Here is a 144179-nt window from a genome sequence, read left to right as displayed (position 1 = left end):
GCATCACCGACTTGTGCCACAAAACTATTTTTTTTAAAGTACCAAAGTTTATTCATAACAATGTTTCATTCAGATACTCCTGCCTTATTTTACTGATTGAAGGAGAGAGACTAAAAAGCTACTCATGTCAAAACTATTGCAGGAATTTGAAAGCATGTGAAAAATAGAAAATGTAAAGGTTTGCACTGAAGTAGTAAATCTTTGAGTTTTTTAACTATTGGCAGCTTCATATTGAGACTGTGTGCTTGTATATGTGCTCCCTTAGTGAGGTAACTGGTATCTCCGTGTATTTAAGTGTAATTTTATTTTTTTTTTTTTTAGTTGATTGCAACTTTTTTTTTTAAGATCATTTCAGCTGTGTGGTTGTCCTTCACTTGAGGGTGCAGTTTTGTACTGGGTTTGGTGAAAGATAAGCTACTGTTATGTTGTGGATCTGATTTTTTTGACCATTGTGTTGCAGTGTTTTCCAAAGCCAGAATTTAGAATGTTTTTTAAAAAATAAATCCCAGCTGGAAAAAAAGATATTCATGCCCATATCCTAGGAGAGCAGAACAAAAGGATTTTTTTCTTTTCTTTCTTTTTTTAACCCTTGCTGTCTGAGTTAGCCTAATGAATTTAATTTTAAATTGTTTCTAAAATGTGTGTGTATATATATATATAGCATAATTTTATTTTTGTTTGAATGAATTCTTTTGTAATTAATATGAAATTATTTGTATATGACCATTATGTTGTTAATTGTGAAATAAAACATGCTATTAACACTTTATTTGAAGTTTTTGTTCTATGGGAAAGATAGTATATAAGATAGGATTTAATAATCCTATATGATTTACATTAAACCAAATCATTTTCCTGTAATTAAGTATTTTTTTGTTGCTTCAGGCAAAAATTAGTAGCCAATTCGTACATTTCGTCTCTGCTAATGCTAGTTTCCAAAAAAGTAAAATAGTCAAGCCTTGTAGGTTACCAAGCAACCCACATACTAAAAAGAAGGTCTGAAACATTGTATATGAATGGAGCGGAGCAACAGAAAATTACTCTCCCCACTCAATTCTCGTTTTTTTTTTGTTTCCCACCTTCTTTCATTAATGAAATAAATTATAGAAACCAAAGCTGAATTCTCCCTCACTACTATTTTGTGGGTCAGACATTTTAGGAGACAGGTCGAAGTAATCGGCGTGCAGATGTAACCGCCACTCCGGGACTTAAAGGAACACTCCACTTTTTTTGAAAATAGGCTCATTTTCCAACTCCCCTAGAGTTAAACCGTTGAGTTTTACCGTTTTCGAATCCATTCAGCCGATCTCCGGTTCTGGCGGTACCACTTTTAGCATAGCTTAGCATAGTTCATTGAATCTGATTAGACCGTTAGCATTGCGCTTAAAAATGACCAAAGAGTTTTGATATTTTTCCTATTTAAAACTTGACTGTTCTGTAGTTACATCGTGTACTAAGACCGGCGGAAAATGAAAAGTTGTGATTTTCTAGGCTGATATGGCTAGGAACTATACTCTCATTCCGGCGTAATAATCAAGGAACTTTGCTGCTGTATCATGGCTGCAGCAGTGCAATGATATTACGCAGCGTCTCTCACAAACGTCTCCATGGTTGCAAGGCACGTTCTCTGTGCAAGCAGGGGCTCACGGGCGCTGCGTAATATCATCGCACTGCTGCAGCCATGGAACGGCAGCAAAGTTCCTTGATTATTACGCCTGAATGAGAGTATAGTTCCTAGCCATATCAGCCTAGAAAATCACAACTTTTTATTTTCCGTTGGTCTTAGTACACGATTTAACTACAGAAGAGTCAAGTTTTAAATAGGAAAAATATCAAAACTCTTTGGTAATTTTTAAGCGCTATGCTAACGGTCTAATCAGATTCAATGAACTATACTAAGCTATGCTAAAAGTGGTACCGCCAGAACCGGAGATCGGCTGAATGGATTCGAAAACGGTAAAACTCAACTGTTTAACTCTAGGGGAGTTGGAAAATGAGCCTATTTTCAAAAAAAGTGGAGTGTTCCTTTAAACCACCGTCTCCGGCATGGGAGGCAGGCGCGCTAGCAAGGACGATAAAGACTGCAGTCTCTAGTGCGCCTCTTGAGGCAAGGGGAGTGAGGTTTATCTGCACAGCTCTTCCAGTGCAGGGGTGTCCAATCCTGCTCCTGGAGGGCCACTGTCCTGCAAAGTTTTGCTCCAACCCCAATTAAACACCTGAACCAGCTAATCAAGGTCTTATTGGGCATAGAAACTTCCAGGCAGATGTGTTGAGGCAAGCTGGAACTAAGCTCTGCAGGACAGTGGCTCTCCAGGACCGAAGTAGGACAGCCCTGCTCTAGTGTCAGATGCTAGTGCACCTCTTGAGACATGGGGAGTGAGGTTTATCTGCACAGCTCTTACTAGCTGGCCTCCGTTACACTCACCCCCCAAACCTCACTCCCATCCGGGTCATGGCAACAGTGTAATCCGTCAGGTCCTACTGAGCTGGACTCAAACCGCTATCATCGGCATGGGAGGAGGGCACGGCAACAAGGAAGCTAAAGACCGCAGTCTCTAGCGTCAGTTGCTAGTGCGGCTATTGAGGCTAGGGAAGTGAGGTTTATCTGCACAGCTCTTACTAGCTGGCCTCTGTTACACAGATAGAAGGCATGCCGAAAGGTGAACTGCAACAGAAACGAAACCCTACCCCTGACAGACAGCTTTCGAGTCCCATGATAAAGACCTTTCTCCATGCCCCTAACTTTTGGCACGCCCCAACCTTTCGTCTCGCCCATTAGCCACACTTGGGCCCGATTTACACTTGGTATTAATTATTATACGCATTATAATATGTTTTAGATCGGATCACAAGTGGACGACGCTAAATACAGGTGTAAACGGGGGCTAAAACATTTTGGCTTGTCCACTTTTAACCACTTCCAGAAGTAGTTGAAAATGCATTGACCGGATTGCTTTAAGGCAGGAACACACCAAGCCGACGGTCGGCCGTCGGGCAGTTTTTCTTCGTCGGCCAACTAAGTTTTCTCAGTGTGTTCTGCACTGTCGGCTGAAGTTGGTCCTCGTCGGCTTTTTTTCAGCCGATTCTAAATGTTGAATCGGCGTCAGAGCTCGTTGGTCCTTCGGGCCATCTGATCATTCTGATGCTGTTCAGCTACTGCCACCTGCTGGTTCGGAAAGGCATTTCATCTCACACAGGCGCAAAACTGACGTGCTGCTTGGCCGTCAGCTGTCTAGCGTTGGTTTGGTGTGTCAGGCCAAATTTGGACACAGACGCTGCCGACGTGAGCCAACCCCGCAGTCTGCTTTCGTCGCCACTAGTTCGTCGGCATCGGCTTGGTTTGTTCTGGCCTTTAGTAGTGTAGACGCTCATGTGGCTGAATGTGTACTGACCTAACACATAAACATTATGGGAAGTGCGCTATCCAGACGGGATTTATATTTTGTCGCTGAAGACCCAAGTTTGGTTTGAAGACGAAAAACATAACAAGTACAATGTTTCCCTCACAATTCCTGATTTTTCATTGCGTTTGTCGTGGTCTTGCACAGCTATCAGAGCAGAAACAAAAGCTGCTGCTCTCTGTGTTTTTCTGTTTTCTGAGAGCGTGTTCATGTAAATTACCCCCCTCCCCCTCCCCCCACACCCTCCCCTCCAGACCCTCCCCTCAAAGAAATCAGGACATAACTGGTTTAAAGTGGACAAAAGAGACGGAGGTATATAAACGGGTATGTGTCTCCCTTGTCTACTTGTGATCCAATCTACCAAAACGCAGGCGTAAACAGGACCAGTGGAGGGTTTCATAATGCACTGATAGGGTCTCGTCATCATTGTCTAATGAAATCGTGTAGGCCTATGTTTACTCGACACCTAGTCAGTTTGACTAGGCACATCAGTTTGTACACTCAGTTTTGCTCACTACTTGTTAATGTAGTGGAATATAAGATATCACCTGTAGTAGGGAATAGTAGTACAACTCCAGTCCGTGTTCACAACAAAAATACTCTGTAACAATGCAAATAATAAAACATCATTAAATAAAAAAATGTAATGGATTTTATTTAAAAAAATAAAAAGGCAATGGGAGTGATACAAACTGCTATGCTAATCAAGTATTAGTGCTGTTGAAACGCCGAGGACTGAAACTAACTGTTGTATAATTCACTTTTCTCTGAAATTAGACATTAGTTTCGATATTTGCAATACTACATAATGCGCCAGCTTAATGTGCTACTGCAATGAACCATTCGAGTCAGTAGATGCACGCCACACATGAGATCGGATCTGCAGTGGAGAGTTCCTCAGAGCATCGTTATGTTTCCTGAATCAGTTGCATCATTGCCCTGGTACTGAAGGAGCCTCTTCCTGCTGTCCTGCTGTCTGTCATCGCGATGATGATGATGATGATGCTGCTGTTCAGTAGACGCAGGACACACGAGCACATCGGTATCACATAATCGATCGTGACATTGTCAGATAAAGCAATTGTACTTTAGCTAAGATTATGAAGGACTGAAATTTCGTCGTTCTCGCGAAAGCTCTGCCGTTGCTCTGGGGCAGATCCGTATTTCCTTCTCCCTTTGAGATGTGCATTGATCTTCTTTAAAGATGTCGTCATCCTGTATGTTCAAGGGTCGGTTCGTTGAAGGGCAGAGATGTGGAAGTGAAGGAGCACGTTCATTCTCTTCATTATAACGCCTCAGCTGTTGGATACTAATACAAGCCGCGCTAATGGAAAATACGGTGGGTGCTGTTTAATATTATGCGCAGTGTTATCGAATGCTTTTATTGTATGTATATGGGAAAGAGTGACTATATAGCTTATTGACATTTAAATGGGTTTTACAATGCGATGTAGTTGTTGTATTACATAATGTATCTGCGAGCAGTCGACATTAATGTTTCTAATAACCTCGCTGGGTGTTTTTAGCATAATAACGCTCAGAAGTTTAATTTTACAGTGTGTCACACGAAGATGTGAACATATTTTGTTAATTTGTGCCTATCTGTGCTCTTAAAATGTGCTCTATTTTAAAAAATGTGCAGGGTAACAACAAAATAACTGGTTTTATTCAAGTCAAAAATATTATGAATCAATCAACCTACATTAGGTCACACCAACGAGTAGGGTAACATCAGGTGGAACAGTTTTTGCCTTTTTTATGTCTGAGGACATAATTTCTAACCATTACCTTTGATGTAAAATACTGTAAAATAACAAAAATAGGATAAATATCAGATATTGCAAAAAGAAAAAGGAATTAACGAGAATTTTGTACCACATTTTGAATTTCATGGGCATTTTTGTAACTTTTGGTGGCATTAACATTTTTTAACACTTGATGCGTAACATTTTTCCCCAAATCTTCATTAATTTCTGACCCTGGTGTATGTAAATTCATGGGGCCCAGGACCAAATTGTTTTTGGTGCCCAGTGAGTAGGCTATGCTAGACCTCTTATTACGGAGCATGTGACACAACATTCTTGGTTGAATATGTTGGACTGAATATCAACACAAAATATTTTATCAAAATGTTCTGTCATCCAATTTTTCAATACATTGGTGCAGGGATGATGTATTTTTGTAGGGCAGCTCAGAAAGTTAGCATCACCCTGGTTCCTTAAGCAAAAACCCAATATTATTGCATTTTGGATTATTGCAAGAGGTAAGGTCTGTTACTAACAAAAGCTTATGATTCTTATACATTTTGTTTATCATGATAATCTTCACAAATGAACATGACATTTATGGATTTTGAAGCATAAATACAGTTTGCAGAAGTCAAAAGCTAAACATAGGCTATAAACAAACTACAACATGGTCGCATGACTTCAACACCACCATCACTAAACTTCCGACAGCTCTTTTCAGTCTTCGTTTAAAAACATTTTCCTTGAAAGTTAAGTCCTGGGTATACTTCCTTTTTTTTAATGCATACGCTATATGGATGTGCAACGATTAATCGTTTCCAAAATAAAAGTCTGTGTTTACGTAATATATGTGTGGTCTGTGTATAATAATTATGTATATATAAATACACAAACATATATGTATAAATTTAAGAAATATATGCATGTTTAAATACATATATATATTTATATATATTTTATAGTACATGTAAATATAAATATTTTATATATAAATTAACATTTTTCTTAAATATATACATGTATGTGTCTGTATTTATATATACATAACTATTATAAACAGAACACACACATTTATTATATTATATAAACACAGACTTTTATTTTGCAAATGATTAATCACGATTAATCGTTGCACATCCCTAATACACTAGTGTACGCGGCGCACAGTTGAAGGCACAGCCTTGGAAAGTATACTTCATTTGACTCGTACCCGACGCATGCACAGTTTTGAGCAATCTCTCACCACAAGTTACAACCCATGTAAACATCTTTGTATTCTTTAATGTTAGAGTTGTACAAATGAGGGTACTTTCTAACCTCTTATGCTGTGTTCACACCAAACGCGAATAGAGCATCTGGCACGAATGATTTCAATGTTAAGTCAATGTAAAGATGCATTTACGAGCGTCTGGAGGTCTCGCGGCGTGAATGAGGCGTTTAGCGCGGCGCAGAAGCCGTGAATTCGCCACATTCGTGCGTCTGTGCGAATGACGCGAATTTAGCGTTTTGCGCATTACGCGCAAATGGTGCTTTTTGTGCATTTACGCGTGTGACGCGAATTCGCGTCTGACGCCCGAGTTGAAAAATTTGAACTTTGGCGTAAATTTGCGCCGCGTTAACCAATCAGGAGCCTGCTTGCTGCTGTGGCAGCAGGCCCGCCCGGAGTCACTCATTCAAAATGGAGGAACGACTGATATTATCAGTGAGCAGTCACCCAGAGATTTATGACACAAGTTCATACTTCAGACAGGAATAAAAAGGACCTCGCTTGGAAGAGTGTCGGTGAGGAGACTGGACTACCTGGTAAGTTGTAAATACACATTTCACTTTTGAGTCACGTACACGTTTATCGACCTGCGGCCTTCCCGCAACGCTGACCCCTACGCCGCTGTTCTGCTCTCCAGAGCAAATACAAAGCGATAGCTCTCTTGATGAACGCACGATCAACATCAGCCATCTTGCAAACAGACAACCGCCTAGCACCTGCACCTCCCACAAGAAGCGGATTTCGCCTGGATGCGCGTCAATTTAGCTTCAAACGCTTGTTTTTTATGCGCGTCTATTTCGCTCGACGCGTGAATGCATTCAAAATGTTCAAGCGGCAAACTAGACGTGGTAGACGCGAATTTTACGCTCTATTCGCATTTGGTGTGAACGCAGCATAAGGCCTCCATCAATTCGTCACTGTAGCTTGCATGTGTTCCGGTCTGTTCTGTTTATGCAGTTTTCTCTGACTACCTTGTGAATCGACACCCCCAGGGCACAGTTGTCACCTTGTGGATAAACTAATTACTGCAAAAATCACGGTTACAAAAATCTGGCGGTACACGAACGGCATGCGCTCTTGTGATGACGAAATTCACGTCACGCACACTGTTCACTCACCATCGTGTATGTGTAAAAAGTGAACTATACTCTTGGCTTTAGAGTTTTAATAGTTGGCAAGAGCGCGATTATAAACACAAGGCTATGAAAGTGGACTTGTGAGTAATTGAGTTTACCTGTTAGGCTAATGACGTTTAATGGTGCTGTGTGTAATTTTTAGCAGCATCTAGTGGTAAGGTTGTGAATTGCAATATAGAGAAGCTACGGTGGCCAACACAAAGATGTTGTCATCTGAGAATGCGCTCTGTAGAGTAGTTTGTCCATTTAGGGCTACTGCAGAAACATGCCAGCGCAAAATGGCGACTTAACATGTAAGGAGACCCGCGGTGTATGCAGATAGAAATGGCTCATTCTAAGGTAATAAAAACATAATGGTTCATTATGTAAGGGCTTTATACACCCCTGAAAACATAGTTATGTATATTCTATTGCATTTCTGTCAATAGATCCTCTTAAAATGTACACATTGGGTCTCATTCATGAAACACGAGGAGAACGAATTTTTGTGTAAATCGTGTGTAAAGTGGTTCTGGCGTAAATTTTCGGATTCATTAAAATGTTCGTATTTTCCAAACGTTAGTTGGTACGAAAGAAATCTACACCTGCTCCCAGCCACGCGTAAATAGTGCGTTTAACATCCGAGCGTTTTGCTCATTAATAAGGCTGCATTTTAATTCACCTTAATAAGGTACATTACACAGCATTTTGAAAAAATATTATATATAGTAATTACATAAGTTTTTTTCTTTTTACTTTTATTGTGAGAGCCAGTAATAGCATCTGCAAACGGAGCACTTTAATCAAATAATGAATTGATTTCAATAGGGCTGAGCAAAATAATGGCCCCTTAATTGTTATGGAAATTGTTTCCTATAAAATGGCCAAAATCCTTCGTTTGGCGTCATAATATGATGCCCATATATAGTTGTCAGTCGGATTTAATGGGCGGGATTTATGGTAATTGAGAATGAGCGTGCACGCACGTCCCATTTACGACTGATTGGAATTCATTAAAACACACACACATTTCACTATCTCTTCTGACGTTTACGAAGTGTTTTCGGGAAGGTCTCTTTACGCGCAAATCACTCACATATTTACTCGTATATTTACGAATGTTTCATGAATGAGACCCCTTGCACCTTTAATGTCCCTGACAATCCTGTGTAGTCCCGATTAGCCACTTGTTAGCAACTGCATTTTACAAGACAAGCAAAAGCTTTAAAAAGATCACAAGAGGGTATGTATTTTATGTCATAGAATAAAATGTGGAAATATCTTGAGCTTGTTTTCACCACAGACCTTATTTCAAGCATTTATTCAAAAACTCGTTTCCTGGTTTTGGCCTACAAAAATACCTGTATCCCTGCACCACTCTCTTTACTCACTGGTGAGAGCATTGTGGAGTGAGAGAAAAGACAGATGCTCTTATTTAAACAGTAAAGAGTCCCAGTTTTGTAATATACTAAATATCAGTACTCTTGGAACACTGGAAATTTAGATTAGAGGACTGGAACGTACCATTATATACTGTAAATATTCATGTGTTTTGTACGGTAAAGGGATCACCGGTGGTCTCACTGGAGCGGCAGGTGGAGAGTGTGGAGAGGAGCATTGTCTTCCTTAGACAGGAGCAGCTGTCTCTGCTGCATGGACTACACCTGGAGATCCTGTCCCTCCAGAAACGCTGTACAGGTGTGTGTCAAGACCATTCCCACTGACCGTACAGTCACCTGCAAGTTGTACACAAATAATAACATGCATAATTGAATTGAGTGACATTTCATTTATCATAAATCACTCCTAATTGGATGTTGTTCCAAAAATAATGTTGGCACACAATCTAATTGTGTTGCCAGGCATGCATAGGCAATGCCCTGAATGCTAAATGCCAGGATCCTGTGCAGAGGAGAGCAGGGTTATGTTGATACATAGCCTCTCTTTGATGGCACAGGCTCCACAGAGAGAACCACAGGTCAATAGCTTCCTGTCAGTGCAGGGCTCGTGTTTTCCCTCTCAGTAATATAGTGCATGGCCTTTCTACCTGAACTTTGCTGTAAATGTGCTGAGCCAGCGAGGGCAGAAAAAGCAGCGCATTGCATATTCATCTCTTTGCTCTTCTGCTCTTCTAACCAGTCATTCTAGTTCAAGACCACAGGAAATCAGTTTTTCTCCTGAAATCCTTTGATATATAGATTACCATTAAAAGGTTTGGGGTAAGATTTTTTTGTGTTTTCAAAGAAGTCTCTTATGCTCACCAAGGCTGATTTTTTTGGTCAAAATGCAGTGGAAATAGTCATTTTTTAAAATGAATTTTTAGAAGCCATTACTCCAGTCTTTAGTATCACATGATACTTCAGAAATCATTCTAATATGCTGAAATATTTCTTATTATTATCAACATTGAAAACAATGTTGAAAACTGCAGCAGTGCTGCATAATTTTTTTTTTTTGTGTGTGTGGAAATTTTAAAACATTTTTGTCAGGATTCTTTGATTAATAGGAAGTTCAAAAGAACAGCATTTATTTGAAATAGAAATCTTTTGTAGTATTATGTCTTTACTGTCACTGTTGATCAATTTTTTTGTATCCTTGTTGAATAAAAGTGGTAATTTCTTTTGAACTTTTGAACAGTATTTGCACATGAGAATATAATTATTTAATTAAATAAATTAAGCTTTATTTGACTTCTTATTGCTTTTACTTCCATAATCTGATGCATGCCAAATGAAATATAAAATATAGGACGAGACGTTTTTACCAACAACAATGAATTCAAGACTTATGGCATGATTTATAATGATTCTTTAAATGTTTAAACAAAATAAAGGATCAAGAAAATAGCTCAGAATTAACAGTGCATCTGTCTATTACTTACAGAACTCACACAAGAACTCAACATGAAGCCCCCAGGCAGGAGTGAAGCAGGTGAGCTCGCTTGCCTTCCAAAAACATTTTTTTTTCATTTATTTGTGAGCAGAGTTGCTCATGTAATACAGCAGTAGGTCTATCTGCATATACATGTTGGTATCTGGTATGTCTAGATCATATTTGAAGGACTTTAGCATGCATGAAAACATCATATTGATTGAAAACAAACAAAATGATGCACTCAGCGGTTCTTTTTTTTGTTACGATTCCATGTAATTGGCTAAAGTGATTAGTAATTGAAGTGATTAGACTCAACAAGGCACATGTAGTGTTTTTAATGACTGTGTCTTATAATTGTCATAATAATTTATCTAAAACTCGAGCCAATTTCACATCAAGAGGCCACTCATTGTTTAGCAGAAGACTCCTCTTCATACTGCAGGTCATCCCTCTCTCCTCCAGCCCGACGCAGCCTCATCCACCCACAAATTGATCCTGCCTGCGTTTTCCTCTGCTTTTGCTGCACAGTCCCAGTGGGGGTGTCCAATTACCGCATGTTTTTTTGCTGAGACAAAGTCGGGCAAGGAGACAGAGAGGAATAGCACAAGAAAGCTGAGAATAGGAGAGAAAAAAGAGATTTCTAAATTATAATCAAAGGTTTTAAAATGTATTTGTACAAATTGCTAATTAATTAGTAAACATGTAATTAGTTATCTAATACATATACCACAATATGAACATAACGCACACTACCATTCACAAGTTTGGGGACAGTAACAGTTAAAAAAAAAACTTATATTCAGCAATATATACATAAAGATAAGAGAAAATGCCATTATTGTAATGTCTTCTCTTCTCCAACAAAGCTGTTATTTGTAAAATGGCCTAATTGCAAAGTTTCCAGCAGCAAGATTGTGAGTGTGATGTTGTTTTCATAAAAGAGTTCAATAAACAAGAAGTTAATATTGTGTAACTTACATTTAAGACATAATATTACCATTTACTTTATGTATTTGTGCTCTGCCAAGGAAAATAATTCCAAGCGAAAGTAGAATCCACCTTTCAGTCGCTGAGCAAAAATATGTTCTAAGAACGTTTTGCTAACGTTCCCATTGAGTTATGAAAACATTATTTCAGAATATTCTCTGATCGTTTTAAGTGTCCAGTTTATTAAACGTTTAAAAAAAAAATTTTGTTGGTTATATGAACGTTAAGGGAACATTTTTTTTTCCAATTTGTAAATTATGGGAAGGTTATTTTTGAATATTCTAACATTTTGAAATAAGTAGTGACATTTAAAAAAAAATAATAATTAATCAACGTCCAACTAAATTTTTTCAGGGAAAAAACGCTCCATGAACAATGTATAAATAATGTTTTTGTGCTAAAGTTTTGAGACCAGATAACGTTAAACAACCATTCTATTAATGTCAAAGTCCCTTTAAGAAACCCCTCTCGGGCATCCAAGTGTAACACACTCTCTTTGAATGGGGAAACATCAAATTCTCTAAAGCTGTTTGCCAAGCTTTCGATTAAATTTCATATTTGAAATCACCAATGAAATCTGACAACAACTGTCACATAAATTTTGTTTCTAAACGCTCGGATCATGACAAAAAACAGTATTTTTCAGGTTGGATCAAGCTAATGCGCATGCGCAGTCCTAAATGCGCGTCTCTTGTGCCTCATTTCAGAGGCGCGCGTCTGACTGTTTCTTTAGAAACCGGAGCTTCTAATGGCCGCTGCAGTGACGCGATGACTTTACCAATCAGTGATTGGCTCTTATGTAGAAGGCTGGACTTATTCCCCCATATTGCGCATTGCACTTTCTCCCATTCAAAACAATAGGAGTGATGCGTCTTGTGTTATTCTATAGTCTTTGATTAAAGGTGCCATATATTACATCTTTTAAAAAGACGTTCTAAGTCTAAGGTGTCCCCTGAATGTGTCTGTGAAGTTTCAACTCAAAATACCCCATAGATTTTTTTTAATTAATTTTTTTTAACTGCCTATTTTGGGGCATCATTAAATATGAGCCGATTTATGCTGCTGCCCCTTTAATTCTCATGCTCTCCGCCCACGGAGCTCGCGCTTGCCTTAAACAGCATAAACAAAGTTCAAACAGCTAATATAACCCTCAAAATGGATCTTTACAAAGTGTTCGTCATGCAACATGTCTAATCGCGTAAGTATGGTATTTATTTGGATGTTTACATTTGATTCTGAATGAGTTTGAGGCTATGCTCCGTGGCTAAAGCTAATATTACACACTGTTGGAGAGATTTATAAAGAATGAAGTTGTGTTTATGAATTATACAGACTGCAAGTGTTTAAAAATGAAAATAACGTCAGTCTTGTCTCCGTGAATACAGTAAGAAACAATGGTAACTTTAACCACATTTAACAGTACATTAGCAACATGCTAACGAAACATTTAGAAAGACAATCATGATATAAAAATATCATGATATCATGGATTATGTCAGTTATTATTGCTCCATCTGCCATTTTTCGCTATTGTCCTTGCTTGCTTACCTAGTCTGATGATTCAGCTGTGTAGATCCAGACATTAATACTGGCTGCCCTTGTGTAATGCCTCGATCATGAGCTGGCATATGCAAATATTGGGGGCGTACACCCCGACTGTTACGTAACAGTCGGTGTTATGTTGAGATTCGCCTATTCTTCGGAGGTCTTTTAAAAAAATGAGATTATATAAGAAGGAGGAAACAATGGAGTTTGAGACTCACTGTATGTCATTTCCATGTACTGAACTCTTGTTATTTAACTATGCCAAGGTAAATTACATTTTTAATTCTAGGGTACCTTTAATGCTACTGGAAAATTGTTTGTTCATAACTTTGAGAGAAACTTGCTAGAACGTTACCTAAAGTTCTGAGAACGTTCCCTGTTAGCTGGATATGTAGTAATAACGTTGAATGAATCAGTGTTTTAAATGAATTGGTTGAGTGAATGATTCAATTGTTCATAAAGACGAGATCGTCCTCACTGCAGAACACAAGATCCAGGGGGGTAGATCCAACTCCTCCCACTTTATATATTTCTAAACCTACCCAACTCCGCACCTTGGATCTAAACATACCCATCTCCACCACTTGGCTCTGGATCCAACTCCTCCCCCTTTACATATCCCTTAACCTACCCGACTCCGCCCCTTGGATCTCGAGTGTTCTGCAGTGAGGGGCTACTGCTAAAATGCACAGAATGACAATCTGTCTGGAATATGCAAACACAGACAAATGGAGTGATATATACTGTGAAAAAAAATATAGTGTGAAAAAATTATTCATTATATTTCCCATGGATGAGGAAAATAAACTGCTGAACTGTGCAGTGAGTCAAAAAAAAAAAAAGAGGACGTGTTAACTGATGCTATATCATGACTCCCAAAGCCTATGTTTGCTGTGAAAGATTATTCATCTGAGATCAAACATCAGCATATTTTGGATGTGTTAGTTTAGTCTTCAAAGAAGGCCCAAAGGAACCAAACACTGACTGATGGTGAAAATGATTTCCTAATTTACAAGCATATTGCTGGCACAATGTGAGTATTAAATGAACAATACTCATCATTTTTTGATGTCTATCTCTTCTTATCTGCACTAATGCCTTTGTCAACTGATTGTTGTCGACATCTCAGTTTCATTACATGTTCTATTAAAAGGGTCAGAGGCAGCAAAGAATGAACTCATTGAGGAACAGTGGAGAGATCAGATTTAAGGATCAGATAACACAGCATTTTCTATATTCACACCATGAGCTCATCTCAGTCTGGACGCATGGGTGAGGCTGATAGGCTGGCTGTGAAATCAGGACATTCTGGACAAAATGATAGACAGAACTGTGCTAGTTGCAGTAAAATAAGGGAGAGCATGAGAGACAAAAGTTAGGGACAGATGTTGAACTCAGCACGAGGTCATCAAGTTTGTGTGGATCATTTGAAGGTGGATCATTTCAGTTTGCTTAGCCTATAATTTATCTGAAATGCATTAAATTAATGTAAGCGTAAAGGATGGAAATGGAAAATACATGTTTTATCCTTAATTTGTTTTGAACATATAGAGTTATAATTTGTTTTTTTTTCAATTTACAGTTTTATTATAAAATAATTTCAAATTATGTAATTTTTGTTGTGTGCCAGCGATTTCCTTCACATTTGCTCTATGCTTTGTGGGAACGGTAGCTCAGGGAGCTTTTGTCCTAGACATTTAATGTGTCTGATAACCTTGAACAGATGGCACACCCTACCAGTAGCCAGACCAGAGTTGAGATTAGTTGATTTGGATTTACTCAGTGAGTCTGTAATCCTTGGGCACAGAAGAGTGCTTTGTCTGCTTTCCTCACCCACATCCACTTACCTTTTAGATCTCAGATTAGTTACAAATTCACTTTTACGGCTAAAATCTGATTTTAAACGCAGGGGCTTGTTCATATTAGACATGCATGTTTCATATCACAAGGTGGATCATAGACGAGATCATTTGCAGCAGCAAATGTATGTGATGTTTAGCTTCTGGGTCTTCTCACTTCCTCTGGTTTATGTTTTAGCTGCATGTAAAAGGTGAAACTGTAAGATGTATGAATTACTGGGGGTTTTGATCTCCCTATTTAAGGCTTGAATCCACCAAACAAAAGTTGGACTTTTCAAAAGTACATTTACCAAACATTTTAATTACTTATGTCATATTACTTGAAACTTTGAGGGCTGGTAGTACTCACAATGCCTATGTCACCAAGGCTCACCCAGATTGGCCTGACGGGGGCGCTACAGCAGTGAAAAGTACGAAATCGCTCATAACTCCTGAACTATGCTGTAGGCTCAAGTGTCTTATCGTTGGGATCCTTGGCTCAAGAATGACTTAGGTTTTTGGCCCGATCAGAACCAAACGAGTGCAGTGAGATTCTCCAGTGAGTCTGATTTCTCAATAATTATCAAAAAAAAAAAAAGAAGTTGAAATTTCGATTCATGTGAACGGAATGAGATATTTGCACCAAACTCAGCACACCTATGTAAGAGCTCAATCTGTGGTTGCTTAAAAAAGGATGCAGCGACTGGCCACTCAGTGGCACTATAACATAAAAAAAAACAACAACATGAAAACAGCTATAACTACTTTACATTTCTTCGATCGACTTTAGCATGCATTGTCTTTGTCTGATGTGCCATGACTGTCTATGAGGACACTGACGTGTCTCAAAAAACATGTCTGCCATCGGCCATTTAAAGGTGCCATCGAATGTTTTTTTACAAGATGTAATATAAGTCTAAGGTGTCCCCTGAATGTGTCTGTGAAGTTGCAGCTCAAAATACCCCATAGATTTTTTTAATTAACTATTTTTTAACTGCCTATTTTGAGGCATATTAGAAATGCGCCGATTCAGGCTGCGGCCCCTTTAATTGCTCGCGCTCTCCGCTCCCTCCCAAGCTCTCGACTCTATCATTGCATAAACAAAGTTCACACAGCTAATATAACCCTCAAAATGGATCTTTACAAAGTGTTTGTCATGCAACATGTCTAATCGCGTAAGTATGGTATTTATTTGGATGTTTACATTTGACTCTTAATGAGTTTGATAGTGCTCCATGGCTAACGGCTAATGCTACACTGTTGGAGAGATTTATAAAGAATGAAGTTGTGTTTATGCATTATACAGAATGCAAGTGTTTAATAATGAAAATAGCGACGGCTCTTGTCTCAGTGAATACAGTAAGAAACGATGGTAACTTTAACCACATTTAACAGTACATTAGCAACATGCTAACGAAACATTCAGAAAGACAATTCACAAATATCACTAAAAATATCATGATATCATGGATCATGTCAGTTATTATCGCTCCATCTGCCATTTTTCGCTGTTTTCCTTGCTTGCTTACCTAGTCTGATGATTCAGCTGTGCACAGATCCAGACGTTAATACTGGCTGCCCTTGTGTAATTCCTTGAACATGGGCTGGCATATGCAAAAAATGTAACAGTCAGTGTTATGTTGAGATTCGCCTGTTCTTCTGAGGTCTTTTAAACAAATGAGATTTATATAAGAAGGAGGAAACAATGGAGTTTGAGACTCACTGTATGTCATTTCCATGTACTGAACTCTTGTTATTCAACTATGCCGAGGTAAATTCAATTTTTAATTCAATGGCACCTTTAAGTTTGAGCAGCTATCAGAAAAGGTTAACGCAGGCTGATCGAACGAAACTTGCTGGGCCTGTTTTACTCACGGCCCTAGAGGCCTATGAGAAATTAGAAAGAAATAGGCCACCGGGGGGTGCCTTGGAATTTTTCACATGCGTAAAGGACAGTGTATCACACGATTTTTCGCATTCCTACCACATCATAGAACTCCTCATTCTGAGCACCTTTGGCTCTATAACTGCCGCTGTACATCGAATCATTTGTTAAATATTGGAGATTATTTATAAAAACAACTTTTTGGCTCAACCTCAATAACTGTTAAAAAGCTTTATAAACCATACATTTCCTATGGTAAATTGGCTGTAAATGGTCTTTTACATCTATGATCTAAGTGGTTGCATGCTTGCTAAATAAAACATAAAACACCTTTTTATGCATGTGCTTAAAGACCTTAAAGCGCTTGAACCCCGATAATTGCTGCTCGCAGCTATATTTTTAATTATTATTTTATCCTATATGTTTTTTAAAGGGGTGGTTGATTATGATTTCACTTTTCTAACTTTAGTTAGTGTGTAATGTTGCTGTTAGAGCATAAAAAACATCTGCAAAGTTCCAACGTTTAAAGTTCAAAGCAAAAGGAGATATTTTCTTTTAAAGAATTCTCTGTTTAAGGACTACAACAAATGGCTGGTAGGGACTACAATGAGCTTCTTCCTGGGTTGGTGACATCACTAACCCTTAAATTTACATAAATCCTGCTCCCGAGAACACGCAACAAAGGGGGCGAGGCCATGTTATTGCAATACAGTACATAACTCAAATGCAATAGCTTGTCATAAAAGCAAGATGACAACATGACAAGTTAACCATAGTTAAACTAAACTATACCTGTTTAATCTAAATTCAGCACATATTCTCTGACTCTGTATGCATCTTTCAACAGTTCCCACACTAACGATTTATAGATTATCATGACAGAATATGCTAATCAATGACTTTAAGATAGCTTAATAAATCATCAGCTACATAAATGAATCAACTAACCATTCAGAAACGTCCTGTTGCATTCTACATGTTGTCGCTTCTTGAGTCTCTCCATCATTGTCCGACTCTGTTGTGAACATAAAAGGCTGAACAGTTTCTAAAATTTTAAGTGAGTCTGCGTGGCACCCCTGCTAACACAAGCTCTTAAATCTCCGCCCCCTTCTTGAGAGCAGCAGCTCATTTGCATTAAAGGGACACACACAAAAATTGAGCGTTTTTGCTCACCCTCAAAAAGTGACAAATTTAACATGCTATAAAAAATGATCTGTGAGGTATTTTCAGCTAAAACTTCACATACACACTCTGGGGACATCAGAGACTTATTTTACATCTTGTAATGTTTTATAGCATTATATGACCCCTTTAAAATTGTCAGTTGATGCTGACTAATTTTGCTTGAAATTTTGCTTAATTTTCCTGAAAGTCATGGTATAATTCACACCATGCTTGGTTTACTGGTTTAATGACTCAATTGGTTTATTGTTTTATCTCACTGAATCGAGTTTTTTCAATAAAATATCTGTTCTATAGATGTGCAGGAGGAAGAACAGCAGCTGGAAGCCCGTTGTCAGGAGGTGGAGGAGCATCTGCAGGAGCAGCAGCAGGTCCAGAGTGATCTAAGATGGGAGCTGAGCCAGAAGTCAGTGCTGGTGGGCGCTCTCCGTGCCAGTCTGAAGGAGAAAGAGCGCCGTTTCCTGGAGGAATTAAAACACCGCAGCCACAGGACCACTGCACTCAACACTGAACTGCAGAAGCAGACAGAGGTGGCTGCATACCTGTCCTTCCAGCTGCATTCAGCAAAGCAGAAACTCCAGCAGCAGAAGCAGCAGCAGCGAAGGAGGCCGGCCCAGCTCGGCACAGACAAGCCCCCCATTCACCCTTCACCTCAGGCCAGCGCCAGCAGCCCAACTGTGATTAAACCCAAGCGGCGGAGCTCGAGCCGGCCCTCCTCGCACCTCCGCATGGAGCGCGCCAGGGAGTGCGTGCCGCGCGAGAGGGTGACGGGCCCAGAGGAGCCCATGGCCATGCCTGACCCCGCCCTCTTCCTATACCCCTACAGACACAGATCCCGACCCCTCCCACCACATAGACACGCCCTGCAGGAGGCAGATGGGGAGGAGTCAGAGGAGCTGGATCAGGGAGCTTCAGTGAGCAGACTGGCAACGACAGTAGCTAAAGCCACTGCGACCACGGCATCCACTACAGAGAACAACGCTGAATGAGCGTTTCTTTTACAGTTCACCTCAACGACCTACTTGTTTTTATGATATTTACCCCTAAATTGCTGAATTGCACCTTGAGCCCCTTGGGAGAACTTTTGCATTATGACAGAAATGTTTATATTTGCAATACAGCTAGCTTTTTTCTTCTTCTTTTTCTTTCTTTGTACAGTTTGCACATGCAGTGATGAATAGACAGAAGAGAAATTCTTGCTTACGCTCTTGTTAAACCAAAATTGATGCTTATGTTGCTGTAAAGCATTTTTGTAATCAAAACTGACCCTGAAGTCCTCAATACTGTTTCATGCATCCTGTATCTGCAGCGTGTAGTTTTTTTTTCACTGGCAATATTAAGAGGTTACAGCATTCACACTGACATTTATGCCACCTACACATTATATTGCTGTTTTATTCACAGTACATTACAGCTCAAAAAATAAAAATTATCATTGACACAGATGAATCGGTCACAATAAGATCTCTAACATGCATTTACAAACTAAAAAGATACATTTTCATTTCATGTCGTCAATGAACGTGTATTTATTTGAAAATTCAAGCATAGCCATCGTCACTCACATGAACGAGCACTGATTTGAGCTGATTTTGTAAGCAAAATCATGTAGGCTAGCATAAGCAGCATTATACACTTCATATATTGTTATACCCTGTGTGATCACTGACTGTGAAAACCCATTTGGAGGTGGTCTGGGATGGATTCTAAATATATTTAATGAAAGTGTAAATGCACATGCGTTGTCATTAAGCGTCGTCATTAGGCGCAAGAAAGGAAATGCAATGAATGCATTTTGAATGATCTGTCGATGTTTTTAGTTCATTTAAATGAAGGTGTAAAAGCATGCCACTTAATACCCGGATAGGAAACATCAGTTCATGCCAGATGTAAAGGGGGTCGCACAGCACTAAACATGTTTAAAATGCAGCATAAATCTGTTTGTAGCACGAATATTTTATATTGTTACACTTCAAAGGTGTTTGGATACATTTAAATACTATTTAAAGGTACAATATGTAACATTTTTGCAGTAAAATATCAAAAAAACACTAGGCTAGTGTTATATATTTTGTCCAGCTGATTACAAACAATATCTCTAATGTTTTCAACTACTTGTAAATCATGAGAAAATTCCCATTCTAAACAGTGACACGGGGCAGTGCAGTCGCCTGTCAATGACGTCAGTTACCTTTGTTACCGCCTTTACTGAAACCAGAAACCACATGACAACAGTGCCGAGGACAAATGCGGAAGTAGAGTCTAGCGTCCAGCAAACCACTAGCTCGCTTCAAGCAGTTCCTTATTTACTTCTTGCACGTTTTATGGTGGATTGTGTTACTTATTTATGGAACATAATTACTGTTTACCATCTGCCGCTGGTTCTGTCGACAAGGAAAGCTCCTTGCAGCACTCGGTCCTGCTCTGCTTCATACTACAGTAACGTTAATAATCGCATCCACGAACATGAGTTCTTCCAGACTCCAATCCCTATTCTTTTGCACCGTCCGTTGAGATGGAGACCACATGTCCCAAGTTTCCGCTCTAAAACGTCATCAAACTACGCCTTTGTTTTGAATAGGCTTCTAGCGACCTCTAGCGGAAAAAAATATCACAAATTGTACCTTTAAATGCAGTCCCCTCTTTATTTAAATGAATAGGCTAATTCTCAGTTGCACAATAGAAATCACAATTTCAATGTTATTAAGAAATATGCAATGTTGTAACTCATAAATCCCTTCATCCCTACTGAAACACTGTCAGTGTGAAAGCACAACCCTGCTGTTTACTCGATGCAGACGCATGATGTGCGAAACAGGCTAAGACAGTGTCCTTGTGAACCTGTTACTGCTGCTGAGTTATTGTTCAACTGGGTTTTTTAATCTATGTGCCCTTGTGGAATATCTCATCTCAGATATTTCTGAATGATCAGGTTGTCTGGTGTCACCACAAGTGCACTCTTTCATCCCTCCTGATGCGATGGGGATTTTCTCCCCTACATATACTGGTTCAGTTCCTGTGTGAATGAGATCTGTAGGCTGTAGAGCCTGAATCATTTGCTTAAGTGCTTTATCTGGTGTATAGCGTGTTTATGTGTGGGCTTGTTGATTAGAAGAGAGCGGGCTCAAGGGTCAACGCGCCATTGTTCTGCCATCATTAAATGATCCAGTGATGCCCAAAGGACTGATTAGTTTTATGCTGCTTATGCTGTGATATTTTAGTCTGATGTCGCAGATAACATGTTTGCATATGTTTCATTAGAATCACAATCCTGTTTTATAATTCTGATGATTAATAGCAATGTGACACATATTGCAAACATATTAAATGTTTGTATCACACAAAAGCTTGTGAAAGATGAGAAGTGGTGTGGTACAAATCGAGACTTAACTCCTGCACTTAGATGTGTTACTAAGTTCATGGAAATGGATTGAATGGGGGTGAATTAACAGACACTAATAATTTTAATAATGGGGTCTAATGAGTAGGCTATACCATAGTGTCACAGTCCACGACGACCGTAATTTTGCAGAAACATGAAAGTAAAGGTGATTTAGTACCACCTATTTGCAAACTAAGCTTTTTTTAAAGATATTTACAGTTGTATGTGTTATTTCTCTTTACTTTTATTAGATCAGAATGCTTGTAATATTGAATATAAGTTTGTTAAAAATCCAAATATGAAAAGCAGTCCTAATAGGGATTGTAACTGAATGCATAAAAAGTTTTCCTTTCAGCTTAAAATTGTGTCTACTTTGACACAGCCCTAACAAAAGTGATATTTGCTTCACTCAGGGTCTGAAACCTTATTTTGTAAGTGTAGACGCAGACATGCCTGACTATTTAAAAGGCCTATAACCAGTTTTTGTATTGTATCAGTGCAGAGATAGGATTGATTTAGGACATTAGGTTGATTTAGACGGTGTGACATGATATAATCACAATTAGTTAATTAATACATTTTGTTTTTCATTTAATGTTTCATCTTGAAAACATATCGATGATTATGAAATGATTGTATAATTGATTTCTTAGTTCTTTATAATGCCATTGTGATGTTAAAAAGAGAAGCAATACTGCCTCACATGATGACTTCTATATAATCATATTTACAACATACATATTTGAAAATTGTGTTGAATTGGAAACAATAATCCATAGATACAGATACAGTACATGCAATATCTGATTTTTCTGATGTTATTTTGTTGTCCTCATTTTTATGCGGAAAGCACATTGTGCTTACCAAGCGATTTTATTAGGTTTTTTTCTAACCTTAAGTGTGGAATAACCTGTCTTCCCTTTAACAGTCTTGACTGTTTTTTCGTTTGTCCTGTTTTTAGAATGACAGTGATATGACATGGGAATAAGTGAACCAAATTTCATGGGAAATTGCAGCAATGTAACACTGTATTTGTATGTTTGTCCAATTCCAGACATCGGTGTCCTGTTTCACAAACATTTGGAAAGTTATGAAATGTACACAGTAATTCAAATCTCGGATGATCCAACATTGTGCAACAATAATGTGTCGCAATAAATAATCCACTGTTTACTCTGTATGATTAAATTACTGTGTTAATTGCAACCTTAATCATGGTTTGAAATGTCAACATCATTGACTTTAGAGAATAACAGCATTGTTGCAGATGTTGTTAATTTCCTTAACCCTTATCTTAATCATGCTGATATGTAAAGCCATACTTCATTACATTTAAAGCAAGTTTTGTAGCCAAGTAGCAGGAAATTTTATGACACTTTTACACACACATACAAAAATAATAGTTTGTTTTCGTACACTTACGTTTATAGATAACGGTTACAAAGAATAAAAACTACATTACTGAGGAAATTCTGCATTTTGTCAACATTCCAAATACAATTTAGTTTCTAATAAGAAGTGGAAGTGATTAGACTTTTATTTAACCAATAATATATATTTGAGAGCATACAATAAAATAATTACCTAGTCTCTATGTCAAGTCTAAAGAAATTCACTTTTGTATACCGCTAAATATTTTAATCCATAGGTGGAGAGTGGGGTAAGATGAGCCAGTGGGTAAGTTGACCCACCCCCTGTATCTTGGCAAATGTACCATTTTATTGTCATGTGACCATATATTTTAGAATCACTCGTCATTCCTGCCAGACTGTGAAAAGGAGAAGCACATGGGAGGAGTGAAAGTCGCTTACTTACTTTAAAAACTAAAAACTTTTAAAAATTTTAACATAACAGATGTAATGGCTGTTACATCAAAGCAAATTTGTCCACATCTAAAAATATTTATGATGCATATTAGTGATTTAGCAACATATAAAACCATGCAAGTCATTCAGCTAAATATTTGCCTGAATTGGTACTGTAGCTTTTCCTAAAATGGCAGCTATGGGGCAAAGTGAGCCAAATGCTGTGGGGTAAATTGAGCCAGTGTTTTAACTTACCCCACCTTAAGGCACTGAATTTAAGTTAAATCTGAAGTATAAACTGGTGTTGTTTCAATGTAATATTACGCAACTGGTTTAGTTTATCTTTATTTTTGAGTTTATTTGATAGGAACAGTGTACAAGTATAGGATGTAGAGGATGTTTAATCATTTATATCTTTCCACCTGTAGTCCCTAATGGCCTAATATGGTCGACATTGCAGAAAAAAACTTTTGACTAAAATGTTTATTAGTTTCAGTGACATTTATTCATTCATTCTTTAGTTTTAATTTAATTTTGCTCAACAGACTCTCTGTTTAGTCTGTTTATGGGAAGGTTACAACTTTAGTGTTCAACATATTGTTTCAGAAATGCAAACAATTAAAGATACTGAAATTTCAACTCATTTGGTTGGTTTTGTGTTGTTTAATTTAGCTTAAAAATATGAATATTTGTAAAAGGAAATTTGATTATTAAAATAATTTGGAAATTGAGTAAATTGAGTCACAGGAACACTTTTTTTATAATAAAAAGCCATATTTTTAGAACCATTTGTCATAGACACATCCTGAAATAAATTAAGATACTTTCATTATACTTCTGCTTCATTTTCCCTTATCTTGAGGACCACATAAGTAAAAAATGGCTCATCTTACCCCACTCTCCCCCTATTGAGTTTTAAAAATCGGATCTTTGAAACAAAGAGCTCGAAAGAACCGAATCTTGGAAGTAAGTCACGACTTCCCATTACTATTTTTTTGATGTATTATGCTGACACTTTATTTTTTTTTTTCCTGAATTTGGACAGACATGAATTTCAGATCTATGTTACATAACATTTTTAGTAAATTGTGTTAAATTAACAAACTAAAGAACCAGAGTTGTAAAGTACTGAGTAAATGCAATTAGTTACTGTACTTAAGTATATTTTTGGCTAATTGTACTGAGTATCAAAAATATTGGCTCTCTACTTGACTACATTTTTGAGCAAGTAAATGTACTTTTTACTCCACTACATTTGTGATGATTAATGCAATTACACATTGCATTTTTCATGGCAGCTAACTTTTTCTGCAGCAGTTTATTTCTGCTATAAAGAAGCGATAACGCCATCTGAAGGCATTGAAGGTACTTTATCTTGTGCATTTTGACTTTACTCCTCCAAAACTTGTCAACAAGGCTACTTTATGTGAATGTGAGTGCATTAGCAGGTAGTTGCTGATCGCAGATGTTTTATTTATTAGATGAGGAAATGACTGCAGCTAGTGATGAGGCTCAAACAGCACATACAGTAGACTTTGACTATTTCATTTTACTTAAAGGATTAGTTCATTTTCAAATTAAAATTTCCTGATAATTTACTCACTCTCATGTCATCCAAGATGTGCATGTCTTTCTTTCTTCAGTCGAAAAGAAAACATTCCAGGATTTTTCTCCATAGTGGACTTCAATGGAGCCCAAATGGTTGAAGGTTAAAATTACAGTTTTCAGCAATCCCAGACGAGAAATAAGGGTCTTATCTAGAGAAACCATTGCTCATTTTCTAAATTTTTTTTTTAAATTTTATATGTTTTAACCATAAATAGCTCTGTTCTTCTTCTCTATTTGAATTCCGGCAGTGTAGACACTAAGTGTATTACTGCCCTCCACAGGTCAAAGTTTGAACTAAATTGTCTTATACAATAGAGTGCCCCAGGGATGACGCGTTTTTTTAGGCCAACCCGGAAGTTAGCAGCGCACGGGTTCCCTCGACTGAAAGCCTATTCATTTTTGGAAAATCGCAGAAAATAAGCTCTGTGTTTAACAAAGGGTTATGACACTTACACGTTTTGTCTATCAAGATAATCTTTACAAGTTAACACAACATTTATTGATTTTGAAGCCTAAATAAAGTCATCAGATATAAAAGGCTAACAGTAGGCTATAAACGGACTACAGCACACCATGGTCACGGATCAGCGTCGTCACCACCAAGCGTCCTCAAACTTTATTTAGAAAACAACTATATTTAAAAACATGCTCGCTGATTATGATCTGCGCTGTGTATGAATACTTATCCACTTTTTTGTGAGAAATGCTGTCCAAATGTCCTGTTTGTCATGATGACGTCTAAAGTCCCCGCCAAAGGAAGTAGTCCCTTTTAGCAATTTGTTAGCAACCGCCGAATTTAAGACACAGTAAAAGTTTAAAAAATCACAAGTGGGTTATAACCGGTGTGTTTTATGTCATAGATCAAAACGTGAAAGTATTCAGAGGCTTTGTTAACCACAGACCTTATTTCAGGCGATTTAGTAAAAACCCATTCAAAAAACCCATAGACTTTATGGCGTTGGAACCGGAAGTCCTAAAATGCTAACTCGCTTCCGGGTTTTGCCTACAAAAACGCGTCATCCCTGGGGCACTCTATATTCTAGTCGTGCAAGTATATAACAATTAGTTCAAACTTTGACCTGTAGAGGGCAGTAATACATTTAGCAGTGTCTACACTGCCGGAATTCTAATAGAGAAGAAGAAGAAGAGAGCTAGTTCAAGATGAGCATTTATTGTTAAAACTTATATAATTTTTCTTTTCTTTACAAAATGAGTGACAAGACCCTTATTCCTCGTCTGGTATCGTTTAAAGCCCTTTGAAGCTGCACTGAAACTGTAATTTTGACCTTTAACCGTTTGGGGTTGAAGTTTGAGATTGAAGTCCACTATATGGAGAAAAATCCAGGAATGTTTCCATCAAAAAGCTTAATTTTTTTTCGACTGAAGAAAGAAAGACACATCTTGGATGACATGGGGGTGAGTAAATGATCAGGAATTTTAATTAGAAAGTGAACTAATCCTTTAACATTGTTTTATTTATCCGCTATATTGACAAGACCATTTTGAAGGATATTGTTTTACTTATGACCTTTCTATGCACTTGAGCTCAAGTTTGTAGACGTTTAAAAGGTTGTTGTGTCGACCTTGATTTACTGCAACATTGAGGTGTTCAGTTTTATTTTGATTTTAGAAAATAAACTTGATTTCTCATCTTACAAATCAATTGTTTTCTTATTTTCACTGGCATGTCTCTCAGGACTAGTGCATCTCTGAGCCTACATTCAGCATGAGTAAAATACTGTTAAAATCAGATACTTTAAGACGTATTTTACTCAAGTCGTATTGGAATTGGTTACTTGTAACTTATAATGGTTTTCAGGTACCCTTTACACCAACTGAGGCAGTAAAATACGCTTCTCTAAATGGAGCTACAGGGTTGCCGTAGCCGTGTGTTTGGTGGGTGGGACAAATACAAAGACAAGCAGGTCAAGAGGAGGAGAAACCACGTGTGACAGCCAGGCAGAGAACTGTCCTTCGCAAGTTAAGTTGTTTTTGTAATATCTTTGCATGTAAATAGGCAGCCATTCCGTCTGACGGAAGGCCATTCAACAGACCCACATCGCAGCCCTCAGCAACAGACATCTGTTGCTAACTCTGAAACCGAATTAATATTCTGGGAAACGAATCATGGTTAGCAAGACGGATGACATCCCAGCATCAGTGCCGAACTGCAACCCCGTTGATCTTGCCCGGGAAGGCGAGACAACAAACAGCAAAGACACCAGCAAAGCAGCCTTGAAGGATCCATGTGCCTGCGGTATGTGAGCTTTAAAGCACTTTACACTGAGGCAGAAATCCCTGTGCTGTTACTGAACTTTACTTGATGTAGTTTAACACATTTGAGTAAATCAGTGTTGAGATCTGATGTTTGATTGACTGGATAGAGGTCAAAGGGAAGTAGGTATCATCAAAGGACATAAACGGGCAGGGGTGTCTGCTTTACACTATTAAACACCATTATGTTTCTGAATGGGTACTTACCTTTCATTTGAATGTAATTTAAGTACTGCTCTTGATCTGGATCGTATCATGCTGCTTGGTGTAGATAAACTCATTCACAGCTTAGTTATTAATATTAAATTTATATAAAATGTCAGTGCATATATTCAGTGATCAGGGCTGATTTGGTTATTACTGGATAAATATTGTTTGAATATTGCAGATGTTGAACAATTTCTGTCTAAAGATGAGCATTAGGTTTAATTCATGACCATGGAAACCTTTTTTTTTTGTATTTTTAAGGGGATGTCAGACTAATTTAGGCTAGTAGGATGGTAAACTTAAGCAAAAGTTGTTTTTGTTTACTCAGGCATTATTATTTTTGCATGAATGCACACATGTAGTATTTGTAGTTCATTGAATTTTTGTCTGAAAAAAGTAGTTTATGCTGATAATTGCAATATAAAAATAAGTTAATGACAATAGAATAACAAACTTTCAACTAGACATGCCTCTGCTCGAGCAAAGTCAACAGCAAGTGCAAAACTAGGGTCAATTATTCACAGAGCATGTGAAGCTCTTAAACTTGAGCGCTAGATGTTTTACTCGTTATTTACAGGCTAACTTTCATTATCAGCAGTGTAAAGCGTTGTCTGTAGCCTGTTCGCTAGCTGTGTGTGAGATCTTGACGCACATGTTCTGTAACAGCGCGCATGAACGCGAATAAACTGAAGGTCACCTTCAGTGGGACGGAACCATTGAGACAGAGAGGAGAGCGGCGGTTTACTACGGTCTGAATTTTAGGTGACACTGTATTGAACACTTTTGATAGCCTAAATAAGCTATTATATCGTAGAGTTTCAAAAATTTCATGAACAAAACCTCGTGATAGTAATGTATAACTTGTTTAAACGCACGTCTGTTTATCGGCCCCCCTCCTGTTTTCATTCAGGAAAGTGTTGCGCTCCTCGACCCGGACGAGGAAGTAGCTACACATGGAAAGTCATGGTGCATGTATGCCGATAGAAGGTTATTGCTACCAGTTAAATATAGAGGGATCTGTTTGGTAAGTGTTGGGATTATGCAGTTTGCCTAGCACGTAGGAGTGATCCTGTCATTTCCGACTTATTTTCGAGCTACAGACTGTCATTAGATCGATTTAGAGCAAATAGCCGGCTGTTGTGCACACTGTCAGTTAGCTAACTGCTGCAGTCCTTGTCACATTTAAGGAGACCTTGGAAGAGACTGACTGTCGTTATGGCACCTGACAGCTGTGGAATTGCATTCTGACAACATGTTTAATGTTGGATTTGATGCTCGAGATGATGCCTGCTTGTGATTGATGTGATCTTTGCATTTTCTGGCTGGAAAATAGATGTGTTTGTGCATTGACATGATTTGTATGTTATTGCGTTATGATTATACACGCAATAAATTTTAATAAAGCCATTTAGGAAGCTGGTTAGACCGTCTTTTGTTTGTTATTCAGTTGTCTGTGTTTATACTGTAATCTGCAGGTTTTGTTCAGCCTTATTCCACATTTCTTAATTGAATATGCATTAATTTTTTCTTCATTCAAAAAAGCTTTACACATAGATAATACTTTTTAAAGACGTTCTTCTCAGTTGAATTCATATATTTAGCCTATTGAAAGCTGTTGTTTGACATAAAATGGGTCCTCAAAGGGAGGCTATGTTGAGATATATGAATATGACAACTTTAACCCTTTTTATTATTGGATAATTTCACTTATAGATTAAAAAAATCATAGCTGATTGTAAAAATGCAAAATTTCCTTTTGCATAACTTTACAAGGATCACTTCCTGTAGCTTTTGCATTGTCTGTGCCAAATGTTCCGACACCACGCGGTGTTGTCCCAACACATCATGTCACTCCACAGGGGATCTATATAGGCTCACTTCCGTCTCACTTAGGCCACCATGATCTCAGTTGTGATAAAGTCTGACTGTGTCTCTTGTTGTTTGTGACTGCAAATTTGTGCTGCTGCCATTTAGTAAGTTTTCTTCTTCGTTGTTAAAGTGCTATTGTTATCACAATGGGACTTTGTGCTTGCCTTTAACTTTAGCAAATTCACTTTAGTATTTGGGAAAACAAGAAGTTTGGCTAGTTAGGAGTGTAATATCTCTTTCCTGACCACTCTGAATGATTTAGGGCTGCAAATGAATTGTCAGGGTTTTATTTCTATACTGAACCTCTGCAGCAGTGCTATTATATGTGATGCATGTGTTAATTTATTAAACTCACTATGTAGAATGCAATGGGCTTAAAGGATAAAGGCTGGAGTAAAGTCTTAGAACATGTTTGACTTTAGTGTCATAGAGAGATTATCATATCAGTATAGCCTAATGTAAACGGTTTTCATCTGATCCTTTAGCCTTCAAATTCACTAAATGTGTCGTACACCTGGACTTCACCCAGCTGAGTGAGAGGGGGACTGAAGGACAGGGGGATTGAGTTTGGGGTTGTGCAATACTGAGGCACAAACCTCATACACGCACTGATATATTTAAAAGCCAGCCATTGTTGTGATGCAATTCACTGGATTGCCTGTGATGATTTTAGGGCAGCGTTTTTTCAAACAGGAGCCTAGGGCCCACTAGGGGACCTCAGGAAACTTCCAAGGAGAACTCAGGATTAGGGCTGTGAAACGATTAATCGTGATTAATCGTATACAAAATAAAAGTTTGAGTTTGCATAATATATGTGGGTGTACTGTGTTATGTATATATAAATACACACAAATTAATGTATATATTTAAGAGAAAAGTTATTTATGTACAAAATATTTTTATTTATATATAATGTAAATTATATAAAAATATAAATAAATACATATACTTGTAAATATTTCTCAAATATATACATGAATGTGTTTGTATTTATATATACATAATAATTACACACCGTACACTCACATATATCGGGCAAACTCAAACTTTTATTTTGTATTCGATTAATTGCGATTAATCGTTTGACAGCCCTACTCAAGATGATTTAAAATGAGAAAAAACATGCTTTAAAATAAGTTAAAACCACTATAAAATATATACATATAGTATGTAAGTATGTGTGTTTGTGATTTCTTTGAAATAACCAAGGTTACCATGATTTTTGAAAACCTAGATAGCTGAGTTAACCCAATTTTAAAAGTTTTATTTCTAAAATCATTTCAATTAATAAAATTGTAAAGCTCCATGAGTATTTTTTTTAAAATGAATGTACATTTTTTTGTAAAAAAAAAAATGCTAAGTGCTTTTAAAATCCAGTCCAGTAAATCATGAACAACTAGAAAAGTCATAGGGCATTTGAATATTTTTCTGGACTGCGGGGTGCCTTGGAGTCAAAACTGTTGAGAACCACTGCTTTCCCTGTGGAAATTTCAGTGATGCATTTTCATTTTGTTACTCTGATCAAGGTTATTGGTTAATTAAAATGAAAACCATACACATTTTAGTTTGAAATAAAGGTCATACTTTAGATTAGTGTCCAATTTGCACTATTAAGTAACTATTAATTATGACTTTTGCCTCAAACACCTAATTAATGCTTATTAATAGTTAGTAAGGTAGTTGTCAAGTTCAGATATTGGGTCGGATTGAGGGATGTAGAATATGGTCATGCAGAATAAGTCATTAATATGTGCTTAATAAGTAGTAATAAACAGCCAAGTATTATGCATGCTAACAAGCAACTAGTTAATTTTGAGAATTGGACCCAAAACTGAAGTGTTACTGAAATAAAATACTGAAAGTAAAATAGAAATTAAACTTATTTTATTTCATTTGCGTTTAGTTTCAATTGATGTACTAAAATAACTACTGCTAAAAATGAAATAAAAATAAAAGAATACAAGTTAAATCATCATTCTGGTTCTCATTTATCAGATATTTTGAGTACACCATTTACAGGATTCTCCTGAAGTAGGGTGGTTCAAAATTTGTGTTTGCAGCTCCTATACTTAGAACCACCTACTCTAATGCTCATGATTAAATTTGGATTGGATTGGGGGAGATCTGTAAACACTCAATCTAGAGCAAGATAAAATACCCATATGGTGCCGCTAGGTCTGAAGAAATGGCTGGTTTCAGTTTGAACTGAAGATGGCTGCTGTTACTGACTAAAAGGAAGCACAAGCTCCACATTCCTTTTAGACAGTGAAAATAACTCATTACATGCTATTTACACTTAGGCACAACTGTATAATACATAAATTGTCCTTTGAAGTGATTGTAAATGTGTATTGGGGGTTTTCAAAGCTCCTTTTGTGAAATCTGTTTGATCCACCTCCCCTGTGGTCCTCGGTGTCTGTAGTGTGAGACCAGCTGCTTGTTGCCATAGCCGTGACCATTGAGGAGAGCCAAGGACATGTTGCAGTTGTCTAAAGCAAACAGTGTATTTTAGCTGTGAGTTACAGCCAAGACAGCTGTGGCATTGCAAAACATGTCTGCCTGGGCCTGAATCTCAAATCTTTGTCATCTTATTTAATTTAGTGGATCACAAAACATGCAGCCTCAGCAGATCTGTGTGACTGAATCAATCAGTAAGGTAGAAAGGACCTACTCAGACAATTGAATCAGGTGATATTGCAGCACCACTGGTTCTGTTACATTCATTCAGCCGCAGAACGTGCCGGGAATGACTGCCCCCTGAGACCCAGGACTTAACCTGTTTCCGTGGTGATCTCCGTGGCAGCTCGGCGTTGCGCTGTGGGAGGTGTATTGTGTACAGTGTGTGAAGTGTCACAGGCCCTCAGAAGATGACCGCTGTGCTAGTTGGCCGACCTACGGGTAAAAATCCACTAGCCTTTATGCAACTCCTCCCTGTTAAACGACAAGCTAAGTGATTAGTGAGATTTGTGTTGTGGGTAACGTCCTTTGAGAAGGTATAGAAGGCTGTAACTAATGAAGATGATCAACAAACTAATAAAATGATTATTGGAACAGTGTTATTTTTATTATTATTATTATTATTATCATTATTATTATTATTGTTATTATTATTGTTTATATACTATTGGTAACACTTTAGTATGGGGAACAATTCTCACTTTTAACCAGTTGCTTAGCTTGCATATTGGCTGTTTATTAGTACTTATAAAGCACATATTAATGCCTTATTCTGCTTGACCATATTCTACATCCCTTAATCCTACCCATACCTAAACTTAAACGCTATAACAACTACCTTACTAACTATTAATAAGCAGTAAATTAAGAGTATGAGGCAAAAGTCATAGTTAATAGTGAATATGTTCCCCTTACCAAAGTGTTACCATACTATTATAGTATTAATATTTTGAATTAGCTTTTATTTTCAGTTTTCATTTTAATGATAGTTCAAGTTTTAGTCATTTTGTTATTCAGAAACTTTTTCAGTACGTGTAATTTTAGTACTTAGACTTATTTCAGTTAGTTGCCAAGGCAACATTTCTAATTTTCATTTTTAGTATTTCATTCAAATGAAAATTATTTACTTTTAGTTAACAATGGCAAAACTGTACTGAATATGAATGATCAGTGAGCAATTAATCAGGGCTTCAGGTTCTCCTAAAATTAAACATTTAAGATCCCCTCCTTTTTCTTCTTCTTCGTTTGTTTTTTTTAGTTTGTTTTATAAAAATTATTATTATAATATTAAATTGATAGTATTATGTTACATTTTCATATAAAATAATAATTAAATATAATATTATAGCATAATATTATATAAACTATGGTGTTTTCTAGTTGTATGTGGTAAAGTAGTTCCTATTTTATGCTATAACTAGTGATCTTGATTATATTTGTGCTGTTTTCGGTGTTTGTTTGTTTTAAATATTGTAAATGTGTGTCTTTTATTTACTCATTGTCATATGAACAACCACTCAGTAAACAGGCTCACGTAAGTCTGCAAACCTAAATTTTGAAGTGGAAAATGACAGAAAAATGACTTGCAGTTTAGTGAGGGAGTCAGTTGTGAACTCTGTAACAGCTGTGATTGATTCACTGATCGACTATGTCTGATTCAAATCACTAATCACAAGCAAGTTTGAAACTGTTTTATGAATCTTTGATTAACTGGTTCATAAGAGTCGTTTGTTTGCTGTGCTAGGCTGTGTTCATTTTTGCCCACTGTCTGAAGATGTAATTAGCTTTCGCCACCTCACGAGATAATATATGTCAAAACTTCCTACATTTACCTAAAGTTTACTAAATGTTAAATTATTGTAACTATTTTAAATTTCTCTACCCCCAGGGCACCGTGGTGACACAGCAGTGATGAACGGGGACGCTGGTCACGATCAGGCCGAGGAGGCCGACTCCAAGCAGGATGGTAGTGCCGATGCAGACTCTGCAGAGGATGCTAACGAACAGGAAGTGATCGTAATTCAAGACACTGGCTTCACTGTGAAGATCCAAGCACCAGGAACTGAACCCTTTGACCTTCAGGTGAGCCATGTTCTTGGAATGATTCCTTTATAACATGACATTTTTAACAAAATATTGTAACAAAATCTGTGGTTCCTACTCAGGTGTCACCACAAGAGATGGTGCAAGAGATCCACCAAGTTCTGATGGACCGTGAGGACACCTGCCACCGCACCTGCTTCTCCTTGCAGCTCGACGGCAACGTACTTGACAACTTTGCTGAGCTCAAGTCCATTGAGGGCCTGCAGGAAGGCTCCCTTCTCAAAGTGGTCGAAGGTACTATTCGAGAGCTTCTATCTTAAGTATAGGTTTCGTTTAAAGGTATGGAGCTTTTAATGTATCCATTTCCTTCCTGTAGAGCCCTACACAGTGCGTGAAGCTCGCATTCACGTCCGTCACATCAGAGACCTGCTGAAGAGTCTGGATCCATCAGACGCTTATAATGGAGTGGACTGCAACTCCCTATCGTTCCTCAGTGTCTTTACGGATGGCGATCTTGGAGGTGTGTGACAAGAAGAATGAGGGGTCTTAAATGGTTTCTAGGAGATTGATGGCTGGTATTCAATGGGCTGTTTGCTCTTACCTCCGCAGATACTGGGAGACGCAAAAAGAAGGGCAGTGAACTTGAGCAGATCGATTGCACACCGCCTGAACACATCCTTCCAGGCAGCAAAGAGCGTCCTTTGGTTCCCCTTCAGCCACAGAACAAAGACTGGAAGGTGAGGGCAGATTACAGATTTTGCTATGAATTTTTCATGATTTTCTTGCTTTTGTTTAGAGATTTGTTTACTTTTGCTTTGTCCTCTGTCTGTAGCCTATGCAGTGCATGAAGGTCTTGACAATGAGTGGCTGGAACCCACCGCCTGGCAACAGGAAGATGCACGGAGACCTCATGTATCTTTACATTGTGACTGTTGAGGACAGACACGTTAGCATCACTGCCTCCACCCGCGGATTCTACCTCAATCAGTAAGTGACTTTATTATACTGCTCTTTAGAATACTTGATTCTGATTGGTCAACGTGGCATTTCATGATCAGTTGTTGAGTGCAAGAGTTGGGTCCCAGAAGTAAAAATACCATTAATTTTCTTAATTTTTTTAAAGCTAACTTATAAATAAACCTTTGAAAATGGGCCTACTGCTTTGAGATATAAGGTTGTTAAAGGGTTAGTTCACCCAAAAATGAAAATTCTGGCATTAATTACTCACCCTCATGTCGTTCCACACCTGTAAGAATTTCATTCATCTTCGGAACACAAATGAAGATCTTTTTGATGAAATCGGAGAGATTTTGGTCCATTCATTGACAGTCTTCGCAACTACCACTTTGACGTTTCAAAAAGTTCATAAAGAGATGGTAAAACTAATCCATATGAATTGACTGATTTAGTCCAAATTTTCTGAAGAGACTTGATCGCTTTATATGATGAACAGATTTAATTTAGGATTTTATTCACATGTAAATCTTGATTAGCAAGCTTAAAATAAGCTCAACCGAACCTGCTTGATGCACGAGAACAAACCTCTTCCGGAAGCTTGAATGTGCTGCGTAACACTCGAAAATGAACCTCATTGGTTCTCGCACGTTAAGCAAACATGCTTGAGCTTCTGTTTACCACAACTGACGTGCGAGTTGATGAATGTTTATATGTGAATAAAAGCCTAAATTCAAACTGTTAAGCATATAAATTGATTGTATCCCTTCATAAAAAATAGACTAAACCACTCAATTCATATGGATTAGTTTTATAATCTCCTTTATATATATATATATATATATATATATATATATATATATATATATATATATATATATATATATATATATATATATATATATATATATATTAGGGGTGTAACGGTACACGTATCTGTACCGAACCGTTTCGGTACAGGTCTTTCGGTACGGTGCACGTGTGTACCGAAGCATTACATTGCAACCAATATTCACCACCAATAACCGCAATAAGCTCTGCTTTTTGTTACTTTCGATAAGAAACAAAGTGTCATCCTTCAAATTCTGTCCACGAAATCATGAAGTTTAAACAGAAAATGCCATTTTGACGTGCTTTGATGTGGGCTGACAGATCACTGTACAGGCGCCTCAGTTCAACCGGCAGCGCGAGCGCGGAGCGCAAGTGAGTGTGTTCATCTCTTCCTCCTTAATACTGGTTACAGAATAAACATGAAAGAACATCTGAAGGTATGTTGCAAGATTAAGTACAACTTACTGAAACGGTCATATCTCATGTAATCGCTCATTCAGTGTTTCAACCATGGAAAGACATCAATGAAAGCGTCCGTATTCAACAATATGTCATGATGCATTTACCTCAGAAAAGCCATTCAGTGTTCACAGCTTGTTAGTTCGCTAGAGAAATGAACTCTTTCGCTTAATATATGCACTATATTAGCCAATATATTCATTATTTTACTTAATCTTTTAGTGATATCCCGATTAGGCGATTTAATGTATGTTTAAATAAATCTGATGTTAAAATAACAGCCACTGTGTAGAATTGATTATATTTCAACAACGAATTGGAGTAAAAACATTTAGAAGTTAATGCAAAAACTGCCTTAGGTGCAGCTTACAGGTTTGCATACAATTTGTTATTTGAGTGTTGATTATTTTATCTAAAAATAAAAAGCAATTGAATTTAGGCTAATAGTTTGGGCTTCTTTCAAGTTAGGGCTCCCTACATAGTTTATAGCATTAGCAGAGATAATTGTTTTTATCCTTAAGAAACTTTTAGTTTTAAATTAATTTAATATATTTAAAGACAAAAACACAATTTGTTCAGTAAACCTCTGTTTAATAATAAAAAAAAGCAATTTTATGTTTAGTTTTCTCTCCACCTGCTGTACCGAAAACTGTACCGAACCGTGACTTCAAAACCGAGGTACGTACCGAACCGTGAGTTTTGTGTACCGTTACACCCCTAAAATATATATATATATATAATTTTTTTTTTTTTTATAACTTTTTGAAGCTTCAAAGCGGTAGTTATGTAGCTGTCTATGGAGGGACAGAAAGCTCTTAGATTTCATCAAAAAGTCACAATATTCATTTGTTCCGAAGATGAATGAAAGTCTGGTAGGGAACGACATGAAGGTTGGTAATAAGTGACAGAATTTTCATTTTTGTGTCAACTATCGCTTTTAACCATTGTTACAGTGGCATGCGAAAGTTTGGAAACCCCTTGCAGAATCTGTGAAAATGTGAATAATTTTATCAAAATAAGAGAGATCATACAAAATGCACATTATTTTATATTAAGTACTGTCCTGAGTAAGATATTTTACAAAAAATGTTTAGATATAGTCCACAAGACAAAAAAATAGTTGAATTTATTAAAATAACCCCATTCATAAGTATGTGAACCATTGATTCTCAATACTGTGTGTGGTTACCTGATGATATACGACTGTTTTTATGTTTTGTGATGGTTCTGCATGAGTCTCTTGTTTGTCCTGAGCAGTTAAACTGAGCTCTGTTCTTCAGAAAAATCCTCCGGGTTCACCAGATTTGTCAGATATCTTTTGCATATTTTAACCCTTTCCAGCAGTGATTGTATGATTTTGAGATCAATTTTTTCACACTTATGACAACTGAGGGACTCAAACACAACTTTTAAAAAAGGTTCAAACATTCACTTACGCTCCAGAAAGAAACACGTTGCATTAAGAGCCGGGGGGTGAAAACTTTTGAACAGGATAAAGATGTCCATTGTTTTCTTATTTTGTTACAAAAATATATACATTTTTCATTTAGTACTGCCCTTCAGAAGCAACATAAGACACTTAAATGTTTGCCAGAAGACAAATTAAGTACAATATTACCTTGATCTTCAAATTCAAAAAGTTTTCACCCCCCGGCTCTTAATGACTGATGAACAACCATCATAAAACAAAAAAGCAGTCGTAGAACATCCAGGTAACCACACACAGTATTAAGAACCAATGGTTCCCAAACTTTTGAACAGGGTCATTTTAATAAATTCAGCTATTTTTTTTGTCTTGTGGACTATATATATATTTTGTTGAAGCTGTCTGTATGCATTAATTCAACAATTTTTTTTTACAAGTATAATGTTGTGATGCCTAATTCACTAATTCAAACAATTGACTTTAGTATTTATTTTTAATTTATTTAGACAAAACAGTGTAGAATCTTACTATCATTGTTGATTGTTGCAGGTCCACTACTTATACCTTCAACCCCAAGCCAGCAAACCCCAGCTTCCTCAGCCACTCTCTAGTGGAACTGCTGAGCCAGATTAGCCCCGCCTTCAAGAAGAACTTCACTGCTCTGCAAAAGAAGAGGTAATATGCTATTATTAATAACATTTTAGTTGACCACCTATTACTTCCTCCCCCTCAGTCTAGGGCTAAAAGGGGAACGACGAACAATAAAACGTGGAGACACTTTGAGGATCTTCAGCTCTCCAGCCCTTAGAGTCACAAACAAACAAACGTTAAGGTTCCAATTCAAAATGCCTTTTATTTTCATATTAGGCAGGGGTTCAAAAGAAAGCAGGGATGTCAAGTAAAGCATTATGAATAAACCAAAAATACAAACAAAAACATTACCTTGGGAGGATGACCCATACAAAAGAAAACAAAAACACCTCTACCTAAAGGGGAATTAACAATAACTTCCCTCACTCAAAAAATGAATTGTTGTATTTACTTAAAAAAGCAGTGTCAAGTGGTTCCATGCAACTATATTGAGTAATATGTACAAACAACAATTTAGTTGAATGAACAAAAGAAATTCAAGTAAAGCTGACACAATTTCTTTGAGTAAATACAAATCATTTGAATTTATCAGTTTTCCATAATATTTATATGTGCAGTTTACTTAATAATGTTATGTTTATTACATACATAATTTAATTAACTATTTACTCTACAAAATGCATTTAAATAAATAACTCATTGAACAAACTCAGTTGAATTGAGAGCAGGAATTCCATCATAAACATGCGAATATATGAGGCTCACAGCTTAAACGGGCAGAAACTCCTGTAAATGTCGAACATAACTGAATATTAAACACTAAAATAAACTAACAACATCTTTCCCTTTACTAAAAAACACATAAAAAAACACTTTAATCCCTAAATTTACCCTCCAAATGCAGTCCCTTTCAAAGCATGCTGGGAACTGCGGATCCACTGCCCAGTTAGTTATTTCAACATTAATTTGTGCGTTTCATTCAGCAATGTTAAGTAGACTGAACAAACTCAAGTAAAGCTGACAATACTCATTTTAAGTAGAAACAACTTCGTTAAATTAAGTTTATGTAGTTACATGAGTTTTTTAAATAATATGAACAAGGATGGTTTGAGTGAAACTAAAAACAATGAAAGTTCATTTATTTGAGTGCTCCCTAACTATCCATTAAACAGGACAAAAGGTATCCTCCACCCTATGTTATAAATATCTATAAAAAAGATATAGGTATCCTCCACCCTCCTACCCATACATTTTTTACTTCTCACAAATGTTATCAACTCAAATGCATACAAATTTGTAACCCAACAGCAAAGAGCGCAACAAGCGCTAACTCGACCTGGACTGGAGGGCGGAACAACCTCAAATGCCGTGTTGTCTCTCTTATTCCTCAGCGTTGTCTCTGCAGCTTTATCTTGGAATCCTCAGGACACACACCAGTCAGTGCGTGGACGGTGCTCACGTATAACTATGAACCGTTTTATCTCAGCTAGGCCACATTTGCACTTCGTATTAATGTCCTACTCAGAGTCAGGAGTGTGACAAAGGACACCTGGGAGCAGCAGTATGGCAGCTTACGTTTTTGTGCATTATCAACATGCAGTAACACTATGATATCACAAGTCATGTGTGGTCACAAAATCAGAAACCCTCCCTTCAGGGTAATTATAACACAGCTGCTTGTTTTCAAAAAAAGTTTATTAACATAAACTGGGAGTGTTGATGTATTAAATGAATTAATCATGATGCATTTTGTGATTCCAGAAGTTTCAAGAACTGCATGTTCTTATATGTTATTATATGATTTCCGTTTACAGTATCTTGATTTTGTATGTTTTTAGAATTTTAGTATAGATTTAAGTGAGGTTATTTTAACATATTAATAATAATTTATTATTTGAAGTCATCCTGTGGCCCCCTTGGAAGTTTGCTGAGGCCCCCTAGTTGAGAACATCTGGTCTAAATGTTTATTTTTGTCAGTTTTAAAGGCATTTTACCTCCATCTTCATTATGTTATGTCATGTTATTGATAATAGGGTACAAAGACATCCATTTGAGAGAATAGCTACTCCCTTCCAAGTGTACAGCTGGACTGCACCACAGATTGACCATGCCATGGACTGTGTGAGAGCTGAGGATGCCTACACCTCCCGTCTGGGTTATGAAGAGCACATACCTGGCCAAGTATGTCCTAAAAAGCTTTAATTTTGGGTGGATATTTTTAATAGTGCTATTAACATTTCTTGTGCTCTATGATAGACTAGAGACTGGAACGAGGAGCTCCAGACGACCAGAGAACTTTCTCGTAAGAACCTTCCTGAGCGCCTGCTGAGAGAACGAGCCATATTCAAGGTGAACATCCCAGCTCTAGGGTTAGAACAAGTACGGTTTCATTTGATGTAAATTATTCAGCTCACAAAAGCACTTCTGTTCCTCAGGTTCATAGTGACTTTGCTGCTGCGGCGACGCGTGGTGCGATGGCGGTGATTGATGGCAACGTAATGGCGATCAATCCTGGAGAAGAGACGCGTATGCAGATGTTCATCTGGAACAACATTTTCTTCAGCTTGGGATTCGATGTACGCGACCACTACAGGGAGCTGGGCGGGGACGCTGCCGCCCATGCTGCCCCCACCAATGACTTGAACGGGGTTAGGGCATACAGTGCTGTGGATGTGGAGGGGCTCTACACCCTGGGCACGGTGGTGGTGGACTACAGAGGTTACCGTGTAACTGCTCAGTCCATCATTCCTGGCATCTTGGAGCGGGAGCAGGAGCAGAGTGTCATCTATGGCTCCATTGACTTCGGCAAGACCGTAGTGTCCCATCCCAAGTATCTGGAGCTTTTGGAGAAGACCAGCCGCCCCCTGAAGGTGCAGCGGCATGCTGTACTCAACGAGAAAGATGCCTCTGTAGAGCTTTGCTCCTCTGTGGAGTGTAAGGGTATCATTGGCAATGATGGCCGCCATTACATCCTGGACCTTTTGCGTACCTTCCCTCCTGACCTCAACTTCCTGCCAGTGGAGGGAGAAGAGCTCACCCCCGAGAGCCAGAAACTGGGTTTCCCCCGACAACATCGCCATCGCCTGGCTTGCTTGCGCCAGGAGCTCATTGAGGCCTTTGTAGAGCACAGGTGTGTTCCTGCTACTTGATCAACATGCTCATTCAAATCTGAGTAAAGTTGCTCTCCCATTTGTTGTCTAATGAAAGTATGATTTGTGTACCAACAGTGGATTTTAGGTTCCAAAAAGGCACCATAAAATTATCTCTTAAGAATGAAGCCATATATTCAAAGTCATGTGAAGCCATACGATAGCTTTTCAATAGGAATAAAGTAAGCCAATCTTTTAGGTTGTTAGCTCCAGTATAGTTCTTAAATCTCAAATAGGTTCTTGTCTGAATCGTAAGCTTAAATAAATAAATAAAATAATAAAATAATTATTTAATATTTAATTATAAAATAAATAAATATAAATATAAATATATATATATATATATATATATATATATATATATATATATATATATATATATATAATATATATATATATATATATATATGTGATATTTTTTTTAGTAGTAGGAAATAGTACAACATTGAAGTAAAATGGTTAAATTCTATTTAAAAAATCTTTACCTTTTACTTTTTCATTTTGTACTACTTACTACTACTATTACTACTAATTATTGTTATTAATATTATTAGTAACTTATGTAACTACGAATAAATAGTAATAAATAATTACATATAATAATTAGATTTTAAATAAATATTTATGTATATTTTACATATATTTTTATAGATAATGATATTTTTATTATTGTTAATATTAGATTTTTTTTTAATTCTTAGCAACTCTTAAAAAATAGAAAGTAAAATATATGTAAATAGTAAATAATTACATATTTATTTAAAGTAAATTTTACACATTTTAGTTTTAGTGATTTTTGTAATAATTAATAAAAATAATATTAATAGTTATAGTTATTGCAAAAATAAATTTTGTAAAAATCAAAAAAATCCATAAAACATGTAAAATTGAACTAATAATGTAATAACATTTCACTAAGTGTTTAGTCTTCTCCTTTATTGCTAATTTCTTGAACGTCCTGAAGGCTAGTTTGTCAGTGGGTGTAAACATGTCATCCTCTTATGCCTCAGATATCTCCTCTTCATGAAGATGGCAGCTCTCCAGCTGATGCAGCAGAAAGCAAACAAAGACAAAACTGCAGCTCTGCATGACACGAACACAGCAGTTGTGGAGTCTGAAAGCAAACCGCAGGCTCTTGAAGCATCTGAAAAGGTTCCTGATGACACACCATCCTCTCCAACTTCCTCTGAATCCACTCTGACCCCTGATGACTCAGAGGCAACAACTGTGTCCGAAAACTCTGCTCCTGAGAACCAGGAAGCCCCAGCTGATCTGAAAGCCCAAGTTCCTACGGCAAACGCCAACGGTACTCATGAGCCTTCAGCTCCAGAGAGGCAGAATGGAGGGTGTGATAGTCTTTTGGAGGGTAAGGAAGCTGATGAAATAATTCCTGGACTTGCCCAAGCTAAAGAGCTGGCCGAGTCCTTAGCAGCAGAAGATGGATCAGGTATCGGTACGTCCTGTGAGCGATCGAAAAGAGCATGAGAGGGAACAAGAGCAAGAGCTGGCAGAGACATGCACACTTATTGTTTTTTTTTTGCTTTTGCTTATCTTAGCTCCATCTGAGTTCTGTCATCAACTCATTAGATGTCTTGCTGTCTTTTTCAATTTCTATGTGTTTATTCAGTGCATCTCTCCTCTTGCTGTGTGCTCATGTTCTCTCTGAGGCTCATATTAAAGGAGACACAGATCTCCTCGATTGGCTTTGTAATCTGGCTCCACTGTGTTAAGACTTCAGTTTATTCCCACATTATTCCCACATTTTCCACCCGACAACACTCTCCCCTCTAATCTTTCTCTGTGGTGATTAGAAAACCTGAGTTTTTCCATTAAAAACCAAATTAATTTATCGTGTGTAGGATTAACTTGTGGTGATGGTCGTTGATTATGGTAATAATTGAAACCAGGGTTTTTCAAACTTTTATATACCTGTTTTAATATTCATATTTTTTTTTTTAATTTTCATGTATAAAATGCATATAATGTATAAAAATCAATTTGTGCTCCATTTATACTGAGATCAATTTAAAGGTTTCATGAATTGAGAAATCAAATTTTCCTTGATCTTTTGACATCTAAGAGGTCATTTGCACTATAAAAACATCCTGAAAGTTTCAGAACTCAAAACATCATTGTTAGTCCAAAATCACCTTTTATTGAAGCCAAGTTCCAACTCTTTCCTTTAAAATTATCACATTATCATGTAATAGTGTGACGAAAGACCGCTTCTGCAGAATCAATGCCTACTTCTGCATCTTCACGTTTTTGGCCCCGCCCACTGGTGCGTTAGTGAGAAGAGAGATACAGGATCACTGGACTAAAAATAACATTTCCTTCCAAAGGATCCTAATGCTAGCAAAGTGGTTTATTATTTTCAATTATGTAAAATGTCTCGGTAGAGCGTTATTTGTTTGTTTGGTACATTTAACTGTGGATTCTTTAGTAAAACAGTCACAATTGTGGCACAGTCTTTGCAAACAGACTTTTACTGTAAGATGTGGACCTGACAGTAATGCTACAACATGCAAGTAACTGTTACTTTTAATTCCTGATCTGTGATCAGTGATTTCTGATATGTAATGATTCATGTATATTCTTTGTCTCAAAATCATTTATTGCTGTTTGTGTCAGTAAATCAAGCCAATGACTAAACGGTCAACTTCACATTGTTTCTCTTAGTAGCATTAAAATAATCTGTTGTGATTAAATTATATACAGAAAGCGATCAAAGAATGCTCCTTTTATAATCGCTGGAGCTGTCAATCACACAGCGTGAGTTTATCAGTGACTGAGTTCTGGACTCTCGACAAAACTCCCGTTATAATCAATGATGCTGTCTACACTGCACAATGAGTCTGTTATTTACATTGTGTTTGCACTTTTAGTTATGATGAAAGCATTCGTGAGAGTGCATAAATCGTGTTGCAATGACAAGATCACTGCATTCCTGTGCTCAACAAACATGTTGGTAATCAGCTACAGTGCTCATCACTGCAACATTTCATGATGTAAATGTAATGCTATAATCAACACTTATTGCTGACAGCTGTAATAGTAGAAACGTAGGAAACTGTTAATACTTATTTCATATGCAAAGATGTTAGCCAATCAAAACAGTGGGCATTTACATTAAAGTAAACCACTGGAGAGCATTCAAGTCAGAGAACTAAAATCAGAGTAGAAAATTGCCTTTTGTTTCTAAATGATGACAATTTTTGATGTAAAAATCATACTAACATTATAAATGCACTCTAGGTAAGCATTATAAAATAATTTAAAAAAGTGCAGTTCATGACCCCTTTAAATTGTTATCTTTAAGGGCAACAAAATGAAGTACTTGTTTCAGAAATATTTAAATTATTTGTTATATTATCTGGATAATTATTTTGTTTTGATGACATATTGAATATACATTTTATAAAACCTTTTGTTGCGCTTTTTTTTTTTTTTTTTTTGCACACCACTAGTTTGAAAAGCCCTGATTTAACCAAACACCTTATCATGGTTATCAGTAATTTTGTTTGCTAAGTTTGTGATCTTTTTTCATTATTATTTATTATAGTGTTTTTTGTTTGTTTATGGCGAATTCATCTTGACATTTTGTGAAATATTTGATTTTCACAGACCCTAAAAGTCGAGAGGTGGTCCTCAACGCCTGTAAAGCTGTGGGCTCCATCAGCAACAGCTCTTTCGACATTCGCTTCAATCCAGATATCTTCTCTCCAGGTATAGTGTGTATATAATATTTTTTTTATATGGATTTTGATTTCTCTTTTGACAATATGGGCAAAGATGGTCACATGCCCTTATTCATCTCTTACAGGAGTACGCTTCCCAGATGACAGCGCTGAGGACATTCAGAAACAGAAGCAGCTTCTCAAAGATGCTGCAGCCTTCCTAGTGTCCTGCCAGATTCCTTCTTTTGTGAGTGACTAAGCAGCACCTGCCTTCTCCAAAAAACAAACAAACAAAAAAACACCTTTAAATCAAAACTCCTTGAAAGGCTGTGGTAAAATCATTATAACTCAAGTGGCTTATTGATATTATACAAAATGGCATCTACAGCAATATGGTAAAATAACCCACTTTTCAATAAATATTCAAACAATATTTAGAATAAATAATTCATCCCAAACTATATAATTCACTAGCCTATCCATATGCTGTTTACAGTTTCCAAGCAACATGCTTGACACATTAATATTAAAGTTGAATTTACATGGTATCTAAAACATGGCATATAAAAGCATTTAGGCACAGATACTTTTGGAAAGTGTTTGTAGAATATATTAATTTGGCTGCTGACTTAATGTGTTTTTTTTTTTTTTTTACCTTTGTGCAGGTAAAAGACTGTTTAGATCACAGCTCTTTGCCTATGGATGGAGCAACAATGACAGAAGCCCTTCATCAGCGTGGCATTAATGTGCGTTATCTTGGTACTGTGCTGGGGTTTGTGGACAACATGCCAGCAAAAGCACAACTTGAACACATCTATGTAAGTGAAGGATCATTGGTAGCACTTTATTTTACAGTCCTGTTTCACATGTACATTCTATGTACTTATTATAGTTACAACAATAACTGGTTAATAACTAGATACTAACCCTGAAACTACCTGTAAACCGAACCTTAACCCATGTATTTACCTTATATAACTGGGTAATTTCTTCAATAAGTATTCTGTACGTACATGTAAGTGCACGTACTGTAAAATAAAGTGGACTATATATATACATATTAATGTTATAATAAATACTATGGATTTAATTTATTTGTTTGTACATGCAGAGAATAGGAATCAGTGAGCTGATCACCAGATGTGCAAAGCATATCTTCAAAACATATCTTCAGGTAAGTTACAACTATTGTACATTGACAGGAATACCATTCAAAATGTTGGGCTCTGAAAATTTTTTCAGAATGTTTTTGAAAGAAGTCTCTTATGCTCATCAAGGCTGCATTTATTTGATTAAAAATACAGTGAATTATATTGTGAATTATTAATAGTTTCTTCCATTTTTTTTATTATTATTTCAAAGCTGAATTTTTAGCATTAGTGTCTTTAGTGTCACATGATCCTTCAGAAATCATTCTAATATGCTGATTTGGTGCTCAAGAAACATTATTATCATTATCAGTGTTGAAAACAGTTGTGCTGCATTACATTTTGTGGAAACTGTGATAAATATGCTTCAGGATTCTATTATGAATACAAAGTTTAAAAGAACATAATTTATTTAAAAAAGAAATCATTTATAAATGTGTATACTCCCACTTTTTATCAATTTATTGCATCCTTGCTGAATACAACATTTACTTTCTTTTTAATGACACCAAATTGCATACATGTATATAAATAAATGATTGCCATAAGTATTTACCATAGTATTTACATGAAACTCAGAGTTATGGTATTGCCAAGATTAATTTACCATTGTACCTTTACTTTTTTGTAGCTGTTGATTATTTAATATCATTTACCTTTGTGTTAATTCTTGTGTGTTTGTGATTTGCAGGGTGTGGAGCTCTCTGCTTTATCCGCTGCGGTGAGCCACTTCCTGAACTGCCTCTTGAGCTCTTTCCCAGATGCAGTGGCTCACCTTCCTGCGGATGAGCTGGTGTCCCGCAGAAAGAGCCGCAAGAGACGTAACCGTGTCCCTGGTGGAGGAGACAACACAACCTGGGCCAGCCTGACGCCCAGTGAGCTGTGGAAGAACATTACCTCTGAGGCACATAGCTACTATCACTATAATCTGCAATGGTGAGATCTAGTTATATCAAAGTCCCTTTAAGACAAGTCATTTCACTCGGTGGCCATCTTTGAAACGCCTCTCAGGCATTCAAGTGCAGCTCCTCTCTCTTTGAATGTGGAAACATCAAATTCTCCAAAGCTGTTTGCCAAGCTTTCGATTAAATTTCATATTTGAAATCACCAATGAAATCTGACAACAACTGTCTCATAAATTTTGTTTGTAAACTCTCGAATCATGACAAAAAACTGTGTTTTTCAGGTTGGATCATGCTAATGCGCATGCGCAGTCCTAAATACGCGTCTCTTGTGCCTCATTTCGGAGGAGCGCGTCTGACTGTTTCTATAGAAATCGTAGCTTCTAACGGCTGCTGCAGTGACGTGATGACTTTACCAATCAGCGACTGGCTCTTATTTAGAAGGCGGGGCTTATTTCGCCATATTGCGCGTTATACTTCTCCATTCATAATAATACGAGTGATGTGACTTGTGTTATTCTATAGTCTTTGGTTATATATAAGCACCCCTTGTTTTATTAACCTAGAATTCCAGAGGATAAAGGCCCTGATAAACCAAGCCAAAGGTTGAACGTCGACCAATGTCAGGCCATCGTTGAGTGTCTGTCAGCTTAGTTTTTGCTGTGTGTTCTGCATCATCGGCACTAGCTGAACTTTGTCTGGCTTTTTAGCCAATTGAGCATGTTGAATATGTTGAATCGGCAGTCGTTGTTGAGAGAAAACTCTTAATTGTCTGTTCAGCTTAAAGGCCCACTGAAGTGGCTTGAAACATGCAGTGTTATTCATTGTGTTGACATAATTTCCACTGAAACAAGAAGACCGGGAGGGACCTATTGATTTTTATAATAGCCAATAGCATTTTACTAGAGCTGTTGAGTTTGACAGCTTGACAGCTACTGTCTAATAGATTCCCCTTTTAGATTTAATATGAAACTGTTACTAAAGCAAAACAGTGAACATAATCAGTGCTGAGAATATGTAGTTTGAAAAATGTTGGTGCATGGCACTGGTGTTATCTGTTTGACTCGTCAGTGCTGTTTCTAATGCCGAGTATGTCTAACTGTTTCTCCTCCAAATCTCCTCCATATTGCTTTAAAATATAGCATTTTGTGTAGAACTCAAATGGGTCTGATACATTATGTGGTATGCACTGACTTGCGCATATTATCTGCTCTGTGGTATCGTGTCTCTGGACCAGAGCAGATTGTATGCACGCTGCAACATTTCGTGTGACAATAATGTGAAAATCCTTCATTCGCCTTAAAGGTGCCCTAGAATTAAAATTTGAATTTATCTTGGCATAGTCAAATAAGTTCAGCACAATGGAAATGACATACAGTGAGTCTCAAACTCCATTGCTTCCTCCTTCTTATATAAATCTCATTTGTTTAAAAGACCTCAGAAGAACAGGCGAATCTCAACATAACACAGACTGTTACGTAACATTTAGAAAATAGAAATTGTGTGAACAAGTGACCGATTTCAGCTTCAGCGTCTATTTATAATGTAGGAGGGGTGGGATGCTTCAGATTCTAGAGAACATTTGATTGGACAGAAAATTTGATGAGAAGCTGAATTATCCATATTGTCAGGGAATGAGAGTCTGCTTATATCTTCTATATGTGAATTTTGTCATTGTTTTAGAGTTCACTAGCTTATAGATAACTTTAAGGCTAACATATTCATACTAAAAGCCAAAAAAAGTAAATTTTGATTTCATGGAGTCTTTAATGAACCAGTCCGTACACAAGAAGAAAAGTGATAGTGATGAAAGCGAGCAGTAAAAAGGTGATACAGACAGAAGGCCATTCTAATTTCACGTACTGTTACCTGAGCATTATAGTACGCAAATATTTCATGACATGGCCGTCTGGAATAAAGAAAGTGATCAACATGATTCATATTCAAAATGGTATGCAAGCGAGGTTTTGTTTACACATTGTATATCCGCAGTCCTAGTTTCCCAAGCAGAAGTGAACGTAGTTGGCTGTTGGCTGTAGTCTTTACGTTGTGTTAACGTGCAACTTTTTAGACCCCACAGTTGAATATTGTCGTTGGTTTGGTGTGTCACTGTCTTAATGGTTTTGTGCTTTTGTTTCGCAGTGAAAGTGTGGACCAAGCAGTGGAGAAGTACAACTTGCAGAAGATCACACTGCTGAGGGAGATATCAATCAAGACTGGCATTCAGGTAGTGCATTTATCGATCTTGCTATGTGTCTCTGGAGTGCTCCGTCAGGCCTGTAGCGACTAGGCTTTCCTTTGTGCTTCCCCTGCAGATCTTGATAAAGGAGTACAACTTTGACAGCCGCCACAAGCCGGCCTTCACCGAGGAGGACATCCTGAATATCTTCCCTGTCGTGAAGCACGTCAACCCTAAAGCCTCAGATGCCTTCCATTTCTTCCAAAGCGGGCAGGCCAAGGTTCAGCAAGGTACCTTAAACACAACATCAATGAACCTCCACATACAATGGTTTTGTAATGCTAATTGACATGTCCTTGCTTTGCAGGCTTCCTAAAGGAGGGCTGTGAGCTCATCAACGAGGCATTGAACCTCTTCAACAATGTGTATGGAGCCATGCATGTGGAGATTTGTGCCTGTCTGCGCCTTCTGGCCCGACTCAACTACATCATGGGTGATCACCCTGAGGTACATCCTAAAAACAGTTCCCAGTCTAATGTTTGGATACAAATGACTGAATTTGTTTCAAATGCTTAAAAAAAAAAAAAAAAAAAAAAACTTTTAGATTTTATAATCATGCTTAATTGCTTGAGATTCATTTTGTAGATGAACGTACACTACCGTTCAAAGGTCTGGGGTTAGTAAGATTGAAAGAAATTACAATTTTTGATCCATTACATTGATCAAAAGTGACAGTAAAAACATTTATGCTACAAAAGATTTCTTTTTCAAATTTTTATTTCTATTGATCAAAGAATGCTGAAAAAAAGGTACCATGGTTTCCACGAATATATGAAGCGGCAAAACCGTTTTCAACCAAGATAAAAAAAAGTAATTAAAGGGATAGTTCACCCAAAAATGAAAATTTGATGTTTATCTGCTTACCCCCAGCGCATCCAAGATGTAGATGACTTTGTTTCTTCAGTAGAACACAAATGATGATTTTTAACTGCTGCCGTCTGTCAGTCAAATAATGCGAGTGGATGGGAACTTCTACTATAAGTCCAAAGTCCAAATTAAATCCTGCGGCTCGTGACGACACATTGATGTCCTAAGACACGAAACGATCGGTTTGTGCGAGAAATTGAGCAGTATTTATATCATTTTTACCTATAATACACCATTATGTCCAACTGCGTTCAGCACTCGCTTAGTGAGGTCTGATCGCGTTCTGACAGCGGCAGTGATGTCTCGCGCATATACTTTAATGAGTGCTAGACATCACTGCCGCTGTCAGAACGCGTTCAGACCTCAGTAAGCGAGTGCTGAACGCAGTTGGACATAATGGTGTATTAGAGATAAAAATTATATAAATACTGTTCAGTTTTTCTTGAGCACCAAATCAGCATATTAGAATAATTTCTGATGGATCATGTGACACTGAAGACTGGAGAAATTATGCTGAAAATTCAGCTTAGACATCACAGGAATAAAATGTTTTTATATAAATTAAAAACACATTTTAAAATATTTTAAAATGGAAAAGTTCATTTAAATTGTAATATGTCACAACTTGACTTTTTGCTGTTTAATGAAAATGGTGTCTACATATTAATTTCTTTACAAAACTATTATTTTTCAAAATTAATTTATTATTTTGAAATGGATTAGCCGGCAAGTGCCCAGCACACATGAAATACTTTTTTCTTTTCTTTATCACTAATTTTATGAATTTACTGTTATTTGAAAATATGAACTATCATTCTAAAAATGTAATTAAAAAAAAACAAAAAAACAGTGATACGTTTTGTCAAGACTTGTCATATTAGCTATTGATAATTCTTTAGGATTTCATGATGCTGACTCCCACCCCCCTCTTTTTAAGGCTCTGAGCAATCAGCAGAAGGCTGTCCTAATGAGTGAGAGAGCGCTGGGTATCGAACACCCAAACACTATTCAAGAATATGTAAGTATCTACATTATTTTCTGTACGTATTTTATTTGTGGTGTTTGCTAAGGTTCGTACTATTGCTTTTACTTTGAACAAACCGCTGTTTCTTGAATCATGTGCTGTTACTTTTTTAAGGGATCAGACATAAGATAAACAGACGATAAAACTGGTTAAAAAAAAAAAATAAAAATCCCATAGACAGACATTGAAGAATGTAGGCAACTGTCTGAAATGCACTAACAAAGACTCTAATTACTCTAGCGATCACCAAGGACCAGCTTGGTAATCACCTAGAAATGTACTAGCAGATATTCAGATCCAATACTGGCAAACACCACTCAGATTTTCTTCAGAAAATGTACAAATGTTCTACTACAAACTACAAATGAAAATGATAAATGATCCTCAAATCAGTCTCTGTGATCTCAAATTGTTTCATGTTTGTTCTCCACAGATGCACTTAGCTCTGTACTGCTTTGCCAATGGTCAGCTGTCCACTGCCCTGAAGCTGCTGTACCGCGCTCGCTACCTCATGCTCGTGGTGTGTGGGGAGGACCATCCTGAAATGGCTCTGCTCGATGTAAGCCTAAAACATTTATTTTGCTTTAGTGCTGAACCTGTGGTCATCCTTTGATTCGCACAGTGTTGATGACGTAAACCCTGATTTGTCAACAAGAGGAAATTGAATGTATGTGGTCACTTACGTCATGTGGAGCAATGCCAACATCTCGCTGTGATCCTTTGTCTCTGATTTAGAGCAATATTGGTCTGGTGCTTCATGGTGTGATGGAGTATGACCTGTCTCTGCGTTTCCTGGAGAACGCCCTGGCCATCAATTCAAAATACCATGGGCCACGGTCCCTGAAAGTAGCCCTCAGGTACATATGTCTGACTACACACTAGTTCAAATTAGAGCTGGGTATTGACACAGATTTCACTAAGTAATTGATTAGACTGCGATTCGATTAGATTCAATATTGATTCGTTTGGCTATATATCAGGCACAGAACATGTCTAATGAAAACAGTCTCTCAACTGAAGCTTTAAAATACACATGTATATCTGTCAGTTGGTACATTACCATAATATAAAAAATTAACAGCAGATTCCAAATTTTTGGACTAATAATCAACACTCAAATAAAAACAGTTGTATACAAACATTTAAATTGCGCAAGTCAGTTTTTAAAAGGGTTTTTTTAAGGATTTAATTATGCTTCTACTCCAATTTGACATTGTTAAAAAAAAAAGTATTGTTTTCATGGCAGATTTATTCAAACATACAATAAATGAGATGTTACTTAAAATGTAAGTAAAAATATAATGAATGTAATATATGCAATAAAGTGCTTTTTTCCCTCCAAAATGCTCCTCTCTAGAGTTACTGATATCCGTTCATCAACTGAGGATCAATTAAAGTCGATTAATCGATATTGTCAACCCAGCCCTAGTTCAAAACATTGGTGTCATATGTAGTCAAAATGTCTAGTAATGTTCACCCACTCTGTTCTTCTGCAGTCATCACCTGGTGGCCAGAGTTTATGAGAGCAAGGCTGAGTTCCGCTCTGCACTGCAGCATGAGAAGGAGGGTTATACCATATACAAGAACCAGGTATATTCAACCATATATGTACAGTATATATCAGACCTACTATCCCATATAGATCAGACCTGATGTAATTTTAATAATGTGTTTAAGGTGCAGTCATATTATCTGTAGTGTAATGATATATATGAAGTACCACTCACACAGAAGTCACAATCAAATCCAGCAGCCTTCTGTTGGATAATGCACCAAATTCATGTGACCAACTTGAAGCTGTTGTGAAATCTATGTGGGGAAATGTTTTGCCCTCATGTGAAATTCCTGATGTCATAGATTCCTATTGATTTAGCTTGTGCAAATTTACAAATGATGGTAAATATGACCTTACTTTTAATCATACAAACCTTTGCAATGAAAAACAATTAATGTTTATATACAAATAAAAGGCGGATTTTAATAATAAAGTTGTAGTACACTGATAATATCATAATAAATGTTAATGACACAACAATACACTTGTGTTTAAGGTTGGTGAAGCTCATGAGAAGACGAAGGAGAGCTCGGAATACCTGAAGTACCTCACGCAGCAGGCTGTGGCTCTACAGAGAACCATGAACGAGATCTACAAGAACGGATCAAACGCTAGCATAATGCCTCTCAAAGTCAGTCACACCTTAGCCATCCCAGGCCTCAGTGGTTGAAAATTCTGTTCCATGATCTTTCCAGGATCTTTGTTTATGGTTTATTATTTTTTCTCTCTGTAGTTTACGGCACCAAACATGGCCAGTGTTCTGGAACAGCTTAATATCATCAATGGCATTATCTTTATTCCCCTCAGGTGAGTAAAGGTTTACACTGTTTTGTTTTAGTCATTGTTCTGAAGTCATACCCCTGGTTTCACAGACAAGGGTTAAGCTAGTCCTAGACTAAAATGCATGTTTGAGCAGTTGTAACCGAATGTAACTTGTACTGACAGATCTTAAAATATGTCAGTCCCATTGTTTTGTCTCAAGATGCACACCAGTAATGTTTTTTTTCTAGTGTACATTTATAAAAGCTACTTAAATGCCCTAATTGAACTAAGGCCTAATCCTGGCTTAGGCTAAACCCTGTCTGTGAAACCAGGCCATAGTCTTTTAAATATTTTGTCATATCATATTCTTTAATTGTAGCCCTTTTCGTGGAATGAAATGGCATATAAACATTTTACAAACACTTTAGATGATTTTTCTTTTCCATTTTAAACAACTAGTAAGCATATAAAGCATCATCATACTCATAACACAATGGATCTGCTATAGTTTACATTGCCTAAAATGGGTTTTACAAACTGTTGTAATTAAAGACAATTACTGTTTATATACAAATACATGCCTGATTTATTACTAATATATGTAGCTAATACTTCCTTTATATATGCTTATAATGAGGTATAAGCTACATTAATTATATAATATAATATAATATAATATATTATATTATATTATATTATATTATATTATATTATATTATATTATATTATATTATATTATATTATATTATATTATATTATATTATATTATATTATATTATATTATAATGAAGTGAAATTATACAGTTGTGCTCAAAATTATTCATACCCTTGGTAAACATGAACAAAGAAGGCTGTGAAAAAATAATAATTTTGATCTTTTATTTTAAAAATCTACAAAAATCCAACCTTTCATTGGAGAATAATAATTTTAAATGGGGGAAGATCTCATTATGAAATAAATGTTTTTCTCTAATACACACTGCTCACAATTAATCATACCTTTTATTCAATACTTTTTGCAACCTCCTTTTCCCAAGATAACAGCTCTGAGTCTTCTCCTATAATGCCTGATGAGTTTGGAGAACACCTGACAAGAGATCAGAGATCATTCCTTCATGCAGAATCTCTCCAGATCCTTCAGATTCCAGCTCCATGTTGGTGCTTCTCTTCAGTTCACTCCACTCATTTTCTTTAGGGTTCAGGTCAGGGACTGGGATGGTCATGGCAGAAGCTTTTTGGTAGCAAACACTTAAGATTGGTTTGGTGCACACAGGGGTAAAAAGTACCCCATGTGTACAATGAAATGTACTGCTGTATCTTTAATGATGTGAGCCTATTTTTCTGCTGGAGATCCTGCACATCTTATTCAGATACATGGAATAATGGATTCTATCAAATACCAACAGATAAAAAATCAAAACCTGACTGTCCCAGTTTAGAAGTCATTTAATGGGCTGTGGTTGGATCTTCCAACAGGATAATGATCCAAAACAAACATCAAAATCAACACAAAAATGGGTCACTGAGCACAAAACCAAGCTTCTGACATGGCCGTCCCAGTCCCTGACCTGAACCCTAAAGAAAATGAGTGGAGTGAACTGAAGAGAAGAAGCACCAACATGGAGCTGGAATCTGAAGGATCTGGAAAGATTCTGCATGAAGGAATGATCTCTGATCTCTTGTCAGGTGTTCTCCAAACTCATCAGGCATTATAGGAGAAGACTGTTATCTTGGGAAAAGGAGGTTGCAAAAAGTATTGAATAAAAGGGTATGATTAATTGTGAGCAGTGTGTATTAGAGAAAAACATTTATTTCATAATGAGATTTCCCCTCATTTAAAATTATTATTCTCCAATGAAAGGTTGGATTTTTGTAGATTTTTAAAATAAAAGATCAAAATGATTAATGATGCCGATTTATTTTCACAGCCTTCTTTGGTCATATTTACCAAGGGTATTAATAATTTTAAGCACATCTGTATGTTATGTTTTATTATATTATACTGTTATATTATGCTATATGATTATGATATAATATAATAGAACACATTATATAATGTAATATATAATTTCACTTCATTACACTTTATTCTAATATACATTGCAACATTGTTAATAAATATATAATATATATATATATAATATATATATATATATATATATATAATCATACTTATACTTGGCACTTAATTCAAGCCATTGATTTCTTCACAGCCAAAAGGACCTGGAAAATCTAAAGGCCGAAGTGCAGAGACGGCAGCTGATGCAGGATTCTGGGAAAATTGAGGAACCACAGGGTAGTCAGTTAGAGCTGGATGACAAGCTGCCAGTGGATGATTAACAAACCCAACCGTACAGCCCCTCTCCATATGAGAAGGACACGATGCAGCAGCCATCTGTTTGAACCTGTGGGCCTGAGAACTGAGCTGTCTAATCTAACCAATTCAATTTGAGCATAATGGGGAAGGGAGGACCAGGAACAGGCAACAAATAAAGTGTACAAAGTGTAGTTTGTAGCTGTAAAGAGAATGAAAGCAGATGTTTTACACGTGCAATTCAACAACATGACCCTTCGAGGTCTACCAGAGGAGGAAGCAGGAGAGATTGTAGTTCTTCCTCTATGAGTTTGCAGAGATGAGGCTGGAGGTGACCAAGGATGACCATGACATTTTATACCGGAGCCTTATTCATCCATCCATCATCCCCATCTCTTACCTTCTCATCTGAGCCCAGGATAAACCACAATCCGTCCCAAACCAACCCACGAGTGTAGAGAGATCCTAAAAACACACCTCCTCATCTGAAAACTCAGGTGATTTCTACACTGCGCACCAGATGAAAGACGTTCACCGTACAATTCAACAGAGATAGACAAATGAGAGTCATGGGCTTAAGAATGTAAACTTTAAAGGTCTAGTCTCAGGACCGAATGGTAGTATTATGTCCCATACGTTATTTCTGCCCTCGCAGTGGCTGCTGCCTTTAGACAAAATCGGACTGATGCAACTTGGAGAAACTACAGATGCGTGTTCTCAACCAATCATTTTAGATCGGTAGCATCTGTAAAGCAAGGAATCTTTTTGTAAAAGTACATGAGAAGCCATTAGATCTTTCATGTAAACGTTAATTTAAGCCATGTATGTTTTATAGAAATACATTGGGAAGCTGTATAAAGCTTTTTCATGGGGGTTAGACAGATACTTGATTCATTTTGATTGAAATAATGATTTGAAATGTCCAGACTGTTGTGTTAAAACTCTTTTTCACTTTAAACGTGTGTATGCGTGCGTGTTTATGTATGTACGTCTCTTTATGGTTGTCCATGCTAGTGCAGGAACAGATTCAGAGGATTCCTCCAAAGCTGCTTCAACAGAACGATATTGTGATGATATTTTTATACATACATCATTAATAACGGATGGACACGTGCAACCTGTTGGTGATGAAGATGGTGAAAATGTGCTACTAATACTGTGGTTTTTGAGCTAAGATCAGTATAGAATAATTTAGCACGCCGTTCAGGAACTTGAGAGACTCGTGTTCCTCCCTAGCAGTATATACAGTATTGCACTTTCCAGTGCTGATTTTTTTGTGTGGTTTTCATATTGGACCGCCAAAAGAGGATTAAGATGGGCTGCTTTGATGTAATATACCAAAAAAAAAAAAAAAAAAAAAGCTCAAGGATGTGTTTGCTTGTATACATGCTTTGTGTGTGTCCTGCAAATTTGTTGCTGTGTATGAAGCAATATGCTGGAACTAAGTGCACCTTGGTTTATGCACATGGATGCAAGAAAACTGCTAGCCTGGTTGTATTTCCCTATAAAACAAAAAGTAAAATTGTTTAAAAATGTTTTGTCTCTGAAAATTGGTGCGGACAAAAAAACAAACAACGATTTTACTTGTAAATCATATTTACGGGCAAGAATATCTAATTGTGTGTGAGATTTGTGCCTATTTAAGCTTATTTAAGTCAAAAGGTCGGGCAACTGTATTTTTTCATTGTCATTTCATCATTTCTTGGCCATCAGTTGGTGATTTTTGTAATCCAAAAGCTTGGATGTTGGACAGAAGTCATTGAATGTCTACTTCAGTACCCTTAGTTGCCACATGGGTGTGCTGCAGTCAATATATTAACACTTGATAATGGACAAACTCAATTGTGTTACATTATAATATATGAACTACATTTGAAACAAAACAAGTGCTGGAATTGAAAGTGGAGTTCAATATTTATTAGCAACAGTAAATTATTAGGAACATAACCAATTTGCTGGTGACATGGTGGTAGCTTAAAGCTCTGAGTTGGTAACAGATGCATCACAAGTTCAGTGTCGATATAAGTGTGACCTTTGAACTGAAGGGTTAATGAGAAAATCCTGTCTCTAGTGTGTCCTTGAGCCCAGGTACTTAACCTCAGGTTTTTCCTGGGCCGTGGTTTATAAAAATAACCAGTAAACAAGAATGTTAAATATGATCTCAATTGAATATCTTCAAGCTTCCATAGTTGCACATCTCATAATGAACAAAGAAATGGATTAAACCTGTTTTGAATTTAACCGCAAAGTCATTTTCATAATAATGTTCACCAAATCTGTGATGTTTTCATGTTATGTAGCAAAGCAACATGTCAGTTCAAGGTTTCAGTAACCGCTTGCATGACAAACCAATTAAATGTAATTTAGATGTTTAGTATTTTTAGAAAGGTTTTGGTTTTATTGACGACAAAAATCCAAAAACAAAATAGGTATTTTCATTCATTTTCCTTTTTGAATTAGTCTTTAATCTGAAGTGTCTTGAATGTCTTTCTAGGTATAATATTCTTCAGATTACATGTTTCTGTGTGACAGCCTGCATATAGAAAAAAGAAAACAAGTTCATATTTGGATTTTTAATTGAAATCTGATAGAGCGATATTAATAAAATCTCATATGTTAGCAAATGATTTGCTGTACACCGGTAATTTGAAGGAATATTGCTATTAAGACACATGCCACCCTCAGTCTGCAGAACATTTTGATACATTTGCTCTAGAATAATCAGCATAAACCCACTATAAACTAGAACGTCAACAATATATATATATTTAAAAAAAAAAAATCTGAGGATATTGATTTAGAGCAATATACAGTGCTCAGTCTCAATGTCATCTGGTATCTAACAAGCAGATCACCTTGTATTTTTTAACCCAAAGAAATCTATGGATTTCTTTTCTTTCTTTTTTGTTGTTTTGATTTCTCTGTTTTCGGCCTGAAATGTTTGTCATTCCCTTTGTGTGTCTGTTTTGGTTTCTTTAATGAGTGGTACATTAATGTCAATTCTTCTAAATAATCTAATTATTTTTGGTCTGAGTATCCTTTTGTATTAAAATGAATAAAGAAACTAGAAAACAACATGTGATTATATTCATTGAAATATTGTGTCTAAACATAAAACATTTACTCTTTGTTTTCAATATTGTCTACATTCTAAGTTTGTATTTATATATAAACTTTATGTAGCCTAGGTTGTAACAACCTAATAGACATAAATATAAAGGTGGCTGGGAAGCTACATTCAAAGCCTAAATCATAATAGTGTGAACTGGTTTGTGCACCTGACATGAGCATGACACAGGTGACTCTAACAAACAGGTCACGCATTCTGATTGTACCCAGATTAAAGTCACTGATGTAGGTCATGTAAGAAATCATTTTCATGGTCCATTTTTGTAGTTATCTGCAATACAAGACGATGAGCTGAATATTTATTCAAGTAACGCCCACAGTATTTGAAAGGAGGGTGTGAGATTGAAGGGCGTGCGCGCCTCCTCCTGCTGAAGTCAGCCCATGCGCGCTCCCGTGCCCGTGTAGAGGCGAATGCGGCGCTGCAAGGAGGCAGACCCCGAGACTTCAGCCCCCCTTTTCAACACGAAAATAACACTTATTTCGTCCCTTACCACCGTCTTCTGAGGAATAACATTCTGCGTTAACTCTGTAGGGTAAGAACAGCTTATTTGTGTCTCTCTTTGCGGTTGTGTTAGATAAAAATCGCCGGTAGAAGAGCTGTTGTGGCTGTAATTTTTGCGCCTCCTTTTCTCGGTGTCTCAAAATGGCGGACGCGGCCGTTGGAGAAATACTTCAGCTTCTGTTTTTTTCTTCATTAGTCGTGAATATATCGACAGCTCCAGTGGTGTGTATTGTGTGACTGTATTTACTGCTATAAATACAAATAATTGCCCGCTCAGGTCTGTAGTTTTAACGGCTCGTTAGAGGTGTATGTTGTCGGCGAATCAACACGTCGTTTCATCAATGTCATGTTAGCCAACTGTTGCTAGCTAACGCCCGTGTCAACACAAATCTCTATTTTATCATCTATAAATGTTTACTTCAAGGTTGACCTTGCCGTATCCAGTTCAGTTTGGGTAAATACATAATAGTTACATCATCCATATTGTCGTTTTTTGCATACCGGTTGAGAATAAGGCTGATGAGGGCTGTGTTTCAAAACCTAGTGAACTTCCTACCTAGACAGCACATTTGGGGTTAGATATGATCAATAACTGACATGTTTAGTTTTCAGACAAGCTTCAAATGGTCAAACACCTTAGTTGTCTTAAAACATAATAAGATGCTTTACCTAGACAACATGTGTTCGTTTACTTAAAGGTTATGAAACATAACCGAGGTGTTTGACAGTAAGTAAGCTCGTTTGCATATAAAACATTCCGTCATTAGGGCCGAGCTAAAGGTTTGGTCCAGTCTGACCGGTACCTGTGCCGAGCTGGTCTCAAATGTAGGTCAGCTGATTCTTTGCATGCAGACCCGTTACTGCTCTGTTCGCTGGGACACAGTGATGATCTCTAATGTTGTGATGTGATGATCACTCCTGCAGTTTATTTGGCCATCTTTCCAGTCCACCGCTTTAGGCAGCAATAAATGCTCTAACGACTGCTTACTGCATAACTAACAATATCTTGCATGCAGATGCAGACATGCTGAAGAGGCAGGTGTATGCATGTTGCTTATCAAGGTGTGAATGCTTTGAATAAATGTCGTACCTTGTGTACTTTGGATGTACTCTAATCGTAAGTTTGCTGAACACTCCCTCTAGTTGTTTGACAGGTGTCATGGATGGTTGCACGTTGTAGCTTGGATTAGTTCACTGAACAGCATAATATAATCAATACTGTTGGCAAGTTTGGGGTTTGTAAGACTTTTTAATGGTGGTGATAAGATAAAAAAAAAAAAAAAGCAAGACTGCATTTATTTGATAAATACATTAAAAACCGCAATATTAATCACTGTGCGATTTTAATAGATTTTTAGTTTCAATTTAGCTATTAAAGCTTTAGTAACTTTAATAAGAATCAAGTATTTCAGTCATAGTGCTAAAGACTAGTTTAAAAAAAATGTATTACTCAATTTCTCTATTAGTAGGCTATTAATTAAATACTATACTGTTAGATAGAAAAAAAAAAAGTTTTTCATTCAAGTCTATTAGATTTGTTTGTCATTTTCTTCTTTGCTTTTACTGTATACTGTTTTATTTTTTAATTTTTTTATTTTAACTTACTTTAGCCCTAGTATTAGTTTTTCTGCAGTGCTACTGAAATTGGTATCAGAAATCTTGAAATTTCACTGTTATCTATCTTATTTCCAGCAAAATATACCCAATAAAAAGCACTATCGGGAAAAATTACTCATATGCAAGTACGAGTAATTATAATATGACTCATATTTGGTCATATTGCCCACTCCTAAATGTTTCATAATTGTGGTTACAGTATTGACCAAAATAATCATGGTTATGATTTTTGCAATAATCAGTTTTATCGCCTCTGTATTATTACAATTTGAAAGAACAGTTTTATAGGCTATTTGAATATATTTTAAAATGTAATTTCTTCCTGTGATGACAAAGCTGAATTTTCAGCAGCCAGCCATTACTCCAGTCTATAGTGTCACATGATCTTTCAGTAATCATAATATGCTGATTTGGTGCTCAAGAAACATTTTATTAATGTTTTTTATGATTCTCTGATGAATTGAAAGTTCAAAATAACAGCATGTATTTCAAATGCAAATCTTTTATGACATTATAAATATCTTATCTGTCATTTCTGATTTATTGAATGCATTCTTGCTGAACAAAAAGTATTAATTTCTTTAAAAATAACTGTACTGCTTCATTATGATCTGAAGTTAGTATTCAGCTCACGTCTGGTCATCTTTTGAACTCTGCCATTCAGATGTGCTGCTTCCTAACGTTCCCTTAGTGGAAATGTACTGTGATCCTGGCAATTCCATCAAGGGAATGTGAGAAGTGATTACTAGTCCAAGCTTTATTGGCCGGCTGTCTTTACCAGCTTGCACAATTCCAGAAAGAGGGATGTTTCCTTTTGCCATCTGTCTTAAGATAAAGAATCTATTGAAATGACAGACTTGCAGGACTGTTTTTGGGTTTGAGATGCACAGGAAATGATGGGAACAGCTTACACCTTTATCATGCAACATTTGTGTTATATTAGTCTAGCCTAGGTCCTTGTTGAATATCTTTCATTATCTTTATGCTAATAAACAAGCAGTGAAGACCAGAATACAGCAGATGCTAGATTTCTTTGTTTCATTCTTTGTCTAAATAACATGCTCTTGTTAGTGCTCAGCATTGGTCTTTTTATAGCAGTAACGGATAATCACTACTGGACTGTTTTGCCTCAGTTGTGTGGTTCGGCTGCACACAGACGGTTGCTACTAGAGACCCCTCCAAGCCCTTGGCTGAAATAATGCAGGATAATTGTGTGTTTGTGGAGTCCCAACAGGCAGTTTGTAATGACTGGGATGGAGGTGGCGTGGCATGAAGTACTGTTACTGTGGGTTTGGTGCGCTCACTGGATGTGCGTCTGCAAAGAAGAGGCCATAATGCGTTTCAGTGCCAGTGGGGATCAGTAATGCGTTCACCATGGCAACTAAAAGCTCTGCTGTTTGATGTGTGAAATGTAGATTTTAAGATGGTGGTCAGTTGGATGGATCAATAGCATCTTGAGTCCCTGTTTTTGATTCAGTCTACATGCTGAAATGGCCAGGATTATATGTTATGGCTCGGTTTGGTACGAAGCATGACTAAGGCCTGTGCGTTTGAGAATTTATAAGCTTATAGCTGCTTATACTGCTTATTTGTGGCCTGAACCTGCTTCTCTGACCCTAATCTAATTTTCAGAGATTACAGTTAGTATTGCAGAAGTCCCAAAGCACTTTCTCATATGAAATTGTACTTGAAGCAATAAATGTGGTGCCACTAGTAAATTGGGTCTGCTTGAATTAGATTCCCTCAGCTGCTGTTAATTTTTTGCACGGCAAAGGCTGAAAAAGCTGCTATGACTTCACAGGTCCTATTTTAATAAAACAGTCAAAAGAAAAGAAGGGGTAAGATGGAAGATAAAGAGCTCTTCTTGCTCTTTGCATATCATTCACATTCCTGGCATTGTGTCCAGCTGCCCTTGCTGTTAAGAGAAAAAAAGTCTGCTGTGCATCACATGTAACACTGCTGGGATTGGCAAGCCTGCTGTCTGTCATGACATGGTGATTTGATTTCTGCTTCTCTGTATTTTTCAGTGATTATCTGATCCATTGTAATGACAGGCCTGTCAGTATATCCGAGCCTCTCAAAGTGTTCATAGTTCAAGTGGTGCTTAGGTTCTGGCAATTTACAGATAAACGTTTGGCCCAGCAGGTCAATTACTGATAAAGACTGTTCTCTTATTCTTGTTAATAATATTTAGTTTGAAAGCACATTAACTCACTCAACAGCTGTTGTTTTTTGGTCTCAACTCAGGCTCTTTTTGACTCTGACGCTGAACCTGTCGGATTTGTGTGGGAGTAAATGTGTGGAATGTCTTTGAGTGTTTAGGGCTCGGGTGAAGAATTCGTTGTTCATCACGAGTAGCATCATAGACCCCCTATCCGCTTGTTAAGCCGTGACGTAAGGAACGCCGTTTCCGGGTCCAATCCTCGACTCGTTTCACTTGAGAATGCCATCTTGATGGCTGTTTGAGTGCTATTTATTCATATTAAACATTTAACATTTTAAAAAGTTAAACATTTAAAATACTTAGTCTACACAACAGTCTCCATGCTCACAGCGTCACAGACATTAATTTTTTAATGATTTATAAAAGATGAATCACTGTCTGGCCATCTGGGATTTTGGTATGGAGATAAAGGTTATAATTAAATTTTTTTGGAAGTATTACACCACGTCGCGTGTGTATATTAGCACCATTTGTTGTTTTCTTGTGGTATGAGATAGAGCGTTCGGACCCGGAAGAGCTGCCGCGTGACGTCAGACTTAACAAGTCTCTAAGAGGGTTGTAGTGTTTCACTTGTTGTGTTTTGGAGAGAGAACTGACTCTAATGGCTGGATTAGCTATTTAATAGTCTGGCAGTATGTTTGCTGGATGATATTCTCAATTCCACAATTTGAATTCTTGAACAGAGTAGAGTAGTTCTGTATCATAAATCTACACATTAGGATTGTCACAAATCAAAAACTTTAGCAATTTGTACCAGTGCCAATAGCTATGTTTCCATCCACCTGTTTTTATGTGCATTTTGGGATATTGCATTAAAAAAAGTGCTGTATGGAAACGCCAAGATGTGCATAGATTCTAAAAATACGCATAAATTTATGCGCTCAAATGAGTTGGATGATAAAATGTATGCGATACGAAAACATGCACATAAACTTTTACCGAATAAATTGCTTGATGAGCTTCAAAAAAGACGTGACTTTGAGATAGGATGGCATGACTAGACCAACCAGTGGACCGATCTGAAATCATCTGAAATGCTGTTTTGGTCATTCTGTAATGCTTGAGCAAAGTCTTTCGTTAAAGTGGTTCGATATAATTCCCTCTCAGAAGCGCCTCACACGATTGTGTTCACAAACTCCAGGCATCTGAATGCAATATAACATGACAGCGTTTATTGCAGTTTGTCTGCGTGCTCTGAGGGGCAAGTAATTTATTATATATGAAAATTATTATGTACAGTACTTCTACTGCAGCATCTTCCATTTTTCTTAGAGATATTTAGCCAGTTTATCAGGATATGACGATTTTGTTCTCTTCAACTCACTGGATGAAAGTGTTTTATTCACAAATGTTTTATGTGATATTTCAAATTTGCGCACAAGTTAAAATTGGATGGAAACATAGCTAATGACTTAAATGGTACTTGATAGTGATTTAAAGCAATACATTAAATAGCACTTTTTATCCTTTAAATACATGCCTTTATATATTTAAAAATTAAATATTAAGCTAAATGTTGACAAATTTAATTAAAACAATAGTATGTAGCTTTAGTCCCTGTTTACACTAATGCGTTTTCTTTTTAAAACAGCATTTTAAAATGAAAACGATCCTCATCTGATGATCCTCGTCATCAACCAAAAACGCATGTCACATGACTGTTCATGCACACTGAGTATGCGTGTACAAGTGTAAACAGTTGCCTCTTGTGCATGTAGGTAGCTGCATTATTAAAAAATGCAGAGTTTAACTGCACAATGGCTGATAAAAATGACAACAAAGAGTGAAGGTGGGCAGCCACACCATCGTTTTCAAAAGTCTGTTTTGGTCCGTTTATACTGAAATGCAACCCCGGCGTTTCAAACCTAATATGGGGTCTGCAGCGTTTTGAAAGTCTCCGTTTTCGCAGGTCGGAAATGCCGGAGTAGTGTAAACGACAGGCATAACCGTAGCAAAAGCTATGCATTTTAAAACGAAAGTGCACTAGTGTAAACAGGGCCTTTAAAGTATTTTAATAATAAGTATTAATCAAGGAAATGGTCAGCAATAAAGAACAGCAATAATTTAGGAGCAGCAAGTGGTTTTCAGTTTTTCTTGTTTATACTATGTTGTTTGAATAACATTAGACTGTATGTAGACTGGAAGGTGTAATACAGATCCAGTATTTTGACACGCATCAGATTTTGTTTGTCTCATCTAGGGCTGGATGGTATGATGACAATAAATATGTCTTGGGGTGACATGCCACCACGACTGCTGACACTGTTAAATTAGAATGCAATTCAATTCAATTAGAATTTAATAAGTCTGTAACCCATTAAAAATGCCAAAAATTGTTTTCCAGGGGTTTAATTTACATGTGCAAATAGCAGCATAATCAACAGAACATGAGGATTCACACATCGTCATCTCACACACCTGCAGCGCTTCTGTGAACGGAGAAAAACAGAATAAAATAGTATATTTATAACTAAATAAAAAAATAAAATTCAGAGGCCTTCTTATTGCTGTCAAACTGAGTATCTCACTTGAGTGCAGAAGTAGGTTGATGTTAAAATCTGGGTCAGCGGTCCCTTTTACACGTGTTCAGAGCTCCCGACAGGGGCAGCAGGAGTCCATAACAGAACGCTCCTCATGGCAGCCGATAGGGTAGACTGAATGCAGGCTAGAATGAGATGTGTGCTGGGGGAAATAGAGCAGATGGAACACCTGATGAAATATGTGTTAGCCCCCAAAAGCTACTGTCAGAGGAACAAGGTCAGAAGCGTATTTCCACTATTGCCTTAAGCCTGTATGACCACTACACATCTGGACTGCGCTTATTTGCATTTCTATTTCGACCAGCAGGTCTGTTATTGTGAATGACGAATATGTCTTTTGTTTTTTTTACTCCACAGATGCAAGGACTGTCTGGTTGGTAGATGCCTGCAGGCTGTCAATGCGTGGTGTTCCTGGAGACTGTCTTTAAGGAGAAGTGTTTGGGGTGAGCTGCTGACCGCCCTGCAAGCCGGACCCTGTGTCCTATCTCTGATCTCCTGCCAAGGAGACAGCAGTTGCTGCACACTCTACACCTGACCCCCATCCCCGCCCCGTCCCCGCCGCCACCATGGTGCTGTCACAGAGGCAACGTGACGAGCTGTAAGTTCACCAACACCCTGATCTCTTTCTCAAAGATAGCACTGTGATAGCACACCATAGAAAATATATTTATCAATGTGAGATGGACATCATGATCTTTGATTGCTCATACCTCATTCAAATTTGACCACAGTGAAGGACAGTATGGATTTATCGGGGAGTTTAACAGTTGAAAAGATCACTGGTTCACTGTCATGAGGAATCAATAAGAAGATGTCCGCAGGAGGTTTAGAGAAAGTCTGGACATAAACAACCCTTTTGTGTCCCATCAGGATAGACGTCATTGTAATAGGTTCAAGAGAGCTTGTAACCAGTGTGAGAAATGTTTTAGATACATTGACACCACGTGCTGTTTTAATCTAGTCACTGAAAAAGGACTGTAATTTGGTCTGGTTATTGAGTTGTCTTGCAGTTGTATGAGGATAAATCTGTCCTGAGGTCCCGCACACAGTGTAATTAACCTTCGAACATGCATGAGTTGGACAGATAAGAGCTTTTAATCATCAGTATGAGGTAATGAGGGAGAGATTAAAATAAGTTGAATATGTAAAGCTGTTTACCCTTTCTCCATAGCAGAGGCTGTAGCCTGGCTTTCGATGAACAACCTAATGAAGATATTGATTGCAGGAGCTTATCATTTGTTATCCTGACAAAAACGTGAGAAATAGTTTTTCTCTCTGTTTGGCTTTTGATTTAGAGGGTTATTTATGGTTAAGGCCCTGATATACTCACTGCAAAGTTAATTTTTATTCTTCGCTTAGAGGGAAAAAGAAGTTTGAAGTATGTTTGCAGTGATGTACTGTTAGTGAACATCCCGTTGCAGCCTGCACTGCTGAGAGCGGCGTTTAAATGAATATGTAAATATGTGCTGCTCTCTTTCCTTTCGATAACAAAAATAACAGTGGTGAGAAAACAGCAGTCAAGAAAGCATCTGATTATAGAGAGATGTGGATATGTTTGCACCAGCTCTGCAATTCGGCACTCCAGTCAAGTCATGCCACATTTATTTTATATAGCACTTTATACAATAGATTGCTTTAAAGCAGCCAACTTTAAAGTATTAAACATTAAAAAAAAGTGTCCGTGCCGATTTCAATTAGGATTGCAACTTCAGTTTCTGCTACGTGGCAGCTCACATTTTGAAACACAGCTGTAGTAATTTGGATCATGGCATGATTTTTTTTAAATAACTAAATAAAACCCTCCCACTTGATAAATGCTCCATATTTTTTTTTTTTTGTGTGTATTTTCTGTTGAAGTTTAATGTTGGGATTAAAAGACAAATGACAAAACTACAGAAAGGATGTTAACTTCCCACCCTGCATAGATTCTTAAGCATAAATGTGAACAGTGATTTTAGACTGGCAGCAAATGCTGGACCGTGTTTGTGAATACTGATAGAATACCAGGGGGCATCTTGATGCATTACTGCTGGATTCATTAGACAAAAGCAGAGGGGAAATGGAGGCAGTGACAAGCTGACCGCCTGCCTCAACCATTTTCTTTGGCTGATTTCATACAGAACACATGGATAGAATCTGTGTTTTTCAATTCTCAATGCATAGAGCACAGCTGCTGGCCATACAGAAATGATACTTAAACTATTTAAAAAATAGAGTTTGTCTATTGTAAGATTTGTTCTCTTTGGCCCACTCTTTATATTTGATTTATGAGGGTTTTTTTTACTTGCCTGGCTAGATTTTCTTGCAAAATGTATGTATTATTATTACATTAATTTTAGATAGATTTGCTTGTTTATTTGAAAATTTAAGAATTAAAAAGCATTAAGAAAACTGTGTCAGGATTCCTGGTGATGTTTATCTTGGTCATATGGTCGCACAACATCTTAAAATGGCTATATATAGTTACAAAATCATAATGGAGTCACTCATACAAGAGCACATTGTGTTTGTGCATTGAGCGCTTGGCAGATTGAAGCCTGTGAGGGTTTGTTTTAAAAATAAACACAAGGCACACTGCTCTGTAGACAGTGTTGGTATAAGGGAGATGTGGGTATTTATGATGGAAGGATTGCTGTTCTCATGTTAACAGTGTCTCAGGAGTCATTGCTCTCCTGGAGCGAGAGTTTAACTCTCTCAGTGTGGGCTCATAGGTCAGGTCTTCCTATAGGAGCTAAATATTGCTGTTGACTCTGCGGTTGAGATAAAATGTGCTCTCAGCTTGCTCCAGGCTGTCTGTATTTGGTTGTGTTGCTTGTATCTTGTTATTTGATCTTGCCTTCTTTGGCTTTGGGATTTTATTCTAATTAAACACATTTGCAAGTTAATTGAGAAATTCATTATCTACACATAACTGATCTAGTCTAAATAATGCTCTTTCTTAGCCCAGACAGCAACTTTAATATCACCTTAGCACTGAACTCAATCACAATTCTTATTTGCTTATTTTTATTATTGCTCTGCCCATCTCAGATTGGACCAGAAGTCCTTTTGCCATGACGTAGTTTACATGTCATGCATTCTGAATGTATTACATTCTCTATTCGCTTTTTTACGTTCACATAATTCCAAACATTTTTGGCCATTACAGGTTGCCATCTCCAAAGGAGGAGATGACAGCATTCCTCTGCATTTGAAATTAATTTTTTATTTTATTTTATTTATTTTTATTTTTTTACCTTTTTATATTATTTCAATAAATTTAATTATTTTTGTTGTTGTTGTTCATTTATTTATATAATATATTCAGGTTAGCACGGATTCAAACAAAGTGATTGGAATTGAATACTTTTACACGTACTGTTCAAAAAGAATTATTTAAATTAATTGTGTGTGTGGTTGTCTAATTTCATTGTGACAGCCATAGGTTTAGTGTTGTGTTGTGCTGTAGGTGTGGCAGGTGTGTGCAGGCCTGGGCTCTGGAGACCACCTCATTTTTTGCCAGCCCCTGGCGAGCTCTGATGGAGCTGCCGCCAGCCAATCAGCAGGAATCCCATCACCAGTATGGATTTAATCTGCAGACTGGCACACGGAGGAGGTGATGGCCCTTCTGCTGCTCTTATAGGCTTCACCCATCGACTTAGATGCTACCTCAGCATCCTTAGAGTCAGTCTAGACTTCATATTGAGATTTATTATGTTATTGTAGAGCACTGAAATAGGGTAATTGAAATGCCAAAAAATTGATATGTTAAAAAAAGGTTCAGGAAGGTACTGTTTGAATTAATTTTGTGGTTGTGTAGTTGTTTATGATTAAGAGATTTCTGAGGAGGAGCTGAGCAAAGCTTTACACACATAATACATGCATTAGTGCCACATGCAGTCAGAGATTACTATGTCAACCGCTGCTCTTTCATACCGGCGAGGGAAGGTGAATGCGTAATCTAATGCTTCCTCTCGATAGAGTGTGGAAATCCCTCTGCTGCTGCCTGCTTGTGTGTGTGTGTGTGTGTGTGTGTGTGTGTGTGTGTGTGTGTGTGTGTGTGTGTGTGTGTGTGTGTGTGTGTGTGTGTGTGTGTGTGTGTGTGTGTGTGTGTGTGTGTGTGTGTGTGTGTGTGTGTGTGTGTGTGTGTGTGTGTGTGTGTGTGTGTGCGTGCATTCATGAGATTGTGCCATGGCTCAGGACTTATTAAAATGACTGTAAACAAAAACACAGCATTAGTGCTAAGACCCCGCTCTTCTAGTCGTCTTAAGGGGTGTGGCCTCTGCGGAGCAGCCCAAATCTCATTAACGCTTCTGTCAAAGCGACTGTGCGTGTGTATGTGAGACAGCTGGCTCAACACTCCCATGCTGTGCACACACACGCACATCCAAATGCATATGCCCTTTACACACACTAGCTCAAGGTCTGCCGTCTCTGAACTGCCAGAACATGGAGTGTTTACAATTAACCTACATTCATCATATCACTAAAATAAGATTGTCTGTATGTTTCATTCATTTATTTGATTGGCTTTCTCCTGTGTAGTGTCATTTTCTGGGTATAGGGTTTCAGTTTTCAGCATTGAATGATTTTCAAAATAAACAGGTCTTCAAGGTGCTCTGAGTTTTTTAGCATGTTGCTATGCATTTTAGTTTATAGCTAAGGCATTGCTTGGTGGTTGCTAGGGTCTATTTTATTAATTATCACAATTTTTTATTTGTGTCTATAATATTTTTTTTGTGCCTAGATATGGTTCAGGTCCTTCCTCCAATGCAAGTCTATTGCAGGGGTCTTCAGGGGTTTGTGGCAGTTCTGCAGGGAATCGATCTCAAACTACTAAAGTCATATTACATCATATTTATATTATTAGTCACATTTATTTAAAATTGTATTTATTTATTTAAAAAAAAAAAAAAAAAAAAAAGAACGTTCACTAATTGTGAGCAATATAGTGTTGCTTACTGTAGCCATAATGCATAATGTGCTTGCTATTTCTTTGGTTTGAACATTAGCCTTATTTTTACTAGGGGTGTAACGATACGCTCAGGTCACGCTACGATACGTATCTCGATACGGAGTTCACGATATGATACATATCAGAATATTTTGAACAAATTGAAACTGAAATTCAAACAAGATTTAATAAAAAAACATGAACAAATTTCAATAATTTTCCTTGTACATACAAGATCACATTTCAATAAAATAAATAAATATAAAATGTTAATAAAAACCTTCTGTATTCAAATTAACAGTTGAATAGGGCTGTCTGTCACTGAAAAAAAGTTAAATTTAACATGAACTTAGAATTATGAATAGGGGCCGTTCACATATCGCGTCTAAAAACGCGTGGAAGGCGCGGCCGCACCGCTTCTCCTTCTTTCCAAAGCGCTTGCGCTCCCGTGGCGTCGGTCGTTATGCAACCATGAATTGAGCTCTCCAAGAGGATCAGGATGTTTCTGCAAAGGATAAATGATTTCTAGCCCTTGCATTAGTTTTACTACGAGATATATTGATGGAGATAAGATATAAAAACCACCATGTACAGCTATGATCAGCTGTTCAGCTGAGCTTTTGATGTTTTGTTACGGAAAGGCCATAGCTGATCGGTTGATTCTTGTCACACGACCTGCATCGCGCTTGCGGCATTCTGAGAAGTTGAGAATTGCATGCGCGGTGCGACCGCGTTGATCCCATTATGAGCGCGCCTGCCACGCGGCTACATTTGAAAATAATAACTGACTTGCACGTGGAAAAGACGCAATATGTGAACGGCCACTACAGAACTTCTTAAAGCAAATCATCGCAAGCGTCTTTTGCTTTTCTGTGAGCACAGCTGTTGCTGTGCACTGCGGTGAAAGAGAGCCACGACTTTTCTCATGCGACCATGCAAGAGACTGACATGAGAAACGTTTAAACCTGCTTGCAAGATTCAATGTGTGCCCGAAACACTTACTGAACTAGAGAGCTGATTGAGACACACCATCTACGATAAATCGTTACACCCCTAATAATTATAGTAATTTAAAAATGTGGTAGCATTGGATCTGGACAGGAAGGATAACTCTGGGACTTGGAAGGGGTGTGTCGCGATTCTGCCTTCTCACATCGCGATACAGGTTTGTGGACCTGCGTATCGCGATTTCGGTTTCATATCCCATATCGTTACAGCCCTAATTTTTACCAATGCAGCAATATCTGCCTCATGCGTTTTTATATTATCGTTTTGTTATATGCTCTCGTTTTGATTTTAGTAAGATCCCTGTTCATATTAAAGGCATTGTTTGACCTATTCACTGGCATGTAGTGTGGATGAAATTAATGAGGCTTTTTGAGAGCTGATAAGGTCAGAATGTTAGATATGCTCTGGTTCCTACATTATTTCTCTGGGTTTTCTAGTTTGGTCATCAGTTTTGAGAGCTCATTTGTTATGGTCCGACATTAAGTGAAAAGGTTTGTATAGCTGGTTCTTACTGGAAACCAGTGTACAGTCCACTTGGATGCTTCAAGAACACACTGTGTGCGCTTACTCAGCAGACTTGCAGCAACCTCTGCTTATGAGCCTTTTGTCATGGAATAATCAGCTCTCCTGTAGAATCCCTGGATAGAGACACAAAGAGAGAGTGATGGCTTTGATGAAAGCCATTTTCTGTCTGTCATGTTGTTTCATGTACAGGCTAGCTGCAGGGAAGATCAGACTCCTTTTTCTATTTGTACAAAGGTTACCAACTTTCAAAGCCTGCAAAGGGACTCATTCTGTAGTCCTGTGATGCCATGTTCTGATACATGATGGCAGATGGATATTAAGCAAAGCAAATCCACACACCAGAGGCAGTGAGACAAGATATACCCACAGGGGCTCATCTGAGTCTGATAAGACTGTTTGTTTACTGAGGAGAGATGCACTGGGTTTATGGAGTCGATGTGGGAGGGGTACGGGATGCTGTCTTGCTGGCAGTGGTGATGTGGATCCGGAAGCAAGCACTTAGCGGAAATGATGTTAGAGGGAGATGACTCTCCTCCAAAAAGGAATGAGGTAATGCTGCTCATCTCTTCTCCTGCAGCTCATCTCCTCCTTACTCACTTTACACATTGCACACACATACTGCCACCGCCCTGCCTGAGATTTATAGTTTGACCTTTGATGAGGACTTGCTCTTGAGCTTCAGATTCAGTCATGTGGTCCAGAAACATACAGTTATTACAGATCAAATACATCAGTAAATTAGCTATTAGATATATATAGTGTGAAATTTGTTTTATTTTTCCCAAATTCCCCCCCAAAAATTCTGGATTGTATTTTATTTTTATTTTTTTAATGGTTTAATTGAATTTTAATAATCAAAAATGATGTCTTATCAATCGAATAAATAAAACTCTATTACATTTATTTAATTGATTTTGATGAAACTAAAGAGATTGAACAACAAGCACCTGTGTGACGGGGTTATGAGATAGCCGCAACTTTAGTTTAAAAGAATACAAAGACATTTTTATTAGTCATAGCTTCTGGAGAAAAATGGCACAGACACTGGACAAAGATGAAATGTTCTAGTGGGCGTTTGTCATCAGCCTGTGTTTGCACACATTTTCAAATGGAGTATACTTTGAAAGGCTTCTCATTTGACGGTACACAAAAAAAAAACGAAATATACTTTGGGCATTAATCTAATGAATGAATAATGCTTTAATAATTTTATTTATGTTTTAAACCAAAAAGAGCAATTTTATTTCATTTTTTGCACAACAGAGATTTACAGTTAGAAATTAAAACATAAGCTAAAAATTGTGTGATTGCATGATAATCCTCAAATGTTTTAATAAGCTATTATTATTATTTATTTGAAGACAAGTACATTCTACTGTACCATAGTAATACATTTTTATCATAATTTCTTCAAGATAAATCAAAGGTTTATTTTGGTGGGTTTTAGTGATGACCTCTGAGTCTCTGTCTGTATCTATTGATATATTTATCAAATGAAATGGGGAAAAAATTCTGGTAAAGTCAAATTTCAGAGCAGTTCTGGAGATGTTGTGGTTCATGTAGAGTGTCCTCACGTAGTAAAATTGCAGATGCTGAGAACACCACAAGCGTTATGCATTATACAGTAAATTCCATTTTTATGGCTGGACTCTGTGATTCCGTCTGCGTCTTCCACAACCTGGCCACTGTCGGATATTATAAAGACTCATTTTCTCAGATCAATGACTTAACATCCATTTTTATTAAACAAAATACATTACCAGGCCATTTTATTTTTTTGTCACACATTTTCACGTCCAGCATATAATCATAGATGCTGATTGTGTTTGAACGTATAAATGTGCCCATGTCGCCAAAAATGCTGTCAACCTGCAGAGCTGCCTTTCTTTTAAGACTTTAGTTAGTTTAAGGAAACCCTCTCTTAGGCCTGGGACACACTAGGCGATTTTCAAATCTTAACCGATTTTAAAACTGTGGGAGACCACAGACATAATGACAGTTTCAACCGATTTTTAGCATTATAATCCTCTGAACTAGGGCTTGCATAGACTAGTCGAGTAGTCAGTAGATCGACTACTTCAACCACTAGTCTGCGCTATCGGAAACAATCAACTACTCGAGCGTGCATTAACCATAAATGAATTCAAAACGGACGTCACCAACAGACAACACGCATCAGATGTGGAAGTATTTCATCAAGGATGACAATAATATCGCAATTTGCCAACTCTTAGACTAAGACTGCTTTAAATGATTATATTGTTTTGAGTATACTTATGTAATTGTTGCATTAGGCTATGAATTAATAAACATTTATTGATAAGAACTATTTCATGTCTTTTCATTTAGAGTAGCATGAACCACTAGTAGTCGAGTAACTCGAGTATTGTTTTGATAAGAATTCAACTAGAAGAAATCTACTCTGAACACACACACTAGATGATTCGCCCGGACTGCTAAACCATGCGCTGCACCCCCCTGCCCCCAATCGTTTAGGGGTGCAAATTGGGCTTAAAATCTTCAAGTGTGTGGCCAGCCTTAATTAAGAGTGTCTTCTGTTCCTTGTCTTCAGCATCTCTGCCCTTGGGTTCATTGCCACTTTGCTTCTCTGCCTGCTCCTTGGTTTCTATGGAAACCAGCCCAAAGCCATGAGCACTCGTTTGTTCAGTGTCTTCTTTCCTGCAATTTTCAGTACTATTTCTTCTTTTTATTGGGTTTCAACTGTGCAGTTAGCAGTATCATAAAACATAGCTCTTGTGGCTGGTTTTAATTGGGATCTGGGAATTTGAATGACGTGTTCAAAAGTGGTTGGGCAGGTGAGTGAGGACTAGCATGCACCCAAGGGTCTAAAAGTCATGGCACTTGAGTTTATCTCATAATAATTTGCAGTAATTTGTTATTGTTAAGAGACACTGTGCTTGCTTGTTTACTTACGCCAGCACTGATCTTCGGTACTTTTCTGTCACCACATCATCCATGATAAAACGCTGAAACGTCATCTTGTGGCCATCCTAATGATAACCTGAACATAGATTTAAAACACTTGACTGATTTCTGTGTAGTCACTTTGGTCACATACACACTACAGTTAAATATGGTTGTCACTTGACTTCGCAGTAGAAGACTTGTCTTTGTAGCTCTTCTTTATTCAAGCATTTATTAAATGCATCAAAGAAGCTCATAAGCAGAGTTTCACATGGGCTGCTTAATGTGTTTTGACAGATTGCACTTGCTGTTTAATGATTTTTAGTATTGTTTTTCTCCAGCACATACCTTACATTTACTGTTATATTCTTAGTTATATTCTTGTCTGTAAATGTTATGAATTTCCATTTTGGAAAAAATGTTTGTTGAAACACAACAGGATGAATAAAAGTAAGTGATTTAAAAAAAAATTATGTTCCTTGTTGTTTGGCTCTTAAAAAAAAATATTTGGCGCCTGTTTTTTTTCCCCCTATAGGAGTTTTTTTTTTTTTTTTTTTTTGTCTGGAGTCCTGGAAGTTATGTTTTCATTATTGGTTATAATTGAATTTATTTTGAACTGCTGCTGTTCATGTTTTTTGTATACAGCTGTACGATGGCAACATGATTTGCAAAATTGTAAATGAATCATTCTGTGACTGCTGTATACACTCTACACAGTATTCAGGGCTTTCACTCCTGCATTTAACTGTAGTTGTCGCTCCAAAAACGTTCCAGAATGTACATGGCCATAATCATTACCATTTTGTTTTGCTAAACTGCTCTGTTTGACTCACAAAGAAGCATTGTTGGTGAGCTGTGTCTCTAGGAAAGGTATCTGTTGAGCATGTCCCACTCAAAGCAAAGCAGAGTAGAGTCACACACACATATGTCCTGTTCAGCATTAAGCAGTGTGTGGTTCATTCCTGCCGTCTGTCACATGAGATGCCTCATTCCAACCTTGACTTTAATCAGAGCACCCTAACTGTCACAGACTGCAGTAGATATGGTGCTAGTGCTCTGTCACTTTATTGTCTGCCCCTTAGTGAAGTGGCCAGTTCACCAAATAGGTTACACACTGTGTATATATAATCATATCATTTATCTCCAACCATGCCACACCCAGAGTTTTTCCTCTGTCTATGTGTGCTGTTAGACTCTTTGTTGTCTGGTCTTTAGATATTATAATTCTTTTTGTCTGTCTTGATTTTGATCTTGATTTAAAAGTATATGTGCACAATGTGGCTGTCTCGCTGAAAAAGCATTTCCATATTGGGCTGTGGATCCTTCTGCCATCACAATGCCAGGAAGAGTTTGGACAGCAGAGTGGCATCTCTGACAGCCTTCTTTGTCTTCACTATCACCACCATCAATGAATATCTTCCGCTCACCACAGTCTTGCTGACTCCTCAGCAGCTCAGAATGTGTTGAAAACAGAGGTGGAGGCTTCCTTCTAAGAACTGACATATTCTTTCCCTATTAAAGTAAAAAGCATTTGTGACATGGCTGTGAATTCACAGCTTTTACATTGCAACTGGCTTGCATGTTCAAGGGTAGCTTACATTAAAGATTGTTGCGATATGCAAAGAAAAAATTTCACTGTACAAATCTTTTTTTGTGGATCCTAACATTTTTTTTTCCTGTAAGGCAGTTGGTTACATGCAGTCCTATTAGACAAGCCGCTTCACTTCACCGTCGTCTTCTCATGTTTCCTAATTTTTCCTAATTCAATTATTATTTGTAAAAAAAAAAAAAAAAAAAAAAAAGTCTCATTACTTTACATTTTACAAATTTTTAAGATGTGAAAGATATATTTTGCGGTATACGCTAGGGTTGTGCCGATGGACGATGATATCGATATGTGATGGCTGACCAACATCACAATGGAGAGACACCATCGTGATGCCACGCCCCCGCCCCGCTCCGCCCCTTTTATTCCCCTCACGTGCAACCTATTGGAAAACAAATATGTGAAAGTGGATGTGTTTTGCTGTTTAAACAACTTTATAATGATTGCGTTAGTTGAGCTATACACTTTATGGGCGTCGCCATGTTAGTTTGTGCCGCAGGTTCTGTTGGATTTACAACATCTTATATGTATTTAAACATCCGAAACCTAAAATAAACATTATCTGGTTGAAAACACTGCATATTTGTGATGTATGAAAAGTGCTGCGCGCATCCATCTCCGGTTTAGAGATGGACGCGCACATTTGAATTTGGCAATTGATCACGTGATGCACTACACTGAACGTTCTAATCACACTGGTGTGATCGTACGCGTCAAAGGGATAAATAAAGTAATAAAGTAAAATAATGAATAATAAATTATTTAATTATATAATAATGAAAAATTTAAATACACTCACCCCTCATCGTCCATCACGATGTTTTACTGTAAACATCGTCAACTGCCAATTTAGGGGACATCGCCCAACCCTAGTATACGCAAAATTACATATGGATAATAAACAGAGCCGTAGTTCACTGATAAGCTACGCAATATCGCGTTCATTATCGAAGACGATTCATCTGCGATAATGAACGCGATATTGCGCAGCTTATCAGTGAACTACGGCTCTGTCTATTAAATGCCGCTCCATTTGAAAGCAGGTGATGGCGATTTAGCGGTAATCAGGGAACCGGCTTTACTGACGAAATGTGCGTGACAATCACATACGATATATCGCCCAGCCCTATATGGAAACGGCTCAAGTGCGTATTTTTTAGGGATACAACAAAAGGGATGACATCATTACGCACACCATTTTATTTGTAAAAGGCCAATTGAATGGGAACAGCCTGGAGAAAGCAAATTTCGAAAACTTTATTTTTTATGCATCTTGACTTTGTCTAACAAAAACTGGATGAAAACTTGGCTAGTGACGCTCAGGATCTTTTCAGTCATCTCTCCTTACCCTCATGCGTGAAATCCGACTCCTGCTGCACTGTTGCGACTCTGCAGCTTGTGCTGTATGGAGCACAGCAGAAATGTATAACTCAATTTATAATTGTTGTTTGTTGTCCGAACAAAATGGTTTTTACTGTGGGCAAGAAATGTGAATTTACAGTGGGCAAGTAATGTAATCGGTAAAGACTGAGTAAAGATGCGCTCAAACTATCAACGACAAAGCAACACCCGCACATTTCAATAGAGCTGGCGATTTCCACAAGCGACAGTGACTGTTGGTGACAGGATGTCGGCACGTCCAGTGACACGACAAAGTTGAGAAATGATTAACTTTTATGCAAATGAAGAGCGACTATTAACGCAGCTTAACACCAACTTCTGCAGCAAACCTGTGTGTATTTATAATGTGTATATATGTACGTGTGTTTTTATTGTTATCGGTAATATTGCAAAAGCTTACCCTTTGCAACTGGATAAATCTAAAATAGTTGTACACTAATGCTCTTTTCAGGTTTTGATGTTTCTGTTTTGGATGACTTGTAATCAGATATACGTACTGCCTTCATAAATGTATTTTTAAGGGCACATCTTTGGGTCAGTACTGAAATTTACTGAGCAATTTGCATATCAGTGTTTTTTCCCTGCACCCTCTTTATCAAACCTGATTCACCATGAAAGCATACAGAGTTTTCCATGAGCAGTTGTTTTGTCTCTCATAATGAAATTCCAATGTACCACTGTCTGAATATGTGCTCACTCACAAGTTCTTTCAGTTGTGTCAAAAGCTCTTACTGCAGCTCTTTTCTTAATCCACAATCAAAAGCCTGGTTATCAAGAGAACTAATTAGGCTTTTCTTTGTTTTTCAGAAACCGAGCGATAGCTGATTACCTTCGTTCCAATGGATATGAAGAGGCATATTCAGTTTTCAAAAAGGAGGCAGAATTAGACATGGTGAGTGTGGGAACCCCCCTCCATTTAAACCCCAAGTCAAACCAATATTTCTTAATTTGAAGTATTCCCCTTTTAATTGGTGCCTCTGTATGAGTTTATGACTGACAGCGCACGTGCTGAATTAAGGCAGTGCAGAGATAATTATGATGTGTGGCAGATGTAAAACCCAATGCTCCCTCTTGTCTAAGCGATGGTTCACACTGATAAAGGGGACATGCTGAATAGTGTCTCTCCATTATCACAGGATAGACCAAGAGAATTACTGAAATTCAGCAGAAAACGGTTCTGCGTAATATGCCGCTTGGAAATGCGAGAGCTCTTGTTTGAAAACACTCCTGGTTGGACAGAAGATAAACTGTTTATTTGTGCAGGGAAGAAAGAGGATGAATTATTGATCAGATTTGTTGACCAAGAGGTGGTCTATGGTGCTAAAAGCTCCCTTTAATTAACCAGAATGCTATTAACATGGCTTCATTTAGCAGAAGAGATCTCATTATCGATCCTTCCAGCTGTTAAGATATTCTGAGAGGTGGCAGGGCTTTGTGACTTTAGGCATAGCTGTAGATGAAGAGTGGCTCTCTGAGGGCTGGAGGGAGCTGATGGACTGTCAGATGGGAGTGATTAGAGGCTGGCATGGCTGATGGGGCTGGTACATTGGCCGCCACACGTGGCAGAGGGTCCAGGCAGATGGCGGATCAGACCTCTGCAGAGGCTTTAAATGCCCCTTTCCCTCAGAGACACATGACACGACCCCTCTCACTCCACTTCTCATCACAGAAACGGCACCTGTTCTGCTGGACACCTCTGATATATTACTCCAAAAGAGCCTCTCTTTCTCTTTGTCTGCCACATCCTTTTTTTTTTCTTTTTCATCAACCATAGATCTGGGAGCTGTCTTGTGAAGCAAAATCGTGTGTACACAAGAACCTTCATATTGCTCTCCGGCTTGCGTGTTTAAAAACACAACCATAAGAATGTCTAATGTTAGGGTTTACACATAATTACTCTTGTTGGATTTTCATACTTCATTCACAATTCCACTTTATTCAGTCTAATTCTGAAGATTATGATACACAGCAGTAAAACCAACCACCATGGCAAGCGTTGGCTGTTCCAGCCTCTGATTTTCTTGTTCTGTATGATTAAGAGGAGAATAATTTATTATTATTATTTAAACATATGAAACCTAAGTTATACCTCCCATCCCTAAAGACATTGTTACTATTGTAGTTATTCATGCTGGTTTGTTGATTGGAGAATGCCAATGAGATTCATTTATGTTTCAAATTGAAAACTAAATGTGACTTACAGAAAGGTCTAGTTAGTGCCAGGCACCCTAAAGTTAATTTTTCACAGTGCAGTGTTTGTGTAAATGTAATCTTGGTAAGCTCTCTTTGTCTGCCAGAGATTAACCCATGTGAAGGGATTTAGAGGGAATTTACAGTTGCCACTGGGGTGATAGGTGTATGCTTCCCTTTTTGCTTAAGGCTGTATGAAATTCTTGTATTTCTTTAATGCAATGTGTTGTGTAAAGTTTCTGTAATCTTTTGTCTCCAGAATGAGGAATTGGATAAGAAGTATGCAGGTCTTTTGGAAAAGAAATGGACATCAGTCATCAGATTACAGAAAAAGGTTTGTGCATTTCATATTTAATGCAAATCCTATTAGGAACCATGGAGGCAGCCTTGACTCATTGACTATTCATGCTCTAAAATGGCAGAAGTTTGGGTTTAAAAAACGGAAACGCTGTGTTTCAGCTACAGCAACTGTAATCCAAAGTGTCACCATTCATTTAATTTGATGTGTCTAATGATTTTTACACATTGTGCCTTCTGCTAGGTGATGGAATTAGAATCAAAACTGAATGAGGCAAAAGAGGAGATTACTTTAGGTGGGCCAGTTGGACAGAAGCGAGACCCCAAAGAATGGATCCCCCGTCCCCCTGAGAGATACGCCCTGAGTGGCCACAGGAGTCCTGTCACCAGAGTCATTTTTCATCCTGTTTTCAGCGTCATAGTCTCTGCCTCAGAGGACGCGACAATAAAGGTGAGTTCTTCTGTATCTTCTGTGGCAGTACTGTGTGCATGGTGTACATCTCATACCCCTAAATCTGACCTTGCATTTGTTACATTGGTATGATCAAATCTTGATATACAGTGTGAAAATGGCCCATCAAATTTAGTCTCTCCTGCTTCGCTGACTGACATAATTGCAGCGTCTTGCCTTGAATGAGCTGTAAATTTGACATCAGGCAGCCACTGTCCTCCTCTTTTTTTTTTTTTCTTTTTTCTTGACTTGGTCATACAGGGGCTCTTGAGACACCCAATATACACAAGTCTGCACAAGCATTGTGACATTCCCGTGGTAATAAGCCCTGTTTCTGCCTGCCTGCTATTCATAACAGAGCCCAGCAACTCTACAGAGTCAGACAACCTAAGTCTAAAACTATATATAGCCACTTATTAAGGTTTTTTTTTTTTTTTTTTGCCAAGAGGGAAGGTTTTCACACTTTAGATCAGCCAAAAATTCAGAGATATAATATATGAAAGGCACACCCTTCTACATGTTCTGTTTTATTTTTGGAATTAGTCCCACAAAGGGTTTCTCTCTTTTCTCTTTTTTTTTTTTTTTCTCCCCCCTGGACTCTTGCTTTTTGAGTGATTCATCTTCTGCCTTAGTGCTGGCAGCTATGGCCACCAACCTGAGTCTGTGCCCCCTCCTCCTGTGCCCTAGTTTTGTACTTGGTGCTATTAAACCCTTCTCTAAAATCCCCAGTCCTCCTTAACATGGGCAGCCCTCAACCAGATAGCTAGAGCTAGTCCGAATATATTCTTTCCCATTCTCTCCATCCACATATTCATTGCTAATTATCAGGGAGCCTGAAGCTGTGTAGCCAGATGCTTTTTTTTTCTCACCTGTGCTAAGTGTAATATGTGGTAAGGTGACTATGGCAGGTCTTTTTTTTTTTTTTTACTTTCATGTTGATCAGCAGTTTGACAGCTTTCCTTTTTGCCTCTTGACAAGACTGAATCAGCCAAAGTTTGCAATTCAGGTTTGCAGTTCAGTTACAAGCACAATAATGTTTTTTTTTTTTTCTTTTTTTTTTCTCAGACTGTGATATTTTATACATGCGCATGAACATATGACATGCGCTCAAACATGCAGTCTTTTCTTTCATCTCCACAATTTATCTGAAACGTCAACACTATATTGTATTCTAAAAAAAAAAAACAACACTCTGTTCATGCAGCACTGCATGGGTAATTTCAGCATGCTCTTTTATTTTTCTGTTCCCTTTCTTTTGAAGCCTAGTTATTTAGTCTTGGTTCAGCCTCTTTTTCAAATAAAAAATGAAATGGTTTTTAGGGATGCACACTATATCAGGACTATATCTGTTATCAGCTAAAATGTATTTATTGAATATCAAATTTAATTGTGCATGCTGATTACCTTTGTTTTAACATTTTAGATTACCTTTGCTGATATCTAACATGCTCACTAACATCTAATACTCAAGTTGATCTTTAAAAACATAATTTTATAATTCTGTTAAATGTAATCTTTAGTAAATCTTTTAATTTTTAAAACTATTGCTTTAAGTGTTTTATCTTTAATTATATTTAGGCAAAGTAGATGGTCCCACAATTTATTTATTTATTTATTTATTTTTTTTTATTTTTTTTATAGGGCTGGGAAGCGATTTTAAAATTTTTAATCTAATTAATAAATCGCCACATCATGTAATTAATCTAATTAATTAATCTATATCAATATGGAAATATGAAATTGAAATATGAAACGTATGGTCAACTAATGTTTTATGAATCATTTTCTTAGAGAAGTTAATTTACTGAAGGCTAACAAAAACGCTTGGTTATTAAACTTATTAAATGAATTCACAATATGTGCACATTTATTATTAATGTGGGAGGCAACACGTCACTCAGGTACTATAGAGCTGTATGACCGATGTATCACTTTTTAGTTTTTCCTTTTTTATTCAAAATATTCACAAACTTGTTAACTATAGGCTATATAGGCATTGAGCACCCAGGGAAAAAATTATATTCTCCATTCATTTTAACCAATAAAAAACAAGTGCAGCTTTCAGAACCAACGTTCTTTTCATTTTTATAGTTTACTTAAAGTAAATACTATGGCATTTTTTAACTACACACGTCGAGTGTGCATCAATGTAATACATTAACGTGAGAGCGCATCAATGCAATGTGCAGCATGAATCTCTTCACAACACTTGCGCACTCTCAATAGTGTCCTTGTGCCTCTACTCTGGCTCAGTTATTACATGTGCACGTTCGGTTATGGACGGTGTTATCGTACGCTTCAAAGGGTTAAAATCTATCGCCTTTCATATCTTTATGGACATTCTAACTGCATTCTATATAGGCTATATCATGCAGAGATGTTCCCCTGCATTATATTCATCATCAGTCAACTGTATGAAAGATGACCTATGTTGGTCTGGGGGGGGCAAGTGTGTCAAATGTGTTAAATTTAATGCTTTATTTTTTTCCCGTAATTAATCTAATTAATGCGTTAAACTCCCAGCCCTATTTGTTTTTTTGTTATAAAGGTGTTTTTTGATGATCATGGACATACAGACAGACCAATGAAGGCAGATATAAGTCCTTGCTATAGTATACACTCTATAATAATATTGCAGTCTCAGCTACATGGTTAAAGCTTACGTGCTTGACTGACCCAGGTGTGCAACATCAGGCTTTTCTTGTGCATGTTTTCTATCAGAACACGACTGGTTGAGTTCAGTCTCCCCCTTTGGAAGCAGGAGACAGATAAGCAGGTGGAGGGGCTTCTGTCACCGGCCCCCTATGTAGCAGACAGAGCTTATCCCTGTGTGTCTGGCTGACGCCTAGAAACTGCTGAAACCTGATCTTCACATTAAGCCCTGAGGCTGTTTATCATACTGCTGCATCCAGGCGAACAAGCAGAAAACATTTGCCTCACTTCACAAAAATGCTTTAATGATAAAGAAAATGATGAAAACTGAATTTTAGGGTAAACGTGATGTCAAAATATTCTGCCACAATTTTGCTTGGAGTGCAGTAGATATTGTAAGATTACTGTGGGATGAAATTCTGACAGGCTGATAAAGACTGAACGAGGAAACGTTCACACCATAGATTAGATCCAGAGGGCAGTCTGGCGTGTTTGGTGGTGTTTAAAAGCTGGCTGCATTACAGATGTTTCACTGAATACATAATAGCAGCTACAAGTCCAAACCTGCCTTTTAATAAATTAACTTATCATTACAAGCTGCCAGACGAGTTAATGGCTTTTTTATTATTGAAAAGATGCTTATCTTGGGCTAAAACATGTGTTTTGTATCTGATCCAGGTATGGGATTATGAAACAGGTGACTTTGAGCGGACCCTCAAGGGCCACACAGACTCTGTGCAGGACATTTCCTTTGACCATTCTGGAAAGCTGCTAGCCTCCTGTTCAGCAGACATGACCATTAAGCTCTGGGACTTCCAGGGCTTTGAGTGTATCAGGACCATGCACGGTGAGGATGGTGTCATATGATGTGATTGGTTCTGGGAACTGTTAGGAGTGGTGGGGCGTCTCAGGGGGGAATAGAGTGTCAGGAGGCAGGTGTTGAACGCAGCTCATTAATGCCAGCTTGCCAACGCATCCATAAAAGAGATTCTACCTGTATTAAAAGCCAGCCTTTAACACAAATATTACTGTGCTGTTTATAAAGGTTTATGTATATATTTATTTATTTATTTATTTATTTATTTTTTTAAATCCTATACAAATATTTGCATGTAATAGATTTATAATTTATATTTATATATTTAATATAGCGTATAATCTTATATAAACATTTTTTCTTAAGCTTAAGATTTGTTCTTAGAACATTTTGACATTAACTTTTTCCCCCCACTCCACAAAAGTGAGAGATCCTGTCCTAAGAAAGCCATTCCGTAGGCTGTGCCCTTGTTTAAAATCCTAATTGCTTGATAAATTTTAATAGCTTATTTTGAAATGGAGGCCTTCAGGCTTTTCATATGGGAGATCACACCACAAGTGAATTTACATTTTATCTTACGGGTGCTTATTATGTCAACATATCTTTCCATGTGTTAGATGGATAGTTAACACTTAAAGTGTCATGAAACCCCCCATTTTATCTTGGGTCAGATTTCACCACAGGTTTGGAAAAGTGCAAAAACAGTCAGTGTGAAAAGCTGCGAAGGGAAGCGGGGATGGGCACACAACTATCTGCAATACAGCCACTTATATTTCATATTTCATTAATTTCCAAAACCTCGCTAATGCACACAGCAATTTACAGTTTCATGCTAAAAATGCACACACATTTATACTGTTTTAGAAGCTCACAATACAAGCCAAAAACACTATGCATCAAAATACACATAATAAATGCACGTTTGCAGTGATGATTCAAGAATAGGTCATCTGGTTGGTTACCAGTGAGGATGGATAGCGTGGATGTGCCCTATCATTTGTCATGCATAATACATAAATGTTTAACATGTCAAAAAACATCTTTTAATGTTTCATGATGAAAACTAATCAAGTGTTCTCAGAGTTTCCCCTCAAGTCATTTGTAATCCATATCAAAAATGTGTAAATCCTGAGTGGTTATAATCCAAATAACGTGTGCGACAGCTTGTAATATGCACAAATCCAAAGGCTTGTAATTTACACCCATCACTAAAGCTGGCATGATGCCCTGAGACTAGGGTAGACTGTTCTAGCGCAGTCTATCTTTGAAGAGGTGGCAAAGGGACCCCCCTACCTTCTGTTTGCAAGTCCCCCTTCTGCTCGCGCTTGCTCTCTTTCTCTCCCCGACTCGCTTCGTGGGTCGGCTGCTTTAGCGGAAGATTAGGAGATTTGGACAGCAGTTTAATTATCCTCTTTGAGACGAGATAACATTTTATGGTGTCCCCCCCCCCTCCATATTTAAGACTGCTTTTTCTAGGCTACTTAGTTTCATCATCTATTCAGGAGCTTAAAAATGGCGTCCTGTGTAATTAGCTCATCTCTTTCCCTGCACACTGAGAACAAAGCAGCCCAAGGCAAATTAGCAGCTTATTCTCCACTAAATTGTTCAATGTGTTTTAAACCTTAACTGCACATTGTCAGACATTAATGTGCATGACTGTTTGATTTGTATTGTAGAAATTTGTATATTATGCACTTATTCAAGAATTTAATTCAGTGCATCCATTTCAGACACTGCTGGTTCTTCATTGGATGACAATTTCAGGACAGTTTGGAAAATTTGATACTTAACTCTTTACTGACTTTTTTATTTTTTTTCAGGGCATGACCATAATGTTTCATCTGTAGCTATTATGCCCAATGGAGATCACATAGTTTCTGCCTCAAGGGATAAAACCATTAAAATGTGGGAGGTGGCTACTGGGTAAGTCATTTAGCAAATGTTGTATGTAGGTTTCATCCTTTTTATTTTGAGATTTCTTAACCTGCATATTGGTTAAACGTCCTGGGCTGCTAAAACAAAGGTGCCTAACCATAGATTGCTCCAAACAGAACAGTCCTTTCAGTTACTGTATTGAGTTTGTTCAGCTGAAAAGCACCTGTGCAAATGTTGTACAAGTAACAAAGCAACATTTTGCTTTCTAAGCAGTTTTTCATGTTGTAATAGTCAGATGTGACTTGCAAACAGATGTGACAAGCTTGCAGATATTAGTTAATACCTGAAATGTTCTTGACAATAATAAATGTGGTTAAATCTGTGTTTGTTTGAAATACTCAACAGGTACTGTGTGAAGACATTCACTGGCCACAGAGAGTGGGTGCGCATGGTGCGGCCCAACCAGGATGGGACCCTGATCGCCAGTAGTTCTAATGACCAAACTGTGCGCGTTTGGGTGGTGGCCACAAAAGAATGCAAGGCAGAGCTGCGTGAGCATGAGCACGTGGTGGAGTGCATTTCTTGGGCCCCTGAAAGCGCTCATCCCACCATCCTAGAGGCAACTGGCTCAGAGGTGAGAGCACTAAGTGAAAATTAGGGGGGAAATACTGTAGCAGTTGTGATGGCAAATATTAGTATTTAGTATGTTCAATAATTTTAGATGCTTTCTGAAACTACTTCGGTTAGCAGATTTCAAAGTAGTGCTTTATAATGACAAGTCTTATCAATAAAGTTAAAGATTATCATTTAATATGCATGATAATTATAATTATAGGTAACAGGTAATTGCTTGAATGTCTGTAATTATTTCTTGGATACTCTTCTTGGATTGTTTTTGCTATAGTAATTAGTGATGGACAGTAAAGTATTTTTACTTTGTTTCTGTACTTGAGTACATTTCGTCAATTATCTGTACTTTATCAGAGTATTTTTATTTTGGTAAACTTTTACTTCACATTTCCAAAGTGTACTAGCATACATTTTACTCTTACATTATATAAAAATATATTTGCCTTGTTATTTCAAACTCATATTTCAAACTCAATGAATTTGTTAACAAGAAAGCAATATTTGATTCGTGAATGAGCTGATTCTTTCAATGAACCTGTTGAAAAAATTTCAAGTTTTTAAGTCAACATCTGATCCAATGGTCCAGTTAAGAGTGAATCATTGTGTCTGACTCAAAATGAGCCAACAATATATTACACACTTACTGTTGTTCTATGGATTTTTGTGGGTGAAGTAATTTTGCTTGGAAATGCAAATGGGAGTTTTGCGTGAGGGCAAAAGATTTTGCTATGTTGACAAACATAAAGCTTTTTGTTTTAAAAGTGACTTTTGTGTGATAGTATGTTAATGCCGGACTTTAGTATTGATTATTGTAAATGAAAATCATATTTAGGTTTGTTCTTTTCATTTTTTTTGTGTACTTGTGATTTGTGTACTTCATCCACCACAGGTAATTAGTAATTGTAACATGTAATATGCACAACATGGTATACAGTAAAATACCAGGTAAAAATAATTTTACAGAAGTCTACTTCAGATTCTACAAGAAACCAGCTCTCAGGTGTTATTATAACGGGAAATTTTTTCCACTTCTTTTAACCTTTTATTTTGAATAAATGGTTCTTTGTTTTTGTAAATAATCCATAATTTTTTCATTTTCATATTGGTCTCTTCTTTGCTGTGCTCTGTAAATACATTTTGATAGTCCTTTTGATTTTCAACTGACGATCTAAATTTGTCATGTACAATGATTTGAAATAGACCATGAAATGACATAGGTGGGTTTAACACTTGATGGCCTGAGGGGAAGAACGTACCATTTGGATTTTTTGGCAGTCTTATGATCAACCGTGTCCAATTTAATCTTTATCTGATGAAAAATTAGCCCTCACAGCATGTGGAATACAGCCTTCAACCCCTCACAGTAATTACTATTGTGTAAAGAACTTTCTCCTCAATACTGAAAGAGTAACATTATTTGGTCTTCTTGAACCTGTTCAGGTGGAATTAAAACACTCTCTTGACATCAGTAACTCTGTCACAGATGTCAATTACAAAGCCTTGTATGTCATTACAGCAGCTTTGTGTAAAGGTATAAATGTGCCTGAACACACTTGTCTGAGCATGCCAGCCTCTCAGCAAGAGCAATTTTGTTTTTTATGTGTCTGTTCACACTCCCCCTCGAGCAGAGTTGCCCTTTTATGGAGGGGAACCATAAATATTCATCTCTACACACACGCTCTCTGTGAGATGTTATACATCAGTAGCTATGTTTCCATCCAAAGTTTGAATTTAACTTGGTGCTTTATTTGCAAATGCTTTAATGCGTTAATGTTTCAGAAATTTCCATCCATTGAGTTGGAAGAGAGTAAAATCGTAACTTCCTGATAAACTGCCATCAAATATCACCAAGAAAAATGAAAGTGGCTGCAGTAGGAGGAGCCACTGTGGGTCTTCTTTCGTATATATTTAATTTAGCGCAGTCATGTAATCTTGCTTCCGGAGGCGGATGCCTGCTGTTTGGGAACACAGTTGTGTAAAGTCCCCGATATACTGCTGAGAGCAACGTTTAGATGAATATGTAAATATGTGCTGCTCTCTTTCTTCGCAATAACAAAATAAACACACAAATTACAGCAGTTAAGATCGCATCTGGTAATAGCGATGTGGAAGTGTGCATGAGCTCTGCAAATCGACATTCCAGTCAAGTAAAAGTGTCATGTTTATTTATATAGCATTTTATACAATAGAATGCTTTAAACCAAACAGCTTTACAGTATTAAACATGAAAAACAGTGTCAGTATTGCAATTAGAATTACACTTCAGTTTCTACTATAAAGCAGCTCTCCAGTGTTTTTCACTCATAGACGTCTGACCTCAATGGACTCCACAGAGAAAATAAACCGGAGAAGGTTTCCAATTGTAAGAAGGCGGAGCCTCAGCGCATGCCTACATATTACATAATCGACAAGGACCAATGGTAGTTTGACAGTGTTTTCTGGAAAGCTTGCTTTGGCAAGCTGTTATGAACTCCCAAAATGAACTTTGTTTTGGCCTGATTGTGTTTGAAATGACTTGCCATAACAGTTCGTTCTTCAATTTTTCTCACAGTATATCGGAGCCTTAAAAGTTCACCCAAAAATATAAATTTGAGCTATTTAAAATATAAATTACTCACCCTCATATCATTCCAAACCCATAAGACTACAATTTGGACTGAACCTCCCCAACATTGGTTAAAATGCTCTTTTTGCTGTTTTGTTTTGACAGACCAAGAAGAGCGGGAAACCTGGTCCTTTCCTGTTGTCTGGTTCCAGAGACAAGACGATCAAGATGTGGGATGTGAGCATTGGCATGTGCCTTATGACACTGGTGAGTCGGTCTAGTAAAATTAGTGTGAGTCTGCAGTGCAGAATGTAACTTTTTGAGATGCTTTATTCTTTTTAAATCTGAATCTTTTTGTTTGGCGTCTTCTTCAGGTTGGCCATGATAACTGGGTCCGTGGGATTCTTGTGCACCCTGGTGGAAAGTTTATTGTGAGCTGTGCTGATGACAAGACTTTGAGGATCTGGGACTACAAAAATAAGCGCTGCATGAAGACCTTGAGTGCCCATGAACATTTTGTTACCTCTCTGGGTAAGTGGTCGTATATACACTAATCTTCTCTCACTGGTTTCTGATGTTGTTTGAAATGCTTATCAGTTGTTTTGATGACCAAGGAAAGGTATAGATGCCTTTTAGAAGTGTACAGAGCATCCTTACTTCCCCAAAGAGTGATTTCTCAGGTTAGATGGAGTTTGTAACTCTACAAAAGGTAGTCCTGTCAGCCGTTGGCAGCATATTCAGAGAGGACGCTGAACCCTCCAGTCTTTTAACTGCTTGCGTCCAGATCTTTTCAGTGGATCAAGGCACTGAAGATCTCTAGAGATACTTGATGTTATTCAGCCAGCTCCCCTGTAGGCTCCTGTGAAGCTTTAAACTTCCTTTTAAAAGCACTTCAGTACACAACATTTGTCTTCTAGGCTATTGATTTGAAGCAATGTTTTTTTGTGTGAATAGAATATCTGTTTGAGGCTTCAGGTCTCTTGACACTGTTTGAGCTTGTGAATCCTGCTATTTGAAGTGTTTTATGTATGTTTTAAAGCTGAAGTGTGTCATGTCTGTGCCATGAGCATCACCAAATGGTATTGGTGATGCTCATGGCATGATTTTCTCCTCCTCTTCCATTTGTCAAATGATCAGATAGCCCCACCCTAAACTCATTCCATTGGCTGAACTAATGCCGCCATGTTGGACAGTGGAAAAAAAGTTTGAGGGAAAAAAATTGTCACATTACACATCTTTGGCATTTTTAATCATTGGCCGATACATTTTGTTTGGCCGATAAATGTCGGGAGTGGGACTTTTTCTGATTGCAGATGCACAGGATCTCCTATTCTCAATCTTCATTAGTTTTAGTCTTTTTAACAGTCCTGTTTAATAAATTATTAGACTTAACTGCTAAATAAGGAAAGTGAATGATATATGAAGTATTATAGGGTCACTCTGTGTCAATTCAACCAGAGGTCCCCAGCTCAAATTTTTGATTTTGTTAATATTTTAAAGGCCCTCGATGGTTCAATCCCAGAGATGAGGGGATCTTAATGTGGCTCCATGTTTAAATTGGTAAATTGTACATATTTCCAGTGGTCAAAAACCAAATGTGGGTCACTTTACATACAGCTGATAATTTTTTCTTTAAAGAGGAATATTTGAAGAACAAATAATGTTAAAACTGATTTGATTTGACACGGAATGACCCTATAGTGTTTGCCTTTCTATTATTAGTAATACAAAGGCAAACGCTATGATACTTTCTCAAATACTGTCAACATTTAGCAAATACTCATTCGTAAAATCTGAATAATGTTTAATTCCACGAATCTTGCAAACTTTGTCTAATCCAGTTGAAATGTGCATTTGTAGCCTGCCTAAATTTGAATTTTTTTCATATTGATTTCTATTCAAATTATTTATTTCGAATTTAGTGAATATCATGTCATGTAAATATAAATTTCATTGCATTATGTGTTAATTACTATCTTTAAAATGAAATGGTGTGATCTCTAAGGTATCTGCGTCGGCCATGAAAAAAATTTCTTGTCGGCCGACCAGTGATCTTCATCTAACTTTTGAGTCTGTATGTTCCTAAAGTACAGTGTCTTATCTCTCCACAGATTTCCACAAGTCGGCTCCGTACGTCGTCACTGGGAGTGTAGATCAAACAGTTAAAGTTTGGGAGTGTCGCTGATCATAGCCGCAGGACCCTTCACAACACCTCCATGCTCCCCTCCACCCCCGGACCCATTCCACTTCCCCCTCAGCTTCCTCCTGCTCTTCTGGATGCACTCGAACACCACGGTTATCACCCACCAAACTCCGGTTCAATAGCGTGTCCTTTTATGTAAATTATTCTGGATGTAGATCGAGCTATTAAATGAGAAAAAAAAAAAAAAGTATTCTTGCATGGTGAATCCAAAACTGTATACTGTAAATTTACATAATGTTGTCTAGAAGTACCATAGGTTTAACACAGGCTGATCTTTCACTCAGCCTGACCTACCGAAGGCAGAAGCTGACTGGGTTTAATGTAGGGCACTAAACTGATAATTTAATGACAGTGTCTGATTTATTTTTGTCTTTTTGTTTTTGTTTATTTTTTATTTAGTTTTGTTTTCGTCCACTGTCTTAGTCTGTTTGTGCCTAGCTTGGAGACCTTTCAAGGGGCAAAGGCTACAGAACGAACCTATAATGCTGAGGAGGAGAGTTGATCTGATCGTCTATGGGGCTTGTTATCGGAGTTATTCTGTAGCTTTGTTGCATCACTTCTGGAGTGTACTTACCATTCTCTTCTTGTGGATTTAGATAACATTTAATGGTTGCATCTAAGAACGTTTCATGTGTTTTTGTCTGGAAACGTTTGGGAATAAATCTTTGTACACTTGTCATGACACGTCCTACTGAGAAGTACAATCCCAGAGACATGACTTTACACTGTAAGAGAGAATAGGAGTGAATTTGTACAAAACTCCTTTATCCAAAAAGCCATGCTGCATAGTGGGCAGCAAAAGTTTTTCTTTTTGCCCCAAATCAGAGATAGCTTTAGTAAAGATTTTGATTTTGACCTCTATGATTTGTCTGTCACTCAGGAGCACTTCAAACTTAAACGTTGCCTCTACGAAGCACTTGATTTGGCCCTCAACGTTTGTTAAGACTGCATTCAGATGAAGACGTCCTGATTCTTCCTTTGTTGTTTAATGATCTCATTGCCCCCTATGGCAGTTGCGCTGAGACTTGAGATATCATAATCCTCAGTTTGGACATAGGGTGCAAAGCATGACAAGAGCTCAAAGTTTCCTCTCATCAGGGGATGTGCAAAAATCTGTCTTAAAAGAATGGGTGCAAAGATTTCCATGGTGAAAATAAATGAATAAAATGAAACGATGGCTTACGATGAAATATTAAAAAAACAAAAAAAAACAAAAAAAACAAAAAAAACCCTACACTCGATACTGTGGAAAGCTCAATCTTATAACAAGTTGTGGCGCTGCAAACTGATGATCTGCCTGTTCTCTCTGTGGAGAGTCCTGATGGTGACTCCTATTGTAAAGGGATCTTCATACTGTGGACCATAGCTGAATATCCCTAAAATAACCACAGGTGCTCAAGCCATTACTTTAGTGCGACGAGTGGCACATTCTCTGCTTTATCTGTTAATAAATGTACAAATAAATACACAATGGGAAATGATTTGATAAAGTCCCAAACATGGAGATAAACCATTCCATATCTTTTAAGGAAAATATATGCCTTTTGACTTTGTGCGAAGACAAAAGATATTCAATTAACTTGCACATCCCTGCTATTGTCAAATTTTCGGTCCCATCGGATTGAAGGTTTACACAAGGCTTCAAAATGCATTTTAATTAGCCTTTTCATTCCAATGCAATTATATAATAAAGAATTCACTGCTTAACCATGCTATTATCAAGCGATTTCCTGTTGTGTGTGTGTGTGTACTGGATGTACCTGCTGCTGCTGCTGCTGAAAATCTGATAGTGACTAGTCTGAGATCTGTACCTGTCCACGTAGCACTGCTGCATGTAACCGTACTGAGGATTGAGCTGTCTGGTGGGGAACCATTGGCCACGTTTGATGTCCGACCATCCTCAAATGGTCAAAGTGACGTCTAATATATTTATATTGTGCCATGATTGGTTCATGAAGCCAGACACCCTACCAGATAGGTCGGCTGGCGTGCTAACAGTGGGCCGCTCAGTATGTGGTTGTAGAGGCCGATCTGTGTGTGCTTGTATGAAGGAAGATGACGACTTGATTTCGCTATGGGATTGTGGCAGACTGAGCAACCCGAGGGAGAAGTGCCCATCGCAAGCAAACACCGATGATGCCTCCTGTAGTAATTTAGATGCTGGTGGAGACGATTGACATTGGTTCTTCAGTCACTTCACTGTGTTACGCAGCACAGAAAAGAGATTCATATGCAACGGGGCTGTAAACCTAAACCAAAAAAGTGGATAATTTTGGACAAAAATATTGCCGAAACGAATCATTTGCAATTGAAACATGTATTAACATTGTCCAGAGTTTATCCCAAAGAGAAGTGCTACTCCCTTATGATTGGCTCTCCGTAAGACCTTAAGATTGGACGTGTCTCTTTAAAAGGTCTTTCTGGGTTTGACAATGATGGTCCTGTTTTTATGTGTCCGGAGAGAAAGTTTGCCATTCGCAGGTCCCAAGCAATCCCACTGCTGCACATGCTGGATGGGTTCATGTACAGACAGGCTCGTGAAGGTCCTGTCTGTAGGTCCATCCTCCAGCCACAGGTCTATCATCAGATATTACTTTGTGAATAGATTGGAGGCTTCAGACTTCACAGCTTAAATGGGACTCTTTGCTTTTTATGGTATCACTGTTCACACAGCCAATTGTTAACAATATATCTGGATGTTATTGTTTGCAACATAATTAAAGAAAAAAAATATGAATGTTGTGTCTGTTGGTAGTGATGCTGTATGAGGAGTCAAACAAGGATGTGACACTCAGTTTACAATGGTTACAGTTACAGTTCATTACATTTTCAGCATATTCAACTTCAACATTTGTTTTAGAGGTTACAGAATCTAACACATTTACATGGTTTAATTTTCCAAGAAAACAAAAAGATCAGAAAAAATTATTAAAACTTTGAGAATTAACAATATAAAATACAAATATCATTTTTATATTTATAACTATAAGCGAAATGTAAAGAAAAACAAGTAATAAAAAAATGATCAATGTAATTTTAAAAAGTCGATTTTTTTAAATTAATTGCAAATACTATACCCATTTGTGTAAACAACAGTGAAATTTAGGCTGACATTAGCAATTTTTGTATTAAGAATAAAAAGGTTTATATACCCTACTATAGTACAATGAGTATTTTTGAGAATGTTGTTTATAAACGTGCAAATATAAATACAATAGTACAATCCAGAACTGGCACAAAATAATAAAACAGCCAGGGGAAAAGAAGAAAATAACATTCATGATAACACATAATTTATATATATATATATATATAAAGTTATAATAGTAAATGACCTGGCAAATATTACATTTTTTTTTTTTTTTTTAATTGCAAAAAGGTACAAATCACAGGTGATTAGCCATAATACACACAACATACAAAAAAACATAGAGATAAATGGATAAAAAAATAAATAAATAAAGTAGCCAGGGGAAGCTTACAGGTCATTACAAAGTAAAAGAGGACCATATGCTGACAGTTTTAACAGCCTTTTTGTTGTTTGAGCCAGAAATCAGATTAATATAATGTTCAACATCATGGATAAAAAGTACAAAACAAGGTTTTTTAGAGCTGAATTTACATTTATGAATGTGAAATTTTGCCAAAAGTATTAATAAATTTATAAGGAAGTACGTTTTTTCTTTACTATGACTTTTATAAAAACAAAAAATAACATCCTTCCACAATAAGGCAAAGTCTTTATAAATATGGTCAATGATGAATCTGCTGAGCTTTTGCCAAAAGATTCTGGTGTGTGGGCAATACCAAAATAGGTGCAAACTGTTTCTGGGTGGTTTTCACAAAAAGAACAGTTTGTATTGATGTCCCTTTTAAACCTGGCAAATATTACATTATGATAAATAAACCGATCCCATGACGCCGTATGTGTGCGCCGACGCAGAATTGTGACTGAAGCGGAACCCGGGAAGAAACGCTTGAACGTTGGGACAACGTGATTTGCCAATGACAGCCGAGTGTGCTGAACTCTGAGAAACTACTGAAGTTTTCCACTCATCGGTATTCATCCGATATATTTACACGGTAGAGTGTTGCCTGTGCTATTCGTTAGAGTTGCATGTTTGCAGTGTCTTGTCTAGCGAATCTATTAGCTGTTTGGCTGTTCTCTTAGCATAAATCAAGAGAATTACCCCTGAGCACGTTTGTGATTTGTGATCATTTATTACACTGCACACTGACACGAGTAATATCCTTCCTCTATAAATAGACACGGTCTGCAAGATATGTGTGTCGCACTTTAAATCATGCACATGAAAACAAGATTTAAAGCAACAGTTCGCCCAAACTGTCATTTACTCACCTCATGTTATTTAAAAAATGTGTATGAACAAGAAAGAGGTGACATCAGCCACCATTGACTTGCATCTTTTTTCCCATATGAAAGTGAATCTTTGTGTGACTTATGACTCTGCCAAGACTAATGACTCTTTTTGATTGCTGTTTGTGTTGACACGCCATCTGTCTTTGCAGTGTTGCAGAAAAAAATGGCCCTGAATAAGTCTATGCATCCTCGAAACCGTTATAAGGATAAACCTCCAGACTTTGTCTATCTGGCATCTAAATATCCTGAATTCCAGAAGCACGTGCAGACCACACTGACCGGCAGAGTGACGTAAGTAATGTTGTGTTTTTGTATTTTTAAAGTGTCTTGTGATTTGCTAGAGGAATTATGACGCAAGATATAAATGTGTTGTTCTGTTCTAGTATTGTGAGAGGATGATCTGTTTCAAATTACCAGCTGGTGGAGGATCATGAAATCTTGTTGGAAAAAAAAAAAAAAAAATAAAAAAATATATAAATTTATATATATAAATATATATATATATATATATATATAATATATTTGGTTTGATTATCGGCTACAAATGATGGTAATTTAGTAATGTAAGACAGTCATTCTTATACATGTCAGGACAATTCACAATTCATTTAGTTCATTCAAATAAAAATATTATCATTTAGAGAATTTATTTGCAGAAAATGACAACTGGTGTAAATAACAAAAAGATGCCATGTTTTCAGACCCTGAATAATACAAATAGAACAAGTTTATATTCATTTTTAAACAGCAAAATACTGATGTTTTAACTTAGTTCAGAAATCAATATTTGGTGGAATAACCCCAAATTCCAATCACAGCTTTCACGTGTCGTGTGTTGGGTGACTTTATGCCACTCCTGATGCAAAAATTCAAACACTGCGGCTTTGTTTGATGCTTGTGATCTTCCATCTTCCTTTTGGTCACATTCCAGAGGTTTTCAGTGGGGTTCAGGTCTGGAGATTGGGCTGGACCTGACAGGGGGTTGATCTGGTGGTCCTCCATCTACTCATTGACTGGCCTGACTGTGTGGCATGGAGAATCGTCTTAAGGAAAAAAACATTGGAGAACATTGTCAGAACAGAAGGAAGCCAGTTTTCTTCTAGGAAAACCTTACGTGGCTTGAGCCTCGTGTCCTTTACAAAGAGATGGCAGATCCATTTTTGTGAAGGGCGTTTGACTCAAGCCACGTACAAGGTTAAAATTGCTTCCTTCTGTTCTAACAATTTTTCTCAACTCGAAGGACTGGTTTTTCCAACAGGACAATTCTCCATGCCACACAGCCAGGTGGATGGAGGACCACAAGATCAAGACCCTGTCATGGCCAGCCCAATCTCCAGACCTAAACCCCACTGAAAAACTCTGGAATTTATCAAGAGGAAGATGGAAGATCACAAGCTGCGCTGTTTGAATTTTTGCATCAGGAGTGGCATAAAGTCACCCAACACCAATGTGAAAACTGATAGAGAGCATGCCATGACACATGAAAGCTGTGATTGAAAATCAGGTTTATTCCACCAAATATTGATTTCTGAACTCTTCTGAAGTTAAAACATTAGTAATGTGTTTAAAAACCTGCATTATTTGAGGTCTGAAACATTGTATCTTTTTATATACAGACCTGCCGTCATTTTCTGCAAATAAATTATCTAAATGACAATGTTTTTACTTGAAATTTGGAAGAAATGTAGTCAGTAATTTAAAGGTGCCATAGAATGCTTTTTCATAAGATGTAATATAAGTCTAAGGTGTCCCCTGAATGTGTCTGTGAAGTTTTATCTCAAAATACCCCATAGATTTTTTTTATTCACTTTTTATAACTGCCTATTTTGGGGCATCATTAAAAATGTGCCGATTCAGTGTGTGTCCCCTTTAAATGCTTGCGCTTCCCGCCCCAAGTTCGCGACTCTATAATACATTGCATAAACAAAGTTCACACAGTTAATACAACCCTAAAAATGGATCTTTGCAAAGTGTTCGTCATGCAGTCTATCGGATCATGTAAGTATTGTGTTTATTTGGATGTTTACATTTGATTCTGAATGAGTTTGAGGCTGTGCTCCGTGGCTAAAGCTAACATTACACACTGTTGGAGAGATTTATAAAGAATGAAGATGTGTTTATGAATTATACAGACTGCAAGTGTTTAATAATGAAAATAACGACATGACTCTGATCTGCGTGAATACAGTAATAAACGATGGCAACTTTAACCACATTTAACTAGGGCTGAGCAGTTTTTCCGATTTTTTCGATTAATTCAAATTTTTGTTTTGCCTCGATTTTATTATTTTTGGAATCGAGAAATTATTATTTTTTTGAATAAAAATGTTAGCAAGCGGTTCAATTAGACATGTTGACAATACAGAGTGGTGACAGGTTGGAAGCTGCTGTTGTTTTCTGTTTTTACAAAGCATTTGCTGTTAATAATAGCCTATTACTGGTGTTATTTATTGCTATTTTTGGCTAAGAAATATTTACTAGCATTTTCTTATATTATTTCTGAGTAGGATCTGTTTAAGATAAGTTTGTACAACATTTGTCTTCATATGTAAACCTGCATAGCAGAAAGTATATTAAAATTAATAACACTACAAACTTTGCCCTTCAATGACCAATTTCACTTTATTTCAAGACAACAGGCACTAATAAATTCATTAAAAGAAATTAGAGATCACATTTAATACCCACAAACTGGTATGTTGATGTCTGCTAGGATGCATATAGTCTCAGAGGAGTCAGTCAGCAGACTTCTGGTTTGGCTCTGTAAAAGGAGATGAGTTATTTGTGAATCAATAATCACATTGGCGCAGTACTTTAGGCCTGTCCCATTGAAGCGGCTGCTATGATTGGATGAGCTTCCTGCTGTGACTGTCGATACACAGCATCTCATCCAGGGCTCCAGGGGAGGGGTGGAGCTCGTGCTGTTGTCAGAAAATGAACTTGACAAGCAGCACTCTTCTCTGGGAAAATTGCCTGAGTTTTTTTTCCCCTCTCCATCTTCTTTTATTTTTTTAGCCTCACTTGCAAGATTAGTTTTTGGTCTAATGGGAATCATCTTGAGCAAACGCCCTAAAGTCATGTCTGAGGCTGAACATCTTGCATTTTTTGCCAAGTCTCCATATTTCCAGTCATTCCCACTTGGTTGTGCACCGTTACTGTTGACCTTGCCAAGAGGTGTGTACTTCTCTCTCTACTGAGCGAAACGTCCCAAAGGCTTTAGAGGTAGTGCATGCAAATTGGCCGCTGTGCCTACAGGGTTTCATCCTTAAAGAAACAAGCGATGTTTGGTTCAGTGAAGTCTTGATTGTAGCAAAGATCTCAGCCTCTGGGAGTTTAGTGCTTGAGGTGCCAGAAGGCAGTATCTTAAATCTCTTGGGTGTTCTTCCTTTCTGCCCCGGCCCAGGTCTCTGGAACATCTCTATGGTCTTAGCCAAGCTTGAGGGTTTTTATCACACACGCTAAAGTTTTTACTGGCTTAGCCTCCATCGTTTTTTTAGCTATTGTTTTGGACCCATTTTGGCAGCTGAAAGAAAGCCCTGATTATGCATGTATGAGAGGAAGCAGGATTCTTGGATGCTGCGTTTCGACACTGGGCTGTTTCCTGTCCATATCTGTGGGAAAGCACTGCAGATGTGCACTACAGAGCTGTAGAGTGGCAGGTGGAAATGGGTACAAAAGCATCTTGGTGCGGAAGAACGCCTCAAGTGTTTGAGATTTGGAGGGTATGGAGCTTGTAATTGGGTCACAGAGATGTGAAAAACGTCAGGAGGTGTATGCAGGAGTGACAGCGACTCTGTTTCAGAGTGTCGTCTTTGATCATTGACTTTTGAGCATCATCGATCTGAGAAAGAACATTGGAGATTTGAGTAGTGGTTGACCAATAGGGGTTTTTAATGACCAGTGCTGGTATCTAGAGATCAAGGTAGCTTATATTAAACTGATATATATTAGTGTCATCAAATGACACACACAAAAAAAAGATTTTTATTTTAATATTTTCTACTAATGGGTAACAATGATTCGCTAGTTGTCCAAGAATGCTAACAGTGTGCTTTGAATTAGGTTTTTGACCATTTGCATGGTAAAACCCCTCTCTTTAAAGGGTTAGTTCACCCAAAAATGAAATTTCTGTCATTTATTACTTACCCTCATGCCGTTCCACACCCGTAAGACCTTCGCTAATCTTTGGAACACAAATTATGATATTTTAGTTGAAATCCGATGGCTCCGTAAGGCCTCCATAAGGAGCAATGACACTTCCTCTTTCAAGAACCATAAAGGTACTAAAAACATATTTAAATCAGTTCATGTGAGTACACTGGTTCAATATTAATATTATAAAGCGACGAGAATATTTTTGGTGCTCCAAAAAAACAAATAATGACTTATTTAGTGATGGCCGATTTCAAAAAACTGCTTCATGAAGCATCGGAGCATTTATGAATCAGTGTGTCAAATGATTCAAACTGCCAACGGATGAAATCACATGATTCAGATCACACTGATTCAGTTGTGCTCCGAATCTTCATGAAGCAGTGTTTTGAAATCGGCCATCACTAAATAAGTCATTATTTTGTTTTTTTTGGCGCTCCAAAAATCGTCGCTTTATAATATTAATATTGAACCACTGTACTCACATGAACTGATTTAAATATGTTTTTAGTACCTTTATGGATCTTGAGAGAGGAAATGTCATTGCTCCCTATGCAGGCCTCACTGAGCCATCGGATTTCAACAAATTATCTTAATTTGTGTTCCGAAGATTAACGAAGGTCTTACGGGTCTGGAACGGCATGAGGGTGAGTAATAAATGAAATTTAAAAAAAAAATCATTTTTGGCTGAACTAACCCTTTAAGTCAGGGGTCTCAAACTCAAATTGGCGGGGGGCCGTTTCTGTGATTGACACCTCATAGGAGGGCCATAACATTCAAGCCAAGAAAGCGCAACATTTCAGAAAATTTACTTTCCTTTGCATTATTTCTCATTTACATAAAATTTGCCTACTAAAATATCTTTATACCTATACTCTAAATATTCTATTTACCATACTAAATGTAAACAGCAGTGTCTCTCTCATTGTTACAGAGTGTAATATAATTATATAATACTATTACTAATATAATACTACTAGGCCTAATATGTGATCAGTCACAGAAAGTAGGGACACAAGTCGGTCCTGGAGCATTTTGAGTTATTCACAGATTCTGAAAGTGTAGTCTCCAAGCTTTCCAACGATGTGTGACACATGGAAATCTGATAATGTTTGGAGAAGTTGTGGCCATTTGAAGGTAGGCATTCAAGAAAGCTCTATAGGGAGAAAAACGCCTCTAAAGTTGCAGTTCTCGCCTGTTCTCACCTGCTGGGAGTGACAATAGGGCTCATTTACATCTCATTTAGATAAACCATACCCCCTGTAAAGCTGAAAGGACCGCATACTATTAATAATAAAGGTTAATGTGCATTATAAATGTCAGTAATTTATCTTTTTTGACTTTTATAAAAATGGTTTAGAATCTGAAATATGTTACTTTTTTTGTCAAAACTCTATTTGAACTTGTGCATTGTAGATTGTTGTAAGACACTCCTTTAAAATCTGCCCATCATTTTTAATGTTATTATTTTAATGTTTATGTAAAGAAAAAGTACATATTGATGCTAATTTTATTTATTTGCTGGTTTTCCACATGAAACTTGGTGAATTTACTTTTTGAACAGGATTCTGTGATAACCGTGATCATTTTGGTCACTATAATCATGAAATGAAATTTTCTCATCTGAGAAGCCTGTTAAAGAAGAATAGGCAATCCAGGAACTAACTGGACTAACAGAGGCCAGAGATCGCTAACTATGGCTATTCAAAACACTTTTCAAGACAATAAATACACGATTGAGATAATGAATGCATGTATTGACTGAATTTGCGTCTGAATAGCGCTGACTCCGTGGGCGTGGCCGCATTAGCGGATAATGAGCTGAATCACGGATTTCTGACATGGCTCTTTTTTCATACAGATTACATAAACACAGAAGGTTTGTTTTCGATTTGACTTACACGATTTAAAACCTGACATTTCAACGTTTTTTCAGACACAAGTATAATTTTTTTATGATTAGTATTCACTAAGTTACAGTTCATTTTCTGAGAACTATCAGATTGGACTTCGTTCAGAGGGAGAGGAGAGATCACGCATCATGTTAGTTTTCTTTATTTTACAAAAAGCACAACATTTTGTTTTTACTCTGAGTGTACACAAATAAAAGAAGACATTCTATAGTTTCAATTGATATATTACTTATGTCTCTATGACAAAAAATGACGGAGTATTTTAAGTCTGTTTTGCTGCAATGTGAAAAAAATCCTGCAAAATGCGCCGGCGTGTTACCCGACTCCAGAGAGGTAATGTCTTATTATGCCGCTTTCATCGTCGCTCAGATCGTCTTCAGAATCAGTGAGCGCTTGTTCATAAGCATCCGGCTTGTCGAAGAAGTACTTCAAAACATTTTCGGTGTAACGGCCACGGTTCTTCATTGAATTTTGATATCAGCTAGAGCCGGTCAGAGCGCTGCATAGTAAGTAGCCACGCTTCCCAGTATGGAAATACACACAGACATGACACGCCCCTACTGCGTGCTAGAATCTCCGAAAAACAAGCCTGATTTCAACCTCAAAATGTACGCTTTTAAATATACCAATACTGCTATCCCAAACACGGAAAGGCTTCTTCGTGATCTCAACTAACAAATTCTGCAAAAAAACAAAAATCACCAATTTTGAAAAAAAATGCTTCTTTCTCATTTTGCTCGAAAGTTGTGCTGCCGACTTGTGTCCCTGGTTTCCGTGACGGGTCACATGTACTATTAATTGCAATAGTCTGGTGCAACTTCTCACATCCAACAAGGTGCATGGAATAAAAAAAATATAGTAATTTAGGAACAAAACCATCAACACTTGTGGTGTGGAGGGGTCAGGAATAAACAAAAAACTGGAGCTATATATATATCAACTTTATTTTGCCAAAAAATCAAAATCTCTCATTGTTACATACATTATTAGTTTTTAATATTTAGTGGAAGTATTTTCCCTTACTTTATGTTAGCTTAAATAACATTACAATTTTGCACTGACCAACACTGTATACTGAACAAATACAATCCCTGAATACATTTGTACACTTTTCTGTTTCTTGACAGACACCTGGCAGTGCATTTGTCCAAGATGCTGTTTGAACATCGGTAACGTTTAATGGCTGCATCGGACGCATTTCGGTGGTTTAAATCGGCGCTCGTGACTTAAAGTCGAGTGCTTTTACTGTAATTTAGGTAAGCGCGCTCATAATAGAAGCGATTGAGAGCGCGGCTCATGGTTGCATAGCAACGACAGACGCCACTGGAGCGAAAGTGCATTGGAAAGGAGAATGCGGCGCGGCCGCTTATGTGACGCGATATGTGAATGATCCTATAGAACGGCGACTTTTTCTTTGCATATCAGACAGGTAGCAACTAGAGAATAATAATAATAAGTTTTATTTTTGAGATCAGTTGCTGGCCGGGTAGAGAGGGAGGGCGGGCCGGCAGTTTGAGACCACTGCTATAAGTACTCACCCTCATGTCGTTCCAAACCCACAAGACCTTTGTTCATCTTTGGAATGCAAATTCATATATTTTTGATGAAATCCAAGAGGTTTTTTTTTATCTCCCATAGAAAGAAACCAAATTACCAAGGTCCAGAGAAGTAGTAAAGACATCTCATTAAAATGGTCAATTTGACTATGTGACAACATGTCAGGGAGTCGCTTTCAAAATGCAGAGTATTGAAAGTTGCACGCTTGCGTTTTACTTTTGCTTTCGATTTTGTGATCGCACATACTCTGAATAGGGAGAGCGTGCTGAGCACGCATTCTAAAAGATAAGACATTTGTCAGACGCTTAGGCTCTGTTCTGTGCAACAAATCCTCCGCCATGGTTTTGTCAGTCATCTCGTCACTTACTCTCGACATGTGATCAGTGAACTCTGATTTTTGCTGCACTACCTAAGACTCTGCATCTCGTGTTGGATGAGCTGGATGGAATTGAAGTGACCTTTATCCAACAGAATAAATGGTTTTTATTTCTCTAAAAAGCAAAACAATAGTTGAGGCATAATGTAAAATAGTGGTGGCATATTCTATCCTAATTTCACCCTCACACTCTGTCTTGGCAATATCCTGAGACAGCTTTTCACAGCATTTTAATCTCACACCCCTATTATTAATGTTGAAAACAGTTGTGCTGATTAATTATTTTTCTGGAAACTGTCATAATTTTTTCCAGGATTTTTTGATGAATAGCAAGTTTTATTTGAAAAACATTTATTTGAAATATTTTGTGACATTACAAATGTCTTTACTGTCATTTTGTATCAATTTAATGCATCCTTGGTAAAACTTGCTATGTCTTACTCACCACCCAAACATTTAAACGGCAATGTATGATATCACACAATTTAATTTAAAGACATATTTAATGTTTAAATGAACATATTTCTTTTAAAATATGTAACATGCACAGCAATGCTGCAATAAACTAAAATATAATTTATTTTGCATTATGTTTTCTAAAGAAATTTGAAACGATTATAAATCAGTCATATATAAGTCAGTCAGGATTTATGGGTTTAAATGAGGTATGTGACTCTCCTATGATTTTTTCACTTGTGTATTGTGTATTATTGTATTTTGTTTTGTTGCCTATAATAATATCATAAAGAGAGCTGGCCTGTCTTTCCTCACCCACAGTGCTGCTCCTGTCTAGTCACGTCACATTTCCTCAGCAGGAGAAGTCATTATAGTGTGACACAGAGAGGGCGAGAGAGATCTGTGCTTCAGAGAAAGCAGAGGAACAAAAGAAAGCCAGTCTGTAAAGACCTGTGCTCACAGCCCCAGACTGTATTGACGTCTGTGCACCTGGAGAGGCTCAGCTGATAGCATTAGTGTGTCCATCTTTCTTCTGTCTTTTCTCTCAGGTGCTCTGTCAGGTCTTGCCGTAGAGTCTGTTTTTGAAGATGTGGCTTGAAAAGAGCCCCGTGTTTCTTCACCCTTTGATTCCTAATGATGGTTTTGAAAATTCTAACAACGCCCCTGGAGCTATTCGCCTCTGCGGTCTAATTAGCAGGGTTGTCCAGCCTGTCCACCACAAACTCCCTCCTCTGTTAGCTTTTCTTCTTCTTCTAGTCTTTTGTCCTTTTGCTAGTGCACATATAGAGCAGACAAATAATTCTTTATTTTTTTAAATATATGTTGTGAAATTAATTATTTTGATTAGGGATGCACAATGTACCATTACCATTATGAGATCTTTTTTATTGTTTTTTTTTGCTAATTATTTATTTTATATATAGGTAAATGACATGACGGGTCTTTTTTTTGGCCAAAGGCCTTAATAATAAAAAAACAAAGGTAGTACAACTACATCTCTTTTATTCAATGCAAAAGGTTTTAATTATACTTTGCTACATGTAACGGTATTTTAAAGATTTTGAAGTGTCAAAAGGTCATTCGGTTTAACCGTCAAAAGGCCAATACAGCCACTTCATTTGTGATTAAATTATCTTGTAATATGTAATATATATATATATATATATATATATATATATATATATATATATATATATATATATAAACTACTATATATATATATATATTGCAAACTGGTATTGAAATTATATGTAGAAGTCATATAATAACTTTGTTACAAGAAAAAATGTCCAGAAAGATGACTTTCATTGATGTAATTTGGAGTAACCAATATAAAGGGACCATTTTGGATCAAGTCATGTGGTCAGTATCATGTGACATCATTCAAACACCTGCAAAGTCATGAAGCAAAGTACCTAACTCTCTCTTAACTATTTGAAAAATTCATGTTTTCACTTGCTCATACGCATGTTCTGAAACATCAGGTCATTCTTGTAAAAAATGACAAAAGCAGTGTTAATTGATTATAAAAACCACATAATCTCATTGTTAACACTTAGTAGAAGTTCAAAATTATTTATATCTCCATTATGTTTTTTTACACTTTTAAAAACCTTATTCATCAATGACCCATATATGCATTTCTAACATTGATGTTTTATGGACCTTAAGTGCACAAAATACTTCATTTTGCAATGCATTTTTTTTTTTTTTTTTTACAAATTCAATTCTGAATAGAAGCTCACAACTCCAATTAAATATTGTTTTTGCAGTGCCTCTGTAGATTCAGCTAATTAGTGGTGTTTTCTGGACCGGTGGTGTCTGTTCATGTAAAGTGGTGCATAAACACCTGATCAGCTCAAAGTCCTCATTTGTTCCTCATGACTTATGCATGATTGATCGCTTTGATCAAGCCAACGTTGGCCACATTTATCCAGGTGGATTAGTTAACACAGATCTGGGTCAGTTATAACTATAATAAGGACATTTGAAATGACCACACTGGTCTCAACCGAGAAAGGGGCTTTGTTCAGTTACATAAAAGAATAGTAAATTAGTAATAATATATAAATAAGAAATGTACTGTTTTAAATCCACGTCCACATTTTTATATGTCTCTTGGCATTGATTGCTAAAGAATTGTTACATTCAGGAATTCTGGACAAGTGTCTTTTTGGAAGTGTTTGGATTGTTTCATCTACACTGTACTTTGGTCAGATGTCTGGAGTTGTTTACAGCTCATGTGTTATGCATGTGTGGTCTGACAATCTCAGTATCAACAGGAGGAAACAACATTGTTTAAATGTAAATGAATTCTGCAGCAGGTGTTAGTTTGACACACATTTGCATGTTTTTTTTTTTATATAAAACTAAATCCTCCTGCCATCTGCAGCAGGTGTACGTTACAGCACAGTTACCATCAACCACTGTCCTGGACCACATGCTCCTCATCTCTCTTACACACACACACACACACACACACACACACACACACACACACACACACACACACACACACACACACACACACACACACACACACACACACACACACACACACACACACACACACACACACACATATATCACTCTCTTTTTCTCTTTCACTATTTCTCTCTGATTATGCTCTGAAAGCTGTACTAGCTTAATGAACACTACAGTAGACATTGTATATTGCTAACTAATTTGAAAAATGGTACAGTTAATTTTTTTTTTAGCATGGCCTGTTTAATTGCATCACTTTGCATCTTTAATTCAGTCGGTGTCATCAGATTTATTTAAGAAAAAAAAGGATATTTAATTGTGCTTGCTTATTTCCCTAATTTTTACATTTAGATTACCTTTGCCAACATTTGGACTAATAATTTCAAAAACACTGTTACTGTTAATGTAATCTTTATCAGACCACAAAATTATTATCCATTTTACTGTACATACTAATGTTAACTTTTAGCATTTAAGCATTTAAAGGGCAAGATTTACTAAACGGGGCAAATTAGCAAGAGAGCGTAATTCCACAAATGCGCTGATGGGAGTGGCAAGTTTTACAGATGCAATCATTTACATAATGACCAACATGATCTACCAAGAGCAGTGCAAATTAGCGTTGGGTCGCAAATAAGCAGAGCTGATGCCCATCAGGTGTGGGTCGACACAGGCGCAACTTGTTAAATGTAATATACGGATAACGTCTTCTCCTGGCTGCGGTGTCTCCTCCTAGCAGCAACAGCTGCAGCCATGTTGCAAAATGGGTTAAGACATGGTTTTTTTTGGGGTGTTAAATAATGGCGCAAATACCAGTAAATTGACTTGTGCAAACATTAGTAAATCACGTTGCTTGATTCATTTAAATACTCTCCTCCCATAAATTTTGCATCTGAAAGGGAAACTCCTACAAATGCATATGCAATAAAGTCGGTCTCAAAAAGAAATTAGTACACACCTTTTCAGTGCTAATTTTGCACTGCGTGTCTTTAGTAAATCCCAATGATAGTACAAACCCGATTCCAAAAAAGTTGGGACACTGTACAAATTGTGAATAAAAAAAGGAATGCAATAATTTACAAATCTCATAAACTTATATTTTATTCACATTTTGAAATGTCATGCCAAATATTGGCTCATTTTGGATTTCATGAGAGCTACACATTCCAAAAAAGTTGGGACAGGTAGCAATAAGAGGCCGGAAAAGTTAAATGTACATATAAAGAACAGCTGGAGGACCAATTTGCAACTTATTAGTTCAATTGGCAACATGATTGAGTATAAAAAGAGCCTCTCAGAGTGGCAGTGTCTCTCAGAAGTCAAGATGGGCAGAGGATCACCAATTCCCCCAATGCTGCGGCAAAAAATAGTGGAGCAATATCAGAAAGAGTTTCTCAGAGAAAAATTGCAAAGAGTTTGAAGTTATCATCATCTACAATGCATAATATCATTCAAAGATTCAGAGAATCTGGAACAATCTCTGTGTGTAAGGGTCAAGGCCGGAAAACCACACTGGATGCCCGTGATCTTCGGTCCCTTAGACGGCACTGCATCACATACAGGAATGCTGCTGTAATGGAAATCACAACATGGGCTCAGGGATACTTCCAGAAAACATTGTCGGTGAACACAATCCACTGTGCCATTCGCCGTTGCCGGCTAAAACTCTATATGTCAAAAAAGAAGCCATATCTAAACATGATCCAGAAGCGCAGGCGTTTTCTCTGGGCCAAGGCTCATTTAAAATGGACTGTGGCAAAGTGGAAAACTGTTCTGTGGTCAGACGAATTAAAAATTTGAAGTTCTTTTTGGAAAACTGGGATGCCATGTCATCCGGACTAAAGAGGACAAGGACAACCCAAGTTGTTATCAGCGCTCAGTTCAGAAGCCTGCATCTCTGATGGTTTGGGGTTGCATGAGTGCGTGTGGCATGGGCAGCTTACACATCTGGAAAGGCACCATCAATGCTGAAAGGTATATCCAAGTTCTAGAACAACATATGCTCCCATCCAGACGTCGTCTCTTTCTGGGAAGACCTTGCATTTTCCAACATGACAATGCCAGACCACATACTGCATCAATTACAACATCATGGCTGCGTAGAAGAAGAATCCGGGTACTGAAATGGCCAGCCTGCAGTCCAGATCTTTCACCCATAGAAAACATTTGGCGCATCATAAAGAGGAAGATGCGACAAAGAAGACCTAAGACAGTTGAGCAACTAGAAGCCTGTATTAGACAAGAATGGGACAACATTCCTATTCCTAAACTTCAGCAACTTGTCTCCTCAGTCCCCAGACATTTGAAGACTGTTATAAAAAGAAGAGGGGGTGCCACACAGTGGTAAACAAGATGTGTTGATGCCATGAAATTTAAAATCAACTTATTTTTCCCTTTAAAATAATACATTTTCTCAGTTTAAACATTTGATATGTCATCTATGTTGTATTCTGAATGAAATATTGAAATTTGAAACTTCCACATCATTGCATTCATTTTTTATTCACAATTTGTACAGTGTCCCAACTTGTTTGGAATCGGGTTTGTAGTTTTAACGCCAAAAGAGGGTTTGTGCTGGTGGAAGCTGTTAGTAAATCTGGCCCAAACAGGTGTATATAATTTTAATATTGGCTATTTATCAGTTATCAGTCATTATAGTAACACATTTTTAACAATCTGTCTAATTTTAATTTAAAGAAACCTGTTGTGAAAATCAAGTTTTTAATGTTATTTGTCTATGTGGTGTTTTTAATATTATTTATATTAGTCATAGTCATTTAATTGCATAATAGTGCATTTTTAATTCAGTATGTGGCATCCAGATATTTTTTTTTTTTTTTTTTTTTTTTTTTTTTTTTGGGGAAGATGTTTTGTGTACAAATATAACGTTTGGCAGTCTGATTAAATAATGAGTTATTATCTCTGGCTGATTCAACACATTGGAGGTAGAAGGTCAATTCAAACGCATTTCATTGTGCGATACAGTATTTTATGCAGCCTGGGGTTTTTTTTCTCTGCACTTTTTGGTGAATTAAATGAAAGTCATAAAGAAAATTTGCATAATGTGCACAGTATTTCAGGAATAGTCATAGTATTATATTAGCATCATAGTGTGTTCATAGCCCGTCTCTCTCTTTTTTTCCTGTGGTATCCTTAGAGATTTGCTTAAAATCCAACTGATCTGGTTTTTAACCGAAACTTCACAAGTTAGCCCTGCAACTTAGTCTTAAGACATGGTTTTTGCCGAAATATTTAAGTCTTTTATATATACGAGTTATCATTAGCTTCTCCTTTCCGTAGTTTCAGACTCCAGACATTGGCACGTTGGTTAGATAAGCTTCCTTCCATTTATTTCCTAAGTCTCTTATGCTACAGTTTGGAGGATAGGGTTAATCTGGAAAAAGACACTCACTGAGAGGGATATGGGTACGACAAGGAATCCTCTCCCCATCATTTTTCTTCTGCTGCCAGCCTGCCACTGGAGGAGAAAGATATGAAAGGAGAGGAAAGATTTGGGGCGCAGATGTCATCCAGAGAGAGATTGGATTAGAAGGCATGAACCAGAGAGGCGACGTCCTTCAGTGGCTCGTGGACAACCTGGAAGGAACTAGGGAGCATTAATAATTAAGACTACAGTGTAACATTGAAAGAAAATATGTAACCCAAAAATGTATGTTCTTTACTAAGTCTCATGCTGTTCCAAACCTATACTGTTACCTATACCTATAACCCTAAACCTATACAAACGTTTAGGGTTGGTAAGATGTTTTTGGAAGAAGTTTGCTCACCAAGGCTGCATTTATTTGATCAAATATACAGTTTAACAATATAATTATTTTTTGGTATTGAAAAATAATTTTGTATTTTAATATATTATAAAGTGAGTGAATAGACCAAATTCACTGGTAATCCTCACCTCCAGTACTGATCTTCAAAACGTCATTTGACGTTTGCCGTTATTGATGTTCTTCATGTCTGATATTTGGTTTGGTACCTGCAGCAGAGATTAAGTAATTGATTAATAGCAAAATAGTTCACATATTGTATGGACCACTGTGCATTCATGGTATTTTATGTGGGGATTCTAAGAAAAAGTTTTATTGTGTGTGTTCTACAAAAAAAGAAAAGAGTTTTAAAACTGCACAAGGGTACGTAAAACATGACAGAATTTTAGTGTTGGGGCAAACTATCTCTTTAATTCTGTAGTGAAAAGAAGACTGTATATAATCTTTTTTATGATCATTTCTAGCTGCAGTAAAGGTAGCATTAATCTCTGCAGCCTGGCAGACAGTGAGTTGCATTATTGATGCAGCAGAGGGCTGTCCTTGGTGAGGGCCCTCTGCTGAAATGTTGGGCGTAATTGCGGGGTTCAGCTTCAGCTCGCTTACAAATGAGATGCGGGGACATGGAGGGGGGCGTCTCGCATCACTCATCCTTTCTGCTGCCTGCTACAGGGCTAATCCTAAATTTAAACTCGCACTCCCTTTGTTGGGGTGTCAGTTTCTGACACTTGACAGCATTAGCCATCAGTTTGTCTTAGGAATAGAGCAGCCAAAAACTTTTATTCTGTCACATTTACTCATTCTCACTGTTACAAACTAGTATAACTTTCTTCTTTGGAACGCAAAAGGAGAAATTTAGCAGAATGTCCAAATTGTTCTTTTCTATACAGTGAAAGTTAATGGTGACCATGATTGTTAATTAAAGGTGCCCTAGAATTAAAAATTGAATTTACCTCGGCATAGTTAAATAACAAGAGTTCAGTACATGGAAAAGACATATAGTGAGTCTCAAACTCCATTGTTTCCTCCTTCTTATATAAATCTCATTTGTTTAAAAGACCTCCGAAGAACAGGCGAATCTCAACATAACACCGACTGTTACATAACAGCCGGGATCATTAATATGTACGCCCCCAATATTTGCATATGCCAGCTCATGTTCAAGGCATTAGAAAAGGGCAGCCAGTATTAACGTCTGGATGTGCACAGCTGAATCATCAGACTAGGTAAGCAAGCAAGGACAACAGCAAAAATGGCAGATGGAGCAATAATAACTGACATGATCCATGATATCATGATATTTTTAGTGATATTTGTAAATTGTCTTTCTAAATGTTTCGTTAGCATGTTGCTAATGTACTGTTAAATGTGGTTAAAGTTACCATCGTTTCTTACTGTATTCACGGAGACAAGACTGTCGTTATTTTCATTTTTTAAACACTTGCAGTCTGTATAATTCATAAACACAACTTCATTCTTTATAAATCTCTTCAACAGTGTGTAATATTAGCTTTAGCCACGGAGCACCATCAAACTCATTCAGAATCAAATGTAAAAATCCAAATAAATACTGCACTTACACGATTAGACATGCTGCATGACGAACACATTGTAAAGATCCATTTTGAGGGTTATATTAGCTGTGTGAGCTTTGTTTATGCTGTTTAAGGCAAGCATGAGCTCTGTGGGAGGGGAGCGTGAGCATTTAAAGGGGTCGCAGCCTAAATCGGCTCATATTTAAAGATGCCCCAAAATAGGCAGTTAAAAAATGAATAAAAAAAAAATCTATGGGGTATTTTGAGCTAAAACTTCACAGACACATTCAGGGGACACTTTAGATTTGTATTACATCTTTTAAAAAGACGTTCTATGGCACCTTTAAGATTTTAAGTGAATAATGACTTCATTCTGTTCATTGCACAGAACTATCGTATGACTTCAGAACATTTTGAATGCAATTCATAAGTTGCATGGACCACTTTTATGATGCTCTTATGGGCTTTGACTGCCCCTGGTCACCATTCATTTTAATTTGTAAGAACAAGAGCAGCTTGGACATTCTTCAAATGATCTTTTATTTTCCACAGAAGAAAGAGTCATAGAGGTTTGGATCGACATGAGGGTATGAGTAAATAATGGATAATAAAGAATTTATTTTAAATGATGTTACTGCAGTTCGCCTTTAGTTTCTACTTTCAGAATTTCAGAAACCATACTCTTGTAATCTCAAATCTCAGAGGTGAATGTCCCAAGGATATTCTCCATGCTTGTGTTTACTGCAGTGTTAAGTTGAAGTGAGATCCTGGTCGACTGGAGATTTGACATGCTGACAAAACCAAAGAAAACCTGACAGTTGGTGGAACGTCAATCCTCATAAGACCACTCGGCTCTCTATTATCTTATTATTAAAACAGCACTGCTAGATTCTTTGTTCTTACAGAATGCAACAAAAAGCTGTGGAGTGTGTTCAGCATCCATGTTTTGTTTGCTAATGGTCGGGTTTGGAAGCATTTGAGTTTGGGGGATTGAAACTTGGCTAAATGGAGCTGTAGAGGTGACCTTGTGATGCTGATGATGGTGCTGATTGGTAGACCCATGCTGTGCTGTTGGGTTAGTATGATTGGTTAGAACAGTGGTTTTGCTTCAGGACTCAGACTTCACATCATTTGCACATCAAATAGCAACCCAACATAGTAAACGTAGTAAAATGTTTGTACCTCTTCTGATATGAGCCTCCTTTAGCGTGACTGCAATATTTGCTGTTTTTTATGATATTCAGAGACATCTCTTTTTGAATTTACCTGCTAAATCATATTGCAGCTTGCAGTATGTTTTTTTCATCATTTATTCCAGTCCGTGTCCTTGAGTCAGAGGGTTTCAGTTTCTGAGTTTCTCATCCTGTAGTCGATCTGCCCATATACACACCCAACCCACGTCAGTATCATTGTCCTCTCACACACTAACACACATCCACACCGCTCGTGCTCTACTAACACACAGTCCTCTGCGGGGCGGGTGAGCCTCTCACATGCGCTATAGCGGTTACTGTGGAGACGGCTGGGCTGCGGCACTTGCTGTTCATCCTGAGCGATTCACATGGAGGCTAAAAATAGAGGGCAGGTTAATGGCTCTCGCTGCCTCATCCTCTGCACACTGATTATGACCTGACGGATGCAAGGTCAGCCACAGTTACACTGGATCATTCACACACTCTGTGAGGACCAGATGAGCTGCAGGGTCTCCATTATGTCATATTTGGCCCTCTTTGTAAAGTCCACACCTGATTCTTTACAGAGCTTTCATTTTATTTACTGTCGACATTTGTGCTTCATGAAGGCTTTATTATTGTAGACAATCCTGTTAAGTGGTAACCATGGAAACCTTCTACGACATCCATATTCATATTTAATTCCCAAGGTCATATTTTCAAGATTAATAGGCTGGATTGAAAAACCGGATTAATTAGGGCTAATGTGTTAATAAATTATAAAGATAGAAGTGTATTGGATTTTTCACATGACATATGTTTCCTCTCTTGTGCTATGCTCTCAGTTGTGTTGGAATAAATAATTTCAACACAATGTTTGCAGTGTTAAAGGCTGTGGTCCACTGATGTTCTTTGATGGCTGATGCCGATATCCAAAGAAGTATATGGCTGATAAAAGCCTATATGTACAATGGACCACAAAGTCTAGTCAAAGACCACTAGTTAAAATGCTTCTGTTTTATTTCCATTTATTATCTTTGTTTGAATTTATTTGATTACATTTTTTGTATTTATTATAGTATCTATTAATCAAAGATTCCTGAAAAGACGTTTTACAAAAAATATTAAGCAGCACAACTGTTTTCAACTGATAATAATAAGAAATGTTTCTTAAGCACTAAATCAGCATATTAGAATGATTTGTGAATCATCATGTGACACTGAAAACTGGAGTACAGTCCTGCTGAAATTTCAGCTTTGTCATAACAGGAATAAATGACATTTTAAAATGTATTACAGTTATTTTGAATTGCAGTAATATTTCACAATAGTACTGTTGTTGGCACATCTTTAGTGAGCCACTGTCCAAACTATATCAATAGACATGTGACTCCAAAGAGTAGACTACTTTATATTTTATTTGTTCAAAAAGAATTTCATTGAACAAAAAAAATCAATTGAACAAAAAAAACAAAGGAAAGACACAGCTGATCCATATCCTTTCTTCTACCAAACACGGTCTGAAAATTGTATTCACCCCCTACATCTACACTCCACCCCACTTAAAGGGTTAGTTCACCCGAAAATGAAAATTCTGTCATTTATTACTCACCCTCATGCCGTTCCACACCTGTAAGACCGATGGCTCCGTGAGGCCTCCATAGGGAGCAATGGACACTTCCTCTCTCAAGATCCATAAGGTACTAAAAACATTGGTTCATGTGAGTACAGTGGTTCAATATTAATATTATAAAGCGATGAGAATATTTTTGAAACAGGAAAAAAACTAAATAATGACTTGTGATGGCCGTTTTCAAAACAATGCTTCAGGAAGCATCGGAGCCCAAATTAATCAGTGTGTCGAATCTGCTGTTCGGAGCGCCAAAGTCACGTGATTTCAGCCGTTGACAGTTTGACAAGCGAACTGAATCATGATTCGATACACTGATTCATTTATGCTCCGATGCTTCCTGAAGCAGTGTTTTGAAATCGGCCATCACTAAATAAGTCGTTATTTTGTTTTTTTGGCGCACCAAAAATATTCTCGTCGCTTTATAATATTAAGATTGAACCACTGAACTCACATGAACTGATTTAAATATGTTTTTAGTACCTTTATGGATCTTGAGAGAGGAAGTGTCCATTGCTCCCTATGGAGGCCTCACGGAGCTATCGGATTTCAACTAAAATATCTTAATTTGTGTTCTGAAGATTAACGAAGGTCTTACGGATGTGGAACGGCATGAGGAGGGTAAGTAATAAATGACAGAATTTTCATTTTTGGGTGAACTAACCCTTTAACCCTTGCAAACCTTCCTAAATACTCTTTATGCAACCACAATAAAATTCATCATCCATTGTAAGATTCAAAGAAATAATCATACAGATACAAATATTACACACACAGTTCTCAAACTTAACTTGGTCACATTTTAAATTATTAGTCCCAAATCTGGAATAGCTCCAACATCCTGGACCCTAATTGTCCACTGTGTGACAATTCTAATAGTTCATTTAAAAGGAGCCATAATTCACAAGAACAACAAAAAAAACACTAAAGATCCAAAAATATGTGGGCTTTTTAGGCCGGTTTCTTTACAGTCCACTCTCGTCATTTACTTTAAGGAGCATAATTTGCTAATAGACCTCTCTAGGATGCTGTTCTTTGTCCTCACTTCAACCTGACGCACAAATGCTCTGTTGCCTGGGAATGTTTCCACTACACGTCCCTAAAAGCCAAGAATTCCAAAGTGAAGCATCTTCAGTGATGAGCACAATATCACCAGCCTTAAGATTTTATCTGATTTTGTTCCACTTCTGCCTCTTTTGCATTAATGGGGGAGGTATGTCATCCTTCTGAAAGAGACTGGGAGGCTGTACAGGAATTCCTTTAATCTGAAGTAGGTGATTTGGGGTTAAGGCTTGTGGATCCTTAGAATCCTCAGAGACTGTGGTAATTGGGCGATCATTGAGTACAGCCATTACTTCACAAAGGGCAGTCTGTAGGACCTCCTCATCTAGGGACTGCTGTCTCAAGACAGAATATAGAATCTTTTTAAGGATTCAAATGATTCGTTCCCATACACCTCCATGATGAGAGCCTAAGGGAGGATTAAATGTCCACTTTACATTCTTTCTCAGCAGTGTATTCTGTCTTGGTTGATCTCAGCAAGTGCTTCTCTCAATTCTCACTCACTCCTGACCATTATCAGAAATGATCTCTTTAACTTGACCTCTACAGATAAATCTCCCAAGGACACAAACACAAGAATCTGTGTTCAAAGAATAGGCCATTTCGAGATGGACAGCCCTAGTGTTGAATCAGGTGAATATCACCCCATATCTTTTGACAAGAGTTCTGCCCCTCTTTACCTCATTGGGACCAAAGTAATCGATTTCAACATTAAAGGTGATAAGTCAGGTGTGATACGGCTCAGGGGTAGGTCGCAGGGGCGGAGCCAGGTGGTGGCCAGGGGTGGCCGTGGCCACCCTTGGCCTAAGCTTGGCCACCCCTTTGGCCACCCCGCTCACAGCTGCTGTTTCTGTCTACTTTTTTGTTGACAAGAATTGCGTTTATTTAAACACAGAACCGTCTCTTTAAGACCAAAAAACGGGAGACTTTTCAAACGCGCACTCCAACTTCGCCTCAGTGCGTCAAACGCGCGCGGAAATGATACAGGTGCCGAATGAGCTTCAGCAGAACAAGTGAACGGCGAACATTTTATAGCTAACGTAAATGTTTCTCAACTGGTGGGTTGCAAGACCGCGCACTTTTCAATCACGCGCAAATACGGCGCGCTGTATAGGTCTATTACTCACTATAAATAAAGCACAAAAGAAACTACGAGCATGCAACGTAATAGTTCTGTCGTCTATTTAGTCATGATATAACCAAAATGGCGATTAAAGCTGCGTTAAAACTGCATGCATGTAGGCCTATTTGAGGTATACAGTATATAGGCCTATGCGTCACATGAAATTTTCTAAGATTCTGCTATGTGAGATCACAGTATGGCACAAAATATGTAATTTTTTAATGCATAAATAAATGTGAGAACTGTGCATTTGTACTAGAATTGTCCTAATTTTGCAAACAAACAAAAATGTATCACATTTACATTCTGGCATTTATGTGCTGTTGACTTCTGCATCAGCAATATGGGAATTCAAAAGAGAATATTTTTTCCCCCTTTGTACTGAGTTTAGGTATGACAGAACTGTTGCAATTATTTATTTTGACAATATAGAAAGTTAAACATTTAGTGTTTACTTTTTTGGTTAGTTTTTGAAACAGACAAACTCAGAATTGTTGAAGTTCATTGATTATTCATAAAATTCAATGAAGGTTGAATAATCTTTGAACTACAGTATGTAGTTAGGCCTATCTATCTCATCCATGAAGATGCAACAATGGAGAACAAGCTATTGGGGGTTTTGAGAACCTGAATTGACAGAACAAGGTAAAATTTAGCTATAGTGTGAGCCCCTTTATTAACATGCCTGCAGGTGAGGAATGATTAAAAAAAAAAAAAAAAGGTCAAATTCACTCGGCATTCCATGATCTAATTCACTATCTCAATTACAATTAAGTACAAATAAACTGTATTCAGTTGTGTAGGCACAGTCCAGTACATTATATTCAGACTCATTTTTATGTTGAAATAATGAAGATTTCTGTGCCACCCCGGACTCGTTGCTGGCCCCTGCCTGGCCACCCCTGTGAAAAAATCCTGGCTCCGCCACTGGTAGGTCGGCCATCTTTTGCTCCATTGCAGATCCATGCCAATGCCTACAGAACAGGCAATTTCTGGTGATTTTTCTTGCAGGAGCATTACCTCTGGTGATCCAGCATCTCTTATGGAGCTTAGCAAGCGATTGGCTCCTACCACAGTTGCTTAACATTTTGTAAATGTGATCCATTAATAGTCTACATAAATGATTATCATTGGGAAAAATGGCTAGTTTCTTGAACTCTTCTGGCATTGCCATCCTATTCAACCTACCTTCAACTCTCAAGATGCCATTGTTTAGGATCAGATCAGATCTGTATATTCTGCTATTGGTTTTCATAGCATGGCCCATATTTAGAGTTTATTTCATCTTGAAAGTACAGCTGTTGAACATGACATACATGATTCCTCAACAAGTGTAAGGTCTTCTACAGAGAGTGTTAGAACATCCATTTGAGATTTGATTTTAGTCATGTGGTCCTTGATCAAATCTTGTGCTTTGGGATGCAGTGAAAAGATTGCTTCTGCTTCTTTCCGTCTTTGACTCAAGTATAAAAGCATTTTTGCACTACAGCAATCATTAAGCAGTTGCTCTTTGCCATTTTTCCCAAGATGAGAAATATTCTATGAGCTGTGTGACTGGAGTGACTGATCTTTGGGTCACTGTCTGAGATGTGAAGTGATTCTTGAGGGAGTTCAGGCTAGTCACTAACAAAACTTTTCAAATATTCTGGCCCTCTCAGCTATCTTCCATCATTGCTAATAAGCCAGTCCTTTTACCTCAGGAGGCATCATCAGCGGGATTGTTTGCAGAACTTGCATAACGCCACTGGAAATTCGGTGATGGATCTCTGATAGTCAAATCTGTTAGCCATGTAAATCTGGTATTTGCTGGTGTTGCTAAAGATGTGTTTGAGGACTGATGTGTTGTCTGTCGAGAATAGTGAATCATCCAGTGTTAGCTCCAGCTCCTCTTTCAACATCCTGTCGACTTTTGCTGCAAGAACTGCGGCTGCAAATTCAAGACATAATTCACCTTCATGGGGGCCACCTTTGCTTTACCCAACACAAAAACAACATAGATGGAACATGCAAATTACCAAGTCAATAAAATCTGGCCTTTTTTGAGTATGTTCCAGAATTTAACAGGCTGTAGATCTCCATTTTTCCCTTAGCTTGTAAGGAAGTCAAGAGACAATTATTTTTTAGGTTGAATTATCGCCTTATTAGCCAGATCTTGTGCTCCTTGTGAGACAGATTACATAACTGTATGGCTAATGCTTTCTTATCATTATAATGAATATTACCCCATCTCAGAGCTATCTTCATGTATGCACTAGCCATTTTAAATACTACTTGCTATATCTATATATACTATATCTACTTGTTTCTGAAGCAAGTTCACTGCACAGCTCCCACACATCTCCCAAAATAGGAGATGCTATGAACGAATACCTGGAAAAAGGTTTGGAAGAAAAATCATCTTTACTCATTGATTCACAGAACAAATTTCTAAAACGCCACTACAAAGGGTTGTCCATGGAACTCAAAATGCTTCAAAATTTACTTTTAATCTAACAGCAACTACACAACGACACAGACTGGCCAGCAGAGGATAGATAACCAGCACAGTATGCTAGAAATACTAACATTATATTGATCTCTGTCCTATTCTGCAAAGACAAAGTGATCTGGCTGATCTATTTGTGACCCAGCAGAAACAAGCCTCACTTCCTACAAGGGAGATTCCAGTATTCAGTGGTGATCCTCTTGAATATAGGCCATTCATGAGGAGAAAACAAAGCAGCCAAGACCGATTGTACTATCTAGAGCAGTACACCACAGGCAAACTTAGGGAACTAGTTTGAAGCTGTCTCTACATGAATGCAAGCAGAGGTTATGCTGAATTTTGGAGATGAATTTAAAATTGCTAGCGCATACATGCAGGACCCTCATAATAACTACATAATTCTTTCGCATAATCAGAATGAATATTACCCCACCTCAGAGCCTTCTCTATGCAAACTAATGCAGCCTTGGTGAGAATAAGAGACTTCTTTTAAAAAACTTAAAATAATTTAATAAAATAATTTGGCAAGTTTTGAAAAATTTAAAGGTGCCATCGAACGTTTTTTTACAAGATGTAATATAAGTCTAAGGTGTCCCCTGAATGTGTCTGTGAAGTTTCAGCTTTTTAACTGCCTATTTTGGGGCATCATTAAATATGAGCCGATTTATGCTGTGCGGCCCCTTTAAATGCTGACTCTCCCCGCCCACGGAGCTCGAGCTTGCCTTAAACAGTGCATAAACAAAGTTTACACTGCTAATATAACCCTCAAATGGATCTTTACAAAGTAGGGATGCTCATTTCGGTTAAATTTCTCGACCGACAACCGACGCTCGTTATCCGATTATTAACCGTTAACTGATAAGATTATAATATTGTATAGCCTATATGATGATAATATTACATATATATGACATTAAATAAAAAATACAATTGACGAGTGTCTGTGTCTTCCACGGGTTTATTTTAACATGCAAACAGCAGCATAGAACAGATAAACAACAGAACCTGGATTCACATTATCAAATTGTCACGCACCTGCAGCGTTTCTGACAACAGAAAAAAATAATTTAAATAAAAGGCATAAAATAAATAGGCCTACACTAAATAGACTATTTTTCACTTAAATGTTTAACAAATTAAGATGGAAAAACAAAAACACGGTGAATCCATTGAAGCTTTGAACAACCGGTATTTTAGACATTTTTTCCGTCAAATAAAAATAGCAGGACTACCTCAAGGATTGTTATTGTTATGACCATGGACGGTGCACGTGTGCATACCGAATGCGTATTTCCGCGCTCATTGGCAAACGAGTTTCTTTGAAAAGACTAAGCGAGAATAAGCGGAATGCGGGAAATGAAGTATACCATGGCCCTAAATTGTAATGGACTGGAGCTCACGGTTCACATCGAGAGAAATGGTAACACCGGGGCACCACGATGCGACCGCAAAAGGCACTTTCACTTTCGTGATCAAAGTGCATGCCACTGATAAGCTTTGTAAATGCAGTATTACAGTAGCTATACACATACCAATTAAATGCACAGGTCTCCTTTCGTGCGTCCTCCCCACTGTGTCGCCGGTTGAGGCAATAATTTTCGTTTCGCTTTTAGATATCTCTTTTATAGATGCCATCAATGCTTTTAACTTTCTAGATGTAATTACCGAACTCAAAACAGTCCATAAACTACAAATCCTCACGAAAACTTCAGTCAAGCCAGCTCGCGCGTCAATCTGAGAGATCAGCCTCTTACCTTAAAGTGTCAAATTTCTCGGTTTCTAAATGGACGGTTTTGCTTGATTGACAAACGCTAACGTTCGGCCACAATTTATATAAAACGTTAGCACGCTGTGATCGATTGCTTAGAGATCGCGTGTTTCTCTGTTCGAGAGCGCATTTCCTCTTCTTCACATCTGCGACCACAGTTGATTATTTATGAACGAAAGCTCACAGAAACGTGAAAATGGTCTCATTTGAAAGAAAATATCCTAAGCTAAAAGATGATATATTGTGACTGATTGAAGCAGCCCTTATCAAAAGTGCGGGGGTCGATTTCTGTCTTTTCAAAAGTGCAGGGGTCCCCCCTGTCCCCCGTGCCAACAGCGCGCCTGACCCTTTCTATCAAATCGGTCAGTACTTCTTTTCGCTCGCTTCATTTTGCTTGTTGCTTAGCGAAATATGTCTGGCACGTGTGAAACGCCCCGCGAGTTAACAAATAAGCATATATGTATATATAGCATATTTTTCTTAAACCATGCAGCAAACAGCAAAAAAAAAAAAAAAAACGTTTAACTGATAGCATTAATCTGTTAAAATTCTTACTTTCGGTTAATGGTTAAACGGTCAATGTGAGCATCCCTATTACAAAGTGTTCATCATGCATACGGCATGCATGCGTCGGATTATGTGAGTATAGTATACTGTTATATTGTTTACATTTGATTCTGAATGAATTTGAGGCTGTGCTCCGTGGCTAACGGCTAATGCTACACTGTTGGAGAGATTTATAAAGAATGAAGTTGTGTTTATGAATTATACAGACTGCAAGTGTTTAATAATGAAAATAGCGACGGCTCTTGTCTCCTTGAATACTGTAAGAAACGATGGTAACTTTAACCACATTTAACAGTACATTAGCAACATGCTAACGAAAAATTTAGAAAGACAGTTTACAAATATCACTAAAAATTAGGACTGCACGATATATCGCATGCGATTGTCACGCGCATTTCGTCAGTAAAGCCGGTTCCCTGATTACGCTAAATCGCCATCACCTGCTTTCAAATGGAGCGGCATTTAATAGACAGAGCCGTAGATCACTGAAAAGCCACGCAATATCGCGTTCATATCACAGATGAATGGCCTCCGATAATGAACGCGATATTGCGTGGCTTTTCAGTGATCTACGGCTCTGTCTATTAAATGCCGCTCCATTTGAAAGCAGGTGATGGCGATTTAGCGGTAATCAGGGAACCGGCTTTACTGACGAAATGAGCGTGACAATCTCATGCGATATATCGTGCAGCCCTACTAAAAATGTCATGATATCATGGATCATGTCAGTTATTATTGCTTCATCTGCCATTTTTCGCTATTGTTCTTGCTTGCTTACCTAGTCTGATGATTCGGCTGTGCTGCTCCTGACGATACTGGCTGCCCTTGTGTAATTCCTTTCATAATGTTGGTAACATAGGCTGGCATATGCAAATATTGGGGGCGTACACCCCGACTGTTACGTAACAGTCGGTGTTATGTTGAGATTCGCCTGTTCTTCGGAGGTCTTTTAAACAAATGAGATTTATATAAGAAGGAGGGAACAATGGAGTTTGAGACTCACTGTATGTCATTTCCATGTACTGAACTCGTTATTCAACTATGCCAAGATAAATTCAATTTTTCATTCGAGGGCACCTTTAAAATTAAATTAAATGTACAGTATTATAAGCTTTAAACCGGATTGTCATATCACAGACAGAATGTGTTTTTATGTTGAGTAGCCAAAAAGCTATTCAAAAAGCTGCTTTTTTTTTGTTTCTTTTTTTTCTTCTTTTTTTTTGCACATTGACACATTTTCTATCTTTAACATATTTATGCCAAATGTAATATCACAATCATCAGGCTGTTTTGGGCTGAAGCACTTTCTTTCTAATTTAGTAATGCTTGCACATCCCAGTAAACCCAGTACAGCCTTTACTTAAATGTCTTAATGTCGCAAAGCTCTTTTGTGATGAGAGCTCTAATGCTTAGGGTGGGGTGCAGGTGTTTTTAAAGGCTCTGCAAAATAGCATTTCACACACCATGGCTCTGTTCCACAGCATCATAGCTGTGCGGCTCACACGCACATCTTGCTTCCCTTCAGAGGTGCCAGACATGGACTGCCGCATGGAGCGTTTAATTACATCTATAGAGGTGTGAATGTATGAAAGCACCCTAATTACACCTGTCTCACCCTCCATGCTTTTATAACCGCAGAAACATGACATTACCGCCACTGAATGCTTTAAGATGTACATTAAGGGTTTCGAGAGAAAAGGACTATTCTTTGTTATGATTACATCATATTTGCTGAATGAAATCCAATACTTGTTTTTTTTTCCTAATGTTGGGGTGCTTATTCCAAAAATAGTGTCTTTTGCTCTAGTACATTACTTTCTCACAAAATATGTTGTGCATTTCATAACATTTTTGCTTTCGACAACCATTTATAAGGTGAAGAGCTGTCATAAAGCCATGATGGCATGTCTTCCTCTGAGCCAGGTTATGAACAAACTATTTGTTCAGTACTCAGCTGATTTTCACATGTATGACATTATTTTATTGTCTAAGTTCAAGATTAGAATTATGGCCAGTGACAGAAGAAAATGCAAACATGACCCAGATGTTTCCCGATACATCTGTGGGTGTTTTATTACATTCAAACAGCGACAGTAAATTACAGATTTTGAGGGGGAAAAAAGTTTATATATAATTTGACAAATCACATTGAAGGAACATTTTTATTCATATTTCTGAGCTCCGCGTCATCAAATTAGATAATATATAATTATTTTTAATTATATTCCTTTTTTTGCAAATCTGAATTTAGGCAATTTAGGCTACAATGCATTTCTTACATAAAAAAAAAAGGTCCACCAGCATTTATGATGATTTTCACAAAAAATGTCATGGCCTCCAGAATATCTGGATATCAATATCAAAAGAAGACATACAATATATCAAAAGAAAATTATTTAAAAAAATTATTCTAGCTTCATGCATTCTTTTTTTAATCAACACTTGAATGTGGGTGTTTTTTTTTTAAAGCAACATTTATTTAAAAAAGCAACATTTTGAACAAAAAGCTGAGGAAAATCTTGTTTTTGTCAAAGACTATATCCAGTGTTGTGCCAAATTCTGACCCCCGCTAGATTATTACCCCCCTAAATCCCCAGTATAGGTAGGTTTAGGATTAGCTGTGGGGGTGGGGTTAGGATCAGGCAATCAGGTTACGGCTTCGATGAGGGGGGTAATAATTCGCTTGTTAAGTCTGACGTCACGCGGCAGCGCTTCCGGGTCCTAACGCCCATATCACAAGAAAACAACAAATGGTGCTAATATACATACACGATGTGGTGTAATACTACCAAAAAATTATAATCATAACCTTTATCTCCATACCAAAATTCCAGATGGCCAGACAATCATTCATCTTTTATAAATCGTTAAAATATTAATATCTGTGACGCTGTGAGCATGGAGACTGTTGTGTAGACTGTAAGTATTTAAAATGTTTAACTTTTTAAAATGATTGATGTTTAAAATGAATAAATAGCGCTCATAAACGGCCGTCGATGGCATTCACAAGTGAAACGAGTCGAGGCTTGGACCCGGAAACGGCGTTCCTTACGTCACGACTTAACAAGCAGATAATTTGGCAGGGAGTCGAAATTAGGCACAACACTGGATCAGATTCAGAATGATAATCAAAACATAGACCAGGTAGACTGAGTCCATCAACACCCCCAAAGCTTGCACAGTCCTATACATCTTCCTGGGACGACATTTCATTCAGTAACATTAGGCATTTTTTATTTATATGCTGTTAAATGTTTGATGATCACGTTAGCTTAAATGTGCGTAAGCAATGTTTTTGGATCTGGAGGTTCTGTACTCTTTCAGAGGATGCATAATAGCGCCCCATTATAACAATGGATTGTCGAAAAATTCCATCAATAGCAGGGAAAGAATTAATACATTTTTGCAAACCAACAGCAGCTGGTGCTTCATTGTGTTTCTCTGCATGGGTGTTTTTATGATAAGCACTAATGAATTGAGAAGAGGCTATGTGGTATGTTTGTAAGATTGGCTATTAGCTGACCCCTCCCTGTAATTTTCTGTCTATTACCCCCCACTAAACCTCATCCCCCCCACAGGCTCAACTTTAAGGACCCGGAGGCTGTTCGAGCTCTCACATGCACCCTGCTGAAAGAGGATTTTGGCCTAACCATCGAGATCCCTTTGGAACGGCTCATCCCCACTGTGCCGCTCCGCCTTAACTACATTCACTGGGTGGAGGACCTGATTGGGGGACAGGGGAACCCACGGAGGGGCATCGACATCGGTATGCCAACTCAGACTCACTGGTGTTATCCTGTTAAACTCTTTGCGGTCCCTCAGGCTGGTGGTACAGAGTTTTGGCAGGGCTGCTTGTTGGTTTATACATACACACAGGCTGGAGGAGAGTAAGACGGTGCTGGCAGTCGCATAACCACCAGATCCTCTGGATTAAAATATTCCATGTTTTCAGCATAGATGGGACACAACTGTCGAGAGTAATAATATAATATAATAATACAAAATGATGTATATATATATATATATATATATATATATAATATTATTAGGGCTGAAACGATTCATCGAGTTACTTGATTAACTCGATTACAAAAATTCCTCGAGGCAAAAACTCTCGGAGCCTCATTAAATTGCTATGACGCGCACTATACGCACAGGGATCTGATTCACACGGACCGTTGTTCATGTTCAGGAAGCACACCATAGCGCGTGACATTTTGAATTTAGTTGGCGCGATGGCGGAGAGTAAAGATAGATATGATGTTTAGCTTTGATGTTTTTAAGTAGTAAACGTATTCACGTTCAATTTTAAGAGAGTATAGCCTAAAAAAAAAAAAAAAACCTTCACACACACACGCACCAATCGCGGCAATGCATCACATATGCTTAAACTTTTTATGTAGCCACGCAACAATAATTTCAGCATGCATTCACTGAATACACAGGGACGTGATGTTGTGATGCGATTTTTCGAACGGATGCTTCACCTAAAATGCACCGGAATGCAAGTGATGCAAGCCAAATGCACCGTTCTATTGAAAATGATTGTATGTAGGCTATTTCTGCCATACCAAACTGCAATGAAGCAACTGGTCTGACTGGGGCGTCACTCTTCCTCACACACGGCATGTGTTTTTGTTCTCAGGTGGGTAATTTGCAGAAGGTGCAATCCTTTTTTTGTAATGTTGTATTAAGAAGACAAAACTAAGGCCAAATGGCCTTTACTATTTAAGTTTGTATTCATAGTTTTACATGTAATACATGTTTTACAATAAGTTGACTTAACTGTATTGTTATATAATTGTTGGCACTGGCACTTATAAACACTAAATGGGTAATAATTGCAATAAATAGGCTTAGTTTTGGAGCCAAATGTTGGAGTTGGAACCAATACCTCCGGTTTTTTTTTTTAGAAATAAAAGCCAAATGCTTGATCATTTTACAGCCACATCATTTTCGCTATGCATTATTTGTTTTGGTTTAAAAAAAAAAAATCTGATTAATCAATTAATCAATCGATTAAGTGCTAGATTAATCGATTACAAAAAGAATCGATAGCTGCAGCCCTAATATATATATAATCATAGTTATATTCTTATTTCTATTTTATATAAACACACAAACACTCGGTTTTTGGTTTGGATATTTTTTGCGGCAGAGCTTTGATCAGCATGCTGTCTTTTAGTTTACTGTTGTCAGCTATATATTGAAAAGTCTCTGAAAAGTTGTCTTTATTTCATCTCTTTTGATGAAAGCATTGGTGTTTCATCCATACACATTCAAATGGACGTCTTTGGCCGTTGTGTCAGATTGTGTCAGTGATATAGTTGTGGCTCCGCTGATTGGGTTAGATTGCAGATGGAAGACCTTTGCCAGCTCTGGGATGAGATTAGCGGTGTTAGTGTCACACACATGATGAATAACTCTAAATCTCTTTTATTCAGACCTTATGGGTATCATCTTTGTTCAGTTCTGTTAAATTTCAGTCCATTTAAGGCCTGCTGACTGGATAATGGATAGCCATAGCTGCCCTGCCTCAGTCTAACTGCATTATATTCATACGTCACTCTGTCAGGCAGTCGCTTGCACTTCATATTATCATACTAATACTTACTTGAGAGTGCTTTTTTTTTAAATGGAATTTTATTTACACATATCTAATTTCATTAGATAAGGATACATTTAGTTAACTAATATCTTGTTGCACATGGTAATGCATTCTGTGCTCAGTCTAGATACAAAATATCAGAAATTGATAAAATAACATCATAAAACATTCACAATTCTTTGAATCGCACTGTTGATCTGATGTGTTGTCATTACATGAAGAATATGTGTACGTAAAGACTCAGGCAGATCATATTTCATTTGTATTTAAGCTTGTGATATGGTGGGTTTTGGCTGTGTGCAGGTACTGGTGCTTCCTGTATTTACCCCCTGCTGGGAGCCACAATGAATGGCTGGTTCTTCCTCGCCACAGAAGTGGATGACATCTGCTTTAATTATGCAAAGAAGAACGTTGAGCAAAACCACCTGGCAGAGCTCATTAAAGGTAGGTGTGGTTTGTATGTGATGCAGAGAGAGAGCTTGACATTTTTATATGCAATGTAACCCACTGAATCACATAAATATGTGTGTTGCAGTGGTAAAGGTGCCCCAGAAGACTCTGCTGATGGATGCACTAAAGGAAGAGTCCATTGTCTATGATTTCTGCATGTGCAATCCTCCTTTCTTTGCCAACCAGTTAGAAGCAAAGGTACAATCAGCTCCAGTGTTTGAACAGACACTGCCTCCCCCCCTCCACTTTCCTTTGTGCATATGACAATAGCTGTTATCCGTTCGTTCTTCCATTTCTTTCCCCTCTTTTCTGTTTCCTCTGTCAGGGGGTGAATTCGAGAAACTCCCGCAGACCTCCGCCCAGCTCCATCAACACAGGGGGTGTCACTGAGATCATGGCAGAGGGTGGAGAGCTGGAGTTTGTGAAAAGGATCATCCATGACAGTCTGCAACTGAAGAAGAGGCTTAGGTCACACACGCACACAAACAAACAAACAAACACACACAATTACAATAAGGATAAACCCAATTTAATTTAAGTATGGTCTATTTAAAACTGCTTTCTTGAGACAAAACCATGGCACTGACATATTTTAAGATATGCTATAGTGAAAGTTGCTTTCTGTTAAAACAGCACAAACATGCATTTTAGTCTAGGACTTGCTTAAGCCTTGTCTGAAGGGAAAAATGTCTCCACTATCAGCCTTTGATAGCAACGCATTGGTGGGGTTGTACACGTTTTAAAGCCTTGTCCGTTAAACTTTATTCACATGTTGTTCACATGCGTACACTCGAAGCACACACACGAAAAGCCTGTCAAACAGCATGTGAGAACTGAACTAAGTTCTCTTTTGCATCTTGTTGCACTTAAAGGCGATACAGAGGATATTTTCGTCGACTGAGAAACCAAAGACCATTAGTGAGTTTTTGAAATGAGCGCATGAGTAAGAACAACCCCCCTCCTTCACAGCTCACATCGAGGGAACACCTCCCAAAACTCGTGCACGAGTATTGGAACACGAGTGTTTACCACCGGAATTCGATGTATCGTGTTAGTGGATTCATTATGTCGGACCCACCGCAGGTAACTCATAATCTGCAGTTGTTACTCCTGTCTCCGGACAAAAACATTGCATGCGGCGCCTGTGGAGTGTGGAAAGGAACGTCATGGCAGTGATTGACAAGCCAGAGGGCCAATCTTTTACGCGATGATCGCGTAAACGATTGGCTGATGTTTTTAAGGCCCTTCCTCGTGCACAGATGATGTATATTAATATTATTCCTTTCAGTGCACCTAATAGACTTTTATCAGTTAGTAAAGACAGTTTCAAGTAATATTGCAAAAATGTATAAAACAAAACATCCTCTTTAGCACCTTTTAAACCTTGTGTGTATTTGACATTGTAAACAGTCATTTATATCTTAAATGAATGAAAATGGTTCGTGTTAGTATATTATGACACGTTTCAGCATATTGGATCCATGCATGAGGTCTGAAAGTGACAGCAGCCTAATAAACCTGTGTCATTTATATTAATCAAACAACAAAATACAAAGAGAAAATCACTTACTGCTCTTCACTGAATAACTTTAGTAGCTTTAGGAATCAGTGTGTATTTAATTTATTCAGTGAAATGTAGTGTTTTATTTTTACAATTTGTTTATTCAATCTCTTGCGTGAATGCTACTGTTACAGTAAATACACCTACTGTGGCTGAAAATATTAATGCACTGTTTATTTTATTTGTATCTTATATTATATTTGCCCAATTATTTGTTATTTGCATCTTTGTTCTCATTTTTAATAACAAAGATAAAATAATACGATTTTGGTCATATCGCTCACCCCTGTTTTGACCTAAATATATACTGTATATAATTATGTATTAATGTAATTAGCAAAATGCTGTTTAAAATTGAAAATATTTATTTATTTTACACAATATTCACTTAAAGTTCATTCATTCAGACTTTTTTAACCGTAAATGTGCACTATGAAACTCAGATTTCTGTTAATCATCCAAAGTGGCCGTCTGTTAATTCTCAAAATGGCCAAATAGCAACTGATATATCAGTCTGGCACCAATGTCAACACATGAGGGGCTGTGAGGAGTGTAATGAGAAGGGAATAAACAGCCACGTGTGTCCAGGTCTGCGGAGAAGGTGTTTTATACTGGGAGAGCCAAAGAGGGGAAGAGGCCACGCTGATGAAAGGGGCTGGGCAGATGGATCCTGGGATGGATCTGTCATACAGAGTTTGCGTAATTAATTGACAGGGAAAGTAAATAATTACCCGAGGCGGTATCCGGGCCACCCGAAGGGAGCAGCTGTGTGTTTGAGTGGGGCAGACGACGAGCCCCCCTGTGCCAGGACTGTCAGTGGAGCACTGGAGTGAGGCGGGCGGGGAGTGGTGGCAGAGCAACCAACATTAGGCCTTATTAACCATGTCATGAGCTGAACCCCAAGAGGAACGTGGTTGTGTGTGCATAGAAAAGTTGAATGGTATCTTTTAACGTTCACTGACTGCATGTAGTTTTAAACCTTTGAGTGTTTTATGTGTCTTCTGCTTGCATTGAGAATTGATTAGTGACCGCAGGGGAAGCTGGGCGCTATTTCATCTCGCTGTTACCAGCTCCTTCTCTCATGGGTTCAGACTATGCAGGCAGACTGTCGTAAATGCGGTGTGTGTGTGTGCGTCAGCAGGTGCCCGTAGAGCCAGCCAGGCATTCTGATTGGCCCTCTGAGATGCTTCTTCCTCTCCAGCCCCTCAGATCTGTAATTACTGCCAGTCTTCCTCCAGCCCCTCCTGTCTCGCTTACATCCTAAATACAACTCTGATTTTTCCTCATGCCAAACAATCTGTGCTATTGAAATTGTAATTGTTACTACTTCCTCCTCAGGGCCTGATAACTAAAGAGAATGCATAAACACCCCCTTTTCAAGCCTTGATAGATGCTGGAGTACCCCATTATTAGCAGAGCGTGCCATGTGCCGGGGTGCCACACAGCCTCCCTCCACTCCAGTTTGGAGAACATGTGTGGATATTAGGGCTCTTTAATATTTCATCACACAAAATGAAATGATTGTCAGGCCCCTAAGGCTCCATATATGTGTTCATCTATACTCCTTCATTCTTATGGTAGATTGCCCCTTGATAAAACCGCCGCCCAACAAAAGTCAGTCTACAGAAGAGAGTCTTTACACCACTGTCTGTTAGTTGTTAAAGTCAGCCTGGAGTCAGAATTGACCCTGTGTACTTTTTTTTTTTTTTTTTTTTTCAAAAAACTGCAGCTCTTGTGGGGTGTTTCCGGTCTGCAGTGGTCAGTATCTATCAAAAGTGGTCCAAGGAAGGAACAGTGGTGAACTGTCGACAGGGTCATGGGTGGCCAAGGCTCATTGATGCACGTGAGGAGTGAAGGTTGGCCCGTGTAGTCCGGTCCAACAGACGAGCTACTATAACTCAAATTGCTCAAGAAGTTAATGCTGGTTCTGATAGAAAGGTGTCAGAATACACAGTACATCACATTTTGTTGTGTATGGGGCTGTATAGCTGCAGACCAGTCAGGGTGCCCATGCTGACCGCTGCCCACCGCCGAAAGTGCCAACAGTGGGCACGTGAGCATCCGAACTGGACCACGGAGCAATGGAAGAAGGTGGCCTGGTCTGATGAATCACGTTTTCTTTAATGTCACTTGGATGGCCGGGTGCGTGTGCGTCGCTTACCTGGGGAATGCATGGCACCAGGATGCACTATAGGAAGAAGGCAATCTGGCGGAGGCAGTGTGATGCTTTGGCTGATGTTCTGCTGGGAAAGTTTGGGTCCTGCCATCCATGTGGATGTTACTTTGACACGTACCACCTACCTAAGCATTGTTGCAGATCATGTACAACCTTTCATGGAAACGGTATACCCTGGAGGCTGTGGCCTCTTTCTGCAGGATAATGCACCCTGCCACAAAGCAAAAATGGTTCAGGAATGGTTTGAGGAACACAACAACGAGTCCAAATTCCCCAGATCTCAATCCAATCAAGCATCTGTGGGATGTGCTGAACAAACAAGTCTGATTCATGGAAGCCCCACCTCACAACTTACAGGAGGATCTGCTGCTGACATCTTGGTGTCAGATACCACAGCACACCTTCATAAGATCTACCTCGACGGGTCAGGACTGTTTTGGCAGCAAAAGGGGGACCAACACAATATTAGGAAGGTGGTCATAATTTTATGCCTGATCGGTTTATTCACAAAATGTATTAAATCAAATTAATATTTAATTTGATGTTTAAATAGCAATTTAGACATTATTGTTGGCTACTATTATAGGAAATGCAGCCATTAAAATTTTATAGTGTTGCTAAAATAGTAATATTTGTCTTTAAAATAGTTAAAATCTTTCTAAAAAGTAGTAATATAATGCAGGTTAATGATATTGTAAAAAAGTTATGGTACTACTAACAAATAACGAGGAATTTGAAGAAGAAATGTTACAAACAAGATGCTCTTGAAAGTGAACTTGACCTTCAGCCACCACGTTCTGCTCATGCATACTCAATGGTGCCGTCTGTCATCTATAATGAACAAATTTGTGTTTACGTCTGGCTATATTCTGATATATAACACCCCCTTTCTGCAATCCAATCCGTTCACTGCCCTACACTTATTCAATAAATATCCTGTTAAAATCAGTGTCACATTACAGACATAAAATGGGTGAATGATTCATGTTGACCTTTAAGATATTCTTCAGTGATTAAAAGCAAGTTTCTGTCAATTTAGGAAACTAAAAAAAATTAAGGGTTGAGTACCAATCAATTATGCATAGACTGTGTTATCCTCCTACTCTCTGTGGGCACTGTCTGATGAAGCCTCATCTTTTTTTATAATGAAGGATATGCATTGATTTTTGTCTCATGTGCAACATCAAAGCTCCCTGTCAAAGTGGGGTTTTTAATTAAACATTGAGCTTCATATCTTAAAAATATAAAGAGTAGCCCAACTGACCATTCCCACAGAGTGAGCCCATATTCAACCCATGGCTCTGATTCCTGTGGTTTATTTGAAGTGCTTCCATGGATCAGGTGTCCAGGCTGGTGGTTTCACAACCCCTTTTTTCTGTTTTCAGGTGGTACAGTTGCATGCTGGGAAAGAAGTGTAGCCTGGCACCTTTGAAAGATGAGCTGCGGAAACAAGGGGTGAGTTTTTCTTAGACCACTTTGTGCTCTAATTACTGCAATGCAATACAAATATATATTTAGGAATAGACTGATTTTAAAATTTAATATCTGATAACCGATAAATGGCAAATATATAAAGTTCTATACTGTTTTGCATAAATTAATGAAGAATCATAAATTCTACCAAGTATATTATTTATGAATTGAATTTTGTGTAAATAAAAAAAGTAAAATAAAATCAATTTTATATACCACTAGTAAATGTAACACTGGTGTATATACAGTATGTATATTTTTATATTTACATTTTTATATTTGCTAAATTTTAATGTAAAAACATTTAAATGTATTAATAAATTATATTCATATATATATAAATTATTGATTATCTTTAAGTGAGCGGTAGATGATGGCAAATGTAAATTTAAATGTAAAAATATGGGCAATGCGCCTACACAAAGATTCAAAATAGACAGACATTGATAAATTAAAACAATCTGTCATATCGGCTGATAACTCATATTATACTAAAATATTGTGCATCCCAATTTTATTTTAATATTCCTGAAGGATCTTTATAGATAAATGAGTGGGCGTTTCCCCAAGACTTCAGGTTAATTGATCTTAATGAGTTTCACTAGCGTGGCATATAAACGCACCACGACAGGGAGCGCTAATGGAGTAGATTTCATTAGTTCATTAGGCATCATTAGCTCTCGCCTCACCCCTCCAGCCCCTCTCCATTACCTCCGCCTGTGTCTGTACAGTCAGAACGCTGTGATATCTGTGAATGAAAGGCTTTCGTCCTGCTCACAGGTTATTAGTCTGGTGTCAGTCAGTCTGCTCGACTCAGGCCTGATGTGTCGTTTGATTCATCTCTAAGGTGTCAGAGTCCTGTCACCCCTCATTAGAGTCATTGTGCTCCTGGCCAACGTCCAGCAGACGGGGCCGCTTCCTCCTCTCGCCACTGTGGCTGTAATTAATATGCTAATGAGATTCTTTCTCTCATTCTCGTTCACCCTCTCACTTTCCCCTCTCCTTTTTCTCTGCTATTATCTGTTGTTTAAATGCCCTCTGCCTGCAAAGGTCAGACACGGATGGTGTTTTTTTACTGAAGAGCGGTTCGATTTGATTTCACCCGATAGTTCACCCCTAACACCCACATATCTGTTAAATCACACTCCCCACTGTGTGAATGACAGGTCTGTGTCTATAATGCTGTGTTGAAGCCTACTGGGAGGGTCTGGTGGTGGTCATAGACTCTGCACATACATGCTTTCATATAGTCTTTCCCCAAGTCATTTTCTCATCAGTAATATCTTTTTTTTTTTTTTTTTTTTGCATTGTGACATTTTGCATCCTTGACAATCAAGCATATTTAATCCCCTTCCTCCAAACATCTGCAACCTACTGCAATGTAAAAACAAATACTGCATTACTCATAATGGCAATGCAGTATAATGGCCAAAATTTTGCGACTGTTTGTGGTGAATTTGGAGCATGTGGCGGGCTGAGAGACCTCAGAATGAATTGCCAATTCTTTTAATATTTTAAAAACCGAAGCAGCACAAACGAAAATTTCACCAGCACAAACGGAGCACAAACAAAAGAGACTATTTTGGGTGAATTTGGAGCATGTGGGGGGCTGAGTGACGTCATCGCCTATAATTCAAAGTCTAATATTTTAAAATCGAAAGCAGCAAAAACGAAACTTTTACTGACACAAACCAGCACAAACGAAGCACAAATGTTTGAGACTATTTTCGGTGAATTTGGAACATGTGGGGGGCTGGGTGACCTCAGAATGACCTATAAATATTCTTTTAATATCTAAAAAACCAAAGCAGCACAAACGAAAATGTTTACGGCACAAACCAGCACAAACGGAGCACAAACGATTGAGACTATTTTGCAGACGTTTTGCGATGGGTGGGGGGCCAACTTCAGACAGGTAACTGTTTGTTCTCAATTTGTATTGTTCATTGAAGCTTACTGTATTATGTAGCAGAGTATTGTGAGAAAGAGATTGTGTGAGCGAGTTTATTACCTGCATTCAGATTTAGCATTTTCCTTCAGGTCAGTCCTATGTTTATAATAAAAAATCTGTTTAAATGTCTGATGTATTATCCTGTCCTTTTAACAGTTAAGAGGTTTTCCCGTGACTGACAGCGCTAGTCAAAGCATTTGTCAGTTGCGTCTTGTTCCGTGTTCACAACAATTCAGACTTTTCAACGTAAAAGTCTTCGCTACTGTTTGACACACTCATAAAAACAGTCTTTGCCGCCATCTAATGGCGTAATTATGTAACTTCTGTTGCTGTTCACTATCAGGGACTATTTTTTTCCGGCGGAAGGAAGGCTTTAGTGAAAGTTTACTTCATGAAAGTTGCATTGATACATATTTTTGGCTTTAATATTTGTATTGTGTGGTAACTGTTTTATAAAAGCAATAAGGTACTCGAGGCTAGTGCTGTATCGTGAATAAGTCACTGCTGAAGGGGTTGCAACTCTAGCATGAAAGAATACAAAGATGTTCACATGGGTTGTAACTCGTTGCAAGAGATTACATTTTTTTCCTAATGTTTTATTTCTAGGACAACCCATACTTTTCTTGACAGTTTTTGTAAGATTCATTGCCTATTTTGTGTTTGAATCATCATTGATGAGATCATCATCTTTTGTTCTTTCACAGGTTTCCAAAGTAACACACACAGAGTTCTGTCAAGGCCGGACCATGCGCTGGGCCCTGGCTTGGAGTTTCTATGATGACGTACCTGTGCCTGTAAGCTTTCAGCACTTCCTGCATTAGTTGAGATTCAGCTAGTCCTCACATAACCCATGCACCCTAGACTGTTTGATGTGTTTGTGTGTGGGAAAGCAACACCTGCTGAATATTCACTGTGCTCGGCGCTCTTTTTAATAATGCATCTTTAGCCCATTCCATCAGATACACTTGACCTGCTTCCTAAGGCACGGCGCACCTCCTTCTTAGCAACAGTTGCCCAGACAGGGTGACGGTGCTATAAAGTCACGCACTTCAGAGGGGAAAAAGAGCTATAAAAGGGAAAAAAGGGTTGAGGGGATGGAGAAGGGGGCGGTGGGATGATTTGTTATGGTCTTTCAAGAGAATTCCCCAAGTCCCAGATGCCCTTTTCCTCACAAGCACTTGAGCAGAAAGATTGGCCTACATATCTGTCTGCGAGCTGCTCTGCCCTCATACAGCAGATTTCTAGGGCTGTACGGACATGTCTAGAACTGGATGGCACCCGCATCCTTCTGTGCTTTATCCCTTTCCCATTCGTGTTGTTTTCTGCTTCCTGTGTCCATTCTTCCTCTCTGAAGCCAGCTGAGCCCCATTAGCAGCGAGTACAGAAGCTAGATCAATCTCTTTGACAGTGAAATGTATTGCACGAGAGGTAGGGGGTACAGTGAAGACTCAGACAAAAAAGGTAGGGTTTGAAAAGGACCCTGCGGTGCTGAAAGCGTGCCTGGGATATGAGGCTGTTGAAGCAGTGGATTTACAGTGGGGGTGAAGGCTGAGGGGTCAAAGGTCAGCAAGCGGGAGGCAGTACTGGGGGATGTGTAAAGCGGGGCAGAATGAGCCCAGTTGTCAGCATCCGTGGATAACCGCTGATCATTGCGGCACTCATCTGCTTGTGTTCAATAATTGAATAATGACCTTTTATTCGTCTCACCGCAATGAAAATCCCAAGGCTCATTTTTTTTTTTTGTACATTTACGAGAGAGGCCCCTTCAGACACATCAAGAGGCTCGGTGTTGAGAGCGGAAGCTATTTAATGCAGGATCTACTCAACCTACTTAGAGCAAATGTGTCGCTGGATAAATAATGGACAGAATGGAGGGGGTTATAATTCACGGTGAAGAGGGGATAAAAGCAGTGCATCGCTCTGATTAAGACTGATAGAAATTAATTAAGAGGGAGCGTGTGGATCGATGTGTGTGTTCATCTGTTTCCATCCATTATGTGCTGATCACAAATGGGTAGAGATTGCACTTTTTGACAATCTATAAAACATCCTGCTCAGTGCATCTGAGGCAAAACAATGAAGATGCAGGTAGTCTGATCATATTTATTTTTTCACGGTATACAGTCACTACAGAATTACTTCTTGTGAATTTAGGTATGCTTTGTTTAAATGGGTTTTACTTTGTTTGTGGGATGATTTTGTCATGCTTAGCCGAGTTTGACAACTTAAAGTCAGAAAATGGCGCCCTCGTGTGTTGGAGAAGTATGCTGGACTGAAAGGGGAACCGCCTTAATGTTAAATCTTTTAAAATCAGGCATGTTTTTTCCCTCCATTCAGTATGACTATACATATCATAATATACAATAATAAGAATTATTTAGAAAATTTAAATTATATTACATTTATTGTAAAATAAAACTATTACTACTGCAATAACTGTAAAATAGAGAGTAATAATAATAATATTACGGAAGACCTTAAAGCTTCACTTTTGTTAACACGAGAATGAACCTCATTGGTTATCACACTTCAGGAGAACATGCTTGCGCTTCTGCTTACCACAACGGATGTGTGCGTTGATTAATTTTTTGCAAAATTCCGGGAATTTTCAAAGCTGGAAACTTTCCATGGGAATTAACGGGAATAAATGGGAATTAACGGGAATATATGGGAATTAATGGGAATAAACAGGGAATTTGCAAGATTGCAGGTTAGCCTATAACAGGGTACTTAAATGTAGTTAAAAAAAACATCTTGCTACATAATTTTGGTTAAAACATATTTAATGCAATTTTAGTTTAATTTTTTACCATTCACATTCCTCACACGGCACTTACTGCAGGGCTATATTGAGGCCACACCCCCTGCATGCACTATGCTTCCCCCAGTCCATAACATGCACATTTGATCAAAAATACAGAAAAAATTGTAATATTGTGAAACATAACTACAATTTAAAATAATGTTAATTGATAAATGTAAATAAAAAAAAATAATAATTGATATACATAAAATATAATTCATTTCTGTGATCAAAGCTGACTTTTCAGCATCATTTCTCCATCCTTCAGTGTCACATGATCCTTCAGATATCATTCTAACATGCCAACACAACTGTTTCCAACAATGATAATAACAAATAAGTATCAAATTAGCAAAATTAGACTGATTTCTGAAGGATCATGTGACACTGAAATAAATAACATGTAACAATTTCTGCAATAAAAATATATTTACATATTCACTAAATTAAAATTAATTAAATGCGAAAAATAAATAACTGTTATTTCATGTTATGACCAAACAAAATGTTTATTTGTTTTTATATTATACATTTTATATAAATATTATATATTAATATTATAAATAAACTTCCAATAAATTCCCGTAAATTCCTGTTAAGTTTCCAAATTGGAATATTTCCAAAATTCCCCAGGTTAAGTTCCTGTGGAAAGTTTCCGGAAATTTACCGGAAACTTTCCGCCCCTTTGCAACCCTAATTTTTATATGTGAATAAAATCATAAATTAAATCTGTTCATCATATAAAGTGATCGTGTCTCTTCAGAAAATTTGGACTAAACCGCTCAATTCATATGGATTAGTTTTACAATCTCTTTATGAACTTTTTAAAGCGTCAAAGTGGTAATTGCGTAGCTGTCTATGGAGGGACAGAAATCTCTCAGATTTCATTAAAAATGTCTTAATTTGTGTTCCAACGAAAGGGTGAGTAAATGATGATAGAATGTCTTAAAAAAATTTTGCACATTTTCTACCTTAAAATGTATTTTCAAACAAGGGTTCGGGGGACCCCAAGGAACATCCTCCTGGTTGTGTCCCCCTGACAATGACCCTTTTTGAAACCATCATTTAACCGTTGTCTGCTGAGACATGACAAATTTGACAAACGGCAGAACCAGCAACTTCAGCACAGGGAGTTATTCAGACACCATAACTAGCTGACTGTGCCTAAATCAAATCTGCTTAATGTAGTTATGGTATATGAGGAAGATAGTTAAGATGTATGGTCTAGTGTGTACTAAACGTATTGTTTATCCAGACAGGACAGAAGCAAAGTGGAGTAAGATGCTGTGATGGATGCCAGATTACCTGTGTGATTTGTCTTGTATTAGGATTAACGGTCACAAAGACCACAACACAATGGTTCTATCTAAAAAAAAGACGACCACAGGAAGAATAAATATGAAAGGTGTTTGTCTGGTGAGTTGTAAACACTTATGGATGACTGCAGTAGTGGATGATGGGTGTGGTGTGTTAGTTGGCAGTGAGGGGGTCGGTCCATTGGCTTGTGATGAGTCATGTTGTCCGTTTATCTGCTCTAACAACAGATGCTCTATTCGAGGAGGAAAGAGACATGTGACTGGAGCAATGCTTCTGTTTCTTCTGCTTGTAAATCAGCTATGATGAAAGCTTGAAAAGTCAAATATGACTGTTGCCACATTTAAAATAGTGTTATTTTAGTATCATTTATATACAGTGTTATATTATTTATTAATATTTTGAATTAGATTTAGCTTTATTTTTATATTTTCAATTTTAATTTTGGCTTGTTTTTAGTAATTTTTAGGTACTTTTTGTCATTTTTATTATTATAGGTTTTAAAGTTATTTATTTATTTTTATTTGTTCTGATTTAAGTCATTTTGATATTTTAAATTACACTTTATTTATTTCATTTAGTTGCCAAGGTGAGATTTTTGTCATTTGTTTTTCATCTAATATTCATATTTTATTTCAGATTTATTTCAATTAATAGAAATGTTTTTAAGTTTTCATTTTAATTAGCAATAACACTGATATAAAAATCAAACAAGTGTGGTTTGTTAATCAGATGGGTTGATTTGTTGTCATTGTGGGGTTGATGGGTTTGTCGTTACCAGTGTTCTTGGTTCTTGTGAAACTGTGTGCTATTCATCTGACAGCAGCAGACAAACATGAGTGCCACAAGGACTCCAGATAGCTACAGCATTTTTCATTGAACTCAAGGCCAAGATGAACTTTGTGTTTTGCTGCCCTCTATTGGCAACCAGCTATTCTTGCATCTTTTGTGTGTGTGTGTGTGTTGAATGTTTAAGGCTGCAGACCTCTTACATGAGGTATAAACACTCTTAGGTTATCTAACAAAAACTCATTTTCTTTCTAAATCTCTCTAAGTCACCCCCCTGTAAGAAGCGTAAGCTGGAGAAGGCCCGTAAGCCCCTCACCTTCACTGTACTGAAGCCCACTGTGGCGGAGCTACAGGCGCAGGCGCCCAGCATCGGCTGCACTGACATCAGCCCCACAGAGAGTGTGACTGCCTGGCTGGAGAAGATCCTCACAGACCTCAAGGTAAATAAAAAGAGAATGGAAAATGGATTTAATTTCAAACATTGGTGTGTTTCCCTTTATTTTATCAGGGATAAATGGTAAGGATGGTAATATTATTATTAATATTAAATAAGTAATATAAAATTATTATTATTATTATTATTAAATTAACAAAAAATAATATTTATTAGTGTTATTATTATTATCATTATTACTTTGTGAGTTATTTAGCTGACACTTTTTTCCAAACCGACTCACTGTAGGTTTACCATATTATGGAAGCTTGTTTCCGCCATGAAATAAAAACAAAAAAAGGTAATTGCTACTTTTTAATCTCACAATTGACTTTTTTCTCGCAGTTGCGAGTTTATATTTCACTATTTTTTTTCACAGAACTGCGAGTTGTAAAGTCAGAATTGCGAGTTGCAAAGTCAGAACTGCGAGTTGCAAAGTCAGAACTGCGAGTTGCAAAGTCAGAACTGCGAGTTGCAAAGTCAGAACTGCGAGTTGTAAAGTCAGAACTGCGAGTTGCAAAGTCAGAACTGCGAGTTGTAAAGTCAGAACTGCGAGTTGTAAAGTCAGAATTGCGAGTTGCAAAGTCAGAACTGCGAGTTGTAAAGTCAGAACTGCGAGTTGCAAAGTCAGAACTGCGAGTTGTAAAGTCAGAACTGCGAGTTGTAAAGTCAGAATTGCGAGTTGTAAAGTCAGAATTGCGAGTTGTAAAGTCAGAACTGCGAGTTGTAAAGTCAGAACTGCGAGTTGTAAAGTCAGAACTGCGAGTTGTAAAGTCAGAACTGCGAGTTGCAAAGTCAGAACTGCGAGTTGTAAAGTCAGAACTGCGAGTTGTAAAGTCAGAACTGCGAGTTGTAAAGTCAGAACTGCGAGTTGTAAAGTCAGAACTGCGAGTTGTAAAGTCAGAACTGCGAGTTGTAAAGTCAGAACTGCGAGTTGTAAAGTCAGAACTGCGAGTTGTAAAGTCAGAACTGCGAGTTGTAAAGTCAGAACTGCGAGTTGTAAAGTCAGAACTGCGAGTTGTAAAGTCAGAACTGCGAGTTGTAAAGTCAGAACTGCGAGTTGTAAAGTCAGAACTGCGAGTTGTAAAGTCAGAACTGCGAGTTGTAAAGTCAGAACTGCGAGTTGTAAAGTCAGAACTGCGAGTTGTAAAGTCAGAACTGAACTTTTTCTTAGAATTACGAGTTTATATCTTACAATTCTGACTTTATAACTCACAATTGCATTCAGTCAGAATTGCGAAATATAAACTTAAACTCTACAAGTCTTTTTTCCCCTCACAATTGGACATTAGTTTCCACAACTGTGAAATGAAAAGTCGCAATTACCTTTTTTATTTTTTTTATTTAGTGGCGGAAACAAGCTTCCATTCTATATGGACAGTGGTTGACAATTGTTTAACACTGAACTTCCCATCTTCAGATACTTCACAAGCGGGTTCCTTGTGGAGAGGCGGAGCTTAGCCTCTTCCTGACAGCAGTGGAGAACACCTGGATTCACGCACGGCAGAAGAGACGAGAACAGGGACGACATCTGCGCGAGCTCCCTAGAGCACAACCGGCCTCCGCCATGGATACCTCTGCTCCATCTGTCCCTGACACAGACACTCCAGCACCAGAGGAAACCACAGCAGAGGGCAGCAACGGGAAGGAGACAGACGAGCAGCACAACCCAGAGAAAGGTGCTGACGTCCCAATGGAATCCCCCACCGAACCGAAAGAAGCGGATGTTAGCGCTCCTCAAAACCCAGAGACGGTACAGCACTTTCTCTTCAAGTGCCTGGTGAACGTGAAGGAAGAAGAGAATGATGTGGTGGTGGAGATGCATTGGGTGGAAGGGCAAAATAAAGATCTGATGAACCAGCTCTGCACTTGTTTGAAGAACTCTCTCTTCCGACAGGTAGCCAAACCCACCTAACACTACATGGGCTTTGTTAACGTTTCCTTCCCTTTATTGACACAGATTCACAGCAGTAAATGAAACTAAACTCCAAACCAAATGGACTCTAAATGAAACAAAACTCCACAATCAGATGTTTTATTAGCCACTGATCAACGTTGTTTGAACTAAGTTTTATCACGTTTGTAATAAAAATATTTTAAATATTTTTGTTGTCAGTGTCTTTGTGACTTTGGTTTAAGGTGCACTCAGTAATTTATTTTATTCATGAATTCAGGGAAAATTGCCCAGTCCAAATCACTTATTGCAGATGTAAATGGATAGTTCAGGCACAAATTAAAATTCTGTCATTTATTCTCCCTCAAGTTGTTCCAACACTGTATGAATTTCTTTCTTCTGCTGAATACAAGAAGATATTTTGAAGAATGTGGTTAGCTAAACAGTTGATGGACCCCATTGACTTCCATAGTATGGAGGAAAAAAAAACAAAAAAAACTATGGAAGTCAGTGGGGTCCATCAACTGTTTAGTTAACCACATTCTTCAAAATATCTTCTTTTGTGTTCAGCAGAAGTAAGAAATTCGGTCCTTTTAATGCTTGGCAATTACATATTGTAATGTATAATAAAATTATCACAATTTTGATTAAAAAGTAGCTACAGATTTTTTTCTTTCATATTATGACAGAACATCCAAGTGTTATTGAAAAAAAAAAAAGTAGGGCAGGGACTTGGTTCTACCTATCGGTTGTTGATTGAACTTTAAGATGTCTTAAGTCTGTTGTTTTTAACAGAAGATTAAGTTATGACATTTTGATGAAACATTTAAAAGTAAAACAAAAATTAATTAAAAAATGAAACGTATTCACTGATGAATGTTCTACGGAAGAGGATTAGGGCCAAGCAATAATAAAAAAATAAAACCATCTCGAGATTAAAGTTGTTAAATTTCGAAAAAAATTCGAGGTAAAATGTTGAGAATAAACTCGTTAAATTACGAGAATAAACTCGTTAAATTTGAGAAAAACATTCTAGATAAAATTTAACGAGTTTTTTCTCGTAATTTAACAAGTTTATTCAACATTTTATCTAGAATTTTTTTCTCAAATTTAACCAGTTTTTTCTCGTAATTTAACAAGTTTATTCAACATTTTGAGAAAAAAGTCGAGGTAAAATGTTGAGAATAAACTCATTAAATTACGAGAAACACGTTAAATTTCAAGAAAAAAGTCGAGGTAAAATGTTGAGAATAAACTTGTTAAATTACGAGAAAAAACTCGTTAAATTTTGAGAAAAAAGTCGAAATAAAATGTTGACAATAAACTCATTAAATTATGAGAAAAAACCCTTTAAATTTCGAGAAAAAAGTCGAGGTAAAATGTTGAGAATAAACTCATTAAATTACCAGAAAAACACGTTAAATTTCAAGAAAAAAGTCAAGGTAAAATGTTGAGAATAAACTCGTTAAATTACGAGAAAAAACTTGTTAAATTTGAGAAAAAATTCTAGATAAAATGTTGAATAAACTTGTTAAATTACGAGAAAAAACTCGTTAAATTTTGAGAAAAAAGTCGAAATAAAATGTTGACAATAAACTCGTTAAATTATGAGAAAAAACTCATTACATTTTGAGAAAAAAGTCGAGGTAAAATGTTGAGAATAAACTCATAAAATTACGAGAAAAACACGTTAAATTTCAAGAAAAAAGTCAAGGTAAAATGTTGAGAATAAACTCGTTAAATTACAAGAAAAACTCATTAAATTTCGAGAAAAAAAGTCGAGATAAAATGTTGAGAATAAACTCGTTAAATTACGAGAATAAACTCGT

General features: G+C 37.5%; 5 protein-coding genes and 1 long non-coding RNA gene across 10 annotated transcripts in view; 5 read left to right on the top strand and 1 right to left on the bottom strand.

The window, feature by feature from the left end:
* The window catches only part of tlcd2 (TLC domain containing 2), a 27412-nt gene extending 26691 nt beyond the window's left edge, over positions 1 to 721 (top strand). Inside the window, exon 4 of the mRNA XM_067365722.1 lies at positions 1 to 721. This exon is cut by the window's left edge and continues 1996 nt beyond it. The gene's annotated coding sequence lies outside the window, so the exon portion shown is untranslated.
* Positions 722 to 4442: 3721 nt separating this feature from the next.
* Positions 4443 to 18962, top strand: ccdc92ba (coiled-coil domain containing 92Ba). The gene is made up of 4 exons (XM_067365669.1): positions 4443 to 4740; positions 9097 to 9229; positions 10415 to 10462; positions 18140 to 18962. Exons 1-4 carry the CDS (start codon positions 4729 to 4731, stop codon positions 18829 to 18831), a joined length of 885 nt encoding a protein of 294 aa, XP_067221770.1. The 5' UTR covers positions 4443 to 4728; the 3' UTR covers positions 18832 to 18962.
* Positions 18963 to 26573: 7611 nt separating this feature from the next.
* On the top strand, positions 26574 to 58449 carry cluha (clustered mitochondria (cluA/CLU1) homolog a). 3 transcript variants are annotated; one of them, XM_067364991.1, is made up of 26 exons: positions 26574 to 26894; positions 33333 to 33526; positions 33610 to 33781; positions 33864 to 34007; positions 34097 to 34224; positions 34320 to 34474; positions 37707 to 37832; positions 39782 to 39929; positions 40005 to 40097; positions 40184 to 40878; positions 41908 to 42263; positions 44522 to 44623; positions 44721 to 44821; positions 45240 to 45392; positions 45686 to 45748; positions 46414 to 46658; positions 48767 to 48851; positions 48940 to 49093; positions 49171 to 49310; positions 50668 to 50748; positions 51188 to 51313; positions 51490 to 51611; positions 52251 to 52344; positions 52806 to 52940; positions 53043 to 53116; positions 55285 to 58449. In XM_067364991.1, the coding sequence occupies exons 1-26, from the start codon at positions 26765 to 26767 to the stop codon at positions 55409 to 55411; spliced, it is 4143 nt and encodes a 1380-aa protein (XP_067221092.1). In that variant the 5' UTR covers positions 26574 to 26764; the 3' UTR covers positions 55412 to 58449. The 3 variants fall into 3 exon arrangements, with proteins under 3 accessions (XP_067221092.1, XP_067221091.1, XP_067221093.1); XM_067364990.1 differs by having other exon boundaries at positions 41908 to 42350; XM_067364992.1 differs by lacking the exon at positions 26574 to 26894 and adding an exon at positions 28025 to 28142 and having other exon boundaries at positions 41908 to 42350.
* Positions 58450 to 58910: 461 nt separating this feature from the next.
* On the top strand, positions 58911 to 94426 carry pafah1b1a (platelet-activating factor acetylhydrolase 1b, regulatory subunit 1a). Of its 2 annotated transcripts, none has more exons than XM_067365004.1 (11): positions 58911 to 59047; positions 65755 to 65995; positions 78603 to 78687; positions 80245 to 80319; positions 80527 to 80733; positions 84064 to 84232; positions 86023 to 86125; positions 86483 to 86711; positions 89418 to 89519; positions 89627 to 89783; positions 91364 to 94426. In XM_067365004.1, exons 2-11 carry the CDS (start codon positions 65964 to 65966, stop codon positions 91435 to 91437), a joined length of 1233 nt encoding a protein of 410 aa, XP_067221105.1. In that variant the 5' UTR covers positions 58911 to 59047; positions 65755 to 65963; the 3' UTR covers positions 91438 to 94426. The 2 variants fall into 2 exon arrangements, with proteins under 2 accessions (XP_067221105.1, XP_067221106.1); XM_067365005.1 differs by lacking the exon at positions 58911 to 59047 and adding an exon at positions 59147 to 59238.
* A 973-nt stretch (positions 94427 to 95399) lies between these two features.
* mettl16 (methyltransferase 16, N6-methyladenosine) lies at positions 95400 to 142525 on the top strand. Of its 2 annotated transcripts, none has more exons than XM_067366231.1 (10): positions 95400 to 95514; positions 95986 to 96127; positions 125477 to 125664; positions 127810 to 127950; positions 128042 to 128154; positions 128282 to 128424; positions 133079 to 133148; positions 135822 to 135911; positions 140290 to 140463; positions 141877 to 142525. In XM_067366231.1, exons 2-10 carry the CDS (start codon positions 96000 to 96002, stop codon positions 142369 to 142371), a joined length of 1542 nt encoding a protein of 513 aa, XP_067222332.1. In that variant the 5' UTR covers positions 95400 to 95514; positions 95986 to 95999; the 3' UTR covers positions 142372 to 142525. The 2 variants fall into 2 exon arrangements, with proteins under 2 accessions (XP_067222332.1, XP_067222331.1); XM_067366230.1 differs by having other exon boundaries at positions 95400 to 95538.
* Positions 128276 to 140455, bottom strand: LOC137005370 (uncharacterized). The gene is made up of 3 exons (XR_010892238.1): positions 140340 to 140455; positions 132958 to 133133; positions 128276 to 128407 (listed from the first exon to the last, which is right to left on the bottom strand). It is a non-coding gene; the product is annotated as an uncharacterized lncRNA (long non-coding RNA).
* Positions 142526 to 144179: the final 1654 nt, after the last annotated feature.

The sequence above is a fragment of the Chanodichthys erythropterus genome, chromosome 17 (assembly GCF_024489055.1).
Source record: "Chanodichthys erythropterus isolate Z2021 chromosome 17, ASM2448905v1, whole genome shotgun sequence".
Lineage (NCBI taxonomy): Eukaryota > Metazoa > Chordata > Actinopteri > Cypriniformes > Xenocyprididae > Chanodichthys > Chanodichthys erythropterus.
This window is presented reverse-complemented; position numbering and strand designations above follow the sequence as displayed.

Bases quoted from the DNA above. Each gene is read 5' to 3' on its own strand.
- mettl16 (XM_067366231.1), top strand. From the start codon at position 96,000: ATGGCCCTGAATAAGTCTATGCATCCTCGAAACCGTTATAAGGATAAA. The intron at 96,128-125,476 runs GTAAGTAATGTT...TCCCCCCCACAG, and splicing joins ACACTGACCGGCAGAGTGAC to GCTCAACTTTAAGGACCCGG. The intron at 127,951-128,041 runs GTAGGTGTGGTT...TGTGTGTTGCAG, and splicing joins CCTGGCAGAGCTCATTAAAG to TGGTAAAGGTGCCCCAGAAG.
- pafah1b1a (XM_067365004.1), top strand. From the start codon at position 65,964: ATGGTGCTGTCACAGAGGCAACGTGACGAGCT. The intron at 86,712-89,417 runs GTGAGAGCACTA...TTGTTTTGACAG, and splicing joins TAGAGGCAACTGGCTCAGAG to ACCAAGAAGAGCGGGAAACC. The intron at 89,520-89,626 runs GTGAGTCGGTCT...CGTCTTCTTCAG, and splicing joins GCATGTGCCTTATGACACTG to GTTGGCCATGATAACTGGGT.
- cluha (XM_067364990.1), top strand. From the start codon at position 26,765: ATGGTTAGCAAGACGGATGACATCCCAGCATCAGTGCCGAACTGCAAC. The intron at 33,527-33,609 runs GTGAGCCATGTT...GTTCCTACTCAG, and splicing joins CTGAACCCTTTGACCTTCAG to GTGTCACCACAAGAGATGGT. The intron at 45,393-45,685 runs GTAAGTGAAGGA...TTGTACATGCAG, and splicing joins CACAACTTGAACACATCTAT to AGAATAGGAATCAGTGAGCT.
- ccdc92ba (XM_067365669.1), top strand. The intron at 9,230-10,414 runs GTGTGTGTCAAG...TATTACTTACAG, and splicing joins CCTCCAGAAACGCTGTACAG to AACTCACACAAGAACTCAAC. The intron at 10,463-18,139 runs GTGAGCTCGCTT...TCTGTTCTATAG, and splicing joins CCCAGGCAGGAGTGAAGCAG to ATGTGCAGGAGGAAGAACAG.